Source organism: Schistocerca gregaria, chromosome 5 (assembly GCF_023897955.1).
Source record: "Schistocerca gregaria isolate iqSchGreg1 chromosome 5, iqSchGreg1.2, whole genome shotgun sequence".
Classification (NCBI taxonomy): domain Eukaryota; kingdom Metazoa; phylum Arthropoda; class Insecta; order Orthoptera; family Acrididae; genus Schistocerca; species Schistocerca gregaria.
The window spans coordinates 316,721,426-316,865,604 of record NC_064924.1 but is presented as its reverse complement, the minus strand read 5'-3'; positions in this window follow the sequence as shown (position 1 = coordinate 316,865,604).

The window sequence follows — 144,179 nt, the reverse complement described above, 5'->3', positions numbered from 1 at the left end:
ATCTTCAAAAAATGCCTCATAGAAAAAAAGCCTTAAATGTAAAGAAGTCTTTCGACAATGTCGTATGGAGCAGGGTGCCAAGAAACATATTTTTGGCATTGAAAACATTGAAGAATGGGGTAAGTGACGCTGTGGTGACCTAAAGTGATGCAGATGCAGGCAGAACAAAGGTTCTGAAGCAATCAGGAATTAAGTCTGCAAGCCTACAAGAAATGGATAAACAACGAGTCACCGAAGCAGAAATTATGATCAAACATACAACACAAGCTGCAGCATCCCTCAAATGGTGAAACAGATTGCATCTGGTTGATACAGATTACAGAGCTGGAGAGTTTTAGGCTGTCTCTTCATTCAGTAGTGAGTTTTCCTTTACTTCAACTTCCAAGTGCAATTTCTGGAAACTACTTTTTTCGCAAATGTTTCCCATATCTCAGAAATAACTTTAGCTTAAGCTCTGAAATTTTCACCTCTCATTTACAGCGGTATTATGTTTATATGGATCTACAGTGATAAAGATAGCACTCAAAGTTTGATCATAAAATATATTTTTTCAAAAATTACATAAATTTTTAAGACCTTCACTAAAAAATTCATAACTCGATTCCCAAAAAAGTCGATACTGGATACACATCAGTGAACGTATAAGATATGACTCTGTTTCCTGGCAAAGCTTTTTTTCCCTACAATAGTTCCTGAGAATACAAGATATAAATTGTGAAATTTAACAGTATCAGGATAGTGCATTGATATTCCCCTTAAATAAAAGCCTTTTTATATTTTAAATGCCTTAAACTGGTCTACTTGTTCGATAAAATTCTCTGCTAATAAATGACACCCACAAATTCGCACGGTGGTGGTAGTGTCATCCCCTTCTGTCATCACCAAACACCCTAGAAACAAAGGTCTCATAAGCATTGCGTGCAAGCATAACTGTTAATATCACAGAAAGAAGAATTACCACTTTCACCTATTCAGGCACATTACAAACGGAGTTGATCTCTGTGAGCTTACAGCCGAAAACGGCATTGCATTGTGGATTGTGCCAGCAATTACTCATCGTGCACCTGGCTAGTCATCAGTACAACAGGTGTAATTTTACACATCTGTACATGCACACACACGCACATTATATGTGGTTCAAATGGCTCTGAGCACTGTGGAACTTAACATCTTAGGTCATCAGTCCCCTAGAATTTACAACTACTTACACCTAACTAACCTAAGGACAGCCGGCCGCGGTGGTCTAGCGGTTCTAGGCGCGCAGTCCGGAACCGCCCGTCTGCTACGGTCGCAGGTTCGAATCCTGCCTCGAGCATGGATGTGTGTGATGTCTTTAGGTTAGTTAGGTTTAAGTAGTTCTACGTTCTAGGGGATTGATGACCACAGATGTTAAGTCCCATAGTGCTCAGAGCCATTTGAACCATTAACCTAAGGACATCACACACACCCATGCCCGAGGATCCAGACTGCAGCGCCTAGAACCAGAACCGCACGGCCACCGCGGCCTTATATATATATATATATATATATATATATATATATATATATATATATATATATATATATATATATATATATATATATATCGAGGAGGATCCTTAATGAAGTGGGTAGAGCTACCGCTTCATGAAATTGTGCAGGTGAATCGGGCCAGGTTTAACTGCTACGTATTGATGAACGATAATGCTCGACCACAAAGAGCACAGGGAAATCACAGAAAACCTAAATCAGGATGTCCGAACGCGGGTTTCAACCGTCGTCCTCCCGAATGTGAGTCCAGTGTGCTAACCACTGCGTCACCTCTCTCGGCCTGCGTGTATAGAATGTTTCTGCTCGCTCTCCGGATTTGAATCCCATAGGGCATGTCTGGGATGCACTGGGGAGACAGGATGCATCACGTCAGCAACCACCAACCACTCTAAAAGACTTGCTAGCAGCTCTGCAGGAAAAGGGGCGTTATTTCCTCAACATGAGACTAATGACATCACTCACAGCATGTACCGTGGTTGTCAGTCCTGCATTGGAGCCGGACGTGGTAGCACCCCATGCTGAGCACATTAACCAGTTGCCAGAATGTGTGTGTAAATCTGTTAAGATGGAAAAAACGAAGAGCATTTTTGTCTACCGTTATGGATGTTGCATTTATTACATCCTGTGTTCTTTACATTGTTTCTTCTTTACTATCACCTGTTTAAACTGCTTTGTAGCAAAATAAATGCATCCTTGCAAAATTTCCGTTTGTTTTTTTAATTATGGACACCAGTGTGTATAAAGACGTATACTTATAATCACACTCTTTGTTGATTAGTGATGCTGGTTCAGTCATTACAAATCAGCCACCTCCCGCATAAGTTCCTTTTAATTTCATCAAGAGATCTAATGTTTCAACATCCATCAGCAGTGACGCCATGCTGCAATAAAAAAACATGGATCATGTTTATACAATAACAAACACACTTTTCCAGATACAGACCTGCAACATTGTCACAAGGACATCTGCTCCACTCATCCAATAAACAGAGATATTACGTGAGTGCTTCACAGTTGCAGCTGCTGATTACCAGAGTAACACTGAAGTGAATGCAAGATGTAGAGTGTGTTTTATTTGTACTCTCGGAGGGCAACAAGTGGAGGGATAAGGGGCAGGATGCAGTGTTGTGTTGGTGGGTCTACAATCAATCCAGACGCCAATAGAATAATTTTCTGCCATTTATAAGCCAATAGGAGAAGAAATGGAATGATAATGCAACTGTCTTGAGAGTTACTGAATTGACTCTCTGGATCCATTATTCAGGTGCGCTGGAGGAGAATGGATAGTGCACTTATGCCCTTACAGGCCATTTTCACATACATTAAAGATTTTCGTGAAGCCCTTAGTGTTTCTGTTAGGACCTTGTGTGAGACTTCTTTTGTGTATAAATTGAACCCACTATCTGCTTGCAGTACACAGAGTGCACATGCCTTGTTGCAAGAGGTGGTCCAAGGGAGGTGATAGGTGGTGTTTGCTTACATAAGGACGATAAATAACTGTCTGAATGCAGTCAGTTCCCCAACTTGTGTTAGGGCAGGCGAGAGCTGCAGAAGATCATCAGAGGTGAGTGAACATTGTACCGTAGGCGATAAACACCGAAGCCGCAACTTCATGCACCTTCAAAGGCCGCCTCGATTTCGTGAGCTCTTAGTCGACCCACAAGATTTTTTGACATCTATATACTTCAGTCAGTCAACCTCAGAAGCAGAATGCAGGCGTTTTCATCGACCGTTTCCTGCTCCCTCTAACAGCATTCCTCAGCAAACTGCGGTTCCTGTCTAGACTTTACAATGAGTTGATTTCCATCAAGTGCTCGTAGATACATGCTATCATGGGAAAGTCTATAGACTTTTCAAAATGGGCGTCGGCCACAATACATGTAAAAGCATTACAGACTTGTCCATTATCTCCAGAACGAACAAAAGCCCCATCCAGTGGATGTAGGAAACAAGCACTGACACTTACAGCAGCATACAGGTAAGTCCAGGCATAATATGTTATACTTTGGAGCACTCCCAAAGTTATGTTGTCTAGTCAATAGTATCCAGACACCTATCAGTGGACATCAATATAGAGTGTGTCTTCATTTCGCCTTTATGATGTTTAGAACTCTGCTCGTAACACTTTCAATGAGGTGCCTGTATACCTATAGAGAAATGTCGGCCCTTCGTTTCTCAAGAGCCGAAACCAGATGAGGTAGTGACATTCGATACTAGGGTCGGGAGCGAAGTCGGCGTTCTAACTCATCACAAGGGTGTTCCATTGGGCTCAGGTTGAGATTCTGGGCAGACCAGTCCATTTCAGGAATGTTAATGTCCAGAAACAATTGCTTTATGCTGCTTTATCGCAGGTTGCATTATCATATCGATACAAGCAATGATCGTCTTCGCACTGTTCCTGGAGTGTACAGAATCCTGTGAAATGAATTCGTTTCCTTCTGTGTTTAATGTTTTCTTAAGTACAATAAGGGTATCACACTCTAACCAAGAAAAACACCGCCAAATTGTAATACAACCTCCTTCATATTTCGCTGTTCGCTCTACACATGGTGGCAGGTAACGTTCTTCAGCTATTCGCCAAATCCAAACCGTTCCACCACAGGGTGTAACATGATTCATCACTCCCGATCACGCACTTGCAGTCATCCGCTGTTCACTGGCGTCGCTCTTTACACTTCAAGCAACGCACAGCATTGACTACATTGACTACAGAAGTGTGGCCAATGAGGAGCCGCACGATTGCTGTAACCAGTTCTTTTCAACTCCCTATACAGAGGCACTGTGATAACTGGACTGCTGATGGCACCCTGATGCTCACGAATCATTACTGCTGCTGATTTCAGGAGATCTTTTAGAACCGCCTTCCACAATCTTCGACAATCCTTGCCCATCAGCCTATCAGCCGTGCCTGGTCTCGGTTTATCTGCGGTTGTTCCTTCACTTTTCTGCTTCACAAACATTTCATCAACAGTCGACCTGGGCAGCTCTAGAAGGGTTGGAATATCCCCAATGTCTCCAGACTGAAATTTTGACTCTGCAGTGGAGTATACACTGATATGAAACTTCCTACCAGATTAAAACTGTACACTGGGCTGTGATTCCAACCCGGGACCTTTGTCTTTCACAGGCAAGTGCTTTACCAACTGAGCTGCCAAGTACGACTCTCGATCTATCCTAACAGCTCTTCTTCCGACAGTGCCTCGCCACCTACCTTCCAAACGTCACAGAAGTTCTCCCGCGAAATTTGCGGCACTAGTACGCCTGGAAGAAAGGAGGAATTGCTCAGCCACAGCCTGGGGGGGTGTTTCCAGAATGGAATTTGCACTCTGTAGCTACGCCATGTCTTCGCAGTACCCTTTGTTCCAGTGCTAGTCCCGCAAGTTATGGAGGAGCACTTCTGTGAAGTTTGGGAGGCAGGCATGAGGTATTGGTCGAAGTACAACTGTGAGGGCAGGTCATGAGACGTGCTTGGGTAGCTCAATTAGCAGAGCACCTGTCCGCGATATTCAAAGGACACAACTTTGAGTTTCGATCCGGCACATAGTCGTAATCTGGCAGGAAGTTCCATGTGCCCTATGTATTTGTACCTCAGTCCACGTCCGGAGTCATTGATTTCTCCTGCCTGACCAATCCTGCAGTTACTGCTTCTCTCGTGACTCTATTTGGCAATTCCGTATTACAGGTGATGTCAAAATACTTCTGATCACATGGTGTAGTTTTACATTTGTAACACCCCACCCGTCACTTATCTGGTTTTGGCGTGTGTTCACCCCAGCTAATTGACTAGCAGATCAACAGAGAGTGCAAAACTGTCGCAATATCGGAAAACGCAAAGAAAGTAATAAGGCCCTGTGACTCCTGATCGAACTGCGGTGGCAGTGTTGACATTAATTGATTCAGAATTGATCACTTTTAATTAAAAAGGGGTGCACATTGATGTTATATTCAGCTATTGAACACCAGAATCAAATGTTGAACATAAAATTAATTAAGAAAGTGACTTGGGATTTCAACTACTTGATTGAAAACAGATGCAGTCGATTAGCACAAATTTATTTTAACTCCCGACCTTCAACCATCACATTACAAGACCCTCCTATGAGGCAGTTGTAATAAATTGCGTTTACGTGGAGTAAAACGCGATAAATCAAAATTAATTCCTATCGACTGACCAAGCGTAATGCGAAGTGCGAGAATAATTCCCCAATACACGGCCCATGAAACCGTCGTGGAAACTTTGCCGACATGATCCAACAAATTAATCAGCTGCAGCGAGTGCAATAGCACCGAATTCAGCGTGGCGTGGCGACGTCGATGTGAGGACGTCGGCCGGCCTTGTGGTGTTGCAAGGCTGTGCTCGTCTATTCACTCCTAGCTATCTTGCTCAATACAAAGCTGAACGAAAATTTTCTATCTCCATGCTCAATCGTTCCATTTGCTAAGTCCTAAACTGCAGAGATGTGCACTTGGTTCAAATGGCTCTGAGCACTATGGGACTCAACTGCTGCGGTTATCAGTCCCCTAGAACTTAGAACTACTTAAACCTAACTAACCTAAGGACATCACACACATCCATGCCCGAGGCAGGATTCGAACCTGCGACCGTAGCAATCGCACGGTTCCGGACTGCGCGCCTAGAACCGCGAGACCACTGCAGCCGGCAGAGATGTGCACTCTTTCTCAGGCAAGCTTAGTAAAGAACGCCACGCCCGCACTCTAGGCAAGCTGGGAACGGAAGACCACTACAGAAACTTGTCCCAGTCTGCTCTTCGCCTCGGTTTCGCCTCCAGCAAAATCACTAACACCAATTGCAGCACAAGTCGCGTTAATTATGCGTCGCTTCCCAGCGGCAACCAATTCCTGCTCTGGGAAGTGAACAAATTCCCACAAAATTTCCCTTCCCCTCAACTTCTGCTATTTATCTCCTTTCAGGCCAGTCATCAAGGTTATCATCTGCACAAAACACCAATTTTTCCGAGATTCAGACTCCCAGGAGAGTACTTCAGATTCCTTGGTCCTACATTCCCATCGGAGGCCGGTGTACATCATTCTGTCGCTCTTCACCTGATTTACTTCAGACTCTGCGGACCATGAATTCAGCGTGAAGTTGCTATAGTCACAAACACGCATATTTTGACCTCTGTTGATCGCTGCACCGTAGCTTTGCGCGGCTTTCTCGTATGTTTCACTGAAAACAGGACAACGGACATTTATCAACAGGTGTACAAGTTCTCCATCTGCCTCCCGGTACACCTGCATGGGGTCAACCACCCACTCACTGTCACTCATCTTAAGGCAGCTGGAGGCCACACCGCATTACCGCTTTCTCAGAGATTGAGCCGCCCTAAGCTGCCTATTGTCGCTTCCCCTCGCCACTCCCCAGCCGGCCACGTTCAACTCTGAATACTTCCCTGGGATAAACTAGCCTCCAGTAAAGCGACGCATTTCCACAAAGTTTTCATGTCGTGTGAATTACTTTGCATCACCCGACATTTATTATTTCAATACGTCCATACTATACCCTCTACAAGATGCATTGTGCCTTGTCAGTCATTTTTGTTCAGCCCTACTGTTCGCTCAATGTGAGTTAGGTCTGACTTCATGTAAGAGGCATAGTTCTTGGCATCTTACACATTCATCTAAAAATGTTTACCTTAAATTAGTGCATTTTCACGCAAGAAACACAGTCCCTCAGTGTCAGGCTGCGAGCTCCTTCGGCTGCTCTCGCAGAGTGACGCCCAGCTGCGTCGTTTGTGACGGTTGGCGGCGGCCTGGAGGACGCCTCCCGGGGCGCTGTGGCAAGGTCGCGGCGCGCCGCTAATGGATCCGTGTTTATGCAACAGCAAGTGGCCGACAGCGGCCGCCCACGGCCGCGGGCTGTGTACAGTACGAGTATCCCGCCCTCCCCCTGCCGGCTCTTTTTGCCCGTTTGCTCCCGCGCCCGTGAGAGCGTTCGCGCTCCAGACCGCGCTAGTCGGTGCGATGCGCTGAGCCGGCACCCGAAATAGCGGCATCGTTTCAAGGCTGCGCCCATTGTATGGAAAAGGCGACTTCGTGCCTGTACCCCACATTGCTGGCCGCCTGCGCACAGCTCTGCTTGCCGCCAAAGCTCTCCGGAGCTAACGAGCAATAAGGTATAGCTCTGAAGACTATCCACAAGTTTGCGAATTTTGAGTTTTTCGTGCGTACCGTCTCGCAGTGCGTAGCCTGGCAGTAGCAAAATGGTTCAGATGGCTCTGAGCATTATGCGACTTAACTTCTGAGGTCATCAGTCGCCTAGAACTTAGAACTAATTAGTAACTAACCTAAGGACATCACACACATTCATACCCGAGGCATGAATCGGTTCCAGACTGTAGCGCCTGGCAGTAGCAGGTTACTACGCTATGACTATGGGACCACAAGAAACGCAGGGCGGCCATGAAGCCTTAGCTACTACCTCGAAAAAGTTACGTGATTAATTTCTCCGAGTAAATGTCCGTATCCTGGTACACATTGAAATCGTCGTGCCACAGTTCCATAGCACGCCACAAGAGGATACAATACAAAATGGTGTGGCCCGTTGATATAACAGAGTGTAGTGTATTGCTCTATTTGAAGGATAACAACGCTGCTTCAGCCCATACTCAGTTGGTGGAAGAAAACTGCAACAATACAGTAGGTGGTGCAGTCGCTTCCATTGTGATCAAACAAGCCTGAGTGATCAAAACCGAGGTAGCAGGCTTCCTCACTGTGAAGAACAGAGGAATTTCAAAGAGAAGTGGAGGCCCTCGTGCCCGGAGACCTTTGTATCACAGTCGAGGCGATAGTGGAAAATCTGAAAATCAGTTTCCAGCATCTTTCACGACATTTTGAGCATGAGAAACGTCACGGCTCGCAGGATTCCGTGCTTGCTCACGCCCAGTCAGAAAGCCCCGCCGAACTGAGGCACCAGCGGTAATCCAGATGATTTCTTTAGCCAACTAATCGCCCTGGACAACTGCTGAGTGTATCGCAATGATCTCGAGATAAAGGAGCAACGAATGAAGTGGAAGCATGTGGATTCGCTACTGCAGAAAACACGAAGACACAACTATCAATGAGCATGGTGTGACAGAATGTTACTTGGTAACGAAATGGTGATGTGTAAACAGATTATGGTGATAAGAGGCAACCTGCCACAGGGCTATACAGCTGCAATTTTCTGACGAGGTTACAGTAGGATGCGAAGACAAAGGATCGCGGAAAACTATGTAATGGACTGTTGTTTGCTCCAAGACAACGCCCCTGTTATATCTACACAGGTCATAGTGACACATTCTATTTCTCTGAGTTGTCAAATTTTGCCTCACCCTCCGGTTTCTTGTCATCTGACACCCATAATATTCTTTCTCTTTCTTCAGATGAAAAAACTTGCGTGACAGCTATTTCCAGAATGACGACGAACTGATTTCCTAAGTGGAGCGATTCATGAACAGCCAAAACGCAGATTTGTGCAACCCATATCCAAACCAAGACATCTGTAGTTGGGAAAAATAGGGTGAAATTGTGGAGAGTGAGTAGAACCATCACCAATTTTCATCTACACAGCGTATTTCTTTCTGGCTATAGTAGGGTACGACAGCAGCCTCGCAGATCCGACTGGTCCCTGCTTGAGGAAAGGCTGCAGTAAATAAGGGCAGCGACGGCTAAATAAATGGCAGTGGACCATGAGGATCGGCTTGCGACTGATGCATCGCTCTGGTCCACACATTTTGCATCGCCTTCGTCCACAGTCAGGTCGAAGAGGAAAGACGACCCCTACAAGAGCTTTGGGCATTTACGGTGTCTAACATTCTGCGTGTTGTCTGTTTGTTCTGTATCGTGTCTCCCTACCACTTGAGCGCAACGACGCTCTGAGCGTGTTCTTTAGGGAATTGACTAGTTTGAACCTGGGACCTGTTGCTGGCAAGGAGACGCCAGACCACACATGCCATGTAGAATTCAGAAGATTTCAGTGAGACTAGCGATGATATTACCAAATACTTAATGATTTCTGCGTCAGCTCCACTGCACTCCCTGTAAAAGAATCTTAATACTAACTAAATTTAGTGGAAGGGGTTCAAGGCTTTCCTATTTTTAGTTAGCTGGTAAACTAACGTCAAAAAAGCAGTTAAGGTTACCAATGGAAATTTTATTCTACTCGCAAAACATCGTTTATAAATTGCGCTATTGATAAAAGGAAATGTTTTAATACAGGATGGTAAAAGCCAACTGCGTTCAACAAAAATGTGAACGAATATTCCCTGAGTGGGTTTCCAAGTTCTACAGTGGATCGAAGGATGACCTGTGCCATATCACATCTATAATCTAGGTTTAAATTAAGTTTCACAAAAGAGAAAACTATCAAAATGGTCTACAGTGACCCTCAATTATCTTTAATTACTTTTCTAACTTGTCATAAATTACAGTGGCTGATGTGGCTTCTCAATAACTATATAACAGAAAAATCATCGCGTTTCAGATTTTTACTTCAAGTGGCAAATGTGAACACCATGAGCTTTAATTGACGATCGACACAAGAATTACGCAAAAAGGAGTGTAACAGATGAGACTTCTGCAGTTCTGAGTGAAGCTAAGTGCGCTGTTATGCGGCATCGCGTGCGGTCATTAGCTTGTCGGTGTTCGTCAGGGGGCGGCGACTGGCGCAGCTCCGCTCACCTCGCCGTATCGTACGCAACTCTCCCTTAACTTCTCCTTACTACAATTTACCGAAGTTGGTTTTAAAAAAAAAACTATCTGGCTGTGTTTTCATCTGACCAATCAGGGTCTCAATGTTAACCTTAAGCTCCGCCTGCAAAAATTGTGTCTATCCAATGAGATACGTTATACTTTTCGTGGTGGGGCAATGTTTTTTAAAGTTTGCAACGTAACAGAGACGCGAAAAAGTCTCACGCTAAAACTTGCGGGTGACGTGGCCCTTTTTGTGTTATCGTAAGATCTATACTGTTCTTCTGGAGGGCTCTAGCTTTTAACATGGGCTGGGGGATGGACCTAGCGGTTAGCTGGCAACGTGGGTGTCCGTCCCTTATCGTAGGGCCTTCAGCTTAACACGGTTCTGCTCTCGGCTTCTGTTCTAATTTCTCCCCTCGGAACTGTGTCTGTCTCACGGTGGGAAGGTATGACATGCATTTAGGCATTCTTGTGTTAGTCTGTGGTCTTCCATTTGCTCACTCGTTACTCGTATTACTTTGGTTAATTTAATGTCACGTTTTATTCGGAGCTATGTGACATACTACTGGATTTGCTTATCATGTCAGGGGTTTCATGGAAGGTGTTGGATTTGCCTGACACCTTATAGGTGAACTGCCAAGAGGCTGTCTCCGTAGGGGTCCGAGATCTGATGGAGCTACAGATACGTTTCCTGCACCTGGAACAAGTTCCTGTTTACGAGTGTGCTTGGGCAGAACGGGAATGAAGACTCTTGTTCAATACTGAGCTCTCTCGTTCTGCTCTACATTGCCTAAAGACGTGGGGCAAATTGGGCACAACGTCTGGCAAGTCCTGAGAACTGATAACTTGAGTCAACACTCACTGCAGGATTGTTTTGGTGACACAGTCTCCCAGCAGTCTGCAATGTGCACCAGCTGGTGGTTGAATTAATGTTGTTCAATGGCTGAGGATGCTTCTCGTTTGTTGCTCTCTTTCTTTAATGGAATAATTTTATGGTGCAACAAAACGTGGCATGGACTCGATTAATGTCCGACGTACTGCTGGAGGGAATTGACAACATGAATCCTTCAGGGCTGTCCATAAAACAGCACGTTGTCGGAGATTTGATGTTTACCGAATTCCTAATATTAATGGTACACTCGCGAAATGGTCATATGAGAAATCCCCACTTCATTGCTACCTCGGAGATTCTGTGTCCCATCACTCAAGCGTCGTCTATAACACCACGTTCAAACTCAATTTAATCTTGATAACCTGCCACTGTAGCAGCAGTAACCCGATCTAACAACTGCGCCAGCCTTTTTCTCATATAGACGTAGCCGACCGCAGCGCCATATTCTGCCTGTTTACATATATCTGTATTTGAATACGCACGCCTGTACCAGTTTCTTTGGGGCTTCAGTGTTATACATACTGTACAAGGAGGATTTTCGTTGTTTACAATGGCTACTCTATTTAGTCTTTTCACTGGCTTCGAAACATAAAATTTTCTTTTCAAGTGCATTCCATAGTTTGCTAACCGTCTCCAAAGGAGCATATCAAGCATTCAGCCACAAAGCAACGTCAGGAACACATGTGTTGGGACTAAACATAAATCATCTAAATCATCATGAAGTGATGAAGTGTCTGAGCCATATGTTAATGCACTGGTGTGCAAAACTTAAGTACGAAAATAACTTTCTCATGATATGTCACCTGCAAGCAAAGTAGTTCGATGAAACGTGGTCCACACATATAATGGCTCTGAGCACTATGCGACTTAACTTCTGAGGTCATCAGTCGTCTAGAACTAATTAAACCTAACTAACCTAAGGACATCACATACATCCATGCCCGAGGCAGGATTCGAACCTGCGACCGTAGCAGTTGCTCAGTTCCAGACTGTAGCGCATAGAACCGCAAGGCCACTCCGGCCGGCGGACCATACATAGAAGGAACTGCTACAGTGCAGTACAGAACAGAGGGTAACTGAAAAAAGTACATAATGAGACGAACAGGAATTACACCTTTATTCAGAGACAACTATTACATTGAAGTCACTGCGTTTCATTATGTTCCCCTGAACAATAAAAAGACGGGACAACTACTGAATGGTGGTAGTCGCATGTGGACGTGCTGCAGTAGGTCTCTCCAACACATCCCACACGTGCTTGATGGCATTCAAGTCAGGGGAACAGGGAAGGCTAGTCCATTTGACATACATTCCTTGAGATCCTCCAACTGCACAGTTCAATACGGTCGCGTATTTTCATCCATTACAACAAAGGCAAGGACGAATGCACCCTTGAAAATTCGCACATGGGTGATTTTAATGCCAGGATTGTAAATCGAACAGAAGGGTATGAAAAGGTTATGGGTAAATTTGGAAAGGATATGGAGGCAGCCGGCCGCGGTGGTCGTGCAGTTCTAGCGCTGCAGTCCGGAACCGCGGGACTACTACGGTCGCCGGTTCGAATCCTGCCTCGGGCATGGATGTGTGTGATGTCCTTAGGTTAGTTAGGTTTAAGTAGTTCTAAGTTCTAGGGGACTGATGACCTAAGATGTTAAGTCCTATAGTGCTCAGAGCCATTTGAACCATTTGATATGGAGGCTAACAGGAACGGGAAACAACTCTTGGATTTCTGTGCCAGTATGGACTTAGTAATCACAAACTCCTTTTTTAAACATAAGAACATTCACCGTTATACTTGGGAATGCAGGGGAACCAGATCTGTCATTGACTATATAATAACAGATCAGGAATTCAGGAAGGCTGTGAGGGACACACGTGTATTCAGGGGATTCTTTGATGACACTGACCATTATTTAATCTGCAGCGAAATTGGGATTGTGAGGCCAAAAGTGCAGGAGGTCAGGTCGATATGTAGGAGGATAAGAGTGGAGGATAAGAAAATCAGGCACAAGTACATAACAGCGATCTCAGAAAGGTACCAGTTAGTCGAATGTAGTCAATTACAGTCATTGGAAAAAGAATGGACAAGGTACAGGGACACAGTACTAGAAGTGCTAAAGAATGTCTTGGAACAGTAGTGTGTAAAAGTAGTATGAAGCAAACAGCTTGGTGGAATGACACAATCAAGGCAGCCTGCAAAAGGAAAAAGAAGATGTATCAAAAAGGGCTACATACTAGAACTCAGGTACATAGAGAACGTTATGTTGAAGAATGAAACAAAGCCAAACAGATAATTGCAGCATCCAAGAAGAAATCTTGGGAAGACTTTGGAAACAGGTTGGAGACTATGGGTCAAGCTACTGTAAAATCATTCTGGAGTGTAATTAGCAGTCTTCGAAAGGGAGGTAAGAAGGAAATGACAAGTATTTTGGACAGATCGGAAAACTGCTGGTGAATCCTGTGGATGCCTTGGGCAGATGGAGGGGATATTTTGAAGAGTTTCTCAATGTAGGTGAAAATACGACCAGTAACGTTTCAGATTTCGAGGTAGAATGGGACAGGGATGATGATGGAAATAGGATCACATTTGAGGAATTGGAGAAAATGGTCAATAGATGGCAGTGCAATAAAGCAACTGGGGTAGATGAAATTAAGTCGAAACTCATCAAATACAGTGGAATGTCAGGTCTTAAATGGCTACACAGGATAATTGAAATGGCCTGGGAGTCGGGACAGATTCCATCAGACTGGATAAAAGCAGTAATCACACCAATCTTTAAACACGGAAACAGAAAAGATTCTAACAACTACAGAGGTATCTCTTTAATCAGCGTTGTGGGTAAAATCTTCTCAGGTATTGTTGAAAGGAAAGTGCGAGTATTAGTTGTGGACCAATTGGATGAAAATTAGTGTGGGTTTAGGCCTCTTAGAGGTTGTCAGGACCAGATCTTTAGCTTACGGCAAATAATGGAGAAGTGTTATGAGCCGGCCGCGGTGGTCTCGCGGTTCTAGGCGCGCAGTCCGGAGCCGTGCGGCTGCTACGGTCGCAGGTTCGAATCCTGCCTCGGGCATGGATGTGTGTGATGTCCTTAGGTTAGTTAGGTTTAAGTAGCTGTAAGTTCTAGGGGACTAATGACCACAGCAGTTGAGTCCCATAGTGCTCAGAGCCATTTGAACCATTTTTGAAGTGTTATGAGTGGAACAGGGAATTGTATCTATGCTTTATAGATCTAGAAAAGGCATATGACCGGGTTCCTAGGAGGAAGTTATTGTCTGTTCTGCGAGTTTATGGAATAGGAGGCAAACTTTTGCAAGCAATTAAAGGTCTTTACATGGATAGTCAGGCAGTAGTTAGAGTTGACGGTAAATGGAGTTCATGGTTCAGAGTAGTTTCAGGGGTAATACAAGGCTGCAACCTGTCTCCACTGTTGTTCACATTATTTATGGATCATATGTTGAAAACAATAGATTGGCTGGGTGAGATTAAGATATGTGAACACAAAATAAGCAGTCTTGCATTTGCGGATGACTTAGTTGTGATGGCAGATTCGATTGAAAGTTTGCAAAGTAATATTTCAGAGCTAGATCATGAATGTAAGGACTATGGTATGAAGATTAGCATCTACAAAACGAAAGAAATGTCAGTGGGAAAGAAATATAAACGGATTGAGTGCCAAATAGGAAGAACAAAGTTAGAACAGGTGGACGGTTTCGAGTACTTAGGATGTATATTCTCACAGAATGGCAACATAGTGAAAGAACTGGAAGCGAGGTGTAGCAAAGCTAATGCAGTGAGCGGTCAGCTACGATCTACTCTCTTCTGCAAGAAGGAAGTCAGTACCAAGACTAAGTTATCTGTGCACCGTTCAATCTTTCGACCAACTTTGTTGTATGGGAGCGAAAGCTGGGTGGATTCAGGTTACCTTATCAACAAGGTTGAGGTTACGGATATGAAAGTAGCTAGGATGATTGCAGGTACTAGTAGATGAGAACAATGGCAGGAGGGTGTCCACAATGAGGAAATCAAAGAAAAACTGGGCATGAACTCTATAGATGTAGCAGCCAGGGCGAACAGGCTTAGGTGGTGGGGTCATGTTACACGCATGGGTGAAGCAATGTTACCCAAGAGACTCATGGGTTCAGCAGTAGAGGGTAGGAGGAGTCGGGGCAGACCAAGGGGAAGGTACCTGGATTCGGTTAAGAATGATTTTGAAGTAATAGGTTTAACATCAGAAGAGGCACCAATGTTAGCACTGAATAGGGGATCATGAAGGAATTTTTAAGGGGGCTATGCTCCAGACTGAACGCTGAAAGGCATAATCAGTCTTAAATGATGATGATGATGATGATGGAAGGAGTAGAGTATCATTATAAAACTGACCAGTGTGTGTACTGCGTTCAAAGATCTGGAGGTCAGTACTGCCACACATTATACCTCCCCACACCATAAGACCTGTGCCAACAAAACTGTCATGATCGACAAGATTTCTCTTTTCTTTACGTGTTCCCATTTCTCTTCATATGAGAATGCGTCCAGTATTTTCGACGTATTGAGGGAAAAGCGCCTGCCCTCTGGTACAGAAATACAGGTGTATGCTCATCTGGAATCCAGAATGCAAATGCCAGTGCACTAGTGTACTGTATTCCACTGCTAAAACACAGATTTTGTAACTTACATTTCTACACAGCACTGCACTATACTCTGCTACAATATTGGGTATCAGAAGTAAAACTTGCGATGTCAGTTTGGTTAATCAGCCGCTAGCGTAGTCAGACGTAACTCAGGATTCTAGCGACTGCGCTGTCGTGCCGCGTCTTCTTCCACCCTGACTGGGGCTTGTGTTACGTAATCTGAGGCTGTCCAGACTGGCGCCAGCTGCAGTGTTCGTCCCTGACACTGAGAGCCTTGTCGAGAGTCGAACGGCGGACCTTGGCGGCCAATTAGATTCGCCAGCGGCATCGGCCTTGGGCGCGCAGTGGGAGCCAAGGTGAGAAACTATAATCCACCTCGACGTGTCGACGTGGTTATTTATCTCCTATCTAGCCTCTCATTTCTAGTTGGGTAATTACATACTTTGTTATATAGCAAAGTTCTCAGAAGCCGAGTCATAAAATTAGCTAATGGCTCGTTATTTAGCAAACGCCTCTCAAGGCAACAGCTAAACGGTGCTCTGGTACTCAAGTTACCCAGCTAGTGTCGTCAGCAAGAACGCACAAGCACTGACTATTCTGTGACCCATTCTATTTACTGAAAAATACGCAGACGTTAGATCATACTGGACGCGGAGCTGGTAGTATCCTAATAGCTGCTTCTAGGCAGTCTTTTGGACACCATTTAATGCATCAAACGTTACCCCTGCCAGACTGTAACAGTACTTTGTTGTGTTCCGTTGAGAGATCCAGAGCCCTCTGTAATACCCTTTAGCATTCAAAAGAGGCAACATGATCTGCTATCGCCCAGAAAAAAAAACACTTAACTGGTGAAGTAACTTATTTCTCCCACTCGATCTGACAAGCAGATACGATGGCATGACTAGAGTGTGGATTGCAGACATTACAATTAAGGACAAACTACCCTTACGATGCGAAGTCATTTTACTCAGTAGTACTAGAACATAGCAAATTATGCAAAAATATTTAACAAATCAATCTAAAAGGAACTGACATGCGCATACTCTGTTTAACAATGAGAGGCAGTAAATTAATAACTACCGAAAGACACAACTATGTGGGCAGCGTGATAAAGCTTTCAGGCTGTAAGGCAGACCACCAAACCAGAGTAACCAGAGTAACAAGGTTGACGCGTTTGCTGTGTATCAGGGTGCTTCAATGATCGTACTGACAACCACGAGACATCGTATACAGTTCCTGAAAAATACTAACATCTCAAAGGCGACATACCTTGATTTAACTCTCCCAAACAAAGATTACCGGAATCACAGATTAATCTTTGAGATATCTGCCAGGTATTTCGTGAAGAGGGACTAAGGGTAGTGGGTTCCGCTAGTTCTGTTATACACATAAAATGTCTGAGAAGTAGAATTGGTAAAACAAGCTTTACATACAAACATGTGCCTGAAAATTGTTTGTTTTCAGGTTAGAGAAAAAAACTGACTCATGTTTTTAGCTCTCGAACTAACATGGTTCTTTCTTAAGATTTTAAACACAAAACTGTTTTATAAGGACGACCATTATGTTCGTTGTACATATACATTACACCTACCCTATGACTTCTGTTAACACCTGTTCAAAAATGCATGGTGAATCATTTTTGTCGCACCCATTAATAGCGCAACGACGGCTTCCAACGACAGCAGAGATCCCATGAACTCTCTACTCGTAGTCCCTCAAAAAATTATCTAAAGTAGTCTAACTTCTGGGACATTTCCTCCGAACATGTAGTCCTCTTCGACCTATACAATTTTCCCCAATTTTACGCCGAAATGGATTCACTTTGCAGACAAGAACTGCAAAATACGCTTCTATACCGTCGTCCTGAACCCATATTTCTTCACGAATAATCGTGTAAGTATTCTACCATATAGGAAACCTACCTAAAAACACCACTAGCGCGAGAGCTAAAACCATAAATCGGCTTTGTTTCTCACTGTAACGCGTAAATATAATTTGCGCACACGTGTCCTGTATATACGTCCCAAATGCAACCGCTAGAAGAGTGTAACAGGGATTGTTGAAAATACACTCTCTCCTTACCGCCCCATCAAGATCAGTCTGGCAGATATCTCGACATTAATTCTGTGGTTCTCGTACGTGGATTATAAAAAAAGCCTAAGAATCATGTTTCACATTTGGAGAACCTCCTTCTCTCATACCTCGTTGAACCATGAGTTCATCCAGTTGTTGATACAATTACCACAGCTTAGTGCAGCAGTATACGAAACAAAGACGCAATGGTAAAGAAATTATTGCATGCACAGTTCACATCCACGCCGTAGATTTTTGCGGAAACGGTGGAATGAAATCACAAGAAGTGTTTTGTATTGACATGTAATTTAATTATCAACCACTTTCATACAGTGGTTACATAGAACAGTAAACAAGTAAGTCGGACCTTTGGATTGTCGTTGGCCGCTGTATGTCCGACGGGCCGGCTACGTAATCGCTTTGCGCCGTTATTTCATTTCTTTCCGACGTTGACGCAACTCTCGCGTTTGCTTAGCAAGGACATTTTAGAGTTTTTGGATTCCTTTCAACGCGATCTTTCGCCTGACTTGCGTTTTCTATAATTTCGAGATTATTGAGGAGTCATATGAGGCAATATCATTTTCGTTATTTTGTAAATTGCAATTTAATATCGTTTGTTACTTATATTCCGATGAATAATTGTACCGTATCACTTTGTGTCCCAGTGGCGTTTCGGGGGCGCCTCAGAGTCACACCGGAAGAAGTGTTTACACAGTACACCCGTTTATAGGCCGGCCAGAGTGGCCGAGCGGTTCTAGGCGCTACAGTATGGAAACGCGCGACCGCACGGTCGCGGGTTCGAATCCTGCCTCGGGCATGGATATCTGTGATGTCCTTAGGTTAGTTAGGTTTAAGTAGTTCTAAGTTCTAGGGGACTGATGACCTCAGATGTTAAGTCCCATATTGTACGATAAACATGTACAGACGTGATCTACCCGTTGTGTTTACGGGTTGTTAAAAATGGCTCTGAGCACTATGGGACTTAACATCTTATGTCATCAGTCCCCTAGACTTAGAACTACTTAAACCTAATTAACCTAAGGACATCACACACATCCATGCCCGAGGCAGATTCGAACCTGCGACCGTAGCAGCAGCGCGGTTCCGGACTGAAGCCCCTAGAACGGCTCGGCCACAGCGGCCGGCAGCGTATTAGACTAGTAGTTACTAGCGATTCAAATCTAATGGAATTTTGTCACGGAAGATCATCAACAACAGCACAGGAGAGATAATGGCCCGAAAAGAAATATCTGTCTTCATTCCCATCTGTACAGCTTTTCTGCAGTCTTAGTGAATCTCCGTGCTTTCATGATATACCTTAATCTTTTATACATTCTTAAGGAAATATCTGTAACTGACATAATAGCCTGAAATTGATTTTACATTGTCATTTGTTAATTTCTATAAAATCATCAGTCTTTTGCTTTATGCTGTTCTATTCTCCCAACATTTTGCGAATCTTGTTCAGCTGTACGCCGTTGATAACAAGTACAACACATACTAATGTTTGTTCGACATTTCAAATTTTCTGGACACCTTAGTGTTGTTTCATTAAACTTCTCACTCTTCTGGGTGAGGGCGTTTCATAGACTATTTTATTTTGCTGGTCATTTCTTTCTTCTAGGGGAAGGTCGGGTAAGTTGGCGACATGAAGGCTTATTATGATTTTTCTGCCCTTTACTTTGAATTTACTTTATTTATGGAAAAGTAATCACTTCATGTATCCCGTTTAGATTCAAGCTCTTAAACATTTCCTAAAACTAAAAACGTTTTAAAATATAACTGTTCTTGTTATTGATAGTACCATTCGTCAACTTACGCTACAGGGGAGTAAGATGGGTAAGATGACGAAATGAATATTTTATTTATATAACAAAGACATTTTATTAACGGTTTTCTATTTATCACATAAGTCACAAATATAACCCTTATCCTCTGCTTTCCTGTAATTTAAGCTCGTACACTGAGTATGAACCCAGTCTTGACATCGATACTTTGACATTGATACTTTATTTCTGTCTTTCCAACCTCACCAAAAATGATGTAATCTCTTTCGTCGACATCATGGGAATCACTGTGGCGACTCAGTTTGGATGAATGAGGTCGAAGATCAGTCGAAGTCTGTTCCAGGATCCTTTCTTCGCTTCATTTGAAAACCTACTCCGAACGCAAGTTTACGTATAGGACCTTTGTAAAAAATTTATCTTTCCATTCGCAATCACTTTCAATCTTTTCTCTGTCTTCATTTTCTTTCTTGTTCCTTCTTCTCATCATCCTCTTTTCTTTGTCTCTTTTCCTCCAGATTTATTTTCACGGATGTGCTGGTTATGTGTAGAGAAAACTATTTATTCGTTTTCTTGGACCTCCTTTAGGTGCAGTTTGAGGTAACGGAGGTACGGCATAGGTAGATGTGGAGTTAGAGATAGGTGAGGGCATTGATAATGCACCAAGTTCTGCGTGGGGTAACTGAGATGAAACAGAAGTAGGTGTAGAGTTAGATGAAGATCCTGGTAGAGGTTCTGCTTCGGGCAAGGGAGGTAAAATAAAGATAGTTATAGATTTAAATTAAGGCCCTGGGAGTGCATCAAATTCAGTTAGGTTTGCTGACATCACAGGTAGACGAATGTTTGTTGTTAGTGATGGTGCGAAGTCTTCATCACTAAATGTCTGTGAGTTTAATGGCTCAATCCCTGTGTCTATAAAGCCTTTGTTCGCTTTATTTTAAGGTGCAATTTGATAAAGGCAATGTTGAACAATCTTGCAGTGACTTCTACTGTTATCACTTGGCCTGGATGATTATTAAGATAGTCAGTACAAACGTTTCTATAAGCAGTTTTCAGAGGTCCGTCAAGTGACACACCCAAAAGTTTAAGCGTGACGTTGTGTGAGATGGGAAACCTAGAAAAGTTATGAAATTACCTGTGCAGAGATTAAGGTTCAAAATGGCTCTGAGCACTATGGGACTTAACTTCTGAGGTCATCAGTCCCCTAGAACTTAGAACTACTTAAACCTAAGTAACCTAAGGACGTCACACACATCCATGCCTGCGGCAGGATTCGAACCTGCGACCGTAGCAGTAGCGCGGTTCCGGACTGAAGCCCCTAGAACTGCTCGGCCACAGCGGCCGGCACGCGTATAAGACTAGTAGTTATTAGCGACCGTAGCGGTCGCGCGGTTCCAGGCTGTAGCACCTAGAACCGCTCGGACACCTTGGCCGACCAGAGAGTAAGGTTTCCAAAGTGAACGTGAAGTTTGATTATCCATAAACAAAGGGATTGGATTTCCTTCTGATGGTTTACTTTTTTAATGAAATGCTCAGGGCATTTTACAAAGTTCTCAATATTCATCCAGCCATATTCATGACCAACTCCAACAGATCGAGATAGTGCATCATCAAGGTATGCTAGCTGCATTCTAACCCTCAGAGAAATAAAATATGGAGGTATGAACTGACCAGCGGCACAAACTCAGCAAGCAACTCTGACATTTGTTCACCTCTCAGCAAAAAAAACCTTTATTACCTTCCTTTTTTCAGTAAGGCTCAGTTTTAGTGGTACCTTTGTGTGAACAGTTGAACAGTCTATCTCAACAACATTAAAAATCTGGTGGGGCTCAAATTTGTATTTTGACCTTACCACTCTACATTCACTTTATTAAATGCAGCCAATCAAGCTGCCGACGCACGTTCTGGTTTACGAAAAGAAAACTTGAACAGTGTCGTGTGATTTTGAATAAAATCCTTCCCTGTCATCTTTGCTTTGCTGAATCTGTAACTTATATTCTTAAATTCATCATAATCGTAGACAATTCGAGCGACGTCAGCATTTTTCATTCCAAAAGCTCTTCTGTGCCAATAAATGACATATTACTCCAGTTCTTGTAATTGGTTATCATTAAATTTTTCTTTAATCCACCTGCATTTTGTGGCAAATCTTCAAATAAAATTAATATCGTGATCCGCAATTAGATTTTCGAAAAATTAAATGACAAATATTTTAATATAATTTTACTTTTAATTAAAAATAAATGGATAAAGTATTTGTCTCATATGGAATGGAAATGAAGTCCCATGCTTCTTCATTCGGGAGGACGACTGTTCAACCCCGCGTTCAGCCATCCTGATTTAGGTTTTCCGGGATTTTCTTAAATCGGTCCAGGCAAATGCCGGGATGGTTCCTTTGAAAGGGCACGGCCGACTTCATTCCCCGTTCTTCCCTAATCCGATGAGACCGATGACCTCGCTGTCTGGTCTCCTCCCCCAAAGAACCCAACCCAACCCCATGCTTCTTGACAGAGAGTAGGGGAACGATGCGGGAGGCCCAAACCGCCGTAGTAGGCAAGGTCCTAGTGGAGGTGGTTTGCCGTTGCCTTCCTCTGACCGTAATGGGGATGAATGATGATGATGAAGAGGACACAGGTGAAAATCCCTGACCCCGCCGGGAATCGAACCCAGGACCCCGTGCTCGGGAAGCAAGAACGCTACCGCGAAACCACGAGCTGCGGACAGTATAATATAATAATTTCAAATACATTTAAATATGAATAGAAGCAGAGCTTACTTCATCAGTAGCAGGGCTTTCTCTTTTCTTTTTTTTTTTTAAAGAAAAGGTTGAACTATCTAACGGCGGCATTAACACGATTTTTATTTCGTAGATGCTGCATAGCCTCGTTCATTAATTACTTGCTCTATTTCTGTCTACCTGTCTTTCTTATACGAGGATCGACAGTAATAAAGCCGACAAACTGCTGCGACGGTTTCCTGGCTGGAGATAGAGGAAGAAAGGTGTATAAAAAAGTGTTCGGAAACGGATCGTTGCCACGGTAGATGGCGCTGACAATTGACAGTTCCTCTGATCACACGCCTTGTGTTCCTTGTGAAGAGATGGTGTCCGTGTACGACCAAGCAAAAGAAAACGGTCGAGAGACAGCACGCTTATACCAAAACAAGTACTTTCCGAGACACCAACCACATCACACAACATTTCAAGGCCCTTTTTGGCCGTTTGTGTGACCATGTGTCCTTTCAGACATACGAACGTGCACGGAGGCGGCTGAATGGTTCAAATGGCTCTGAGCACTATGGGACTCAACTGCTGTGGTCATCAGTCCCCTAGAACTTAGAACTACTTAAACCTAACTAACCTAAGGACATCACACACATCCATGCCCGAGGCACGATTCGAACCTGCGACCGTAGCAGTCGCACGGTGCCGGAATGCGCGCCTAGAACCGCGAGACCACCGCGGCCGGCGGAGGCGGCTGACTGCGTACACGAGATCTGGAGGACCGGATACTAAAGGGTTCTAAAGGATATTGAGAGGAACCCTAGTACAAGCTCCGGACAACACGGTGTAAGCTAAAGTATGATTATATGTACCCTTCATGACAACCGCTACTATCCCTATCAACTACAACGACTGCAAGGATTATAAGCAGCGGTTTTCCCTCCAAGGGATGGAGTCTGTCGATGGTTTTTGCACCAGACTATCACAATTCTGGGTTTTCTGTCATCAGTCCTCTTTACCGACGAAGTAAACTTGACGAGAAATCGCATCATCAGTCTGCATAATCGTCATCCATGGGCTACAGACACGGCACTTTCATTCCTCAACGCCATCTACCGCGGCAACGATGCATTTCCGTACCCATGTTTATGGATCCTTTGTCCCTCCATTTCCACTCAGGAATCCGTCCCTGCAATTTATCAATTCTATTAATGTTCACGCTGTATATACTTCCGTCTTGTTTATTACGTAACCGATTATCAAAATGGCACGTCTATCCAATGACAAAGGCATTAGAAGCATGACAACACACAGAGGCGGGTAAGATGATTCATTCGCCATCTTAGTAGTTGCATAATTCGCCGTCTTAACCACAGTCAACAGTCTGGATACAGACTTAAACATGCACAACGTGTTACACAGTGATTTCATTAAACCGTTATTAAAGCGTCGTTATATCTATAAAGCTTGAGAGGATCAATTAATATTCATTAATATAAAAGTACTACCCACATCAAACTTATTTAAATCATGGGAAAAACTTTTACAAAACAATGTCCACTTCGAAGCTTCTGTTCTCAACAAAACAAACTGGCCACTCGAGTCTAGGAGTCTAGTTCAACGAACATGCCTGCTCAGCGCGCTAAGGAAGCTATACCGTAATGCACGTACGTAGCTCCATCTGTAGAGTTACGGGAGAATTCAAAATTCGTTATCTTAGACTCCGACCAACCCATGTATCCTCGCTTTGCTGTTCACCTTAAATTTCATCATCTCTGTAGTACCACATGCCAAATGCTTCCGCTTTCTCCTTCATCAGGTTTCCCGTGCTGTCCTCTAAAAACAAAGAAATCGTAAGCGGTAGTAGGGTGCGTGTGACAATCTTAGTCCCTTGTTCTACATACGAATGGAACATCAAAGGAAACGACTAATAACAGCAGGGGAAAAGCCCTATGAAGACAGTAGCGATAGGTTGGTAGATTATAGTTTGACAGTGAGTTCATTACAGATCAAGCACAAAGTCGTAATGGGCAATGAAGTGGAAGAAAATTCTCCTTGTCCTTTGACCCATTCCAGCACACATTAAACGGCTTAGAAAAAACACAGAAAACTTAAATGAGAATTGTCGCATGAGGATTTGAATTAATCCGTATCTGAGCAATTCCCGCCATAAAACATGGGCTACACAGACGAAAGACTCGGAACTTAAGGCGCAGTGTCTACACACACCTCTACTTAACAGTTGGGAAAGTGAAAGCGCTGCAAGTGCCCACCCATTACTTCGTAAGAGAAAAAAAGGGTGCAATGACAGACGGGTACCAGCAGATTGAAACTGCTCCCACCTGCACGCTGGCGACTCTTCTCTGGCCCTCAGCTCACGACCTTGGCGCTGGCTTTTCAGTAACCATTCTGCTCCAACCCAACACATCAGGCTGCACCCGCGTATTCAGGTGCGGATGGACGGAATCCCGTCGAGGCTGGCACGCGACCCTAGCACACAAGTTGCATGAACCCTGTCTCTGAGGCCTTCACATTTCGCCGCTTCTCATTTATTTTCACGAAGGTCGCCGTTCATCACACAGTGGGTGCACGGGCGTGATGCAAGCGCCAGAGGCTGCGACCGCAGTGTGGTAAAGTGGGTCATCCAGCTGGCAAGCATTTAGAACAACTGTAGGCCCTTCAGTAGTCAGCATCGCAAACAGAAGAATGGTCGATCCGTCTATCTGGCTTATGTTCTACTAAAACGTTAAAAAATGGTACTTTTCCAGCTGTATGCGCGTCGACAGTGATCTGGACGTTCAGGCGATTAAGAAACTACTGTTTGCTGGCTCCAGTGCCAGGAGGCCATTGGATCTCAGCAGAAGGCTGAGTGTTTCGTCTAGCCGTTTAACAGTTGTGAGCCGATGTTGTTAGACTTGTACTGTTTCTGAGTACATGTTCTTAAGGAAACTAATTTCTCTTCTTGACCTCTAGACATGTCTGACAGAAGTTCTGGAACACACTGCACATTCCAAATGGCATCAGAAGTTTTTATTTGTAGCTATCAGTCCGAGGACTGGTTTGGTGTAATTGTCTAAGCGAATGTATCTTGTGCAAGCCGCCAGTCAAGCCTTGGTCTCCCTCCACAATTTTTATTCCACACACATTTCTCCCTTACCAAATTGACTATTCCTTGATGCATCAGTATATGTCCTTTCAACCAATCCCTCCTTTAAGTCAAGCAGTGCCATTAATCTTTTCTCCCCAAATGGTTCAAATGGCTCGGAGCTCTATGGGATTTTTAACATCTGAGGTCACCAGTCCCCTAGAACTTAGAACTACTTAAATCTAACTAACCTAAGAACATCACACACACCCATGCCCGAAGCAGGATTCGAACCTGCGACCGTAGCGGTCACGCGGTTTCAGACTGAAGCGCCTAGAACCGCTCGGTCACACAGGCCGGCTTTTTCTCCCCAGTTTGATTCAGAACCTCTCCATTAGTTATCCGATCTATCTCTCTGATCTTCAGCATTCTTCGGTAACACCACATCTTAGAAGTTTCTGCTTGTGTTCTCTTGTCTATACTGCTCACGTCCTGGTTTCTCTTCTATATAATTCTTCACCCCAGATAAAAAGTTTCAGAAATGTTTCGCTAACACTTAAGTTTATATTTGATATTAACATACTGTATGTGTTCATAGTGGTTACCACGTCTGTCTAGTAAACAGGATATCTGAGTTCAAATCCTGACCTTGGCACAAATTTTAATTCATTACTTCAGCTTCTGTCCTTGTTGTTGTTGTTGTGATCTTCAGTCCTGAGACTGGTTTGATGCAGCTCTCCATGCTACTCTATCCTGTGCAAGCTGCTTCATCTCCCAGTACCTACTGCAACCTACATCCTTCTGCATCTGCTTAGTGTATTCATCTCTTGGTCTCCCTCTACGATTTTTACCCTCCACGGTGCCCTCCAATACTAAATTGGTTATCCCTTGATGCCTCAGAACATGTCCTACCAACCGATCCCTTCTTCTGGTCAAGTTGTGCCACAAACTCCTCTTCTCCCCAATTCTGTTCAATACCTGCTCATTAGTTATGTGATCTACCCATCTAATCTTCAGCATTCTTCTGTAGCAACACATTTCGAAATCTTCTATTATCTTCTTGTCTAAACTATTTATCGTCCATGTTTCACTTCCATACATGGCTACACTCCATACAAATACTTTCAGAAACGACTTCCTGACACTTAAATCTATACTCGATGTTAACAAATTTCTCTTCTTCAGAAACACTTTCCTTGCCATTGCCAGTCTACATTTTATATCCTCTCTACTTCGACAATCGTTAGTTATTTTGCTCCCCAAATACCAAAACTCCTTTACTACTTTAAGTGTCTCATTTCCTAATCTAATTCCCTCAGCATCACCCGACTTAATTAGACTACATTCCATTATCCTCGTATTGCTTTTGTTGATGTTCATCTTATATCCTCCTTTCAAGATACTGTCCATTCCGTTCAACTGTTCTTCCAAGTCCATTGCTGTCTCTGACAGAATTACAATGTCATCGGCGAACCTAAAAGTTTTTATTTCTTCTTCATGGATTTTAATACCTACTTCGAACTTTTCTTTTGTTTCCTTTACTGCTTGCTCAATATACAGATTGAATAGCCCTGGGGAGAGGCCACAACCCTGTCTCACTCCCTTCCCAACCACTGCTTCACTTTCATGTCCCTCGACTCTTATAACTGCCATTTGCTTTCTGTACAAATTGTAAATAGCCTTTCGCTCCCTGTATTTTACCCCTGCCACCTTCAGAATTTGAAAGATGGTATTCCAGTCAACATTGTCAAAAGCTTTCTCTAAGTCTACAAATCCTAGAAAAGTAAGTTTGCCTTTCCTTAATCTTTCTTCTAAGATAAGTCGTAGGGTCAGTAGTGCCTCACGTGTTCCAACATTTCTACGGAATCCAAACTGATCTTCCCCGAGGTCGGCATCTACCAGTTTTTCCATTCGTCTGTAAAGAATACGCGTTAGTATTTTGCAGCTGTGACTTATTAAAGTAATACACTCCTGGAAATTGAAATAAGAACACCGTGAATTCATTGTCCCAGGAAGGGGAAACTTTATTGACACATTCCTGGGGTCAGATACATCACATGATCACACTGACAGAACCATAGGCACATAGACACAGGCAACAGAGCATGCACAATGTCGGCACTAGTACAGTGTATATCCACCTTTCACATCAATGCAGGCTGCTATTCTCCCATGGAGACGATCGTAGAGATGCTGGATATAGTCCTGTGGAACGGCTTGCCATGCCATTTCCACCTGGCGCCTCAGTTGGACCAGCGTTCGTGCTGGACGTGCAGACCGCGTGAGACGACGCTTCATCCAGTCCCAAACATGCTCAATGGGGGACAGATCCGGAGATCTGGCCAGGGTAATTGACTTACACCTTCTAGAGCACGTTGGGTGGCACGGGATACATGCGGACGTGCATTGTCCTGTTGGGACAGCAAGTTCCCTTGCCGGTCTAGGAATGGTAGAACGATGGGTTCGATGACGGTTTGGATGTACCGTGCACTATTCAGTGTCCCCTCGACGATCACCATAGGTGTACGGCCAGTGTAGGAGATCGCTCCCCACACCATGATGCCGGGTGTTGTCCCTGTGTGCCTCGGTCGTATGCAGTCCTGATTGTGGCGCTCACCTGCACGGCGCCAAACACGCATACGACCATCATTGGCACCAAGGCAGAAGCGACTCTCATCGCTGAAGACGACACATCTCCATTCGTCCCTCCATTCACGCCTGTCGCGACACCACTGGAGGCGGGCTTCACGATGTTGGGGCGTGAGCGGAAGACGGCCTAATGGTGTGGGGGACCGTAGCCCAGCTTCATGGAGACGGTTGCGAATGGTCCTCGCCGATACCCCAGGAGCAACAGTGTCCCTAATTTGCTGGGAAGTGGCGGTGCAGTCCCCTACGGCACTGCGTAGGATCCTACGGTCTTGGCGTGCATCCGTGCGTCGCTGCGGTCCGGTCCCAGGTCGACGGGCACGTGCACCTTCCGCCGACCACTGGCGACAACATCGATGTACTGTGGAGACCTCACGCCCCACGTGTTGAGCAATTCGGCGGTACGTCCACCCGGCCTCCTGCATGCCTACTATACGCCCTAGCTCAAAGTCCGTCAACTGCACATACGGTTCACGTCCACGCTGTCGCGGCATGCTACCAGTGTTAAAGACTGCGATGGAGCTCCGTATGCCACGGCAAACTGGCTGACACTGACGGCGGCGGTGCACAAATGCTGCGCAGCTAGCGCCATTCGACGGCCAACACCGCGGTTCCTGGTGTGTCCGCTGTGCCGTGCGTGTGATCATTGCTTGTACAGCCCTCTCGCAGTGTCCGGAGCAAGTATGGTGCGTCTGACATACCGGTGTCAATGTGTTCTTTTTTCCATTTCCAGGAGTGTAGTTCGGTAATTTTAACAGCTGTCAACACCTTTTTTCTTTGGGATTGGAATTATTATATTCTTCTTGTAGTCTGAGGGAATTTCGCCTGTCTCATACATCTTGCTCACCAGATGGTAGAGTTTTGTCAGGAATGGCTCTCCCAAGGCTGTCAGTAGTTCTATTGGAATGTTGTCTACTCCCGGGGCCTTGTTTCGACTTAGGTCTTTCAGTGCTCTGTCAAACTCCTCACGTAGTATCATATCTCCCATTTCATCTTCATCTACCTCCTCTTCCATTTCCATAATATTGGCCTCAAGAACATCGCCCCTGTATAGACCCTCTCGAGAGTCACACGCCTCCAACAAAATGTAATTGCTTCAGGTCAAGTGTTCATAAAAGGTTTTCTGCTGTCAGTCTGCATTTTACATCCATTTTACAACTTCTGCTATCATCAGCTTCTTTGCTGCCTAACAGCATAACTCCTCTACTACTTTTACTATCTCATTTTCTAATCTAATTACAGCAGAATCACCTTTCTAAATTCGATGGAAGCCTGTTTTACTTTTGTTTATGCATATCTTCTAATTTCTTTTCAAGATTTGTCCGTTCCGATCAAAGGATCTTCCAAGTCCTCGGGAGACTATGACAGAGTTACATCACTGACGCAGCCTTAAAGTCTGATTTCAGTAGAAGATTGCCCTATTTTAGCTCCTCTAACTACAGAATTCCGAAGAGAGTAAGCCTGTTAATACTGTCAAATGGATTTTACTAAATCTACGTGTTTTATAAATTTACGTTTGTTTTCAGTCTTCCTCCTAAGACCAATCGCATGGTTAATAATACAACTTTCTGGTAAATATGTTCTAAGCGGAGATGGTATACTTACTATTCGAAAAGCAGTTACATGACTGTGTTACTCTTTGGAAGTTTGAGTATTAAACATAGCATGAAGTGCTGCTTCGTTTTCATTTTACCGTTTCTGGCCACGGTATTTGTGTTTGTGTGTGTGCTGTGCGTACATGTCTCTATGTGTGCCTGTAGGTGTGCGTTTGTGTGTGTGTATGTGTATGAGAGAGAGGAAGAGAGATAGGTAGCTACGTCTTGCTCTGGACGCTTGACTCACCTGGGAAATTAACGGTTATAACGCCTATGTCCCACTTTGGATGTCTTTTAGCAGCAGCAGCAACGGTTGATAAGGATCAACCGCCGGAGAGAAACCGGATCACAGCCGACTGCAGCAAGTGGCAAGTATCTTGTGGTCGTATGTCTTGTTACTTTTTCTAATCCGTCTGCAATCTCCTGCAACCTAGTTCGAGGCACCGGTCTACAGCCGACGTTGTAAGGCGTTCTTTGCCGTTAAGAGTGAAACAAGAGCCAGATTATACTTGTATGATGAGTTTCAGAATCAGTGATGGCCTCCTGAAGAGATATTATAATAGTCTCTCTGAATCCATAGATTCTGCTACCCAAGGAACAATACATGCTCTGAAAACTGTACATGTGTGTGTGTGTCTGTGTGTGTGTGTGTGTGTGTGTGTGTGTGTGTGTGTGTGTGTGTGTACGTGCCGCAAAAACTGAAAATCCTTATTTGTTCTGTTTGTAATGTGAGGTTAAGGGTGAGCAGACATCAGTCGCCCAGTTACCCTGTTGGCGATAGTGTCAGCTCATGAGGAATCGTTGTCGTTCGCACCTGGTGGTGTACGAGGGCTATTTTTTTTTTTTTTCAAGAGCCGATGGCTCGCGAAATAGAAACCAGGTGAAAATACAATAGCTTTCATTTGCAACATTTAGGTCCACCTTCCAGCTCTTGAGGGTATTTTTGTTCTGTCGTTGCCACTACAAAAATGCGTGAGTTTTTTTCACCAGATGCGTTTCGCTTTATTGAGGTAAAGCATCATCAGTGGTCTGTAATTAAATTATTTACATTTTTATTTGCTTTTATATCGAAAAACAGTTTGTTAAGAAAAGGTTGATTTGTGCTTACGGTGATTTTCCGGCTGATTTCTCGCTTACGTCGGGAAATGCTGTCTGATAGCACGTCGATGTTTTTCTGTGCTAGACACTGATAATTTTGGACTAATTTTTAGATGTTCTGCATCACTATACATTTCTTATGTTTTTCACACGACAGTTTTACGCAAACCATTGTTTTCTGTTTGTTTTGTACTTCAGTATATGTTGCTGGTTGTGTTTTGTAGTGTTGCCAACAAAACGTTTGCACTACTTTGTCTTTGACTTACAACATTTTTTAAAAAATTTAGATTACCGTATGTGTGTATTTCTATTTAATTATGTTTCTGTGTATTTATGTACTGTGTAAGAGTAGAGAAGGAACAGCGATGGAGGGATTTTTTTGTTTTGTTTTTTAGGGGAGGAGGAAACCATGATGAGTGGACAAAAGTATATATCAGTGTGATGGAGTATTCAAAATGCTTCAAATGGCTCTGAGCACTATAAGACCTAACATCTGAGGTCTTCAGTCCCCTATACTTAGAACTACTTAAAACTAACTAACATAAGGACATCACACACGTCCATGCCCGAGGCAGGATTCGAACCTACGACCGTAACAGCAGCACGATTCCGCACTGAAGCGCCTAGAACCGCTCGGCCACAAAGGCCGGCCGTGATGGAGTGTGAGTTAGAGGAGAAGGTGAGGAGCGAGAAGTGAAATCAAACTGTGAGTGGGGGAAGGGGGTTGTGGGAGAATGGGAGGGGGTGAAGGATAGAAAAGGCTATTTACTTTTTCGTGTAATTTCATCAATTGTTCTGTATAGAGTCTAATTTCCAATATTTATCTTGTCATTGTGCAAATGTTTATTTTTTGTGTTAATGCTTGTGGAAATTTTCTTGGAAAGGGAGGAGGTGTCTGTCTTTACTGACTTATATAATATTCATATAGTTTTCAATATTGCTTGGTCTGTGGTGTTCTTCTTTTAGATGATCCGCAAATGTTGAATGATTTGTACCGTATTTAAATACTCTGTTGCGTTCTTTATATCTTGTGTCGAATGTCTTGCCGGCCATTCCAATGTATATCTTCTCACAATCTTTGCACCTGAGCTGATAGATGCCACATTGTTGGTGTCTGTCTGGTTTTGATTTCAATTTTGGGATTTGCTTTTGTATGGAATTGTTTTGTAAGCAATGTCGATGCCTTGTTTTTTGGTTATGTTACCTATTTTATGAGTGCACTTGTTGTGGTAGGTCATTGTATACCTTTTTTGTAGTAGTGCCAGTTGTATGAGTTAGTGTGGTTTGGTTAGTATTTTTCATTACTTGCCTCTTTATTTTTGTTTAGTTTGTCTACCATTGTTCCTTTGCGTCCATTTTTAAATGCTATTTGTTTGATAATGGTTAACTCTTTCTGGTAATTATAAGTGTTTAGGAGGATCCTGTTCAGCCTGTTTAACATATATCTGATTGCTGCTTGTTTGTGGTTCTGTGGGTGGTTTGAAGTTGCATTTAAGATAAGGTCACTTGTTGTGGGTTAGCGTATATGTGAAATGTGTGTTTATTATTGTATTTTCTTTTGGAACTGTCTAAAAGTTATTGTTTTTTCTTGTTGTTCTTCTATTGTGAACTTCATGTTTTTGTGAACAGTATTTATGTCTTTCTGTAACCATTCAAAGACAGTTCCTGCCAACTTTGTCAACAGACGTTCTTGGGATAGTTTACATCTATCCTCAAGAACTTTCCAGTTCTTTTAGCATCACTGTGACACTCTACACTCTCCCACAGATTTGATGAACATGTGACCTTTCGTGCTGCCCTTCCCTGTATACATTCAATATCCCCTGTTAGTCCTATCTGCTATGGTAATCAGTGAAGGCATCACACATTGCTCTCTTGACAGCCAAACCTGTTTCATTCCGCATATCTCTCTCTTTCCGGTAATTATAAGTGTTTAGGAGGACCCTGTTCAGCCTGTTTAACATATATCTGATTGCTGCTTGTTTGCGGTTATGTGGGTGGTTTGAAGTTGCATTAAAGATAATGTCACTTGTTGTGGGTTAGCGTATTTGTCAAATGCGTGTTTATTATTGTATTTTCTTTTGGAACTGTCTAAAAAGTTACGTGTTTTTTCTTGTTGCTCTTCTATTGTGAACTTCACGTTTTTGTGAACAGTATTTATGTCTTTCTGTAGTTTCTGTATTCTGTTTTTAAGTTAATCTGCCAAGCATATTATGTCATCCATGTATCTGTACTAGTAGATGACCTTGTAGCTTCTCTATGTTATTATGTCTTCAAATATTAATTTTTCTATGTGACTCATGAAAATGTTGGCTAATGTTCCTAAAATAGGTGAACCCATGGGTAAACCTTTTTCTTGTATGCAGTATTCTTGATTGAATTCAAAATAATTTTGTTGTGTTATTAACTGTAACAATTTTATTGTTTCATGTGACTGTTCATGAGGTAGCTGGTTGTGTGTTTTCAGGTTTTCTTCAATTATTTTTACGTTTTCATTAAAAGGCATGCAACTGTTCATACTGCCTACATCAAAGGAAGGCAATGTTGCTGTGTCAGGGATTTTAGTGTCTATTATATGTAGAGAGTTATTTCCGATTGTTCTATGTATTTCTAGTTTATAATATTGGGTGAGCTGTGAATGCATTTGTTTTGCTAGTAGGTATGTAGGACCTGCTCTGAAATTTACTATTGGACAGAGTGAATAATTTTCTTTATGAACCTTTAGATGATATCTCATGTTGGGGGCTTGAAGTTTCTTTTTTTTTTTTTTAGAAGTCTCTGTTTCTCTCTGTTTGCGTGTGTTTTTTAACATGTGTTTGTGGCCGAGCGGTTCTAGGCGCTACAGTCTCGAACCGCGCGACCGCTACGGTCGCAGGTTCGAATCCTGCCTCGGGCATGGATGTGTGTGATGTCTTTAGGTTAGTCAGGTTTAAGTAGTTCTAAGTTCTAGGGGGCTGATGACCCCAGAAGTTAAGTCCCATAGTGCTCAGAGCCATTTGAACTAACATGTGTTTGAAATCTGTTAGTTCGGTTTGATTTTAACCTTTATATGTTCTTTTGCTGATGAATTCTGTTTTTTCTATGTATTCTTTTGTTTTCATGAGGACTACACTATTACCTTTCTCAGATTTTGTTATATTGACATTTTATGCTAGCAGTTTTTTCATTAGATTTTAAGCTGTGTTTCATCACAACTAGTTTTGAATTTATTGTTTTCTTTTTTAATCTGTGTTGCTATGTTTTTAATTTCTTCTTTTACGAACTTCCTAGTTAACCCTGTGTTTAAACTACTGCTTCAATTTTTTTCTTCTATAATGAAAATATATTCAGATTCTATAATGAGATCTTGTATCTGTTGTTCATTTGCTGGTGAGTCAACCTTGTGTATTAGGCTTCTCTCTAAAAGCTGTTTTTCGTTTTCATCTAATGTTATATCTGCAAAATTGAACACTCTAGTACAGAAATTGTGTGAGTGAATGTATTTGCTGTTATGGGGTTTTGTGTGGTGCAATTTGAGATTTTCTTATATGCTTTAGTCGGACTTTGTTTAGTGTTCTTCATGTGCAGCCTTCGACATTTTCCACAATGGAAGCAAAAATAGCCGGATTATTTAATTTTTGTGCTAGCTGAAGGAGAATTTCGTATAATTCTTCTTTTAATGTCTGTTTCCTTGTATATATGATTTAATTTCGTATTTCAGCCACGCATTTTTAGCGACCTATCTGGCAAGTTTTGCTGCTTTCCAACTGTTTTTTTATCTTTACATTTGTGTATGTAGAGCTACTTCTCTACGTAGTCGCCGCTCCAGCTGAACACTTTTGTCATGGCGTGGTGCCGACTTCCCATTACCCTCGTCATAGGAGGCAGCCGCCTGTGCTTTCCGCTAGTTCTGTACGCTGGTGTGCAGCTCGTTGTCTGTGCCAAAATGATATCCTCATAGCCAGCGGTTCATGCGTGCAAACAGATGAAAGTCAGAGGGAGCCAAGACGGCTTTTATGGATGGTGGTCACACACTTCCCATGGAAAATGCTGAAAGAAGCGTCTTTTTAGAGCTATAGTGTGAGGCCCTGAACTGTCATCAAGAAGGACATCCCTGATAACAACGTTCCTCATCGCTTGTTCTCAGTTGCCCCTCTCAAACGTTGAAGAGCCACTCTGTAAGAGGCTGCAATGATGGTTGTTCCATGCTTCATAAATTCCATCAACGAAACTCCTTTTCAATCTCAGTGCACAGTAACCATACACTTCCTGCTGTAGAACGTTCAGTGCCACTTCCTTGGTTTGCTCGGAGAGTGAGACTGCATCCACTACTTGGCAGTTGAAAATGTGTGGCCCGACTGGGACTCGAACCCAGGCTCTCCTGCTTATATGGCAGATGCTCTATACATCTGAGTCACCGAGGGCGCACAGGATAATGCGACTGCAGGGATTTATCCCTTGCACGCTCCCCGTGAAACCCACATTCCCAACTTAATGTCCCCGTTGATGTATATCAACGCCTGTCAGTAGCTTAGGGTCTTGATTTAATTATCATTTCATTCTAGAGAGCTGCATAGTCACCGATGGTATCTGTTCTTTCGGACATGTCCGAAAGAACAGATACCATCTTCACATAGTTAAGGCTAACCAGCCATTCACCTTATTCTGTGCTGAATGCACACGCATTGCCCGAACTCTCATGGGACTCGGTAAGATGGTCTGCCGCGAGTAACGAATGTAATGGGCAGGGGCACTACGAATGTAGTGTGTAGGCATTAAGCTGGGAATGTGGTTCAAGCGGGAAGCGTGCAAGGGATAAATCCCTGCAGTCGCGCTATCCTCTGTGCCCTCTGTGGCTCAGATGGGTAGAGCGTCTACCATGTAAGCAAGGGATCCCGGGTTTGAGTCCCAGTTGGGGCACCCATTTTCAACAGTTCCCTTTGACGTATATAAACGTCTGTCGACAGCTTGGGGTCTTGATTTAATTATCATTTCACTCTCATTAGAGGTGATTGACGGATCACAATACGTAACTGGACGTCTCTGTTGGCAGTGCTGAAACACTCGTCTACCAGCTTGGTTACTCAAACTGTGTGCCCGCAGGGTTCCACGTCGCCTAACACAAGACCATCAAGAGCAACCGTCTATGCGGCACTGCTTGTGGGTTACCAGGATGATTCAGACAATATTTTTGCTGAACATCGTCACAGGCAAAGAAACATGTGTTCATAATATCGAACCGGAAACAAAATGGTAATCCATGGAGTGGTGTCACACCACCTCTCCTCCGAAGAGCCGGCCGCGGTGGTCTCGCAGTTCTAGGCGCGCAGTCCGGAAACGTGCGACTGCTACGGTCGCAGGTTTGAATCCTGCCTCGGGCATGGATGTGTGTGATGTCCTTAGGTTAGTTAGCACCCTCATGGTGCAACGAACAACTCTGAAGTGGATTGTGCTACCCTCAGGAAATTAAAGGAACGACTTCAGCGCGTCCTTTGCCACAAAAATGCAAACGATCTTCACACTCTCCGTGACAATGCAAGGTCTCACACAACTCTGCGCACCTGTGATGAGCTCACAAAACATGACAGGGCTGTTCTTTCTCATCCACCCTATAGTCCTGATCTCGCGCCTTCCGCCTTTCATCTGTTTCGCCCAACGAGGGATGCACTCCGCGGGAAGCAGTATGTGGATAATGGGGAGGTTACTGATACAGCAGGACGTTGGTTCCGACGAGTAGAGTGGTACCATGAGGACATGCAGGCCCTCCCACTTAGATGGCGTAAGGCCGTGGCATTGAACGGAGATTATGTTGAAAAAGCGGGTTTTGTAGCCAAGATAGTGGGGAATAATATGGAGTAACCAATCTGCTTTTGGAAAAAAAGTGGTTGCATTACTTATTGACATTTGGTGAGTATGGTGGGATGGGAAGATGCGACGGTTCATCCTCCTGCTCAAAAGACGAGACATGGACGATGCTAGCTGTGTGAACAGAGGGCCCTGTGTCGTGTTGGAACACAGCATCACCACTGAGGAACAAACACAGTACAACGCGACCTCATTTCAAATCGCTGTAGAAAGTTTTTGTACTACTTGCGTATCTGCGAACTAGTGAGGGCTTCGGCTCAAAGGGAGAAACTATCAAGCTAATAACAAATAACTTTACTATGGAATAAAACAAAAACAGTAATCACAACAAAGGGCAAGTCATTGAGCTCATCCTGTTGCTCAATTACCTACCAGCTCTAACGTGAAGTTCCAACATATGGGAGGCGTTCCAGAGGAGCACGCCTCCCCTCTCAGCAACCGCAGCGCCCTCGCACTCAGGTCAGTATACAGTCGAGCATCCACTATCTCGCCCAGTCCGAGATCCGAGCCACAGCAGTCAACATCATCGCCAAGGACAGTGATTCCCAATCTTTCTTAGACCATTAACCTGAGTGCAATAAGGCATTGGCTAGTACCCCCCCCCCCCCCCCTAATAAACTGTAGTATGAAAGACTTGTACTGGAAAACTTTTATGTTTAAAATCATGACGAATTATATTTTGTTTGTGTGTGTGGGTGGGTGTATGGTTGGGTGTATGCGTGTGTGTGTGTATTAGAATGAAAGACAAATGAATTCGTGGTGCATCGCAACTCCTACTCACAACTCCTTCCCAAATAAGAAAACTAACTTCCAAAATGAGAGTAGGCACTTGTTACAAAACATACTTCCCTTACTTTACTCCTCTCCATTCAGCACTTGCTTGACCTACACATTGCTACCCCGTTTAAAAACAACCAAGTTAAAATATTGGCACATAATAATAATAATAATAATAATAATACTGCGAACACCATTATAGTCCATTATACACTGAAACGCCAAATAAACTCGTATAGGCCTGCGTATTCAAAAACACAGACATGTAAAGAGGCAGAATACGGCAACGTCCATATAAGACAACAAGTGTCTGGCGCAGTTGTTAGACCGGTTACTGTTGCAACAATGTCCGGTTATCAAGATATAGGTGAGTTTGGACGTGGTATTACAGTCGACGCTCGAGCGATGGGACACAGTATCTCCGAGGTAGCGATGGAGTGGGGATTTTCCCCTAGGACCATTTCACGAGTGTACCGTGAATATCAGGAATCCGGTAAAACATCAAATTTCCGACATCACTCCTGCCGAAAAAGGATCCTGCAAGAACGAGACCAACGAGAGAATCTTTTAACTTGACAGAAGTGCAACCCTTCCGCAAATTGCTGCAGATTTCAATGTTGGGCCATCCACAAATGTCAGCGTGCGAACCATTCGACGAAACATCATCGATACGGGTTTTCGGAACCGAAGGTCCACTCGTGTACGTAGGTAGCAAAATAACCCATGATGGACGGAGCAAGGAGGGCATAAAAAGCAGACTAGCAGTGGTGAAAGTCATGGCGACAATGTCAAATGGTGTAAGGCGTTCGAAATTCTGAGGAAAATGGGGATAAGCTAGAGGGTGGGACCGGTAGTACACAAATTGTACAAGAACCAAGAAGGAATGATAAGAGTGGGATACCAAGAGCGAAATACTTTAATAAGATGGGTGTGAGATAAGAACGCAGCCTTTCGTCCTTACTGTTCAGTACATATATCGTGGAAGCAATGATGAAAAAAAAAAAGTTCAAAAGTGGAATTATAATTCAAGGTGAAAGTACATCAATGATAAGATTCGGTGATGACATCGCTATCCTGAGTGAAAGTGAAGAAGAACTGCATGATCTGCTGAATGGAATGCACAGTCTAATTAGTACAGAACAAGGACTGAGAGTAAATCGAAGAATGACGAAAGTCCCTCTGGCAGACACTTAAATGTGGTTTGCAGAGTATCCATGTAGATGTAGATGTAGAAGTAGCAGAATGAGACAGCAAGAAAGTTAGCATAAGAATCCATGGCCTCGAAATAGATAGATTTCAGGAATTCTGTGACCTAGGTAGCAAAATAATCCTTGAGGGACGGAGCAAGGAGGACATCAAAAGCAAACTAGCACTGGCAAAAAGAGCCTTTCGAATAATACGAATTGTCCAAGTCTGCAAAATAGCTATTAGTTGCTGCAATCACCTCCTCGTTTGATTAAAATCTTTGTCCCGCCAGACATTTCTTCAAATTGAGGAACAAATAGTAGTCTCAGGGAGCCAAGTCTGGAGAACAGAGGGGGGGGGGGGGGGGGGGGCTTGAAACGAGTTGGAATCCTATTTCAATTAATTTTGCGACCACAACTGCTGAGGTGTGTGCTGGTGCATTGTCGTGATGGAAAAGGACTTTTTTGTGGTCTAATCGCTGGCGTTTTTCTTGTAGTTCGGTTTGCAAACCGTCCAATAACGATGAATAATAAGCACCTGCAGTAGTTATACCCTTTTTCAGATAGTCAATGAGGATTATCTCTTGCAAATCCCAAAAGACAGTCGCCATAACCTTTCCGGCTGAAGGACTGGTCTTCGCCTTTTTTGGTGCAGATTCTCCCTTGGTAACCCATTGTTGGATTATTGTTTGGTCCTAAGATTACACTAATGTATCCATGTTTCATCCACAGTGACGAAACGACGCTTAAAGTCTTGAGGATTCTTCCTGAACAGCTGCAAACCATCCTTGCAACACTTCACACGATTCCGCTTCTGGTCAGGTGTGAGCAGTCGCCGAACCCATCTTGCGGATAGCTTTCTCACGTCCAAATATTTATGCAAAATATTATGTACCCGTTCATTCGAAATGCCCACAGCACTAGCAATCTCATGCACCTTAACTCTTCTGTCATCCATCACCTTATCATGGATTTTATCAACGATTTCTGGGGTCGTAACCTCCACAGGGCGTCCAGAACGTTCATCATCACTAGTGCCGAAATTTTGAAACCACTTATAAACTGTCGTAATCGAAGGTACAGGGTCACTGTAATGTTTATCAAGCTTCTCTTTAATCTCCTGAGGGGTTTTGCCTTTCATAAAGTAATGTAATCACCACACAAAATTCTTCTTCGTCCATTTTTTGACACTCAGTTGACTTCCTTGCTTCACACGAATGCCAGACACAAAGAAATAAACCAATATGGCTGAAACTTGGTGTGCGTTCTTTCCAAAGATGCTACTAACTAAACATGACCTCGATAAGCGCCGGTGGTGCCATCTCTCGGACTTTGCACGGACTTTTCAAACGCCCCTCGTAGTATCAAACATTGGCCTTAATCCGTGGAAGAAATTTCTGAGAATGTAGGTTTGGAGAACAGCATTGTATGCTAGGGAAACATGAACTGTGGAAAAACTGTAACGGAGGAGAATCGAAGCATTATAAAAGTGGTGCTACAGAAGAATGTTAAAAATTAAGTGGAGTGATAGGGTATACAATGAGGATGTTCGCCGCAGAATCGGCGAGGAAAGGAATGTATGGAAAACACTGACAGGAAGAAGGGACACGATGACAGGACATATGTTACGACATCACGGAATAACTTCCATGGCAGTAGAATGAGCTGTAGAGGGTAAAAACAGTAGAGGAAGACAGAGATTTGAATACATCTAGCAAATAATTGAGGGTGAAAGTTGCAAGAGCTGCTCTGAGATGAAGAGATTGGCATAGGAGAGTAATTCGTGGCAGGCCGCATTAAAAAAAGAGAGAGAAAGAAGTGTAACATAAGTCTGGTTCAAAGACTGAACTTTTTTTCACATAAAAACGACGCTGCTTGAGATACGGACCTCGGAAACAGAGAATGGAGCAATGAATCCAGATAGCGCAGATCGAAAGCCTGTATACGTGTCACGGTCTCTCATAGTTAGCTGCAAGATGGAAGAGTTGTAATTTCAGGGTAGGAAACTAACCAGCCCATTCCAGATGGCAGCCTCAATGAATTTCTCTGATACGTCGCCCTTGCAGTTTCGAGGAAAACACAGCACGTACCCACTCCTCTTCCTCGCGGCTGCAGGTGGGTTGTTACCCGAGACGGCGGACCGAGGGAGGTCGCGCGGCGAAAACAAGTTGCAAGGAGAGTCAGCACGACCGGTTTTCCTTTTGCCGTGAGGTCCTCTGAACTGTGTTGTCACTAAATTACAGGATATTAGTGGATGAATATTTCCCCAAACAAGGTCACAATTTCCACTTTCCGTTATGACTTGTCACTGAGAAGCAAAATTTTGGCCAACGCCATTATAAATAATTTGGGTAGACATCACACCCACTAGTGTGGCTCTGGTTTGTTCGCCGATTACCTCATACTGTTAGAGTCGTCCCAATGAGGTTTCCATTTAAGTAACTGAGATACAGATTGTCTGACGATTCATATTACACACTTCTAAAGGTTGTAGAGGGGACTTATTACATCACGTTTCCTATGTAAAACACGTCCGGAAGCGTCATCCAACGACGTTACAGTGAGTTGAAGTTATAAGCGCCGGCGTCTCTATATGTATATATATACAGGGTAATTTTGTGATGTTGTTACAAACTTCCTAGAATGATTAAGAAGGATGAACCTATCAATTTGAGGCAGGGATCCCTGTACCGGAAACAAACAAATCTTATGTTATAAGCGAAAGCCGTTCTGATAACTATGACAGTGGAATATGTGTACTGGTACTGTTGTTGCTAACACTGCAGTGTATGCAACTTTCAGAGGTTGTAGTATGGACCGTAACAAGGAAAAAATGTCCAGTAAACATGGACTCTAAAACGCAACCTGAAGAGCTATGAGCACATGTTCAATACAGGAGATGAGTTTCACAGTAGCGAAGATGAACAAGTGCTTATTACAGTCCATGTTTACTGAACTATTTTCCTTGTTTGGTCCACAGTACCATGTCTGCTACCCTACAATCTTAGTAACAACAGTAGCAGCACATGTACTCCACTGTCAGAAGTATCAGGACGGTTTTCGCTTATACAGGGACCCTTACTTCAAACTGACATATTTATTCTTCTCTATCATCCTAGAAAGTTTGTAACATCATCACGGAATCACCCTGCATATACATACATTTACAGGCGCCGGCGCCTTTAACTTTGACGCTCTGTGGACCGCCGTTAGATGACCTTTCCAAACTTGGATTCCTATGTACATCTTGTTCTAATAAGTTCCATTTATGACCTGTAGAAGTGTGTATCATGGACTGTGGAACGCCATGTATACCGAAGGGCTACTCGTAAAATTCAAAATAACCTGTAAATGCTCAGGAGGCTGTAACTGTAAGCAGAATTCGAAGGCATGCTGAAGTAGACGAAAATCGAAGGGTAATAAAAGAAAGTCACGTAATTGAAAACACTGGACTCAGTTTAACACATTGATTAATAGTTTTGTATCATTAGCTACTTTTATTTGTATTTCTTCCTAAATAATAAGGACTTTTGTTTACGTACTATTGAGTCATATTGCATAAATTAATATCTTGAGTACTGCATTGCTACATTCACTTGGCTAACTATTTAAAAAATCATTATTATGCTGAAAACGAGAGAGGGTTCCAAAATAATGAGTTTAATTATCTACAGGATAATGGAAAAATTGGTAAGAGCCGATCCAGAGGAAAATCAGTTTGGGTTCCGGAATGAAATGAAATGAAATGAAATGATCGTATGGCATGACATGTAGGAACACACGCACCATACCTGGCTGTAAGACTTTACTGAGCTGATAGGCCGGAGAAAAACAAACTTACGTTATATAGTATTTGTAGACTTAGAAGCAGCTGTTGACAGCGTCGCTGGAGTCTTTGAAATTCTGAAGACAGCAGCGTTAAAATACAGGGAGCGAAAAGTTATTTACAGCTCGTACAGAAAACTGTCTGTAGTAATAAGATTCGAAGGTCACGAAAGACAAGTCGTAACTGATAAGGGAGTCAGACAAGGTTGTTTTATTCTGTACGTACAGGAAGCAGTAAAGAAACGCCAGGAAAATTTCAGAAAGAGAATTGAACTCCAAGGAGAAGAAACGAAAACTTTGAGGGTTGCTGGTGACATTAAAATTCTGTCATAGGTGGCAAAGGACTTGGAAGAGCAGCTGGATGAAATGGTTAGTGTCTCGAAAGGAGATTTTACAAAAGTAAAACAAAGCTAATGGAATGTGGTCTAAATAATGCGGGGTTGAGGCAGTTAGATTAGGAAATACACTGAAAGTAATAGAATAGTTTTGATGTTTGAATTTGGAAGATAAGTTGAAGAAAGGTAGACCTATGTTAAAAGCGCATGTAGATTTAGAGAAAGTTTTAACAACGTTGACAGGATTGCACTCTTTGAAATTGTAGAGTTAGCAGGTATAAAATAGCGTGCGCGAACAACTTGTACAGTTGTAGGAGTTGAAAGACATAAAGGGGAAGCAGTAGTTGAGATTGGCGTGAGATGAGATTGTAGCCTCGATGTTATTCAATCTGTGCACTGAGAAAACTGTAAAGGAAGTTACGAAAGGGAGCTAATGTTCAGGGTGAGGAAATAAACATTTTGAGGTTTGCTTGGCTAAGACATGGTAATTCTGTCATAGTCGGGAAATCACTTAAAGTGGCTTAGGAAAATGCACTGTGTCCTGAAAAGAGGCTATAAGATGAACATCCAAAAAAGTAAAACAAGGGTAATGGAATGAAGTCGAAATAAATCAGCTGGATCTGAGAGAACTAGATCCGGAAATGAGACACTAAAAGAAGAAGAGTTTGTAGGCTGAATATAAAGAGAAAAGAAATTTAAAAAATGCAACTAAACGCTTTTGACAAAATATGACATCCCCTACACCCACCCCCTCCCCAGTCCACTCAATGCACACACACACACACACACACACACACACACACACACACACACACACACACACACACTAACACTGGTGAAACGAAAATGTGTTGCCCTTTCGTCACTTCCATTCAATATAGGCCTACGTCTGCAGCGTTGCATGATAAAAAATGCACACATCATCGCATATTCTTGGACTACTGACCGAAAACGTTAAGCATTAATTGTTTCGTTGTCCAGAGCAAGAAACGTTAAGCAGTCATCAATCTTGCTTAACGTAGTTTGCCAGCGATTTTACCAGAGCCTGGAATACTTTTGAGATGATGTTAGATTTCGGTGCAGTAGCTGCCTTGGGCTGGAACTGCAAACTGGGATGAATGTGTCCCAGGAGTTCGAAGTGAAATAGGTAACCCTGTCACCAGTGGTAGAGCGTACTTTCCTTCGCAATCAGTGCGCCCAACGGCATGTAGTATTACTTCGAAATCTACATCTACATCTACATTTATACTCGGTAATCCACCCAACGGTGTGTGGCGGAGGGCACTTTACGTGGCACTGTCATTACCTCCCTTTCCTGTTCCAGTCGCGTATGGTTCGCGGGAATAACGACTGCCGGAAAGCCTCCGTGCGAGCTCGAATCTCTCCAATTTTACATTCGTGATCTCCTCGGGAGGTATAAGTAGGGGGAAGAAATATATTCGACACCTCATCCAGAAACGCACCCTCTCGAAACCTGGACAGCAAACTACACCGCGATGCAGCGCGCCTCTCTTGCAGAGTCTGCCACTTGAGTTTGCTAAACATCTCCGTAACGCTATCACGCTTACCAAATAACCCTGTGACGAAACGCGCCGCTCTTCTTTGGATCTCCTCTATCTCCTCTGTCAACCCGACCTGGTACGCATCCCACACTGACAAGCAATACTCAAGTATAGGCCGAACGAGTGTTTTGTAAGCCACCTCCTTTATTGATGGACTACATTTTCTAAGGACTCTCCCAATGAATCTCAACCTAGCACCCGCCCTACCAACAATTAATTTTATATGATCATTCCACTTGAATCGTTCCGTACGCATACTCCCAGATATTTTACAAAAGTAACTGCTACCAGTGTTTGTTCCGCTACCATATAATCATACAATAAAGGATCCTTCTTTCTATGTATTCGCAATATATTATATTTGTCTATGTTAAGGGTCAGTTGCCACTCCTTGCACCAAGTGCCTATCCGCTACAGATATTCCTGCATTTCGCTGCAATATTCTAATGCTGCTACTTCTCTGTATACTAGAGAATCATCCGCGAAAATCGACATGGAACTTCCGACACTGTCTACTAGGTCATGTATATATATTGTGAAAAGCAATGGTCCCATAACACTCCCCTGTTGCACGCCACAGGCTACTTTTAACGTCTGTAGACGTCACTCCACTGAGAACAACATGCTGTGTTCTGTTTGCTAAAAACTCTTCAATCCAGGCACACAGCAGGTCAGATATTCCGTAGGCTCTTACTTTGTTTATCAAGCGACAGTGCGGACCTGTATCGAACGCCTTGCGGAATGAAATTACAAGTAACGTTTCCAAATAGAATATGTTTGCCACCTTTATCCCTTCAACCTATGAAGGGCTTAATTCAATGGTAGTACAAGTCCATTTTTGTTCATTCTGAGATACATGGTCCTAAAGTTAAATGAGCGCGGAAAAATCTGCAGTTAAGATACCAGAAATATTCAAGCATATGGCTTCTTGCTAGAGATGGACTTTTCTTTCTTTTTGTTTCGACCATTAATTTCGGAAGCCTCATAGACAGAAAAGTGGAGATAATGGACTTGTACCACTTTTGAAATAAGCCCTTCATATGTAATAAGCGAAATGTATTCACTAACATTGCACTAATGATTCTGCCTACGATTTCATCTTTGTAAATTTGTGCCTGTGACACAGTACGCTGTTTGCTGAATCTTGAACTCGATCTGGTAAAAATCATATGTTGATGATTAGATATCATCTGTGCGACCTGAGACTAAAAAAATTACAAAACAGTTACTATGTTTCCCTAATACCAGGCAGTAAGCGTAGTCTGCTGTATATCTTCTTGTGGTGTTCATATTCTTTTAACAGCACTCCTGTGCAAGCCGACTGCGCCTGCCTTCCTAGCAGTGCCTGGCGCCCTGCAAGGGGATGCTGCCTGCAGCCGAGGCCAGCGGGACTGGCGCGTTCGCTTACAGCTGGTCGCCAGGGACAACAATCCGGGCGACATACCTGACGCATCGCGCAACGGCCCGTTCTCTCCTCCGTTGACGTCAGCAGCGAGGACGTCACAGTCGTGAAATCATGTCTCTGGAGGTGCGTCATGACGTAGCCGTCGCAACGTAACAGGTCCGGGTCGTGACGTCAGGTGGGCGCGCCACCGGTGTGACGTCAATGGCGGCCTCGCTCGCAGGCGCGCGCGGCGCCGCCAGAGCGCAGCACAGTACGGCCACGCCTCCGGCCGCTGCGCGCTAATTCCATATAAGGCGCCAGACTGGCCGGCTCGCTCCCGTCTTTTTCCTTTTTCCTTTCGCTGCTCCTCTGCGCAGAACTGCGCCGTCCTGTTTGCCGCCTGCGGTCGTTCCCTTTCATTGCTCCCCCCTCTTTTACAGCCTCCGGTTGGAGGCGGGTCTAGCGGCGGGTCGTGATTCGCAAACAGGCGGTGTATGTGCCTCCGCTGCGCGGCGTGCGCTGCTGCCAGCGGTTGCCGCTTCTCGAATGTTCGCGCGGCTGGACGGTTGCCATGGAGCTAGCGGCAGCCTCAGTCGTTGCCTGGACACTGCGCTTGGCGTGCTAACAGGTGGTTTCGCGCCATGCGCACGCACCTTGGCTTCTGTGTCCCGTCAACGGCGCCATATCCCCTCGTATACACACCGATCGTTTGCGTTTCTGTTGCGTTTGTTTTTTGCCGATACGGCGTTTGTCCGAACAGGATGTCAACGGGCGAGGCTACACACTCAACAAAGAGGGCTTCAGCCACGTTTAGTACGCGACGCGCTTTTAGTTTCCAACAGTATTGCAGCATTCAGCGACAAAGTGCTTGAATGTCCTACATAATTCTCATTTAACTTCAGCGTGTCTGTAAGTGCAAATGATTTGGTTTTTATTTTGGCTTCCAGCCTCTGGTCTGACTTTATAGACAAAAAATTTCCCGGTGCGTCACAAGTTTCGTGCGTGGAAACCGTACATTGCGTTCTGAAATCGTACCGTAATACAGCAACATTCCATTCTGTCCTCTAGTATTGTAAGGAAAGTGTGGACTGATGCACCAATTTGCATTGACATACCTTACTACACACCTCTCAGAGCACATTTGTAGCAAACTTACCAAAAGCATATCCAATCCATGAAATATTATTTGGGTAAACAGGGCGCAGGGGACTCATGTTAGGCACTGAATTATGAAGTAGCTTTGAGACTTCACGAAAAATGGCTATTTGTACCTTTGCTTCTCGTCGGTATTCATTCTTCAGACTGATAAATTGATAAGTTTGTCTGTTTGGATGCGAGTTAGATTTGCCCAGAGAGCATAAGCGACTGCCCAGGCAAACAAACTGTATCGGAAGACAAAGAACGATCACCCCCGACCCGTTGTAATTTATAACATACATTTCACAGTATTAAAAATAGTTTGGTTGTGAACTATTCATGGTTTGATCAGGACTCTGTATTGTACGAGTTGTAAAAAGTTGTGGTTTTTATCTGTATGCATTATTCCTCGTTTGTAACCGATTTGTTTAAGGCGTTTGTTGACAAAACTCAACCTGATAACTTCTCATTTGTAACAGAAATAGACCGTAGCACCAACACATACACAAAAACAGGAAAACATTGTGCAGTAATTGTCAGGACTAATAACATAATGAATTACGAAGTACCATTTCGTTTGTGTACTCGTCTGGTGACGTTTCTAGTGTCGAAAGTGAGTAAAGTTTTGTGTCAACAGAAACAACAGTTTGTTACGACGATATTGACCCGTAACTGCAACAGAAGAAATCCAAAAGGATCTGAAAATCGAGAATAGGATCCAAACCGATGAGTGATGACGAAAAAGAGAAGATCAATAACTGCTTAAGGCTTTAATCCTTGTATTTTATTAAAAGTAACAATCAAAAGTCACATATGAGAGATTTAGTTTAATACTAAATCATTAAAATCATCATTAATACCTTCTTTCAGCTGGTGAAAATTTAACAAAACACAAATTTTCTGTCGGTGATTCAGCTGTGTGAGCGTAAATGTTCACTCATTTATAAACATCGCACCGTTAGACAGTTACGGCAGTAATTTAGTGCTCTCCACATGGTCTCTTCGCAGCGCTCCAATTCTTTCGTCGACAAACTTAATAACAGAATACTTAAAGTTGACACCAGTAACGTAAGGGCAGGTTTATAGAGCGAAAACTACAAGGGCGTGCCTGTTAGAACAGAATGCGGTCTTCATACGAATACAGATAAAAATATCGAAAAAAAATAAGTTTACTGTTGGCTTCTGAAATTATCTAACGAATATTTAAAAATTTTTAACGAAACCGCAGCAAGTGGTTGTATGTAGAAGCACGCGGTATATGAAACCCTTAGTAAACCTAGATATGTGGGCAGTGTTTTTAGAAATGTTACGGTGTGTGTTTGAGTAGAAAAAAATTTGTTGTCTGCTAGACAACATTGCAAGGAGGCATTGCGATCTAGTTTCATGTCGTATATGTTTCCTGTACATACAGAACCTACGAGAGGAAGTGGCAACTATGTAGCGCCCCTGCAAGTTATGCCGCACAGATACTTGGCAGGCACGACACGCGTTATTTCAGAGAGAACTAAATTTTTCTCCCTCTCCTACATGATAATGAGCTTTATAGCCACCGGGCAGTTTCAGGAATATACTGCCTAAATTTTCAGTGGTATAATGAGCGAAGAGAGTCTAATAATAAGCAAACTAAAACAACGCGGCAGTAACTTGCAAACAGCCTCGAGTAACAGGGACCAGACCTACTGGTGGCATCTAGCGCCTGCGGAGGGAACTACCAAGTGCCAGTGCGTCTCTGAATCTAAACAACTGGCGTGAGGAGTATCAAACGTAGCGTTGCGTGGTTCACACCAGGCTGATTAGTACGCAGATATGACATTCTGAAGGGATCAAACCGTATTGCTTGTAATTTACATACTTAACACCTCGATTACGAATGAAAGTCTAAATTTTGTTTCACTTCACGAAAAAGTAAGACGAAATTTGAAGATTGTAGTAAATAGCAATTGCTGTTAACTGTACCATAAATATTCTTCAAGTACTAAGGAATATCTAGTGGTATATTAGGGGAGAAGGGTCGTACGTGAACATGTAGTGTGCACCTGTACGAGGGGAATACATTTCGTAACTCTGTGTCCTATTTCCAGTGGATTTTGGAGATACAGCTTTTTGAATCCATCAGTAACGCGAACGGAACAGCTGATGGTATCGCTACTTGTTATGTTCTGTTTTATTACCAATATCTGTTTACAACTCGTGGCCAAACGCCTCAGCACGGACTTCAGTGCGCCTGTACTTCGCAGCGTATGCGAATCAGTGTTAATCGGGGCTGGAGTTTACTTTCTTATTTAGCGCATGGGCTAGCGTTTAACAGACGAGTAGGTATTTCGTCCCGTGCCTGAACTTTCTTTTTGAACATAAATTGTAAGAGTGCGTTGATAATAAAATACAGATTTTCTGTTGCCGCCTGTTTCTAACATCAGTGGTACACCAGAAACCATTGTGAAAAGGGTATATGATTCTCATAAGTCCAGTGTAAATAGGCAAAACACTAAAGGTAGTATCACAGCATTTCATACCTTCATTTTAAGGATTTTCTTATTTTTGATGTCTAAATGTAAGTTAACTGCTCCCTGCAAAATAGAGCATTTTATTTGTTCACGGTAGTGCATTTCGAAACACGTAGGTTTTGTTAAGATGTTACAGATAGTTCTTCTTGATGTTACCCACGCTGTTTTGCTCGAATGTGCTTTGCTTCAGTCGTGCTCGCGGTAATTATAATTCATACTAAACAACGAAAATGGTCTTTCCAGTATAAATTTGAGAGATGTTTCGGCATCAGCGCAAAAGCCAAGTGACCTGTGATTGACATGTTCCTCACAACAGATGCTCTATGCTTTATCTCAGCAGTGTCTGAAGTACCTAATTACGGTCAGATACGTAATTGTCTGTCAGAAGAAAAGGGAAATTTTTCGTCGCAGCTACATTTCTCTTATCTAGAAGACGTCACATATCACAGATAGATATACTGTTATCACCATCTACTCCACTAAGTCTTTTATCATTAGTAATTTAAAACCTCTCGGATAATGCAAATCAAAATACCGACTTTCAGGAGTAGAACTGCCTAAGTATAACATCAGCTTTTGCAGAAAATGAGCAATAAATTGTCAGTAAGTGGTAACAGGAAGATAAACCTTTGGCACAGAGAAATCATTGCACAAAGCAAGTATTTGCTAGATCTGTGACTAAATTCGTTTTCCTCCCGACGGAGGTTCGAGTCCTCCCTCGGGCATGGGTGTGTGTGTTGTTCTTGGTATAGGTTAGTTTAAGTAGTGTGTAAGTCTAGGGACCAATGACCTCAGCAGTTTGGTCCCTTAGGAATTCACACACATTTGAACATTTTTGAAATTCGTTTTAGTTGTTTTTGTATACAGAGGGTTCTTATTCAATACTGTGTTCCAATGTTTCTGAATAAAACCTTTTTACATTTCAAGACAACATGCCTACTCAAAGATTATGTAGATTTATTTTTCGCTCTCAGAACTATATCATGTGAAGCATAGCTATCGAAGTGAATCTCGGGGTCCAAAGACAGGGCTTGCTTTGCATGGCCTCCACATTTACCCGACATAACGCCATGAGATTTTTTCCTTTCGGGCTTCATCATGGATCGTGTGTGCGTGCCTCTTCTACCAGCAGTCCTCCCTGAATTAAGAAACCGTATTGAAGCAGCTGTTGCTACAATCACTGAAGACACACTTATCAACGTTTGGGAAGAACTGTGCTACAGACTTGATGTGTGCTCACATTGATCATTTATAAGGTTCTTGGTAAAACTGTTTGAGTTGCTCTTTCATTTGACATATCATTTATAAATGTAAGTTTAATATAATAAATATTATAAAGCGTTAAAACCAGGAACCGCGGTGTTGGCCGTCGAATGGAGCTAGCTGCGCAGCATTTGTGCACCGCCGCCGTCAGTGTCAGCCAGTTTGCCGTGGCATACGGAGCTCCATCGCAGTCTTTAACACTGGTAGCATGCCGCGACAGCGTGAACGTGAACCGTATGTGCAGCTGACGGACTTTGAGCGAGGGCGTATAGTGGGCATGTGGGAGGCCGGGTGGACGTACCGCCGAATTGCTCAACACGTGGGGCGTGAGGTCTCCACAGTACATCGATGTTGTCGCCAGTGGTCGGCGGAAGGTGCACGTGCCCGTCGACCTGGGACCGGACCGCAGCGACGCACGGATGCACGCCAAGACCGTAGGATCCTACGCAGTGCCGCAGGGGACCGCACCGCCACTTCCCAGCAAATTAGGGACACTGTTGCTCCTGGGGTATCGGCGAGGACCATTCGCAACCGTCTCCATGAAGCTGGCCTACGGTCCCGCACACCGTTAGGCCGTCTTCCGTTCACGCCCCAACATCGTGCAGCCCGCCTATAGTGGTGTCGCGACAGGCGTGAATGGAGGGACGAATGGAGACGTGTCGTCTTCAGCAATGAGAGTCGCTTCTGCCTTGATGCCAATGATGGTCGTATGCGTGTTTGGTGCCGTGCAGGTGAGCGCCACAATCAGGACTGCATACGACCGAGGCACACAGGGCCAACACCCGGCATCATGGTGTGGGGAGCGATCTCCTACACTGACCGTACACCTCTCGTGATCGTCGAGGGGACACTGAATAGTGCCCGGTACATCCAAACCGTCATCGAACCCATCGTTCTACCATTCCTAGATCGGCAAGGGAACTTGCTGTTCCAACAGGACAATGCACGTCCGCATGTATCCCGTGCCACCCAACGTGCTCTAGAAGGTGTAAGTCAACTACCCTGGCCAGCAAGATCTCCGAATCTGTCACCCATTGAGCATGTTTGGGACTGGATGAAGAGTCGTCTCACGAGGTCTGCACGTCCAGCACGAACGCTGGTCCAACTGAGGCGCCAGGTGGAAATGGCATGGCAAGCCGTTCCACAGGACTACATCCAGCATCTCTACGATCGTCCCCATGGGAGAATAGCAGCCTGCATTGCTGCGAAAGGTGGATATACACTGTACTAGTGCCGACATTGTGCATGCTCTGTTGCCTGTGTCTATGTGCCTGTGGTTCTGTCAGTGTGATCATGTGATGTATCTGACCCCAGGAATGTGTCAATAAAGTTTCCCCTTCCTGGAACAATGAATTCACGATGTTCTTATTTCAATTTCCAGAAGTGTATGTATTCGCAGCACATTACACTTGTCTACATTGAGATTCGATTACCATTCCCTGCACCATGCGTCAATTAGCTGCAGATTCTCCAACATTTCAATACAATTTTCCATTGTTACAACCTCTCGATATACCACAGCATCATCCGCAAAAAGCCTCAGTGAACTTTCGACGTCATCCAAAAGGTCATTTATGTATATTGTGAATAGCAACAGTCCTACGACACTCCCCTGTGGCACACCTGAAATCACTCTTACTTCGGAAGACTTCTCTCCATTGAGAATGACATGCTGCGTTCTGTTATCTAGGAACTCTTCAATCTAATCGCGTTGGTACATTTCTGGCGCTTATGCAAGCAATTCTTTGGCTTATCATTGATTAACACTGGGTGTGTCCTGAGGGATGTCGTGCTAAACTCGGTCGAATTTTGAGTTAGATTGTGAAAACCCCGACATGAATGGAAGGCCCTGTCCATTATGTTACGAACGTTCTCAATTAGGTAGGCATCCGGCGACCTTGCTGGCGATGATAGGGTTCGGCAAGCACTAAAACATTCAGTAAAAACTCTCAACGTGTGTGATTGGGCATTATCTCGCTGAAATGTAAGCCCAGCATGGCTTGCCATGAAGGGCATCAAAACAGGAGGTAGAATATCGTCGACTTACCTGTGTGCTGTAAGAGAGCCATGGATGAGAATCAAAAGGGTCCTGCTATGACAAGAAATGGCGGGCGACGGTCATGTTGACACCCCAGCGTTGTCTGGGGAATCTCCAGAGAAGTCTTCGGTTTGGAATCTCGTTGACTGTAATAGAATTGAGAGTTGACTTAAGTTGTAAGTCCTGCTTCGAACTGAGCCCCAGTGACCAGCGAGCCCCCCCCCCCCTCCCCCCCCCCCCAGACAGCGGTGGGATACCAACCTTGCTGTCACTCACCATACACCCCAACGACCGGTCGTGACGGTCTGGGGTTTCATCTCATTTCATATCAGGATCCCTTTGCTGGTCACCTGCGCACCCTTGTAATTCAATGGTAAGCCAACGAAATTCTGCACTCCAGTTTATTGCTCTCCATGGCAAGTCATCCTCAAATCTCCAATTGTCACTTCACTAACTCCATACTCAGCAGCAAGTTTTTTCGATGTTTCTCCTTTGTCCAGTCTTTTCAAAGCCACCAGTTTCACATTCAGCGGCACAAATTTTCTCTTATTCCTACCATCCATTGTAATGTACGAATTAAAACATTAAGAAACACAGTTACATATGTACAGTACGCTGAATATCCATACAGCACTTTAAAATTAACATGACAAACGTGGGCTCACTACAGTACAGATGTTACTATGTAATCAATTACAGTATATACAACAATGGTAGTCTAATGTTGTAAAACGTGTACTGTATTTTTACTTAGGCGTACTGTATTTTAATTACCACTGTTGCTGGACAGGCAAAATAGTAGTGATAACAATAAGGATGGTAAGCACTGTACAGCTGATTGTCAGGTAGTCGCAATTAGTAAAGAAACCTAATGGTAACTGTCCATCTGTAACAGAAATGTATTAGCAGTCTGAGGCCAAGGTTATATCCGTGCGTTAAGAACGAAAACCCTAAGTGGTACTTTTCTCTAGTTTCACATAAAATTATAATTTTCTTAAGATCTGCTCGAATTACACAGAACCTCGAAATACCGGGACGCTACTGTACCTCTCTGACACAGCACCCTCTACAACTGGAGTTTCCAGGCCACTCAGTCCACCGACAACAAGCTCAGGTCGAAGACTTCCTGTTTTTCGAAGGTGTCAATACAGGGCACCAAAAGTATGACGATGTGCTGAAGCCTCTGAATCTTTTATTCTGTACTCAATATCGGCTAGCCCAGTGATCAACAGTCTACTTTTCAACCAGCAAATGTCGTTGTAGCAAGTACAAGGTGCTATCCAAAATTTTCGGGACTGGTGCTACCATCTGTTGAAAACCTTACCTTTGGGCTAATGGTCACCATCAACCACGAAGTACTTCCCATCTGCGTGTACACACTGGTCCCAGCAGTTCTGCCAATGGTGAAACGTTTTCTGGAAGTCCTGTTCTTTGAGGGTGTTTATCACCGCCAGTTTTGGAATAACGCGACGTCGTAAGGTGCCTAGTCTGGCGAGTACGGTGAGTGGGGCACAACCGCCATGTTGTTTTCTGCCAAAAATGTCCTGGTGATCAAGGACGTGTGACAGGGAGTGTTGTCGTGATGCAGCAGCCAATTCCCTTGACGCCAACGTTAGGGGCCTTCGTCACCACACGTTTTCATGGAGCCATAGCAAAACGTCACAGTTTTGCGCGGAATTCACTGTTTGGATGGGTGGGACAAACTTTTTTGCACATTTCCCTTGGTATCGAAGAAGACGATGATCATGCTCTTCACTTTACTTTTCACCTGTCTCGTTTTTTTGGGTCTTGGAGAGACCGGGCTCTTCCACTTCAGCAAGATAATGCCCGCCCACATACGGTGAGTGTTTTGCTGCTTGTCTTTGTGCTTGGGCAGTGTTGTCACAGGATCTCTCCACATCTCAGAACGTTAGGGGCATTATGGGCAGCCGGCCGCCGTGGTCGAGAGGTTCTAGGCGCTTCAGTCCGGAACCAGTTGGGACAGAATTTGGCACGATGTCCCTCAGGAGCACATCCGACAACATTATAAATCAGTGTCAAGCGGAAAACTGCTTCCATAAGGGCTGGAAGTGGACCAAAGCGCTATGCGGAACGATTTACGCTGGAAAAAATTAATTCCAATTTTGGCCACCAGGTGCAAATCTGGCGCTGTGAACGCACGAAAGACGTATAGAAATCTTTCCATATGAAATGGATTATAACCGTGACGTGGGCAGAACAAGTCAAACAAAAGACATAATGTTGATTATTATTAACCGCCGCTTACACAATTTATTCAGTACGAACACCGGAGACGTAAAACGACGCGATCAGCTGTTGCTCACAGCAGTTCCGGTGGAATCTGAGCAGAGTGTTGCTCTGTACTGGCCTTCAGATCAGGTAGAGACCGAAAGTGTCCCTGGTAAACACGTTCTTTTACCCAAGAGCCAAAAGTCACATGGATTCAGAACAGCTGATGTTGCAGACTATGCGTCTGATAAACCTCTGGAGAAAAAAATGGTTCGAATGGCTCTGAGCACTATGGGACTTGACTGCTGTGGTCGTCAGTCCCCTAGAACTTAGAACTACTTAAACCTAACTAACCTAAGGACATCACACACATCCATGCCCGAGGCAGGAATAGAACCTCGCGCGGTTCCAGGCTCTAGCGCCTAGAACCGCTCGGCCACTAAGGCCGAAGTGCTCCTACAAGAGAGACGAAGTATCTGAAAGAGAAAAGTATTTACAGAATACAGAGGTCAACCCCCTACTTTGCAAAAACGAAAGTATAAACAGATAAACGTGTTTTAATGAAAATTATTTCAACTGTAGGAGTCAGATCTATTTGACCAGAAAAATAGTTTTCGTTCTCATTTGGCACTTATCAAGAATGGAAAATACAAAGGATAAGGCAAAAAGGCACTATTTACACGGAAGAGCAAAAGACATAATTACACCTGCCTAATGTCGTAGGACCCCGCGAGCACGCAGAAGTGCCCCAACACGACATGGAATGGACTCGACTAATGTCCGAATAGTAACACCATGAATCCTGCAGCGCTGTCCATAAATCCGTAACAGTACGAGCGGTGGAGATCTCTTCTGAACAGCACGTTACAAGGCATTCCAGATATGCTCAATAATGTTCATGTTTGGGGAGTCTAGTGGGCAGCGGAAATGTTTTAACTCAGAAGAATGTTCCTGGAGCCACTTTATAGCAATGCTAGACGCGTGGGGTGTCGCATTGTCCTGCTGGAATTGGCGAAGTCTGCGGGAATGCACAATGGACCTGAACAGATGCAGGTGATCGGACAGGATGCTTACGTACGTGTCACCTGTCGGAGTCATATCTACACGTATCAGGGGTCCCATATCACTCCAACTGCAAACGTCCCACACCATTACAAGAGCCTCCACCAGCTTGAATAGTCCCCTGCTGTTATGCAGGGTCCATGGATTCATGATGTTGTGTCCATACCCGTACAGGTCCATCCGCTTGATACAATTTGAAACGAGACTCGTCCGACCAGGCAACATGTTTCCAGTTATCAACAGTCCAATGTCGGTGTTGACGGGCCCAGGCGAGGCGTAAAGCTTTGTGTTGTGCAGTCATCAAGGGTACACAAGTGGGCCTTCGGGTTCGAAAGCCCATTTCGATGGTGTTCCGTTGAATAGTTCGTACGCCGACAGTTGTTGATGGCACTGCATTGAAATCTGCAGAAATTTGCGAAAGGCTTGCACTTCTGTCACGTTGAACAATTCTCTTCAGTCGTCACTGGTCCTGTTCTTGCAAGATCTTTTACCGTCCACAGTGATGTCGGAGATTTGATGTTTTACCGGATTTCTTATATTTATGGTACACTCGTGAAACCGTCGTACGGGAAAATCCCCACATCGTCGCTACGTCGGAGATGCTGTGTCCCATCGCTGGTGCCCCGACTATAATACGGCGTTAAAATTCAGTTAAATCTTGATAACCTGCCACTGTAGCAGCGGTAACCGATCTAACAACTGCACCAAACCCTTGTTGTCCTACATATTCGTTGACGACTGTGGCGTCGTATTCTGCCTGTTTACATTGAAACTTCCTCTTTGAATGGAAAGAATTACTGTGCTGGTAAACTTCTACGTTATTTGATACAGAAACAGCTGAGTAAAACTGAACGTATTCAGACAGTTTTATCGTTACTTATTCTGATCATATCTAAACTGACACACAATATTTTAGCGCAACGCAATCTGACTTTTAATAATCCCTACAAAAGAATAGCCCTGTCTAACAATAACCTATGCCCTACATGAATCACTTACCTCACAAAAATCTTCATTACTCGAACTACTGCAATGCAGTGAGCGCCAATACTGCCAGATAAGTAAATGATTCTAACTACTGAAGGCACTAACTACTGATAGGCATATAGTTAACAAATGAAAGATTTTGATAGAGAACAAACAACACACGTCCAGATCGTCCGCTCATATCAACATTTCAAACCTCTGGCATCTCTCTGTCTACATCCACCACTGCTGGCGGCTCACCTCCAACTGCCCAACGCTACGTGCTGTTGTCATCCAACTGCCCAACACTACACTAGCGAATAATCCAACAGCGAGTGCAACCAGCCACAGACTGTACACAGCACAGTCAGTGATTTTCATACAGAGTTCTACGTGGCGTTACCAACATAAAAACCTAAACAGCCTACGTACAACATATCTCTGTATTTGAATATGCACGTCTACACCAGTTTCTTTGGTGCTTCAGTGTATTTCCTCGAGGAAATAGTTGCATATGTTCTGAAATGTTTGGTTGACAGTCTTCCTATTCTTTCACTTCTCATCAGTGTAGAGAATTTACCACACGACCGTTGACAAGAACTTCCAAAATGAATTCTGCTTTGGTCCTCAATAATCTCTACTGTCATTGCTTGTTCCTACATTTTGTTACCGTATTTAGATTTTTCCGTAAAAAGGAAAGTCCCTCATAACGCTACTTTGAGCATACAGATGCCAAACTGCACAGCAGATAGCTCTCACAATACCGGCAATTTGTGTGCTGATCTGTAAACGAAAGTGACCACTCAAAGCAGACAAGACTAAGTATGGGGATAGACCGCCAGGGGCGCTGCAGTAGACGCACTTTTCTCGAGTAGTGAGTTGTGACGAGAAAGTCGATCGCGTAAAAGTGGCTTAAGTTGGCTGAGATTGGCGCAAGTGGCTCCCTGCAGCCGCGAGCAGTTCCCTCTGTTGGAAAAGCGCACGCAGCCCAGGGTCGGCCTGTGGTGGAGACGCGGTAACAGTTCGCGGTAGCAGCCTGCCCGCTATCTGGCGCCCGGTTCCGCTGCCGCCGAGCTGTTCTCGGTACAGCTTTCTAGGGCGTTCAGCGGGCCACGTGCTGCTCCCAGGGTGTGCAACAAAGGCTTCCCGAAGCCAGACAAAGAAAGTTTGGAAGGTGAAAAATAGTCTGTCCAAAAGAAATAACGTCCGGTATGTTACATCTATTTAGGTATCTGTGGTCTCATTGCACGGCTTGGGATCTTCGCTTTCAGTGCAGGCAATATTTAAAATAGTTCGCCATCTATTGGCTGTCTTAAGCTTTACAGCGTCGGGTGGTGTATACTGGTGTCCTAATGCTTTCTGGCGAGGAACACAGATGGCAGCTGTCATTTGTGGACTTGGTATTCAGCCAAGCACGTGCAGTGCAACATTTTAACGCAGTACAAGTTGCAAGGGCAGTCTGTTTCATCCAAGAAGGATGGATTTTCTGTCATGTTGTTGCAGATGCCAAAGCCTCTCTACGTGCCATCCATAGGTTGTGGACACACTATAGGTTTACAGGTCAGTATACAAGGCGAGTTTGATTAAGTTGCCGACGCATTATAACCCCACGTGGAGACCCAGTTCTGGCCATACCCGCTTTGCAGTGACGTACAGATACCGCCAGAGCACTGCAAGACGATCACAGGACGACCACTGGAGCTTCTGTGTCTGATCAGACTGTAATGAACACCCGTTTCGAGAAACGACCATATGACCCAGACGTCCTGTTCGAGTACACTGCTTGACCCGACTGCATCTCGCAGCTCACGTTCAGTTCTGCCGTTCCCATGTCAACTGGCAACTTCATGACTGGCGAAAGGTACTACTCACAGACGAGTCAGGATGGCCGTGTTCGTGTGCGAAGAACCGTGATGAATGGTTGTCCAAGAAATCGAGAGATTTCCAAGGTTCTGTGGTTTTGTGTGGACGCTTCAGTCTTGATAGCCACACAGATCTTTTCGTTGTCCTTGGTCGTCTTACCGCCAGGAAGCACATCGAACAGAGCCTGTTGGACCATATGGTAGCTGCTGCTCATGTTGGTGGCCCCCAATGCTTTCTAATAAAACGGTCCGTCCTGCACCACCACAAACTCTCCAAGAACCCTCATGGGCCTTCAGGAAACGGACACCACATGGTGACTTCCGTAGACTTATACTATGTCATCAAAAGTATCCGGACACCTGGCTGACGATGACTTACAAGTTCGTGGCGCCCTCCATCGGTAATGCTTGAATTCAACATGGTGTTGGCCCACCTGTAGTCTTGATGACAGCTTTCACTCTCGCAGGCATACGTTCAATCAGGTGCTGGAAGGTTTCTTGGGGAATGGCAGCCCATTCTTCACGGAGTGCTGCACTGAAGAGAGGTATCGATGTCGGTCAGTGAGGCCTGGCCGAAGTCGGCGTTCCAAAACATCCCAGAGTGTTCTATAGGATTCAGGTCCGGACTCTGTGCAGGCCGGTTCATTACAGGTATGTTATTGCCCTGTAACCAGTCCGCCACAGGGCGTGCATTATGATCAGGTGCTCAATCGTGTTATGCAATCGCCATCCCCGAATTTCTCTTCAACAGTGGGAAGCAAGAAGGTGCTTAAAACATCAATGTAGGCCTGTTCTGTGATAGTGCCACACAAAACAACAAAGGGTGCAAGCCCCCTCCACGAAAAACACGACCATTCCATAACACCACCATCTCCGAATTTTACTGTTGGCACTACACACGCTGGCAGCTGACTTTCACCGGGCATTCGCCGTACCCACGCCCTGCTATCGGATCGCCACTTTGTGTACTGTGATTATTCACTCCACACAACGTTTTTCCTCTGTTCAATCGTCCAATGTTTACGCTCTTTACACCAAGCGAGGCGTCGTTTGGCATTTACCAGCATGATCTGTGGCTTATGAGCAGCCACTCGACCATGAAATCCAAGTTTTCTCAACCCCCGCCTAACTGTCATAGTATTTGCAGTGAATACTGATGCAGTTTGGAATTCCTGTGTGATGGTCTGGATAGATGTCTGCCTATTACATATTACGACCCTCTTCAACTGTCGATGGTCTCTGTCACTCAACAGACGAGGTCGGCCTGTACACTTTTGTGCTGTCCGTGTCCCTTCACGTTTCCACATCATTATCACATCGGAAACAGTGAACCTAGGGTTGTTCACGAGTGTGGAAAATCTCGCGTACAGACGTATGACAAAAGTGACACCCAGTCACCAGACCACGTTCGAAGTCCGTGAGTTCCGTGGAGCGCGCCATTCTGCTCTCTCACAATGTCTAATGACTACTGAGGTCGCTGATATAGAGTACCTGACAGTAGGTGGCAGCACAATGCACCTAATATGAAAAACGTATGTTTTTGGAGGTGACCGGATACTTTTGATCACACAGTGTATATGGAGTACACCACGTAGATGCCAGGCAGTGATAAACGCTCACGGAGCGCATACACGTTATTACAGCTATCAAAGTCGAATAAAAAGCACGCAGGATGACGGGAGAATTTTAGGAAAGTGAGATTCATCCATAAAGGAGACCACATACACGACGTCAATACGACTTATTCTTGAGTACTATTCGAGTGTTTGGGTTCCCCACCAGGTCGGATCAACGGAAGACATTGAAGCTATTAGGGGCGGGCTCCTACATTTATCGCCAGTAGGTTCGAAGAACACGCAGGCGTTACCGAGATGCTTCGGGAACTCAGATGGGAATCGCTGGAGGGAAGGCGACGTTCTTTTCGAGGAACACTATTGAGCAAATTTAGCGGTCCGGCATTTGAAGCCGACTGCTGAATGATCGTACTAATGCCAACATATATTTCGCGTAACGGCCACGAAGATAAGAGTGAGAAATTACAGCTCATACGGAGGCATATAGTCTCCCGTTTCTTCCTCACTCTATCTGTAAATGGAACAGGAAAGGAAATGACTAGCAGAGCTACAGGACATCCTTCGGCACGCAACGTGCGGTGACTTTCAGAGTATGTATATAGATGTAGAGTGATTGTTTTCACTTTGTTTTCACACCTGTCGGACATTTCAGTTCTTTTTATTTAAACGATCGAGGCTGTAATGATTTTTTGACTTGTACTTTATTTGTGAAAGATAAAAGATAGGTAACATACTCAGTCCTCAATTATTGGTCAGTAAAGTATGGAAGACGCCCATACTCATTTTCCCTAATTCTTTTGAGCAGTGCATGTCTGTCTTTGTTATAGCCTTCAGTCTGAAGACTGGTTTGATGCAGGTCTCTGCGTTAGTCTGCCCTCTGTAAGTCCCTCATCTCTGTTGACTCCTACAGGATTCTGATTTTGCTTACTGTAGACTTGACCTCCTTCAACTGACTGGTTTCGTGCGGCAGCCACGAATTCCTCTTCACCTCAGAGTAACACTTGCACTTTGTATTCTCAATTGCAGTGACGTGTAAAAATCGCAACACCAATTAGAGGTTAATGTAAGCCCGAGATAAGCCATTGCAAGTGGGAAATGCCGGTACATTACAAACTGGTGTAACCGTCAGAACGTTGAATGCCAGTTTGCAAACGTCCACGCACTATGTTGTAAAGATGCCCGATGTCAGTTTGTGGGATAGAGTTCCATGCCTGTTGCGCTTGGTCGGTCAATACAGGAACAGTTAATGCTGTTTGTGAATGCCACTGAAGTTGTCGGCGATGATGTCCCATATGTGCTCGATTGGAGACAAATCTGATGCTCGAACAGGCCAATGCACTCTGCAGAGCATGTTGGATTACGACAATGGTATGTGGGCGAGCGTTATCCCGTTGGAAAACGTCTCCTGGAACACTATTTATGAATAGCAGCACAGCAGGTCAAATCAACAGGTTGACGTACAAATTTGCAGTCATGGTGCGTGGTATTGCGACGAAAGTGCTCTTTCTGTTATACGAAATCGCACCCTAGACCACAATTCCAGGTGTAGGTCCAGTGTACCTAGCACGCAAAGAGGTTCAGGCCCTCATCTGGCCACCTTCGAACCAACACATGATCATCACTGACACCGAGTCAGAACCGGGTTTCATCAAAAAAACACAAGAAACCTCCACTCTGCCCTCCAATGAGCTCTCGCTTGACACCACTAAAGTCGCAGGTGGGTCTGGTTTTGGGTAAATGGAATGCACGCTACATGAGTCTGGTTCGGAGCTGTCCTCGAACTAACTTAACAGGTCATTGTGTGACCGTGGTGCCTACTGCTGCTCAGATTGCTGCTGCAGGTGGCGTACGACGCGCCAGAGCCGTACGCCGAACACAATGGTCTTCCATCTCGGTGGTGCCACATAGGCGTCCGATGCCCGGTCTTCTGGCGACCGAACATTCTCGTGAACACCCTACCAGAAATCAAGTACAACGCTCACATTGCTGATAAGTCTTTGTCCAATATCGCAGAAGGAACATTCTGCTGCTCCTAGCCCTATTACACGACCTCGTTCAAACTCAGTGAGGTGCTGATAACGGCGTCTTTGTCGCCCTAAAGGCATTATTGACTAACATCAATTCACCACGTCTAGTCTCGAAGGTAACTAACGCTCACGGCCATTAAAACGTGAATTTAAAGCAAACCTGATTTGTATCCTCATACTGGCTCTACTAGCACCAATTTTATGCGACTGGTGCGACATTTGAGTATACATAATCTTTCAGACGTAGAAACGCCTATTCAGACATGTCCGAACGAACAGATACCATCTTTATATATACACTCCTGGAAATGGAAAAAAGAACACATTGACACCGGTGTGTCAGACCCACCATACTTGCTCCGGAAACTGCGAGAGGGCTGTACAAGCAATGATCACACGCACGGCACAGCGGACACACCTGGAACCGCGGTATTGGCCGTCGAATGGCGCTAGCTGCGCAGCATTTGTGCACCGCCGCCGTCAGTGTCAGCCAGTTTGCCGTGGCATACGGAGCTCCATCGCAGTCTTTAACACTGGTAGCATGCCGCGACAGCGTCGACGTGAACCGTATGTGCAGTTGACGGACTTTGAGCGAGGACGTATAGTGGGCATGCGGGAGGCCGGGTGGACGTACCGCCGAATTGCTCAACATGTGGGGCGTGAGGTCTCCACAGTACATCGATGTTGTCGCCAGTGGTCGGCGGAAGGTACACGTGCCCGTCGACCTGGGACCGGACCGCAGCGACGCACGGATGCTCGCCAAGACCGTAGGATCCTACGCAGTGCCGTAGGGGACCGCACCGCCACTTCCCAGCAAATTAGGGACACTGTTGCTCCTGGGGTATCGGCGAGGACCATTCGCAACCGTCTCCATGAAACTGGGCTACGGTCCCGCACACCGTTAGGCCGTCTTCCGGTCACGCCCCAACATCGTGAAGCCCGCCTCCAGTGGTGTCGCGACTTGCGTGAATGGAGGGACGAATGGAGACGTGTCGTCTTCAGCGATGAGAGTCGCTTCTGCCTTGGTGCCAATGATGGTCGTATGCGTGTTTGGCGCCGTGCAGGTGAGCGCCACAATCAGGACTGCATACGACCGAGGCACACAGGGCCAACACCCGGCATCATGCTGTGGGGTGCGATCTCCTACACTGGCCGTACACCTCTGGTGATCGTCGAGGGGTCACTGAATAGTGCACGGTACATCCAAACCGTCATCGAACCCATCGTTCTACCATTCCTAGACCGGCAAGGGAACTTGCTGTTCCAACAGGACAATGCACGTCCGCATGTATCCCGTGCCACCCAACGTGCTCTAGAAGGTATAAGTGAACTACCCTGGCCAGCAAGATCTCCGGATCTGTCCCCCATTGAGCATGTTTGGGACTGGATGAAGCGTCGTCTCATGCGGTCTGCACGTCCAGCACGAACGCTGGTCCAACTGAGGCGCCAGGTGGAAATGGCATGGCAAGCCGTTCCACAGGACTACATCCAGCATCTCTACGATCGTCTCCATGGGAGAATAGTAGCCTGCATTGCTGAGAAAGGTGGATATACACTGTACTAGTGCCGACATTGTGCATGCTCTGTTGCCTGTGTCTATGCGCCTGTGGTTCTGTCAGTGTGATCATGTGATGTATCTGACCCCAGGAATGTGTCAATAAAGTTTCCCCTTCCTGGGACAATGAATTCACGGTGTTCTTATTTCAATTTCCAGGAGTGTATATATAGTTAAGGCTCAGTGGCCATTTGACCATCTTCTTCCGTGCGGATGCAGAAACAGTACTCGAACTCTTACGGGAATCGGCGGTAAAGGCGCGAGTAATGAATATGATGGGCAGGGGCACTATGAATACAGTGTGGGACAATACGATGGGAATGTGGGTCTCATGGGAGGCGTGCCAGAGATAAGTCGCTGCAGTCGCACTACCCTCTGTGTCCTCGGTGGCTCAGATGCAGCCGGCAGGGCAGCTCAGCGTGTTCGGTCAGAGAGCTAGTTGGCCTCTGTGATAAATAATTGAGTCGAAAGATCAACAAACGAACGTGAACGGATGTCATGTGCTGTCCGCAACGACCAAACACAACGATCAACGAAAAAAAGATGTATAGAGCGTCTGCTATGTAAGCAGGACATCCCGGGTTCGAGTCCCGGTCAGGGCACACATTTTCAACTGTCCCCGCTGACTTGTTTGCAGCTAAGTGTATTCATTTCATTGTAATTTCAGCTGACATTTTTCCTGTCAGCAAGTTCAACTTAAACCGCAACTCCTCATTCCCTACTATACTACAGATTGGTGTATTACCAAATTCGTTCCTGTCCAGGTTGACGACATCCTTGTCTAATGGGTCATTCCCAGGCGATGCGGCCCGAGTGCCAGTTGCTCAGGATCCAGAGGTTGCGCTGACGTGTTTTTAATAAATTCTGAGAAACCACGAAGAAGTTAGATATGCGTGGCAGGACGAGGATTCGAGCCGCAGTTGTCATGAATGCACATTCAGTGTCTTATGTAGTGATATGTCGTATGAAGACGTGTCACTCGATAGTCTTGTCGCATTCACGATATGGTGAACTATGTGTATATTTTTTTTCTTTCACTGTTAATAGTTTTTTTATGGCAGTAATAATCTAATACGAAAAACTACGATGCACCTTTTGTAGATTTCCTTGTTCTATGAGGGCACTGAAATGAGGAGGAGCCGATGGTGGTTCTCCCTGCACGAGGATCTTTCGTCGCCAGATGAAACCTTCACTAGATGGATGGCCATGTATAGCGAGAATAAGCTTCTCTTCATTCCCGTGCCTGTAATTATAGTAAAGCAAAAAAAATGAACCTTTGAATATTATGAAAAATTTTCAGTACAAATCTATTTCTGTTTTTGTTTAGTCACGCTTGCTAGTACGCAGATGTTATTACTGGAATTTTTTACGTGGCGTATGGCTCACATCTAACGCGTGGGGTTGTCTAAGAGGGGGAGGACCACACCCAAGTAAGGGTTGCCCAACATCGTTCGGGACCAAAATAGTTATTGAACAACATGTGCTCACAAAGATCAATCAAACCGGTTAAGAAAAATTTATTTGTGAGGGTTCAACAGTTAATTAAAAACACTTTAAGAACAATAACCACAAATCTCAAAGGTAATCAGATTTCATAAATATGCACATCCCCGAACATGTGCTGTAGTGTTTACTTTGTATGCAAGTATACATTAATACACAATCACAATGGGCCACCATGTACTGTTAAAAACATAGGAAACCCAAAATGTTGTATATGGTTCTGAAAATACCTGTGTTCAAAGACAACAAATGAGCTTTGCAGTTAATTGTCACAGTTACTGAAGCAAATACTTCCAACGACTCTCATCACAGAGACAAAGAAATTGGTTGCTGTTCCTTGAGAATTAATAGCTTACCACTAAGTTTCAATTCCTGATACCATGTAATTATTAGGACAAAGGAAATTTTTTTAGTATTAGCTTACTGACAGAAGGACGATGCAAAAATTTAATACAGTAGCCATGCTCCAAATCGACAACTACAACCAGAAGAATTTGTGCCACAAACAGTTTGTCAATTCACCTTGTCGTATTTTCCGACAGCCTGTTTACTGAATTATAATTGTTTGGTATCACAGAATGTTCCACAGCACTGTTGACCGAAGGAATGGGAACTTATTAAGAAAATAACCTTAAAGTTTACATTCAGTTCCCCAAAAGGACAAACACACATTTCAAAAACTACATTATCTTTTTTTAAAAAAAAAAAGCAAGGCAGGTACAAATTGCGCCAAGCAATTTTCTTGGCCACGCGAATACTGTTGATGAAGATGCAGCGCAGCCAATGACCTCAGAATCCAACCGGCTATACCCAAGCAGTTACTCGGCGTAAATCAGATACAGACGCCTCCCGGATAATCGAGACAATTCTGCGCATGGCGTTAGTAACTGCTAGTACTGCCTGGTAAGAAAAAGTACCTTTGAGTTCAAAAAATTATCGAATAATAAATTATCTTTAACCCCTCAATAATGGAACTGCACACTATTTGGCTACGAGTGTAATTACACATCCACTTCTCGATAAAGGGGCAGATCCCCTCCAGTATTAATAGCAAAAAACGATCTGGGCCTTGTTACTAAAGACAAAACAAAATCTCAGCAAGGGGATAAGAAGATTCTTCCGCCAACCTCAATTCAGTTTCAAAACAATCCCCACTGGCGTAACGGTAGCAAGGGACCGCCACGCGGAACGGAAAATCAATAAGATTTGAATGGATGCACAAGTAGCCAAACGAACTTCAAATACACTAGCAGACAGTATCGTAAATTCCAAGAAACTGGCATGAATCCTTTTATCCCAGAATTAACAAGTTAATTAGCAAGCATCAAAGCCACTCACAGCAAAAAATGAGGTAACTTAAAGCAAAGTCCACAAAGCTATCATATATAAGAAAAGCACAGTATGTCTTAATTACAGATACTCACAAATTTACATAGTTGATACAAACACGTGCATACTTCTTGAACTCGCTCTCAACGTATCCACAACCGGGGCTTAAGCAAGCAGGAAGATTGAGCCGGTATTTTTAGAGTTCTCATAGCCGTGAAGACGGGTAAGCACATAAGCAGACGGCGACGCACTGTCAAATACGATAGAAAGGAACATTTTATGAACCTCACGTTGTCCCGAAATTCACTCAATAGAAGTAAGGTACCTCATCTCAGTTCTAATATGGTACGCTTACCTCTGTACCAAGACGCCACAACCATGGACTTCCGCAATAGGAATAGCTTCGGCCGTCTCGTGTCCTCCAGAGCCTCGAGGATGAAAACTTATTCTTGGACACGCGACCCCAAATGGAATACCGAAGTTCAGTCGTTCGACAAAGAACTCTAACTGCACGCGCCCCACTTCATTACAGAGCCTCCACCAGTTTGAACAGTCCCATGCTTACAGGCATGGTCCACGGATTCATAAGGTTGTCTCTGTACCCGTACACGTCCCTCAGCTCGATATAATTTAAAACGAGACTCGTCCGACCAGACAACATGTGTCAAGTCGCCGACGGTCCATTGTCGGTGCTGACGGTTCCAGGCGCGACGTAAAGCTTTCTGTCTTGCATTCATCTAGGGTACCCGAGTAGGCCTTGGCTCCGAAAGACGGTATCGGTAATATTTCGTTGAATGGTTCGCACGCTGACACTTGTTGATGGCCAAGCATTGAAATCTGCAGTAATTTTGTACTTCTGTCACGTTGAACGAGTCTCTTCAGTCGTCGTTGGTTCCGTTCTTAGAGGATCTTTTTCCGGCCGCAACGACGTCGGAGAATTGATGTTTTACCGGATTCCTGATATTCGCAGTACTCTCGTGAAATGTTCGTTCGGAGACATCCCCACTTCGTCGTTACCTCGGAGACGCTGTGCTCCATTGCTCGTGCGCCGGCTATAACACCTCGTTCAAACTCCCTTAAATCTTGATAACCTGCCATTGCAGCAGCAGTAACCGATCTAACAACTGCGCCAGACACTTTTTGTCTTATGTAGGCGTTTCCGACCGCAGCGCCATATTCTGCCTGTTTACATATCTATGTATTTGGATACGCATGCCTGTACCAGTTTCTTTGGCGCTTCAGTGTATGTGTATAAATATGTGGGAAATATGTTAAGTATATGTGAAATGTATGTGACATGTGTGTACACGAGTCAAGCCGCGGATAAAGAGCTCCTCCTAAACCCCTGGATCGATTTCAACCAAAATTGGTATACATGTTACTTAATATCTGGAAAGAAATACTGTGGGGGTAGGAACCATCAACCTCCTACTTGGGCGGGGGTAATTGTCGAAGAAAAGCGGGGGAGAGGAGATGAAGAGACAGAGAGGGGAAAGTAGGAGAGGGACACAGCTAGGGGCCAGGAAGAGATGGACGGAGAGAGCGGGAGGAGACGGACAGAAAGAGGGAAAGAGGGGCAGGATGAGGTGGACAGAGAGAGGGGAGAGCAGGAGACAGACTAATAGGAGATTGTAATAAATAAACGCACGGGCATGCTGGGTACTCAGATAGTTCGAATATCTTTGAGACATTGATCTGGATATAGAGAGTAACACTAACTGTATGTGGGAATGTTGAATTATCTCTGATTCTTATGCTTATAGACGCTCGACGGCGCTAACATTGCCCAAAATCTTAGTCGCAACAAGTGAGAGAGTTTTTCCCTGCATTTCGTCGAATAGTGGATTAGAAAGAACCTGCAGATTAAAGTTACATAAGACCGTGGTCTACGAAACTTCCTGGAAGATTAAAACTGTGTGCCGGAGCTATACTCGAATACAGGACCTTTGCCTTTCGCGGGCAAGTGCTTTACTGTCTGAGCTACCCAAGCACGACTCATGACCCGTCCTCAAAGCTTTCATTCCGGCAGTACCTCGTCTCCTACCTTCGAAACTTCACAGAAGCTCTTCTACGAACCTTGCAAAACTAGCACACCCGGAAGAAAGGATATTGCAGAGACATGTCTTAGCCAAAGCCTGGGGGATGTTTCCAGAATGAAATGTTCACTCTGCAGCGGAGTGTGCGCTAATATGAAACTTATGGCAGATTAAAACTGTGTGCCGGACCGAGACTCGAACTCGGGACCTTTGCCAATCGCGGGCAAGTGCTCTACCATCTTTTTTTTTTATTGATTTCATTTTGTTCGATTTTGTTCGTTGCATCTGTTCGGTGCGCATGTCCCATGACACCCGTTCATGTTCAGTGTTGTGCCGTTGACTCAGTTTTTTATTACAGAGGGCAGTTAACCCTCTGACCGAACACGCTGAGCTACTGTGCCGGCAGCCATTTGAAATACGCAGCCTACAAAAAGCAAAGGTCCCGAGTTCGAGTCTCGGTCCGGCATACAGTTTTAATCTGCCAGGAAGTTCCGTATCAGTGCACACTGCGCTGCAGAGCGAAAATCTCATTCTGGAAATGTGTCTACGATTTGAGACAGCGTATCAATTACAATAGTGGATCGAAGAGGCTATCTGTGTGTAACGCACAAATGAGCTTACGACAGGTTCGTTGAACGTGTCGGTACCATTACGCCACCTCGCTCATTCAAGGAGCATTAGGGACGCGGAGCAGTTGCAGCGGGGGCGGCGGGGGCGGCGGGGGCGAGAGGGGCAGAGCAGCAGCGGCTGCAGAGGCGGGCTGGCCAGACACCGCGAAGTCCGGCGATTTCACGCGCCGTGGCGGGCCGCTCGTCCCGCCTCCCACGGGTCCGGGCTTTCCGCGCGCCGCGCCGCGCTTTCCGAAACGCGCCCAACCGCCTGTGCAACACGGCGCGTTTCCAAACGAGTGAAATTTGCGGCTTTCGTGGAACTGCTGTATCGTGTAAAGATGGCAGTAATTTGCGTTCCTTAAGCAGAAACGAGCGAGGTGGCGCAGTGGTTAGCACACTGGACTCGCATTCGGGAGAACGATGGTTCAAACCACCGTCCGGCCATACTGACTTAGGTTTTCCGTGATTTCCCTACATCTACATCTACATCCAAACCCATACTCCGCAAGCCACCTGACAGTGTGTGGCGGAGGGTACTTTGAGTACCTCTACCGGTTCTCCCTTCTATTCCGTCTCGTACTGTTCGTGGAAAGAAAGATTGTCGGTATGCCTCTGTCTGGGCTCTAATCGCACTACTTTTATCTCATGGTCTCTTCGCGAGATATACGTAGGAGGGAGCTATATACTGCTTGACTCCTCGGTGAAGGTATGTTCTCGAAACTTCAACAAAACTCCGTACCGAGCTACTGAGCGTCTCTCCTGAAAAGTCTTCCACTGCAGTGTATCTATCATATCCGTAACGCTTTCGAGATTACTAAATGATCCTGTAACGAAGCGCGCTGCTCTCCGTTGGACCTGCTCTATCTCTTCTATCAACCCTAGCTGGTACGCATCCCACACTGCTGAGCATTATTCAAGCAGTGGGCGAACAAGTGTACTGTAACCTACTTCCTTTGTTTTCGGATTTCATTTCCTTAGGATTCTTTCAATGAATCTCAGTCTGGCATATGCGTTACCGTCGTTCAACTTTATATGATCATTCCATTTTAAATCACTCCTAATGCATATCCCAGATAATTTATGGAATTAACTGTTTCCAGTTGCTGACCTGCTATATTGTAGCTAAATGATAAAGGATCTTTCTTTCTGTGTATTCGCAGCACGTTACACTTGTCTACATTGAGATTCAATTGCCATTCCCTGCACCAAACGTCAATTCGTTGCAGATCCTCCTGCATTTCAGTACAATTTTCCATTGTTACAACCTCTCGATATACCACAGCATCCGCAAAAAGCCTCAGTGAACTTCCGATGTTATCCACAAGGTCATATATGTACACTGTGAACAGCAACGGTCCTACGACACTCCCCTGCGGCACACCTGAAATCACTGTTACTTGGGAAGGCTTCTCTCCATTGAGAATGACATGCTGTGTTCTGTAAATCGCTTCGGGCAAAGCCGGGATGGTTCCTTCGAAAGTGCACGGCCGATTTCCTTTCCCACCATACCTTAATCCGAGCTCCTGGTCCGTCTCTAATGACCTCGTTGTCGATGGGACATTAATCTACTCCTTCTCCCTCCTTAGACCGAGTGCTTCCAAAATTTCCGTATCCCGCTACTCGAAATGTACGCACGTCTACAGAGTGAACTCCAACTCCGCCAGCAAAGTTTCGCAGGTAGTTATAACGTCTCCTGGATAAACAATATATGAAACCATGATAGATTGTACTTAACGTTATTTACATTTTTATTTCTTTGTGAAACGTAAAGGCAAACACGTAAAAGTGATCGCAGCGGCCGGCAGAGAAAGAGACTGCCACAGACAATTAATTGGTTGCGGAAGCTAAGATGATAAAATTTCATTGGGTTTTATATATATAACCGAATTAAGGGTAATAATTTCTTTGTTCTTCTTGACTTCCCGACGACTGCAGACGCACGTAGCGCTGTGTCTTTACCTGCAGTAGTCGTGTTTAGTCTGCTAAAACGTTTAGACGCCATTAGCAGCCAGATTCTATAAAAATGTGGATATCGTAACAAACTTATGTTTTAGAACATAATAATATATGAGAATGTGTGCTATTAGTTTTGTACGTAGCTTGCCCAACCATTATACCTACTTTTACAGTAAATTTAGCTTTTTTTGACGCGGAGCAGAACGACGGTTCGCGGAAGCTGCCGGTGCTACGTGCTTCGAAATTAAATATTTAAGAAGCCCGCCTACAGCGCGGGAGAAAGAAGAGTAATGACAGGAAACAACATCAATCCATTTCTCTTTAGTTAAATTAGCAGACGCGGAGGACAATATATTATTTCATTGTGAATTTTTAGCTAGGCATTGGCAAAGGTAAGCAAAGACTGTACTCTGAATTTCACGTAAACTTTCAAAGCAAATAATTAATTCTGGTAAGATTCCTGGTGGGTCAGGTCTGATCTGACTGTACAAAATTTAAAATACTGCATTTCGTGTCTCATGGTCTAAAAAGACCTTGGCAAATTATTTTATCGTGCCAAAGAATTCCACTGCATATTTTTCAAGTGTAGCGATATAATATATACTGTTTAAAAAAGTTTTAATAACCAAAATCAAGTGATATAACATAGCAAAGAATAGTGAACAGTTACTAATTAATTTACCATTTCTTTACGTAATCAGACCAGAAAATGCAAATAATTAATTCTTTGTAATTCGTACAGAGAGATAATACCACCACGGGATTAACTTCATGTTATTATTCATCTCTCCGTAGGCAGTATAACAGAGTACGATTTGAAATCAAACTTTTATTGTTACTTTGTTGGAAATTCTCTCAATGGTATTCATCTGTAATTCTTACTATTTACCCCCGTAAGACGCAACGTAACGCAAAAGACAAAATTAAAATCAAGGAGAGATAGAGTACAGTTTTGGGATATCTTGTTTCTTGACCAAGCGACGTGGCCCGTTACAATGTAAAATGCAACTGCCATTTGTTCGATTTACTCCCTCAACTATCTCTCTTTCTGTAAACATCCCTTAATAACAAGGTAAATGGCTATAATATGCAGTCACCGAAACGTACAACAACTAACGCAGTGTAATGCCATATTCCCTAGTAGGAACCGACGGGAAGTCGTCGAGTGAAAGTGAAGTTGCGCAAAGATGCGAGCTGGTACCAGTGCCATAGACGTTCGCCACTTGCCCGAGTTGCACCAGAGCCACGGGCGGCGTTGAGGATGAAGATACCGACTTCGCCTCGGTTAATTGGTCAAATCGTTCGAATGGCTTTGAGCACAATGGGACTTAACATCTTAGGTCATCAGTCCCCTAGACTTAGAACTACTTAAACCTAACTAACCTAAGGACATCACACACATCCATGCCCGAGGCAGGATTCGAACCTGCGGCCGTAGCAGCAGCGTGGTTCCGGACTGAAGTGCCTAGAACCGCTCGGCCACAACGGCCGAACCTCGGTTAATGACAGGCCGAGTAAAATCCAACAAGGACCTGACGACAATGGACAGGTCAACTCCGAAGATAGAAGAGCAGCTCTTGCCCACTTGGTTATAGATCACGCCTAGGGCTGACTTAGACAGAGAATGCTATTCAATCTGTATACTGAGCAAGCAGTAAAGGAAACAAAAGAAAAGTTTGGAGTAGGAATTAAAATCCATGGGGAAGAAATAAAAACTTTGAGGTTCGCCGATGATACTGTAATTCTGTCAGAGACAGCAAAGGACTTGGAAGAGCAGTTGAACGGAATTGACAGTGTCTTGAAAGGAGGATATAATCTGGACATCAACAAAAGCAAAACGAGGATAATGGAATGTAGTCGAATTAAGTCTGGTGATTCTGAGGGAATTAGATTGGGAAATGAGACACTTAAAGTAGTAAAGGAGTTTTGCTATTTGGGGAGCAAAATAACTGATGATGGTCGAAGTAGAGAGGATATAAAATGTAGACTGGCAATGGCAAGGAAAGCGTTTCTGAAGAAGAGAAATTTGTTAAATCGAGTATAGATTTAAGTGTCAGGAAGTCGTTTCTGAAAGTATTTGTATGGAGTATAGCCATGTATGGAAGTTAAACATGGACGATAAATAGCTTGGGCAAGAAGAGAATAAGGGCTTTCGAAATGTGGCGCTACAGAAGAATGCTGGAGATTAGATGGGTAGATCACATAACTAATGAGGAGGTATTGAATAAAGTTGGGGAGAAGAGGAGTTTGTGGAACAACTTGACAAGAAGAAGGGACCGGTTGGTAGGACATGTTCTGAAGCATCAAGGGATCACCAATTTGGCATTGGAGGGCAGCGTGGAGAGTAATATTGTAGAGGGAGACCAAGAGATGAATATACTAAGCAGATTCAGAAGGATGTAGGCTGCAGTAGGTAATGGGAGATGAAGAAGCTTGCACTGGATAGAGTAGCATGGAGAGCTGCATCAAACCAGTCTCAGAACCGAAGACCACAACAACAACAACAAGTTTAGTGAGCTCTTAGAAGTGAACAAATAGTTGTTGTAAATTGCATTTGCAATGTGCTTTGTTTTTTACCTACGATTATTTGCAGTTAGCCATTGAAGGAGGGCCTTTTTGTGTTACATTATCTGCAGTGTTGCTGACTTCATTATTCGACAAGTCACAAACATAAGTAAACCTTTTTAACTCATTTGTCTGACAGAGTAACTAATTTGTTGGAGTGTTGTAACTTGCGTTGTCATATCCTGTTGCCTGGCCCTGGGGCATTGCTGTGTAATAGTGGCAGGCAGAAATTGTCTTAGCGGTGTACTGCACCAAAAGCCGTTTCACGAACTTGCAAACTCGGCGCACTGTAACAAAAGAGGCAACTCGGCCTTCACTGCAGTAGCGACGAGGCCTTTACAAAACTGGCGACGAGTGTTTACAAAAGAAGTTATACCTATGGTTCTCATGGAAGTGCCACACGTCCTCTGCTGCTTTTAATCTATGTGAACGATTTAGGAGACGAGCTAAACAACCCCCTTAGACCATTTGCAGATCATACTGTTACCTGCCGTTCAGTAAAATCGTCAGAAGATCAATACAAATTACGAAATGATTAAGAGAAGATATGTGCGTGGTGCAAAAAGTGGAAGTTGGCCCTGAACAATAAGAAGCCGAAGGTCTTACAAATGAGTTCTAAAGAAATTGCGTAAAATTTAGATTACACGATAAATCACACAAATTTAAATGTTACTGAATTATCTAAATACGTAAGTATTACAATTACAAATAACATAAATTGGAATCGTCACATAGGACATTTTGAGCGGAAGACGAATCAAAGACTGAGTTTTATTGGCAGAAAACGTTGGAGATGCAAAACATGTACTAGAGAGATTGCCTGCTCCGTCTTCTTCTTGAGTATAGGTGCGCGGTATGGAATCCTTACCAAACAGGATTCACGAAGTTCAAAGAAGGGAAGCTCGTTTTATACTATCGAGGAATAGCAGGAAGACTGTATGGATATGATTATGGAGTTGGGGAGGGAATCACTAAAATAAAAGCGTTCTTCGTTGCGTCAAAACATTTTTGTGAAATATCTATCACCGACCTTTCCTCCGAATGCGAAAGTATTTTGTCGATCCCCGCCTACATCGAGACAAATGATCACCGGGAAAAAAAAAAAACATAAATCAGAACTTGCACCGAAAGATTTAAGTATTGGTTTTTCCCTTGCTCGATTGAGAGTGGAACGGTCGAGAAATAGTCCGAGAGTAGTTCCGTGCCCCTGCCGAGCACTTAAACCTGGATTGCAGAGTAGTGAGTAGACAAAAATATGGAAACAGCGCTGGAAATGCAAGCCTGAACGTAAATGCAGATGCCTGACAAGTCTGCGTGTTAGGCTGTTGTATTTGATCACGGACGGCACCTGTGCAATGTCCTTGGTACGTGGCGGGCGTTCGGTGATGATTTGGGGAGCCATAACATGGTATTCCAGAGGCCTCTTGGTTACTCTGCAATTTCGCATCAATGCCGTGGATTACGTGACCATTTTGGTTGATCACGTTCCTCTTGTGGTTCAAGACGACAGGGTCCGTGTACATGCAGCTCACATCGTCCAGGGATGGTTTTGTGAGCACCAGGATAAATCGTCGCGTCTCCATGGCCACCATAATCAGCAGATCTAAATATTATTGAGTCTTTAGAGAAAACGGCGCGTGATTGCTATTCACCTCCATCATGTCTACTTGAACTTACCACTGTTTTTCAGAAATAATGGTTGACGACCATACAGGACCTGGTGTCAGATTAAAACTTTCCCGGCGTAAATATTGTTCCACTCCTGCCACAGTATTTCGGCGCAGAGTCTTCTGGCCATCTTCAGGTGATACTGGCGTAAACTCCCTGAGCTCTGGTGTTTAAGGCCCCTCCGGCACATGCATAGTGGATTCACTTGGCGTTGCACGTTCACTACTTGAGCGCGTTCGATTCTGCTGCGCCGCGCGCCCTCCGTGATGAAAAACTCGCTACATCGATATCAATTCGATTGTCTTCTTGTGGATCCATCATAGACCTACGCCGGCTACGGAGGACACGAAGATTTTCGACGATTGGATTCCACGCCGAATTCAATTGGTAACCGCCGTCACCATTAATAACAGACTCATTGTCAGACAGCCGTATTTCCACGGATTCATTAATAATAGAACTCCAAAAGTTAGACGTATGGGCCACAGTTTTTGTCTCATTGTAATTCATGACATGACCAGTATAAATACAATGTTCGACGATGGCAGACTTACAAGGCTGAAGAAGGCGAGTATGCCGCTGATGTTCTACAGTGCCATCCTGCACAGTACGCGTCGTTTGTCCCATATAAGATTTGCCGCGTTCGCACGGAATCCTGTAAACACCTGCCTTGCGCAGGGTCGTTTTGACAGATCCCAACAGCGGCGAAATTTTTGCAGGAGGGCGAAAGATTGCATTCACTTTATATTTTCTTAGTATCCTGCCTATTAGCGGTGAAATATTACCATATATGGTAAGTAGGCAGTCGTTTTAAAGGCCTTTTCCTCTTCTTTGTTCTGTCGTTTACAGGTCTGCAGCGCTCTCTCCACTTGCTGGGACGAGTACCTATTCTTCAGAGATACAATCTGCAGGTGCTCCAGTTTCGTTTGCAAACTATCGGTGTCAGAGATAACGTGGGCTCGGTGAATCAATGTCTTCAAAACAACCATCGTTTGTGCCGGATGGAGGCAACTAGCGGCCTGCAAGTAAAGGTCTGCGTGAGTGGGCTTTCCATATTCCGAGTGACCAAGTGTGCTATCGCTCTTACGTCGCACCAATACTTCAAAAAACGGCAGGCAGCCCTCGTCCTCTAACTCCATAGTAAATTTTATATTTTCATGTATGGAGTTCCTCCAACATCTAAACACCATACAAGATAATATATGGAGTTAGAGGAGGAGGGCTGCCTGCCTTTTTAGACGTACTGGTGCGACGTAAGAGCGATAGCACACTTACTCACTCGGTACATAGAAAGCCCTGGCCATGCGGTCTAACGCACGGCTTTACGGTCGGGAAAGAGCGCCGGTCCCCGGCACGAATCCGACCGGCGCTCTGTGGATGGTTTTTAGGCGGTTTTCCATCTGCCTCGGCAAATGCGGGCTGGTTACCCTTATACCGCCTCAGCTACACTATGTCGGCGACTGCTGCTCAAACAAGTTCTCCACGTACGCATACACCACCATTACTCTACCATAAGGGTTACACTCATCTGGTATGAGACGTTCCCTGGGGGGGTCCACCGGGGGCCGAACCGCACAATAACGCTGGGTTCGGCGTGGGGCGGCGGAGGGGTGAAGTGGACTGCGGTAGTCATCCTGGAGTTGCGGGCCACTGCGGCTGCGGCGGGGACGGAGTCTCTCCGTCGTTTCTAGGTCCCTGGTTAACATAACATACATGACGTAAAATAACATATAGAAAGCCCGCTCACGCAGACCAATACTTGCAAGCCGCTAGTTGCCACCATCCGGCAAAAAAGATGGGTGTTTTGAAGACATCGTTATCTCTGACACCGATAGTTTGCAAACGGAACTGGAGCACCTGCAGATTGTATTTCTGAAGAATGGGTACTCGTCCCAGCAAGTGGAGAGAGCGCTGCGGACCTGTAAACGACAGAACAAAAAAGAGGAAAAGGCCTTTAAAACGACTACCTATTTACCATATATTGGTAATATTTCACTGCAAATAGGCTGAATACTAACAAAATATGAAGTGAAACCAACCTTTCGCTGTTGGGATCTCTCTAAGACGACCTACAGCTGCGCAAGGCAGGTATTTACAGGATTCCGTGTGAATGCGGCAAATCTTATATAGGACAAACGACGCGTACTGTGCAGGATGGGATAGAAGAACATTAGCGGCATACTCGCCTTCTTCAGCATTGTAAGTCTACCATCACCGAACGCTATATTTCCACTGGTGCTGCCATGAATTACAATGAGACAAAAATTGTGGCGCATACGTCTAACTTTTGGAGTTTTGTTAGTAATGAATCCGTGGAAATACGGCTATCTGACAATGAGTCTTATTAATCGCGACGGCGGTTATCCGTTGAATTCGGCATGGAATCCAATCGTCGAAAATCTTCGTGTCCTCCGTAGCCGACGTAGATCTGGAACCGAAGGAAGACAATCGAACTGATATCTACATCTACATCTACATCTACATGACTACTCTGCAATTCACATTTAAGTGCTTGGCAGAGGGTTCATCGAACCACAATCATACTATCTCTCTACTATTCCACTCCCGAACAGCGAGCGGGAAAAACGAACACCTAAACCTTTCTGTTCGAGCTCTGATTTCTCTTATTTTATTTTGACGATCATTCCTACCTATGTAGGTTGGGCTCAACAAAATATTTTCGCATTCGGAAGAGAAAGTTGGTGACTGAAATTTCGTAAAAAGCTCTCGCCGCGACGAAAAACGTCTATGCTGTAATGACTTCCATCCCAACTCGTGTATCATACCTGCCACACTCTCTCCCCTATAACGCGATAATACAAAACGAGCTGCCCTTTTTTGCACCCTTTCGATGTCCTCCGTCAATCCAGCCTGGTAAGGATCCCACACCGCGCAGCAATATTCTAACAGAGGACGAACGAGTGTAGTGTAAGCTGTCTCTTTAGTGGACTTGTTGCATCTTCTAAGTGTCCTGCCAATGAAACGCAACCTTTGGCTCGCCTTTCCGACAATATTATCTATGTGGTCCTTCCAACTGAAGTTGTTCGTAATTTTAACACCCAGGTACTTAGTTGAATTGACAGCCTTGAGAATTGTACTATTTATCGAGTAATCGAATTCCAACGGATTTCTTTTGGAACTCATGTGGATCATCTCACACTTTTCGTTATTTAGCGTCAACTGCCACCTGACACACCATGCAGCAATCTTTTCTAAATCGCTTTGCAGCTGATACTGGTCTTCGGATGACCTTACTAGACGGTAAATTACAGCATCATCTGCGAACAGTCTAAGAGAACTGCTCAGATTGTCACCCAAGTCATTTATATAGATCAGGAACAGTAGAGGTCCCAGGACGCTTCCCTGGGGAACACCTGATATCACTTCAGTTTTACTCGATGATTTGCCGTCTATTACTACGAACTGCGACCTTCCTGACAGGAAATCACGAATCCAGTCGCACAACTGAGACGATACCCCATAGCTCCGCAGCTTGATTAGAAGTCGCTTGTGAGGAACGGTGTCAAAAGCTTTCCGGAAATCTAGAAATACGGAATCAACTTGAGATCCCCTGTCGATAGCGGCCATTACTTCGTGCGAATAAAGAGCTAGCTGCGTTGCACAAGAGCGATGTTTTCTGAAGCCATGCTGATTACGTGTCAATAGATCGTTCCCTTCGAGGTGATTCATAATGTTTGAATACAGTATATGCTCCAAAACCCTACCGCAAACCGACGTCAATGATATAGGTCTGTAGTTAAATGGATTACTCCTACTATCGATGGGGAGCGCGGCTCAGCAGAATCGAACGCGCTCAAGTAGCGCACGCGCAACGCCAGGTGAATCCACTACGCATGTGCCGGAGGGGCCTTAAATACCAGAGCCCAGGGAGTTTTCGCCAATATCACCTGAAGATGGCCAGATGACTCTGCGCCGAAATATTGTGGCAGGAAGTTTCAAACATCCTGCAGTTCGCCCGAAATTTTGTGGAGCATACAGCACCTGTACTTATCCATTCCGAGGTGACTGGAAGCTACTTTGAATGTCCACGGTTTTTCTACACAGTATTAGGCATGGCGATTTGTTTCCTATGGTTTCAGGTATTTCACCATCCTCTGCAGATATAGCGCTATGATGGAGTTGCTGTCTCTGTACAGACCGCTCAACACAACGTGGTTTCGTCACCATTCCATTGTACAGGGTGACGATTACTGAACTACACAAAAAAACGTAAGTTAGCTACAAACTATTGCGTGAACACACTTTATTCAGGATGTAAACGTCGCTACAAATATTCGGATTTAGGTTATGACATGTACGATGTGCCTGCCATCATTGGCGATGATGTGGCGCAGACGATTGGCGAAATTGTGCATGACCCGCTGAAGTGCGCGAACATTGATGTTGAATGACTGTTTTCAGCTCAGCAATATTTTGGGCTTATTGCTGTACACCTTATGTAATATAGCCCATTAAAAAGGAGTCGCATGTGTTCAGATCCGGAGAATATGGCGGCTAATCGAGGCCCATGCTAGTGGCCTCTGGGTATCCCAGAGCCAGAATGCGGTCCCCAAAGTGCTCCTCCAGGACATCATACACTCTCCTGGTTCGATGGGTTCGAGCTCCGACTTGCCTGAACTGCATATTGTCGAAATCAGGGTCACTTTGGATAACTGAGATGAAACCATCTTCCAAAACCTTCATACAACGTTGAGTATTCACCCTGCCATCAAGGAATATCGCACCGATTATTCCGTGACTGGACACTGCACACCACATAGTAATCCGCTGAGGGTGAAGAGACTTTTCGATCGCAAAATGCGGATTCTCCGTCCCCCAAATACGCCAATTTTGCTTATTGATGAACCTATCCAAATGAAAGTGGGCTTTGTTGCTAAACTAAACCATGCAAGCAGATACTAATTCCCATCAAGCACAGCAGCCAACGTGCAGTTTCGACGACCTAACGCAAACCATTCAGAAGTTATAACGATTTTATTTCGTATAGTTCAGTAACGGTCACCCAGTATTTAGTGAGTCCGTACCCAAAGTGCATATCGGCTATCTTAACATCAGTTAACCCACCTAAACTACTAAGTACCATTATTGATGCACAAGTAACACTGACGTAAAAACGAACCAAAGTCGAAACAGAGCAGTTCTGAATCCTAGCTTGAGCAAAGAAGGCGTTACTGTTGTCTATCAAGTTTTTTTCCCAAACAGAACACGCAGCGCATAATCTCGATATTTACTGCATTGAGTAAATTCCTAATGTGGTACAGATACAGATCGTAAGATAAATGAAGGTAAAAAATCAATAGAAGCGGAATTTCTTCGTAACGATCCATAGCAGCCACGGGTCCCTTGTACCAAAATTCTCAAAAAATTCCCCTGAACAACTTTATCTATGGAGTTCGGGTTCCCCTTTTCCCCTTTAATCACTGTAGCGGAGAGAGTCCTTTAGTTATTGGTGCGAATGGGTTTGGATGTCTTTAGACATTGTACTTTGCAGTCATCCATCACAACAAGCAAACTTCATCAATATATTTTAGGCACCAAGCGTGAAGAAGATAAGAAAATAAATCGTGCACGCTTAATTTCTGATGCTGTGTTTTCGACCTACCACATTTTATGGATAAAAATAGAATCGTGAACTCGGCTGGAGACGCAAAAACACGACATTAGCAATAGAATTAGTCAACAAATGGAATATATTTCTGTTTGGCGGCAGTCGGGAACAGTTGTCATCGACGGTGAGGACGGATTAGCGAGTGCAGCAATGAATGTCACACAAACACATGCATTTGAACTGACTAAACTGAAACAGACAGCATCATTAGAAAAAAATCAAGTCTCATAAGTTGGTGCAACGACTAGAAAATTATGACACAAACACATTTTTTTCGATCCTTGTATAAATCTTCTTTCAAAGATCTTCGTTGCATGTCCTCCCCCACTTGATTTTTCCACTCTGCACAGAGTCTTTCTCTTTTTCTCTTGTACGGAAGTTGCCAACATAGTACCTTTTCCGGCCATCGTCCTTTCCCTCATCTCATCACACGCCCATGCCATTCCAAGTGCCATTTTTCCTCCTTTCCAGAGATGTACGTGAAAGTTGTCATTGGCCCCCTCATTTGTTTATTTAGGATCTTCTCTCGCCTTGAAGTTCTACGTCTTATTAAAAATTCCATTTGTACGGCTTCAACTCTTCTCAACTTGTTTTGTTATTTGCCAGAAGTCTGCTGCATATAAACAAATGCTTTCTTTTGTCTTTTTGTTGATTTTCTCTATGGAAAGGATGTAAGTTAGCTTACTGACTCCTTGTTTAGCTTGTGTTGTTCTGTGCCTTATTTCTTGTTTGCTGGGACCCTGATCTGAAAATATAACTTCCTTTGAAAAACTCACATATATTTGCCGAAATTTCTGTCCCCTGATCTTTTCTCTGTACTTTTCCTGTCTGTCGAGTCTTCTACGGAGATGTTTGGTTTCATGAGGTATTCCATGCTTTCTTTTACGCCATTGGTTTTCACTGTATTAGTCGTCCTTACGTTAAAAATTTTCTTAGGCAATCTGTTGTCGTTCATCCTATTTACGTGTACGTAGAACTTTACTCCTCTGTTCCTGATGTTGTTTGTAGTCGTCTCTGGCTGTTCGTAGAGTTCTCTTGTAGGTCTCTTTATCCAGATCAGTATCGTGTTGAAAATGGTTACTATTCATTGTTACATCGTTACTATTCCTCGTGTACCATTCCTGACCAACTTAAGTACTGTTTGTGGAAATCTCGTGCATTAGTTCTGATGATATCGAATATTTTAGCTCTGGAGCATAAAATAGCTGTGGGTTCAAAGAAATGGCTCTCAGCACTATGGGACTTAACATCTATGGTCATCAGTCCCCTAGAACTTAGAACCACTTAAACCTAACTAACCTAAGGACATCACACAACACCCAGTCTTCACGAGGCAGTGAAAATCTCTGACCCCGCGGGGAATCGAACCCGGAAACCCGGGCGCGGGAAGCGATAACGCCCGACCACGAGCTGCTGACAATAGCTGTGGGGGTAGTAATGTTAGTAACAGATAAGACTTTATGAAATTACAATGTTCTTTACGTTAATTTCATTTACTTCCTATTTTAACACAGCACTGAGAAGTCGATTTATGTTAGCATTGGTTTTTAACATAATAGCCACTCGAATAGATCGTCAAACTACAATGTCGTTCTTATGTGGTGGCGGAACAAATCGTTGGCCGGCCGGTGTGGCCGAGCGGTTCTAGGCGCTACAGTCTGGAACCGCGCGACCGCTACTGTCGCAGGTTCGCATCCTGCCTCGGGCATGGATGTGTGTGATGTCCTTAGGTTAGTTAGGTTTAAGTAGTTCTAAGTTCTAGGGGACTGATGATCTCAGATGTTAAGTCGCATAGTGCTCAGAGCCATTTGAGCAAATCTTTATTGTGTTGTTTTAATGAAGAAGGCGGAACAGAACTAACTTATCTCTCTGGCGTCGTCTTCGTTTCAAAAATGAGGAAGAGCGACTTGCATCCGAGAAGGATGAAAAACAGTAATTTAGGACCTAAACTTGCCACAAGTCGCTGAACACACCACCTGGCTGGCCTGCGGCTCTCTTGACTGTTTGGCTCCAAATCGCAGGTTAGAAAAAGAACGAAACAAAAAATAACAGCAAACCACAGGTGCTAATGCAGGACCGGTCAACGTACCTGGTGGGGCAAGTGCCTGCGCGGATACCGGTACAACCTGTTGGTTGGCGGGCTATAGGACCGCCGACGGCCAGCCTGCCCAGGCTAGATGCGCCGTGCAACGACGCACCGAGCCGAGATCCAGCGGACAACGCTTGGGTGAACTGCGTGGAATCTGAGTCCATTTCCGACTTAGCGATGTAATGCAACTGCGTCTGACGCTGCGAATGACACAATGAATTCAAACGGACAGAAGAGTATAGTCAATCACGCAACTCTGCGAGACAAACGAACTTCTCATCCAGGCATCGAAGGCCCAAGTGACGTCATCCTCTGCCATGTGGCGTCATCTGGGTGCGGTATGGAGTAGAATTGGTCAGCACGCCGTTCTCTTACGGTCTTTTTGCCGACTTTTCGTACCTCGGAACGGCTACTTCTCAATGAAGTCGGTCTTCAGTTGGGATCACGATGCTGACTGCATCTCACCGACGAAAAGTCCTTGGTAGTAACGTCAATCGGACCTCGGTCCTTCCGCATAGCAGTCATCTGCGAGGACTACAGAGCTACGGCGGCAGACTAAGGAAACGCGAAATAAAAAAGTAATCGTACAAAATAGATACGTGTTTCAAAGTTTTACTGACCTTCAAAGTAGTCACCAGTATTGTATATAACCCGTTGCTAGCGATGTTGAAGTCGTAGGATACTGTCCGACGAATTTGCAGCAGTTTTGAAGCGAATGCCGTGAAATGTTTCCTTCAGTTCAGAAATCGAGTTGGACTTACGAGGGCTTAAGTCAGGGGAGTGCAGTAGGTGATAACAGCACTTAGCAGGACAATCAGTCAAACAAATCAGTAACAGCTTGCACTGTACGTGATTGAGCTGGTCGGAGTGGCCGAGCTGTTCTAGGCGCTACAGTCTGGAACCGCGCGACCGCTGCGGTCGCAGGTGCGAATCCTGCCTCGAGCATGGATGTGTGTGACGTCCTTAGGTTAGTTAGGTTTAAGTAGTTCTGAGTTCTAGGGGACTGATGACCTCAGCAGTTAAGTCCCATAATGCTCAGAGCCATTTGTACGTGACTGAGTATTGTGCTGCAAAATGATGGTCAGGTCCTGCTGAAAGTGTCATCACTTATGTCTCTGAGCTGGTCGTAGGTTGTGCTCCAAAACATGAACAGCATAGAGACAGAAATCATGACACTTTCAACAGGACCTGACCATCATTTTGTAGGATAATGCTGAAGCATGTACAGTGCAAGCTGTTACTGTCTTGTTTGACTGATGGGGCTGCTAAGTGCCATACCACCTACTACACTCCCCTGAATGAAGCCCTCGTGAGTTCAACTAGATTTGTAAACTGAAGGAAGCACTTCACGACATTCGCTTCAAAACTGTTGCAAATTTCTCGGGCAATAGACCGCACCGCTCGAGCTGTCAACAACACAACTGGCACTGCTAAGACTATCCTATGACTTACACATCGCTGGCAGCGGGTTATACACAATCCTGGTGACTACTTTGAAGGTCAGTAAAACTTTGAAACACGTATCTATTTTGTATGAACTGTAAATAAATAGTTGCCACTATTAAAGTTCCAACCCTCGCATAATAAACGTCCTATCAATAACCCTGGCCTAATCTTCTAAAAAAATTTTGAGTTTTGCATACAGTCCAGTCGAATTAATGTGACCATGTGTGTTCAATGTCAAAGTGCAATAACCACTGACAGACGGCAGTGGCAGCTCTAACAGTGGAGGGTATAAAAAACGTGTCGTGGGTGAGGGGGGGGGGGGGGGGGGGGGGGTTATATGGAAAAGTTCCAGTTCAGTCCTTATTGTACTGTGGAAACGCAGCGATTTCACTGACGACCCAATGGACATAATCATTAGTTTTCGGGCTAATGGTTGAAGCATTACCGAAACAGCTAAGTTTGTAAACTGTTCGCTTGCCGCTGTGGTTATAGTATGTCGTGCATGGCAAAATGGCGCTGCCCAAAACCAGCGCCGAGACAACTGTTGTGCACGACAGGCCACAGATGACACGACTGAACGACGGTTGCGGGGATGTGTACGGGCGAATAGATGTGCAATTGTTAAGCAGCTGTCCAGCCAAATGAACCAGGAAACCAGTGAACCTGTGAAGGTTTATGCGTATGGGGCTCCGCTGCCGGCGCCTGGTTGATGCACCCATGCTGACTGCTGTTCGTCGGCGACGAAGGTTGGTATTTGCACACAGTGACCACACCTGGACGATCACTGAGTGGTGACAGGTAGCCTTTTCAGATGAGTCACGTTTTATGCTCCGTCAACAAGACGGCTGTTGGCTTGTACGGCCCTGCAACAGCCCCGACCATAGGATGGAGCGTTATGGTTTGGGGAATGTTTTCGTGGCATTCCCTGTGTGATCTCGTCATTAAGGAAGGCACAGTGGATCAAAACATGAATGCATCTACACTTGGATACCATGTCCAGACCTACACGCAGTTTGTTTCTTTTCCCTCGCCACTAAGGCATCTATTTGCAGGACAATGCAAAGTGTGTTGTTGATAATTCTTCCGGGTTATATGCCCGTGGTCCATGGAATTCTTCTATTCCTAACGTTTCGTCCAATACTAAGTTGGACATCTTCAGAGGTATGGCTGGCCCTGCTGAGTCCTGCCGACTGACGAGTCGGGCGTCGGAGAGCGGCCTAAATACCGAGGAAAGTGGGCGTGGTCTAGTTGCACATCGTAGCAGAGAGAAAACTAGTCAAAGATAAAATGTAACTGTCGATAATAGTCATAGATAAAAATCACTTATCGATAATGTAACGCCACTGTCCATATCTCGCTTAATTTCAAGGCCTCTTCTTTGCTATTAAAATTATATTCATGTTTATAAATTTCAATAGCCTCCCCATACAGTCGTGGGTAATAGTTCGTGGTAGCACTTAAAAATGTAGTTTCGGAAAGCTTAACTACATGGTCACCTGACTGAGGTGCATGTTCCGCAACGGCCGATTTCTCTATTTTTCCCAGTCGCAAAGACTTTTCTGCTCCTTTACCCTCGTATTCACACTTCTTTTCGTAGTATCAATGTAGACCTTGCCACAAGTACACGGAATTTTATACACACCGCTAGACGATAATGGTGGTCTTCTATCTATAACAGAACGAAGTACTTGTCCTATTTTTCTGGTAGGTTTGAATACCGGTTTCATTTTATGTTTCAGTAAAATTTTGCGGATTCGATCTGTAACCTTACTAATGTAAAGACACCGTGTTCTTCCATTGCTGTGTATCATCCTTGTCCTTTGGTCTGCTGTAAAGAAAAGAACGGGTACTCAAACAAAAAAATTAATAGAGTTTTAAGACCTAATTACAGGGGGCCAAATGCTTTAAGGGTTTTTACATAAAAAAAATTCGGAGACATTCCTTTTCAGCACGTACTTGTAATATAAAGTCACCGAACAAAATATTAATCATCTCGCTAAGGGAGCACACTGGCCGATTTGAAGCGCAGTAGACGGATAGAATTGGAACAAGGCGAACATCTGACCCTCCATCACTGGCGTAAGACGTGGTAGTACAGTGGTTTGTACGTGCCAGTCGGTTTATGGCAGCAGCACAGTAAGAAAGATCGATGGGGAGAGATGACAGAATTGGAGAAAGGCGTTATTGTGTTGGGACATACTTATGGCAGCACCATGAATGAAGTTGCCCAGTTTGTCGATGTATCAACGCACCACCAACCGTCCGACGTGTCTACGATCAATACTGTATCGCTCGCACCCGTGTAATAAGGCTTAAGAACGGTGGTCGTAAGAATATCCTGACAGACAGGGACCGGAGAAGAGTGCCAATCAGTTTCAAGCCGAAAAGGAATTGCTATTGTCGGTGAATGCAGCTCAATCTCGACCAGTTTCAGAGCCGACATTGCGAAGGGGATTGCAAGGAACGGATTTTTTGAGTCTGATACATCGCAAACGGTCATTGACCGTGAGAAGAACCAAGATTTACACTGATAACCAAAACGTTATGACCACCTACTGAAAAGGGTGTTGGCTAACCTCTGAAACGTTGTGGCCGAGCGGTTCTAGGCGCTTCAGTATGGAGTCGCGCGACCGCTACGGTCACACGCTCGAATCCTGCCGCGGGCATAGATGTGTGTGATGTCCTTAGGTTAGCTAGGTTTAAGTAGTTCTAAGTTCTAGGGGACTGATGACCTCAGATGGTAAGTCCCATAGTGCTCAGAGCCATTTGAACCATTTTCTACACATGATGGCAGGGAGCGTTCTCTTTCATCGGACCGTCACAGAGTGTAGTCGTGATTCATCACTCGAAATCACTCGTCTCCAGTCATGCACCGTCCAGTGGCGCCGCCATTTACACCATCTGACACGTGGTTTAGTATTGACGGCAGAAATGTTTCGCTTTGAGGATCTGCTTGACCATTTCAAATTCATCATTTTTAACTCAGTACCCCCAATCATAGTGCTAGTTGGACATTACTGCGTAAGGTCTGCCTGGTCTACGATTAGCTGTGGTTGTTCCTTCGGGTTTCCACTTTACAACAACGTCACCAATAGTCGATTCGGGCAGTTTAGTAGGATTGAAATGTCCCCTGGTGTATTTGTTACTCACGTGACAGGCATGATCGTCCACATTCGAAGTAATAGAGCTCTGCTAACTAACCCATTCTGCCGTTACTGCTTCTCTGCTCACAATACAATATTCCTCAAGTCCCTTCATACTGGCGGGTTAGAGAGCCTTTATACAGGGAGAGTGGCCACAGGTGAAGTTGCCCGTGACTGGTTGATTAGCTTTGGCAGAAAAATGGCGTCGAACGTCTGTCGCGCTTCCTATGTTCGCCGTGCTTTTGAGTTGAATTGAAGTTCAGACGACTTTTGGAAACGATTAAAAGGTATCTGAATTATTGAGAGACTTGTTATGCGCTGTGCATGCATGTTCGATTTAGTTGTATATCGTTTTTAGTACTTAGGGTTTGCGATCTTAAATACGAGTTGAAATAATGAAGCGTATTGTGATGAAGTCGGTAGGCCTACATGTTTGAAGTAAACACGTTAGTAATTGTACAGTATTGTTTTTGAAATCTGTAATTCGTTCTGCACACGTTCGTAAACGATGCCAGATTGTGCTGCATTTGGTTGTTGCAATAGAGGCGAAGGTGGATTTCGCATGTTCGCATTTCCAAGCCATGTAGAAAGACAAAAGCAGTGGGCAGTCGCAGTCGACAGGTCTGACATAAATCAAACAGGAGCCTTGTGGAAACCAACCAAGTACTCTTATCTATGCGAAGTAGGTCGTTTTTGCTTTTTACTACATACAAAACAACTTGCAATATACATAGTTAAATTTGAAAACAGAACTGTAAATTGGCTGTGTGAAAATTATTATAACACATTATTCTTATAAACAAAGGCATTTAACGAATGATTTCGCCATATTGTCTTGTGCTTTTGATTCGGTTCGCATGTACTCCACTACTCCACTACTGGCCATTCAAAAGTCCCGCCCGCAGTTTGGCAGAAAAATGGCCGCCGTATCGTCCTGTTGGCCACAACTCCCTATACAGGCTCTCTATGGCGGGTCCGCCTTTAGTGGCATCTGGAGGTCAATTCCGTATTAGATTGTGATATCCGTATACGTTTGATCAGATAGTGTATACAAATTAATTTTTACATAGTGTACTGAAACGCCCGCTAAACCCGCTGGGCAAACAGATGAATAAGATTGTAGAAAGGGCTAAATAAGGTTGGGGTCAGTTTCACCTTAAAATTGTAGTTTTTGTAATTTAATAACACATTTACAACCAAAGAGGCATATAGCTGAACTTTTACAATTACGAGATTCAAAACACAATTCTTTTACAGCTGAAGGCCTCCAAACAAGAAATCTTAAAAACTAACAAGACAAAAATGCAATTAAAATAGCAAAAAAAAATCATTTTGTCAGAGGCAGAGGGCAGCAATGTTTAAGCTTGAAAGGTAATTTTAAGAATAGGGTTCCAAAGCTGAAGGCCCACAATTAATTTTCCAAAATTATTAAGAAAATACAACCATAAGCCTTAACTTTTAAGTAGCTGATAGCAGATTAAAAGAAAATACAACACAACGGCAATAACCTTTCAGCAAATATCCACTTGCGGGAATTCAAACTTACATAAAACACAGTAAAATCAAGAATTTTTTTTAATCATTGGTTATGATAGATTATAAACAGACCGTAAAGACAACAGAAGTGAGAAGCCTCCAGGGGGTCGGTCTGCCCTCGTTCACTTAGGTGAGACATGTGGTGAGCCCAACTACACTTGATCCGTCGGAACCCAACCAAGGGACAGGAACGGACCGACCGACAAACGACTTGCTTGCCACCAATCGGTACATGAGAATTCAAACACAAAATGTTATGGGCGTCATTATCCACAATCAAATACGTATATGCATTAAGCTGTCAAAACTACACACCGTGTTGGACAGCAACAACAGGTGAGGAAAAGACACTGCCTGAAATTACGTTAGTGGCCAAGGCAGGTAACCGAGACACTATCGGCCACAAGTGAGAAAATTCCGCTGGTGCACTTGAATTGTAGTCAACCAATGCAGTTAATTTCACCGCGTGACGGCTAAATTTCAGCAATAAAAACACTCGGGTTGTTCACAGGAAAACCTCCACAATAGCGAACCATCGAATGGGCCTGGATTGGGTACTTGAAACCATTTCTCAACGTCGTGGGCGGTGAACGACGAAGCTCATAGCGATCGGACTAGAGATGGGCAAACTCGTTCATCCTTGGGAACTAGCTCACTGCTGATCGTTCTTTTATGAGACCCGTTCATTTTTACTCGTTCACCGTTCATTTGTGCTTGGTATATGGTTCTTATGAAAAACTGAAAACTAGTATTGTAGGTGGCTGAAGGATGGAGGGCACTTGCCTCACTCCTAGAGTATAGAGTTTTTATTCATTACAGAATTCTTATACAATTTTAGAAGTAATTTCTGTGATTCTGCAGAACCTCTCGTTTAGACAACTGTAGCCTTGTGTGGCTGATTGCAGGGAAATAACAGGGTGGTGCACGGAAAACCGGCCCCGAGTACAGACTGCTCGCCAATTACAGACGATGTGTTGCCCGTTACGAGCTGATACAACAAACAGACAAACATGTAATAATTAGGTAGTGAAGAAATAACAAGCTAATGCAAGCAACAATTGCGAAATAATCGATGACGATGTGTAGAGAGCTGGGGAAGAGAACACGAAAATCTCACGCGACGCACATCGGCTATAGCTATTGATTACCGGTCGTGGAGTGCAAGAACAGTTTGGAACACATGTAAAATAGGCGAGCGCAGTGAACGAAACGAGCAACTGGATACTGAACTAACTAGGAACAGTCGTCAGTGGAACTGAGACAGGTGGTCATGCGAAGAACGACGAGTGCGGCCGGAGGAGACCGAGACTGAGACGAACACGCGACCGAGGCTGGAACGAGAACTGCCCAAGTGACCGCCACGACCGAAGTGAACTAGTGAACTATGAACCGATCGTTCCTCGCTCCCGTGAACTGTAAGTAGACAGCCGCGACCGAAGTGAACTATGAATCGATCGTTCCTTGGAATTCGTTCCTCGGTCCTTTCGTTCATCTTGGTGAACCGTTCCTTTGCACCCGTTAGTTCGCGAACTGCCACTGCGCAGGAACCGCCAGCGGACCCAAAGAAGCCGACTGCACCGCGCGGAGATTACTTTCCTGGTCCGCAGCAACCGACCGACTCCCCTCAGAATGCCGACAACATCTAAAGTTGTCGTCAGTGTAAATAACGCCAACTACACACACAACCTGACAAACACTTGCACAAAGACCTGAACGATACCCAACAGTAACTAAACACGTATGAAGACAAATCGGAAGTCGATGCTCACACACACACAGCCGACTCGTGAACGCTCCGCGAGCCAAAACACGTCGTCCGGTAGGACGACAGACCGACCGACCGACGATCCACCAAGATCGTGGACCGCCTCAAGTGATAAGTGGCGGCAATGCTCAGGCGAGCCATGTCGATGCAGACTCACTGCTCCAAACCGACTGCTCCAGTCCCGCATTGCAGCTCCCCGACTGGCAGGTCCGGACTGCGCTACACACGCGCTCCAATTGACTGGCAGCCCGAACTCGCGACCCGAGCTTCTTTACGACAGACAATGACCGGGAAGTAATAGCAGTCAAGCAAAGATACTATGAGAGGGGATATATCGATACGCGCTGCTAACGCCGCTCACGTTCAGGCAAAGCAACAACTCAGAGACAGTAGCAATTTAAATTAACGTAATGAGGTGGAAGTGTGTTAACAGGGTGTAAAATACATGATGGCGGGAACATGAACCACGCACCGCTCAAGTACCACATAGGAATTTGTACGCCAACGCACATCGTCTACTTGCCAACAAAATTCTGCTCTTTGTCTTAACAACCTCAAGAATGGAAACTGTATCCGTGCGTCGGCGATTTTTGTAGTGAAACGACTGAGAACCTTGTACACCGAGGCTACTCTGAAACGCATAATGCATACTGTTATGAATGAAAATGGACAAGCAGTGCGTCTTATATTTGTGATGTCGACGTATAGAAGCGAAAATGTGACCTGCAAACAATCTTTGAACATCACGACTGGATTTCGTCGTAGTGCTTGTGTACATTACTGTTATCTATGCGCCTTCAGCTGGCGAATTTGTATGACATGGATCAACACTGACGAGCAGATAAGAGGACGTGACTCATGTCAGTGACTTCTGGGAGGAATGCAAGTGCCGAGACGCTGCAGTGAATTGGAGACTAATGACTAACGTAGTCTCGCAGGTTAATACGTCCACAACGGATTCTCTTGCTGTCAGAAGCCAGAGATTAAGCGGCTTGTGCTTCGCTATTTCGTTCGTTTTAATGACGGAGAGAGGCGAGGGGATTCCACTGAGCTTCCTGATTGGTTCCAAATAGTGTATTCAGCATGCTCCCCTTCACGGCAAGGGGAGGAGCGGTGCCGGAACTCGAAATACCCTCCCTGCTATTCACCTTATTATGATTAATTTCTTTGGGTAGTAGCGATCCACTGGCAAATACAGGGCGTTTCAAAAATCTCATCCTATCTCGCAAGAGTTTTTCATCTACATGAATGAAGACAGAAACTTAGGGCGAATTTTGACTCACGCCTCGGAACTCTAAGTGTACCTTGGTGCCAATTGTAAATTGTCGGTTCAAGTGGTTTCCGCTAGGCGTCTCTGTGGAGCAGTTACCTCGCTCTTTTGTTAATTTCCCAGTGCGAGTCAAGCTACAAAACACCGTTTTGTGTTCTCCATTCCAACAGATGAAATTCAGTAACAACTGTGCTATCGAATTTTCATCAACAAAACATGAAAGGGAGGGGTATATAGTTACAGCTCTTTCTAAAGCGCGAAATGATCTCATTCTCGAATTTCCGTCAAATTGGGGGAATTACAGTTATGCTGCATTACAAGATAAGGTTTTGCTAGCTGCGGCTCGCCTCGTGAGCGACTGAATCGTTAACTGCACGTACAAGGGTCGCACTGAATCCTGACTGTTTAAAGTAAATCATTTAAGCCCTACACTTTTCTTACGGAACACACTAATTAACAAATAACGGAACGCAACGGAAGCACTTCATTTTCAAACCAAAACCTCAGTTGATGGAATCTGCACTAGAAATAAGCATGATCTCCACTAATATTTAACTTCACTTACTTTGGTCCAAAAATATGTCCATTTTTCAGAAACTCACATTTCAGTAACTGACCAGTAGCCATAAAAAGTTTAACTACTATAAAGTTCAGTTTAAGATGAACGTAAAGGATTTATTGGTGGCCAACTCCTTCCACTCTACTGATCAGTTTCTTAGTAGAGCTAACTGACGTGTATATGTTACTAATAAAATCAAATAATCCAGGTATTAGTATAATTTGACGTCTGTACAAATTTAATGCAGCAACGCAATCATTGTAAATCAGTGTCGTTAAAGGATTTTTCTATTTCGTGATGCATGGTTACAAAAGCCTAAGAATTACCATGTGCGACTTCACTGTATTGAACATACACATCTTTTATGACAAGTTGTTTATTGTGTTTTAATCGAAAATATGCTTAAGATTCTTTTATTTATTCCACATCCATCAAAATCATTACACTTGCGAACTGTGGAAGGTATACTGGTATATCTGTTTTTCTTTCTTAGCCTAATGTTTACTGTGCACTCTTGTTTTCCTGACTTGTTCAGCATCCTGGAGAACCTCCTCAGTATAGATCATTAGAATGAAAAGTACATGTAACCTAATCTGATCTAATCTAACAAGTAAGCTCCGATACAACTATCTAGTGATGAATTTATTCTGTCTCTTTCATTGCAAACTCTCTTTGGTAGATTACAGACATCATACCTATACTGTTTTAGGGGATGCAAAATGAACTTGTGTGATAAATAACTTGTATTCAGAAATTGTATCATTTATTACTGAAACTAAACAGCAGGTGGAACATGATCACGAGACTGATCATCTTATGCCGTTTAAGTTCCTTACGTATCAACAGGGGCAATTACTGTCGAGAGAATTCAGCATGAAAGAACCGGCAAAGAGCTACGCTCTGTGAATAGTAAGGTGCTGGGCGCAGATAAAGTAATTTTAAACATTAATAAATTATTTACCACAGAGGCCTATCATATAAGTATCAAAACCAGTAAAACTGGTTCGCCACAACAGGCCAACGTTTGATTAAAAGAATCAGTAACACTGTAAACAAATATTTAGCTTCTGATAAACGTACAAGAATTTAACGAAGATTTTTACTAAAGTTCATGTAACAGAGAGATGAAATGGTGCTATACGTGTCTGTCAGGCGAGCAGTCAAATAAAAAATGCAAAACAATTTTTAAATGTAAAAAGTTCCACCTGTCCGTGAAACGCACCCAACGATACGTTCAAAACTTATCAAAGCTCTCGAGTCAAACCATTAGTGCTCAAAAGTTGGTAACAACAAAAAATTATACACGTCTGTGAAGCAGATAAGGTTGAATGTTTTATATCAAGACTAAAACAAAGAAGTAAAACAATCAAAAAAGAAACAAACTGTACACATCTGTGGAATAGGCAAAGCGGGAGGTTAATAACAATATTTTAAAATAAAATAAATTACACATATCCATGAAACGGACCTAAACCTTTCAATTATAAACAACAGCTTTACTTTTACGAGTCCAGGATGTTTTCAATTCAGAACAGATTCTGTAATATATAGAATTTGAATTAGATTTACATAGGAAGCGAATGACAAATTGTACAGGCTCCTTAAACACAACAGTGACATGTGAACATGTAACAGAAGTCGTATTAAACCAAAGGAAGTACTTGAATTCAGTGACGCTGACATTTAGATTAGTCCAAATTGCTATTACAAAGATTTAGATATGCTGTAATTCGGCTGAAGAAATCGTTACACTTGAAGCATGCAGATTACGAAACGGCATTACTGCCGGGTGTCGTGAACACAGTACAGAAGCAGGACGCAAATCAGATAGCAAGTGAAAGACCACACAGGCCTCCTCCGAAACAACATGGAAATACACTGAGGAACCAAAGAAACTGGTATTCTTGCCTAATATAGTGTAGGGCTTCCAAGAGCACGCAGAAGTACTTCTGGCTGTGCGGCTATCTGAAAGATGTGTTCACGGTTCCGATTGCACTGAAGACACGCATTGCGCAAAACATTCTGAACGAGACCCCGGAAACCCTTCGATCAGTTGAGGAACATGCTGTTTCTCTATTTCAATTTGCTGCAGAAAACGGCGGACAGCTTACTGAACATGTTTTGCACCAGTCACACGGAAATTAATAATCCGATTTGATTTCGATTGATGCTTTTTATGCGGTTTTTGCCCTCAGGACAGTTAGAAACCGATGTTAGTGATTCTTTTAATGTGGTTTATGGCCTCAGAACAAAACCAATTTTTCCCATTGGATGTGGTGTGACCTTGCCGAGGTGGATGGGCTTACGTAACAAACAGTATCACACGTGTACACCCATGCACACTGGGTAGTACAGTTTGTTTAACGTCAAACATACACCTTAGGCATTGTTGTATGAATCATTTGTCTTTTTTAGTCGATCACTATTAAATTATGATGGTTACAGCGCCATCTATTGCTACATTTTGTAACTACACTACTGGCCATTAAAATTGCTATACCACGAAGATGACGTGCTATAGACGGGAAATTTAAGCGACAGGAAGAAGATGCTATGATATGCAAACGAAGAGCTTTTCAGAGCATTCACACAAGGTTGGCGCCGGTGGCAACACCACAACGTGCTGACATGAGGAAAGTTTCCAATCGATTTCTCATACGCAAACATCAGTTGACCGGCATTGCCTGGTGAAACGTTGTTGTGATGCCTCGTGCAAGGAGGAGATACGCGTACCATCACGTTTCCGACTTTAATAAAGGTCAGATTTTTGCCCATCGCGATTGCGGTTTGTATCGTATCACGACATTGCTGCTCGCGTTGGTCGACATACATTGACTATTAGCAGAATATGGAATCGGTGGGTACAGGAGGGAAATACGGAACGCCGTGCTGGATCCCAACAGCCTCGTATCACTAGCAGTCGAGATGACAGGCATCTTATCCATGTGGCTGTAACGGATCGTGCAGCCACGTCTCGATCCCTGAGTCAACAGATGGGGACGTTTGCAAGACAACAACCATCTGCACGAACAGTTAGACGACGTTTGCAGCAGCATGGACTATCGGCTCGGAGACCATGGCTACGTTTACCCTTGACGCTGCGATGGTGTACTCAACAACGAACTTGGGTGCACGAATGGCAAAACGTCATTTTTCCGGATGAATCCAGGTTTTGTTTACAGCATCATGATGGTCGCATCCGTGTTTGGTGACATCGCGGTGAACGCACATTGGAAGCATGTATTCGTCATCGCCATACTGGCGTATCACCCGGCGTGATGGTATGGGGTGCCATTGGTTACACGTCTCGGTTACCTCGTATTGACGGCACTTTGAACAGTGAATGTTACATTTCAGATGTGTTACGACCCGTAGCTCTACCGTTCATTCAATCCCTTCGAAACCCTACATTTCAGCAGGAAAATGCTCGACCACATGTTGCAGGTCCTGTACGGGCCTTTCTGGATACAGAAAATGTTCGACTGCTGCCCTGGCCAGCACATTCTCCAGACCTTTCACCAATTGAAAATGTCTGGTCAATGGTGGCCAAGCAACTGGCTCGTCACAATAAGCCAGTCACTACCCTTGATGAACTGTGGTATCGTGTTGAAGCTACATGGGCACCTGTACCTGTACACGCCATTCAAGCTCTGTCTGACTCAATGCCCAGGCGCACCAAGGCCGTTATTACGGTCGGAGGTGATTGTTCTGGGTACTGATTTCTCAAGATCTATGCACCCAAATTGCGTGAAAATGTGACCACATGTCAGTTCTAGTATAATATAGTTGCCCAATGAATACCCGTTTATCATCCGCATTTCTTCTTGGTGTAGCAATTTTAATGGTCAGTAGTGTATTTATTTTTCTTTTGCCATACGGTTTCCCCCTTCTCCGATAATATTCCGTTTCAATTTGACGTCATTCAGACCAGTGGTGTTTGAAAGTTTAATTACAGTCATTCCGTACGTATAGCTGAAAGACGACGAAGATAAGAAACGAGTAATTAGGGCTCACACGGAGGCATGTAGACAGTCCCTTTCCCTCGTTTGTTTGGTAGTAGAACAGGAAAGGAAGCGACAAGCAGTGCTGCAGGGTGCCCTTCTCCCTGCACCGTTGACGGCTTGCAGAGTATGTATGTGGATGTAGGTGTAGCCTAGTCGCCTGACACGTGTCGCTCGTGTGAATGCGGCTGCTGCCGCCGTCAGAGCGCGGCTCTGGAGGCTGGACGGGAAGTGCAACAGCTCAGCCTGCGACATCTCGCGGTGAGTGTGAGTGCGTGTGTTCGTCGCCCAGGGTGCGGAGGGGGTTCGCACTTGGCAGGCAGCCGCAGGCAGTAACTCTCGAGCCGAAGGCCACTGCAGACGCCGCCGCTGGCAAGACGCCTGGCCGAGCCGACCGCGCACTCGCGGGCGTTTCTCCGAAGTCCTGCCACACCGCCCGCTGCACTCCACTTCCCCGAAGCCCCGCTATGGGTTTTCCGATACCCACCCAAGGAAGCCATGGGTTACACAAGAAATACTGGATCTTACAAAAGAGCAAAACAGGCCGAATGAAATAAGTTTGGTCCATACAAAAAAAAATCAAATACTGAGTAACATCCGTATGCTACATAGAACAAGATAAAGGCGTGATCTTAGAAAGAAGATTAACAGGAAAAAGGTTGTTCCATTCATTGATCTAGAGAAGACTTTTAGAGTGGGTGGAAGATACTGTTTGGAAAACTGACTGCACAGTTACTAGACTGCAGAAATAAGAGATTGATACGCAGTCTGCATAGAAACCAGAGCAGAAATTCATAGGGTCAGTAAATTTTTTTCCCAGTGTTTATATCTAATTTTTCCCCACTGAATCAACTGCGCAGGAAGGATGAACTTTTTCCGTGCACTAACATCCATTAGTCCGCGTTCGAGGCCTTGAACTTCACGTTTGCTACAGCCCCTGTTTTACCCGTTACTTACTTCCACTGTGAATTCATTTTGCAAGCCGATGCTTGAGGAATAATGGCCGTTTTACTTTAAGAGTGTGAGGTTCAGCGTAAGCCAGTGACCGTTGCCGGCGCTGTGGCCGAGCGGTTCTAGGCGCTACACTCTGGAACCGAGCGACCGCTACTGTCGCAGGTTTCAATTCCTGACTCGGGCATGGATGTTTGTGATGTCCTTAGGTTAGTTAGGTTTAAGTAGTTCTAAGTTCTAGGGGACTGATGACCTCAGCAGTTAAGTCCCATAGCGCTCAGAGCCATTTGAACCATTTTGAACCAGCGACCTTTACTTCGAGGTACCTGTCTCCGGACAAAACCAAGTACTCAATATATGAACTGAAGGCCTTGGATGTCCTGTTCGGACTCGAGATACTTAAATTCTACGTTGAATACAAATTATTTCAACTGGAAACGGATAACCAGGCTGTGACGTGGGTATTCGCTAGGTCCTGTAAAACAGAAGGGTTGTCCATTCATCAGTTAAAATTCTTGCCTTCCGTTTTCATGTAAAGCATGTTAGAGATTCGACAACCAACTGGCTGGCGCTCTCAGCTGCATGTTTCAATGTGAATCGGAAGTGGCTGAGATGGAGAAGTTCACCAGGAGTCTGTGTGTGTTTCTGGCATTCTGCGACAGATTCCCTGGCTGACTCGTAATTTAGGTGAAAAAAAGACGAGGATGTACGATTAAAAAATGCGAAGCAAGGGCTTGGGGATGGCAAACAGTTGCCGGGTTATTCTATCAGTAAAGGTCTCTTACGCTACTGTGCCCGCTATAACAGGATGACTCAGATTTATCTTCCGAAGGAACTGGTTCCTGCAAACTTCAAATATTTTCATCAGTCTCTACGCGGAGGAAATTTCGGTATTAACAAACTCTTTATGTGTGTTAAAGAACATCTAACTTAGCGATCTCTGAATGACGACACAAGGAAAATACTCAGCCAATGCCAGAAACGAAAAATGGTTAAGCCTAAATCTAATACCCGGAGGAGAGATCTACTTCCATTTTGTCAGAGTGCCCCATGGATAGGCTACTTATTGACTGTTTGGGCTTCTACCTTGCGCTAAATGTAGTAACCGGTACGCACTTGTGGTGTTTGAGGCATTTATTCGTTTATTTTGGTTACTTCCAAGTAAATCCATGACAATCGCGGTTACTATTCAGCACCTGGCCGAACTATTTTCGGTTTTTAATGCACCTATGGTCGTAGTGAGCGACAATGCGCCAGCGTTTCTGTCCTTGGAATTCAGAAGGTTTTGTTTTAATAGAGCTTTCTCTCGCCTCACAACCGCCCCCTATTACCCCCAGCCATTCTTTGAAGAATGAGTTAATCGTAACCTGAAGTCAGCCTTGAGTATTTTTCATTTCCCAGTCCATCAGCTCGTTCCACACAGCTGTGCGCAAAACCCATAAGACTACACTGCCCAGCTGACGTTTGCATTTCCAGTTAAGTCCCTGGTATGAAATCTGTGGTCAATAAACGTCCTCCTTCCTGAGGTTGTTAATCCTAAGGACTTCAAGGAAAATTGGAAAGCTGCTAAGAACAACGTTCGCCTTGCACACTGGGGAGAGGCTGCGTGGTTGACAGAGACAGCCGCCCTACCGCGCCGAAGGTGGCTGATGTCGTTTTTCTAAGAAATTTTTGGTCACAGAGTAAATCCGGGCACAAGTTTACTGCTAAGGTGCTCCCTCACTTTGTGGAGCCGTCAAGATGTTCTCCCCAGCCAGTTTTCTGGTCCAGGACTGAGCTACCAAGAAGTCATCTCAAAATTAGTTGTAGAAATCAGGGTGCTGAACTGAGATTGATCTTTGACTCCCAGGGCCTGCTCCTAGTCAACCCATCTCCTCTCCCCCCCCTCCCAGGATATTCGCCCTTTTTGGGGGGGGAGGGGGGAGGAAGGGGGGCAGATAACTGAGCCATGCGAGGGCACTTGTGTCTATTCTTGTGTTTTGGTACTCGTTGACCGTCTTCGGCTCTTTGGATGCATTGCTAAGTTCCGGCTTTTCGAGCGTGCGGTTTGGTAGTGCGTTTGTAGCAACGCGAGGACGATTTAAGTGCGCACACAGCTTGCAACGGGGGTTGGCTGCCCATTGGGTTGTTCGCTGGAGGTCGGCGGGAAGATTGTTATTGGAAGCGTAACTTGTGGCGAGGCGTTGTGGTGTGCTGCTGGCTGTGTTTGGTTGGCGGGTGTTTACTTCGCATACCGTGCCTTCGCCTACTGAAGAATTCGGGTCTCTTTCTGTACGCGAGGTGACGAGGACGCTGCAGTTCGTTTTGGCGAGTTCCGTGCTGCGTTGATAAGTGGACATGGCTACCTACATCCTCTACGATTGACATCGGCCTCTTGCAGTAGTGACGGTTCACGAGACCAGCTTCTTCCCTGTCATCATCAAGCATCGTTCATTGTTTTTACACGCTCATTCTACTGGCCATAGTTTGGCCAATGCAATAATGTGGATCAGCATCCTGAACGCCATTTAACCTAACGCTCATCTGATTGTATTTCTCGCTTTGTACTGTTGGTGAATGCATTTAATGATTTACGTCTTTTTGTGTTTCTGAAGCTAAACAATGTTAGAAACTGAAGAAATGAATTAAAATTTCTGATATGGCCAGGACCTGAAACCAGGTCTCCTTGCTCTCTGTACAAGCGTACTACACATTCATCCTCCACAACAGTAAATGTAACACAGCTGCACGGACTGCACTAATTAAACGCCCTTCGTAACGCAAACTTCAATTCACGCCTTTCCCCTTACATTCAAGTTTAACATTGTGTTCTACACTGAAACGCCAAGAAACTGGTATAGGCGTGAGCATTCAAATACAGAGATACGTAAAGAGGCAGAATACGGCGCTGCGGTCGGCAAAGCCTGTAAAACACAACAAGTGTCTGGCGCAGTTGTTACATCGGTTACTGCCGCTGCAGTGGAAGGTTATCAAGATTTAAGTGAGTTTGAATGTGTTGTTAAAGTCGGCGGACGAGCCATGGAACACAGCATCCCCGAGGTAGTGATGAAGTGATGATTTTCCCATACGACCACTTCACGAGTGTACCGTGAATATCAGGAGTCCGGTAAAACATCAAATCACCGTCATCGCTGCGGCCGGGAAAAGATACTGCAAGAACGGGACCAACGACGACAGAAGAGAATCGTTCAACGTGACAGAAGTGTAAAATGGTTCAAATGGCTCTAAGCACCATGGGACTTAACATCTGAGGTCATCAGTCCCCTAGACTTAGAACTATTTGAACCTAACTAACCAAAGGATATCACACACATCTATGCCCAAGGCAGAAATCCGTCGCAGCAGCGCGGTTCCGGACTGAAGCGCCTAGGACCGCTCGGCCACAGCGGCCGGCGACAGAAGTGCAACCCTTCGGCAAATTGCTAGATTTCAGTGCTGGGCCATCAACAAGTGTCAGCGTGCGAACCATTCAATGAAATATAATCGATATGGGCTTTCGGAGCCGAAGGGCCACTCGCGTACCCTTGATCCCTTGATGAATGCACTACACACAACTTTACGCCGCGCCTGGGCCCGCCAACACCGACACTGGACTATTGATGAGTGGAAACATGTTGCCTGGTGGCACGAGTCTCGTTTCAAATTGCATCGAGCTGATGGTTGTGAACGGTTATGGAGACAATCTCATGAATCTATGGATCTTGTATGTCAGCAGAGGACAGTTCAAGGTGGTGGAGGCTCTGCAATGGTGTGAGGTGCATACAGTTGGAGTGATATGGGACGCTTGACATGTGTAGATACAAGTCTGACAAGTGACATGCTCGTAACCTTCCTGCTTTATCACCTGCATCCATTCGTGTCCATAGTGCATTCCGACGGACTTGGTCCATTCCAGCAGGACGATGTGAACCCCACTCGTCCAGAATTGCTACACAGCGGCTCCAGAAACACTATCCTGAATCTGCAGGCCATCAGACTCCCGAGACATGGACATTATTGAGCGTATTTGGGACGCTTAGCAACGTGCTGTTCAGAAGAGATCTCCACCGCGTCAGGTGATCGGGACCGCGAGGCTGTAGGGAAATGGCGGCTGATGATTCTAGGATTTCCGAGATGGCGCTTCAGCAGCTGCTTAACTGGATATGCCATGTGCAGAGGTGCGCCATCTTGCATAAAATTGGTCTCGTCCACACATTCACGCTGTTGGAGAGCTGAAATGACGTGGTTGCGCAAAAGGCACTCACAGCGCTTACTAGTGACGGTACAGGTAAGTGGACCGGAAGCATATGTCTCTTCGAAAAAATATGGCCCTATGATAAATGATGCCGCAAGCCCGCACAACACAGTGACCTTTTCAGGATGAAGTGGTGCTTGTTGATTTGCGTGTAAATTTTCCATTGCCTTTATTCGACAATTGTGTGTATTGATGTATTCTATCGGATGGAAGTGGACTTCGTCTGTCCACAAAATCTTCCACCGCCAATCATTGTCCATTTGCATGCCAGCAAGAAATTCTAAAGCAAAGGTGTCCCTTACTGGCAAGTCAAAAGGAAGCAACTCGAGCACATGGATAATTCTGAATGGATAGCAAAGAGGGATGTTTCGTAGGACTTTAAGAATCGTGCTCATGGGTATTTCCAATGTTCCGGCAATTCTCGGTGCACTACACGTCTGCACACCTCCACTCGTCTCCTCCTGCACTGCTGTGGCCACTGCTTCCACTGACTTCCAATCAATTCGTTTCCTCCCTCTACCAGGCTGCACACTCGTCTTTTCGAACTTCCGAATCATTTTCTCCAGACCCACGACAGTCATCGAACCAACGCCCTTTTTTTTTTTCAAACCCCTCAGTGTCCGGAACTTCTGCAGAGCGACGTATGCACAGTCGTCATTCTTGTAATACAGCTTGTAAAGCAGAGTGCGATCCTGCATTGAGACAGTCATGGTGAACATCGCAGACGCGAAAGGAGGAAACAGGTGTTTTCATTTACTTGTTATGACACATAAAGCGCCACCTATTGATACATTTTGTAACTATTTATTTTTGTTCTGCCATACGTTTCCCCTCTTTTCTGATAGTATTCCGTTGCAATTTGGCGTCATTCTGACCAGTGGCGTTATTTCTACAGCGTTTTGAAAGCTTAACTTTAATTATAATCACCCTGTATATTGACGATAGTAAGGTCTTTCTGTGCTCAGATTCAAGTGCCGGTACTCTGAATTTTCTCAGCAGTGCTTCTCCAAAAGAACGTCACCTTCCCTCCAGGGTTTACCATTTTAGATCTACAAGCATCCTGTAACAATAGTGTGTTGCTCCAACCTAGCGCTAACAGTCTAGCAGCCTGCCTCTGAATTGCTTCGATATCTTCCTTTAATCCGACTTGGTGCGTATCCGAAACGGTCGAGCAGTACCCAAGAATAGATGACACTAGCGTCCTACATGCCACCGCCTTTACAAATGAACTACAGTTTGCGAAAATTCTCCCAATAGAGCGAAGTCGACCATTCACCTTCCCTACTACAATCCTCAGACGCTCGTTGCATTTCATATCACTTTGCAGTGTTACGCCCAGATTTTTAAATAACTTGACTGTGCCAAACAGGACACTACTCATGCTGTATCCTAAAGTTGCGGGTTCGCTTTTCCTTCTCACCCACATTAAGTTCCATTTTTCTCCATTTAGAGCCAGTTGCCATTCATCACACCAATTAGAAATTTTGTCTATGTCATCTTGTATCCACCTACAGTCACTCAACTTCGACTCCTTCACGTACACCCCAGCAAACAACAGCACACTGTTGCCTACCCTGTCCGCCAACTCATATATGTACATACTGTACAAAATAACAACAGTCCTATTACTCTTACATGGGCCACTTTTGACGATACCCTTAGCTCTGATGAACATTCGCCGTCGAGGACAACATACTGGGTTCTATTACACAAGGAGTACTTGTGCCACTCGCGTATCTGGCAACATATTCCGTATGCATATACCTGTGTTAGCAGTCTGCAATTTGGTACCGTGTCAAACGTTTTTCGAAGCTTTAGAAATACGTAATCTGTCTGTTGCTCTTCATCCATAGTTCGAAGTATGTCTTACATGTAGTCCTGACAAGCGCGGATGGTTCAAAATCATTATTTCACGCAAGCGACAGTTCGTTTGGCGCCGCTCTCCCTCACTCAGAATTAGTTTCCTTACCCTGGTCTCTAGATAAAACGCTTAAAAATAAATATAAATCTAGTGCTCGTGGAAGCTTTTTGTTTTTCTTTTAAAAGAAGCGCTGCTGAGATATTCTTCTGTAACACGAAAAAAGAAAACAGTGCTAAATACACTCCTGGAAATGAAAAAAAGAACACATTGACACCGGCGTGTCAGACCCGCCATACTTGCTCCGGACACTGCGAGAGGGCTGTACAAGCAATGATCACACGCACGGCACAGCGGACACGCCAGGAACCGCGGTGTTGGCCGTCGAATGGCGCTAGCTGCGCAGCATTTGTGCACCGCCGCCGTCAGTGTCAGCCAGTTTGCCGTGGCATACGGAGCTCCATCGCAGTCTTTAACACTGGTAGCATGCCGCGACAGCGTGGACGTGAACCGTATGTGCAGTTGACGGACTTTGAGCAAGGGCGTATAGTGGGCATGCGGGAGGCCGGGTGGACGTACCGCCGAATTGCTCAACACGTGGGACGTGAGATCTCCACAGTACATCGATGTTGTCGCCAGTGGTCGGCGGAAGGTGCACGTGCCCGTCGACCTGGGACCGGACCGCAGCGACGCACGGATGCACGCCAAGACCGTAGGATCCTACGCAGTGCCGTAGGGGACCGCACCGCCACTTCCCAGCACATTAGGGACACTGTTGCTCCTGGGGTATCGGCGAGGACCATTCGCAACCGTCTCCATGAAGCTGGGCTACGGTCCCGCACACCGTTAGGCCGTCCTCCGCTCACGCCCCAACATCGTGCAGCCCGCCTCCAGTGGTGTCGCGACAGGCGTGAATGGAGGGACGAATGGAGATGTGTCGTCTTCAGCGATGAGAGTCGCTTCTGCCTTGGTGCCAATGATGGTCGTATGCGTGTTTGGCGCCGTGCAGGTGAGCGCCACAATCAGGACTGCATACGACCGAAGCACACAGGGCCAACACCCAGCATCATGGTGTGGGGAGCGATCTCCTACACTGGCCGTACACCTCTGGTGATCGTCGAGGGGACACTGAATAGTGCACGGTACATCCAAACCGTCATCGAACCCATCGTTCAACCATTCCTAGACCGGCAAGGGAACTTGCTGTTCCAACAGGACAATGCACATCCGCATGTATCCCGTGCCACCCAACGTGCTCTAGAAGGTGTAAGTCAACTACCCTGGCCAGCAAGATCTCCGGATCTGTCCCCCATTGAGCATGTTTGGGACTGGATGAAGCGTCGTCTCACGCGGTCTGCACGTCCAGCACGAACGCTGGTCCAACTGAGGCGCCAGGTGGAAATGGCATGGCAAGCCGTTCCACAGGACTACATCCAGCATCTCTACGATCGTCTCCATGGGAGAACAGCAGCCTGCATTTCTGCGAAAGGTGGATGTACACTGTACTAGTGCCGACATTGTGCATGCTCTGTTGCCTGTGTCTATGTGCCTGTGGTTCTGTCAGTGTGATCATGTGATGTATCTGACCCCAGGAATGTGTCAATAAAGTTTCCCCTTCCTGGGAAAATGAATTCACGGTGTTCTTATTTCAATTTCCAGGAATGTATTAAAAGAAGAAGAAATTGATTTCCATTTAACGTAATTACTGACATACAAGTTTTCAGAGTGTAGATAACTGTAGTAAACGTGAAACGATGAACATGTAACACAAATAAATCCAGAATGTACGTGAGACAACGAAAATTTGCGCACTATACTTAGGAAGATCGAGGCAGACGCCCTCTTCCAACGCGTTGACGAAGCTATGTAGAACGGAGGACCAGATAGTCGTGAGACAAACAGCTGAGATTCTACTGTACTCCTCATTACTTAAAGATTTTATTACTTGTAATCTGTTGATTACAAAGCTATCTGCTGATTGCAGTAATAAAGAATTACAGAAACAAAATTCAATTTCTCATATGCAATTCACAAATATTTAGGAACAAGAAACTAAGTTTGCCGACAAGTAATTAAAAAACCCCTTCCCTGCAGCATCAATCGTTCAGATATGATGTATATATGCAGACTGAAGTAAAGAATGAAAATTTGTGCAAGGCCGGGATTCTAAACAAGGTCTCCAACGGCCCGAATTCCGACCTTGTTACAAATTTTCATTCTTCACTTGAGTCTGCATATACAGGGTGCTTCAGAAGTGATGGTCAATATTCAAGGATATGACATGAGTAATCATTCGAAACAAAAAAATTAAGTAAACATGGGGTCTAAAAGGCATGCTTTAAGAGCTATGAGCAATTGTTGATCTTTTATTTTCCGGAAATTTGTAGTAAGGTCTTATGGGCCCAAACTGCTGAGGTCATCGGCCCCTAAGCCTACACGCTACTTAATCTAACTTAAACTAACTTACACTATGGACAACACACACTCCCATGCCCGATACACACACTAAACAACGGGGGTAGCCGCACGGACCGAACGGCTACCCCGCGCTGCTCTTGATCTTCGATACTGTGAAACGAATCTCTTCTACTGCAAGCTCTTTGCTTTCCATATTTCGGTAAGTGGTAGTATAGATTAAAACAAGAAAAAAATGTCGAGTAAACACGTGCCCTAAAATGCATAACTTATGAGCTATGAGGACTTGTTCATCTTCGCTATTTTAAAACACAACTCTTCTGATGAACAAGTGCTCATAACTTTTAAGACACGAGTTTTCGAGCACATGTTTACTGGACTTTTTTCCTTGTTCTGGTCCATACTACAACTTCCCGAAATATGGAAAGCAAAGAGCTTGCAGTAGATTTGTTTCCCAGTATCAAAGATCAAGAATTGCTCATAGCTCTTAAGGTACGCGTTGTAGACCCAATGTTTACTTTACTTTTTGTTTCGAATGATCAATCCTGTTATATGCCTGAATACTGACCACCACTTCTGGAACACACTGTATACATCATAGATGATTAACTCTTGAGCAGATATCTGGAACCACCTAGTCCCATTTGAATCGCTTAGCAATTAAGGAGACAGTTCTAGCTGCACGAGGCCGTCACTTGATCTCACAGTACTCATATTTGGATAAATAAAATATTTATCAGATTTTTCCCAACTTGTATGAGGCAGCTTAAGAGGACTTTTACATTTTTAGTTTGTTTTCACTTACCTTCTTTCTTGTGCTTTTTTGCTTAGAAAATATGCACCAGGTAGTTTATTTCTTCAGCCATATCTTCGTCAACTGATTCGTCTTTATGAAGTGAACAAATATATAGAGTAAATTCACGAAAGGCCTGGAGAAGCGCAGCCGGCCAGTGTGGCCGAGCGGTTCTAGGCGCTCCAGTCTGGAACCGCGCGACCGCTACGGTCGCAGGTTCGAATCCTGCCTCGGGCATGGAGGTGTGGCATGTCCTTAGGTTAGTTAGGTTTAAGTAGTTCTAAGTTCTAGGTGACTGATGACCTCAGCAGTTAAGTCCCTTAGTGCTCAGACCCATTTGAACCATTTGAACCTGGAAAGCGCACTCAGAACATCAAGCTATCATGGAACAGGAGCACTCTAGGAGATCAACTGGACACTGCTGTCTGGAATCAAAATGTCGCCAAGGCGTTTTTTAGTTGTAGGGGAAGGCGGGAAAAGACGGGGAGGTGGGGTAAGACGGGGAAGGGCTATAAGCTACAGTTAGAGTGCTGCCATCTGTGGATAGCTACGTCAACATCATGAATATACAGGTCCCAGTGTGTTGACATACCTGAACCTTAGTTTCACGGCGGTTTCTGTGAGCTTTGCAAGGTATGTACAATTGTTATACTGATTTGCAATGCTTTCCACCTTTCGAGGTGGTCCTAAAACATGTGTTTCGTGAACATTTGTCCAGACTGTATATATAGCATTGAATAGTACGTCTTATTAACAGTAAACTGCTGTGTCAGTAATCAATGTTCACTAAATAGTGTTCATGTAGGCGTAACATAACCTGACGTGTTTAACTCGCTGCGGGTTTTGAACACGTACGTTATACGTTGAATACAATTGTAAACAGAATGCTATAAGTTATTCCAACGCTTCCTAATTAATTAAAAAGTATGCCTTAGGCTATATGGTGAATAAAAATACACAAAATGTGCAAAGTCAGTTTTCTTGCTATGCTTTAACGACTGACTATTGAAAATATGGTATTTACTATATAATACAGATTACCAGAAATGATCTGACTCAATAGTACGTTCCACGTGTTTTATTTCAGATGGTTCGCAAGTATCGACAAACGTCTAGACAAGTTTGGTCATTAGAGTCAATGGAAGGCGCTGTAAATGCTGTTATAGAAGGTCATATGGGTTCTTTCGGGGCTGCTGGACAGTTCAACATGCCACAGACAACGATTGAACGACATGTGGCAAGGAAACGTGCTAATACTGGCTATACAATAGAGAAAAGGTTAGGACCAATCACTAGTGTGTTTACCATCTAACAGGCGTGGAAAACCCGTTGTTTTAACCGAATCTCCTTATAGGAGTGAACATCTGAAGAAATTAAACGAAAAGGAGTCCCCAAAAGTGCTGCATGTACACGAAAACTCTTGTCAAAGACGTTAAATAAACCTGTGATACCATCAAAAGTACATTATGACAACGAAAAAGTGACGAACGTTACTGACGTCTTAACCAACCCTTCCTGCTCAAGGGATAATTAACTGAGGTCGAATGACAACGAGGAAGAGAGTGAAGAATGTTTATATTGCTATGACTTCTCTGATGGCGGCTGGATACGGTGTATTAGCTACGGGCGCTGGGCCCACGACACTTGTGCAGGGATAGAAAGTGATGATGACGAGGCTGTCCACACTTGTGTACTATGTGAAAGTAAGAGGCCTAAATAAAACGTAATATCTGATTCTACAATTCGCAGAACCATGTTCCGAAACCTTATCGTCACATGATGTCGTGATTCCAGTCCTTATTTAAGCTATAGAGATGAATTCATGCTACGTCACCATCTTACCCCGCATATGGGGCAAGACGTGGAATTGGTAGTTTATGTTTCAAATCGAGATATTTCTAACTAAATGTAACAAGTTTGAAGGTTTCTTTGCATGCTATTGGAATTCAACGGTTAAGTAAACAGATGATAATCAAACCTACTTGAATCTGTTTATTTTTGTCCCTTTTGTAAGCGTTTAAAGTTAGCTTCCCCATATTATCCCGCCTTCCCCTAATTGTTGGCTAAGCAGTGGAGCAGGAGAGGAGAGAGGCGTCACAGCTGACCAGAACCCTTGATTCTCTGTGCCACGTCACTGAACATAGGGGAAATGCTCGGTGTAAAAATACCTTGAACTTAATAATCTCTTAGGGAAAAAGAAACAAAAAAAAAAACGACGTACCACGAAGAAATTAATCGAATGGGACGGAAATCGGTAGATATGATGTGCATTTACAGACAAGCAACTGATAACAATTTCAAAAAAATTGAATGGTTTATTCAAGACAAAGGCCTCTACAAAATCAAATATTCAGAAATGCGTTGGTCCATCTCTGTCCCTTATGCAAGCAGTTATCGGCTTGGCACTGATTAATAGAGTTGCTGGGTGTCCTCCTGAGGGATACCGTGCAATATTATTGCTGAAATGTAAGCCCAGGATGGGCTACCACGAAGGGGACATCCCATAGTGCTGTAAGGATGTCGTTGTGAAAATAAATGGCACCTCAGCGGGCGACGGTCGGCTGGGTATCCCACTGCTGTCCGGGGCGTCCCCAGACACGAAATATCATTGAGTACAATTATTGTCTTCAGTGATGATCCCACTAATAACTGAGCCTCGATGACCTGCGAGCATCACCCTTCTCGAAAGGTCGCTTCTGTTTAAACGCCGGCGCCAAAATTACGTTTGTTCCGAATGCTTGTAAGGGGTTCACCACCCTGCTGGAGCAAATGTAATCTCGATGTATTACTCACTTGCTAGAACGTCAATTCAAAGGCGCTGCCTGAGACATAAAATATCTTTGTCCCTGTTAAAGGAGAGATGCAACAGAGTCGCAGGTCAGAGCAGTCCCTGCCGCAGTTGCAGTCGCTCGCTGCTACAGTGTAGTTGTGGTCTGTAGCTGGTACAGCGCAGATTATAGATAGTACTTGTTAAAGTGACAGTGCAGAACAAATTTTAAAATTTTATTATATGGAACTGAACAATAATTGTTATCAGCTGCAGAGCTAAATGATACCATGGAATGAGATAATGATGATCAAATGAATAATTGTTAATATAATGAAAAATCAATAGTGTAATTAAACCAACTATCTATTATAAGGGCAATTTTATTATTTTCATTGGCATGAGCGTAGTTAAGTCACTTGTCTGAGATGTTAATATGAATTAGTTTCAATCTTTTCTTTTGTGGTTCGTCAGCACCACTTGACCCAGATTTGTAATATTTTCAATTTTCCCGTGTAATGGGTAGTAGATCTTTATCAGTAACGTAAAAAAATTTCAGAATATTATTGTTTTTACCAGTGAATTATAAAAGCATAATTTCCCCTTAAGTCATTACCAGTACCGATCCAGTCATTTATCTAAATTAAAATATTCTAGAATTTTTGTCAGGTCATAGTCATGTGCTCTTTAGTAATAAGGCAGCTGTGTCGCTACGTAAAGCCACTTTTTCTAGTACTTCAGATCTCAGACAAATGTTACCCAGTATTAGTAGCTACGCCAGCATTGCACTAAGCTGTGTCATTTACGAGCACACATATAGACAGCGTTATCCGGCTACACCATCACGAGGTAAGATTTTTTATGTTTATTTCTCCCGGACAGATTCATATTGATTTCACAGGACCATGTCGTAGCGTTGCTTACGTCAAAATCTATCAGTTTTTCATGAGTTAAGATTTATCAGTTTTCATACGTCAAAACTTAATTATCCAAATTTCATTATTTTATATTTTTTATCTACACGGGAAGGTTACATGCTGTCTTGATTTACGTTTTGGTGCCTTAATGACAGAAGCGTGGCGTGTCGGGCCTTCCTTGTTACAAAACAGTCGATATATAGTAGCATTATTAAGACTCTAGCAATGATAAAAGATTGCCATTATTTTTTATATTAATGCGCTGTTTTCCGTCACAATATTCTATATTTTTTAGTCCAAAGTGTTTCGAAGCTACAACTTCATTCTGAAGACCTACAGTGTCCTTACATAGTAGTTCTTCAGACTTGAAACAAGGAGATAAAATATTTTGACAGAAGACAGTAAATTAATAACAAAAATATTCTTTACTTATAAATTACAGTCACGATCAGCCCATGATGAATTGACAGCTGTAAACGTTAGGATCATAGAGTTGAGTAATGATCAAAGTATTCACAAAGGATGTTCCTGGCAACGATTGTACCATAAATTTTCCATTCTGTTGAGAACTTGAAAGAATAGAAAAATATCTTCTTAAAATTTCAAAACACAAACGTTGAACACACTAATCAATACTTGCAAGTCAGTAACTAGTACCTTTTCACTTAATCCTTTGCGTTTTGTTTTGTTTTGTTTCAAAGTGCGAGGGAACATCCTAAACATTTTTTTTCCGTACAGCTGACTTTCTTGCTGATGAAACAATTATTACTATAAAATGTTTTTCATCTGTTTACGAGCTTATTTATAAAAATGTAAGCTTTACTTTCTCCAGGTATGGCAAAGCCCAAATGACGTTTTGTCTCAGATACAGTATCTTGCCTCTCATCTACTACTGTGCACTACCACGAAAAATGATCGTCTTGATTCAGCCTGAGCAGTTTCACTTAAACAAACCTAAGAATAAAGGGTGAAGATAGACATACAAGCACAAAATCTATTACTATAACATTATAATCTATTACTATGAGTGTGGCGAGACCTGTTTACAGCTTCCGATCTTATCAGGCGACACCTTCGTCCCCTGTCTTTGCACATGCGCATTGTTTAGCATGCTCAGGTTTATCGGGCGCAGACCTGTCGACAGATCGCAACAGTCTGTCGCCATGCCGCGCAATCTGTACGCAGATCATACGTGTGTGAGCAAATCGAAGATCGCAGTCACCTATCGCTGATCGCTCGGAATTTCCAAGCAATCAGAGGAATCGCATGCGACGTGCGACAGTATGGCTGCCTGTTTGTCTAGAAATTAAATGTGTTTATAGCTTTGTTTCATTTCCCTGTGCCCATTTAGAGTAAGAACTTTATGTTAGAATTTATAGTTACTTACGGAGCACAAATCACTCTGGAAATTGAAATTGAAACCGGAGAAGACGCCTGTATTAAGAAGGAAAACATATTAAAAAAAGCATTACCATCCTCAGATTTTGAAGTTATAGATATTTTGGAGCTTGTGCTGAAGAAGTAGAAATTTGAGAGACGTTCACAGCAACATCTCGGGATTTTGATTTATTTGAAAAACACCTAGGGCATTATTAAAGTTTTTAGCTTCTCAACAAACTGAGCCAAAATTATGTGCACATTTTTATTTCAATGTTTCAGACGTACTTGTTCTACAGTTATATTAACATCTTTGCCATTTCAAACCAACGCTTCTCTCGCACAACAATTTCAACAAGACATATGGAAACCAGCATGCTGTGTTTCACAACATTTCTAACGACGGATTGGGATTTGAAAACTGTGGAAATATTAATAAAAGAAAAAGGAATCAACATGTTTAAGAAGTGTTTGCGAAATACAGAAAGAAAAGTTGTATGTTTCAAATGGCTCTGAGCACTATGGTATTTAACTTCTGAGGTCATCAGTCCCCTAGAACATAGAACTACTTAAACCTAAGGACATCACACACGTCCATGCCCTTGGTTGGATTCGAACCTGCCACCGTAACGGTCGCGCGGTTCCAGACTGTAGCGCCTAGAAAAGGTATGCATAACACAGTTGGCATCAATGAAAAATGAAATGTAGCCTACAGTTCCCAAAACAGTGTCTCTAGACAAGATTAATAAATTACAATACCCGTTTTGTGTTTTTAATTTCTGTCTCTGTATTACTAAGAAGACTATCACGGAACCGGGAACCCGGGACCCGTTACAGTTACAGGTTGCCTTTCTAATGGCTTCCAGGGGCAACAAAAAATTTACGTTCAATAATTATCCTGATTATTGACTGAATTTAGAAACTTTAAATGTTGTGATAATCTACTCATTCATAATTATAGTCTGATGCTAAAAGTGTTACAGGCAGAAACTGTGCGTTTCCTTGGGGCAGCGTATCTGATGGTGAGCAAATAGTCGGGCTTTATTCGTCCATTATTTGAGACTGAAAGCACTTAGTGACATCTACAAACTGTACACATGGTTTCAAACCTTTACGAAACTTTTTCTCGCTGACACTCCGCGCCTCCCCCTACAAAATGTTGAAATATTTTTGCTGATGCTCCAGTAAAACTTCAGTAGTAGGCATGACTTCTTTCCTACCGATTCTATTTGCAACACTCTCTCAGACAGTAGCGTATCTACATATACTGAAGCACTTAAGAAACTGGTATAGGCAAGTGTATTCAAATACAGTGATATGTAAACAGGCAGAATACGGCGCTGCGGTCGGCAACGCATATATAAGACAAGAAGTGTCTGGCGCTGTTGTTAGATCGGTTACTGCTGCTACAACTACAGGTTATCAAGATTTGATTGAGTTTGAACGTTGTGTTATAGTCGGCGCATGAACGACGGAACACAGCACCTCCGAGGTAGCGAAGAAGTGGGGAATTTCCCGTACGACCCTTTCACAAGTGTACCATGAATATCAGAAAGCAGGTAAATCATCAAATATACGACATCGCCGCGCCCGGAAAAAGATCCTGCAACAACGAGACCAATGAATACTGAGGAGAATCGTTCAATGTGACAAAAGTGCAACCCTTCCGCAAACTTCTGTAGGCATCAGTACTGAGCCATCAACAAATAGTGTGCGAACCATTCAACACAACATCATCGATACGGGCTTTCGAAGCTGAAGGCCCACTCGTCTACCCTTGATAACCGCACGGTAGAAAGCTTAAGGCCTCGCCTGGGTCCGTCAATACCGGCAGTGGACTGTTGATGACTGGAACTATGTTGCCTGGTCGGACGATTCTCGTTTCAAATTGTATCGAGCGGATGAATGTGTACGGGTATGGAGACAACCTCATGAATCCATGGACCCTTCGTGTGAGCAGGGGACTGTTCAAGCTGGTGGACGCTCTGTAATGGTGTGGGGCGTGTGCAATTCGAGTGATATGGGACCCCTGATACGTCCAGAAACGACTCTGACAAATGACACATACGTAAGCATCCTGTCTGATCACCTGCATCCATTCAGGCCAATTGTCCATTTCGACAGACTTCGGCCAATTCAGCAGGACAATGTGACACCCCACAAGTCCAGAATTTATACAGAGTGTCTCCAGAAACAGTCTTCTGAATTTAAACACTCCCATGAACATTATTGAGCGTAACTCGGATGCCTTGCAAAGTGCCAGAAGAGATCTTCACCCCCTCGTACTCTTACGAATTTATGGAGAGTCCTACAGGATTCATGATGGCAGTTCCCTACAGTGCTAGTTCAGACATTAGTCGTCCACGCCACGTCGCATTGCAGGGGCTCTGCACGGGCTCTACACGGTTAGGCAGGTGTATCAGTGTCTTTGGCTCTTCAGTCTGTATCACTGAAAGTACCTGCAACATTATATCAGTGTTCGACATGTAGTTAAGAAAATATGACGTAGTAAACAGTGACATGTGTGAGAAACTTGCTTGTCCTTGAAATGAAGCTCAAATTACCCAGACCATATTCATTCAATCTTTCATAATGAGAGCACTTAACGACATCCAACAAACTGTATGCATAATTTCAAACCTTTTCTAACCTTTTTCTTGCTTATATTTCTTTCTTTGTTTCGTTCTTTCACTGCCCCCCTAGTCCTTCAGCGATCGCAGGGTCGGCGTGTTTAGAACGGATTTGGCAAGGTCAGTTTTAGGGGTGGCCAGATGGCCTTCCTGCCGCCACCCCGTACCCCCAGGGATGGAATCACTGCACCCAAGCTGTCTGCATCTTGTGTAAATCATTAAATATTGCGAACGCGTTGCAAATGTCTCCGACGCGTGTAACTGTGACGGAACGTGGTGACCAGCCCGGTATTCACCTAGCGGGATCTGGGAAACCGCCTAAAAACCACATCCAGGCTGGCCATCACACCGGCCCTCGTCGTTAATCCGCCTGGCAGATTCGATCCGGGACCGGAGCGCCTACCCAATTCCAGGAAGCAGTGCGTTAGCGCTCTCGGCTACCCTGGCGGTTTTTTTTCTCGCTTATATGATTAACGTCAAACATATAAAGTATTAACTGATTTGTAAAGTAAACAAATAGTTATGTTCTTTTAGGCATGAGAGTTTGATTCCTTACAGAATCTGAGGTTTAGCATTTAGTGTACAACTGCATGGCAACTGCCACTGCTGATGAACATAGCAGTTTATTTTCCACAGCAGATTTTGAGAACAGTGGTGTTCGAAATACTGGTTGACATTGCTCGGTAAATCGCTCACATGTCCCGAGTCGAAGCGAGCGACCGACTGCAGGCGAAATACGGTAGCTGAGATAGCCAGTTCGAATACTCATGTGGAAGAAACTGTCGCCAGCAACGCTAGGACTCCAAGGAACTGAAGGGGAAGTGATATAAAGTTGCTGATCAGAAGACTTTGCGATGGTGTCTTAGACTAATTTCCAAACTTCTCTGAAGTGTCTCATTGTGTGAGGACACATGTCACTGTTGATGATAATCCAGACGTTGGATGGGAACGTTACCGTTGGTAGCGCCCTCTGCTGCTACTCGAGAGCAGTGTTCCACCCTCTGCCTCTCTCACTCTCAAACAACACGCACATGAAACCACACGACACACATGTCCATTATAATCATCAATGCTAACAGCCACACTTAAAACAACTTTCATGTTTTGTAAAGAAAGGGACCAGTGTGTGCAGAGGAAGAAAATTCTCTGTGATTAGACACCTGAACAGTGTTATGCGACCTTTTTTTTATCGGAGGAAATATTGCGGTAGAGAGAGATACGAAGGAAAGAATGGTTGTGTCCTAGTAGCTGCAGTTATTCTCTCATATATCTTTAGCGATTTAGGGTAACTGCGAAAAACCTCATTACGATGACGAGACGAAGAAATGAGCCCCAGCGGCTATTGCATGCTATTGTCAAATCCTCACTTCTGGTTTTCCACATTTGATACGAACTATAGAAACAAGAGACTCATGTAAAGGATTTGTGAACTTCGAATTCCAGTGCAGCGGCCTTCCTTTGGATTTCCGAGTTGTCACATGTTTACGATAGGTTTCTTCTTGCAGGTTCTTCTTCCATCTTTCCATCTTTAATGACACATCTGTTCTCGGAGGTTAAAGCGAAAAAGAAAGAACGTAATCTATTAAGATTGCGCCTAGTTTTCTTTACCGCTCAGTTTGCAAAACCCATGGTTCTTTTCAAGTTACGCCACTTGAAAACAAATCTTACTAATGTATTCTCTGTTCAGCCTTTCTCGGAATCGAGCTTCTATATAAGCCTTGGGTACCCCTCATTGTGGTCATTCAGAATACAAAATGTAACTTCAAACCAGCCGCCCATATAATTCATATAAAAAGGACAGCCAGAGCGAACACGTTTCTCTTGTAATTCCATTGTTACTGCCACTGTCTCACCACTAAGTAAGGAACGCTTCTTAGAAACTTAATTACTGTTGCTAAACTTTGCGAGATCGGCAACTTTACGAGAGGGGAAAGTTTGTAGTGTGATTTACTCTTCGCAGCTCACAAATCTAGCTGACCTCATAGAATAGAAAGTATACCCTTACTCCCGCGTCGCTGGGACATGACTGAAAAGAGAAGCGAGATTCTTGCAACGGCCCGTCCTGCCCGCCTGAGTAGGAAAAGAAATATAAAAAATCTATGCAGAAAGCGTCTGTCTAGAAAAAGAAATGAAGTCAAGTAATATTTCATGGGCCCTAACAATGTGATCTCCAGAAAACTGGAGACCCACTTTAACAGCCGAGACTCGAAACTGACGCAAGCTATATCGTCCTATTAAGCGCTTGTGTCTACATGTAAGCACCATGGCACTGCAACGTAGCTATGTTAATATGAGTTTCTGAATGAAGGTGTTACTACGTTAAAGTAATGACAATTCAAAAGTTTTTAGGGCAAAACTATGAAACGGAACAGAAGTCTCAGAGTTCAGTATTCCTTCGATGACGAGGTCATCAGAGACGGAGCAAAAGTTCTGAAGAGACAAGACTGGGAAAAGTAATCCTTTACCCCTTTTCAAAGGAACTATCGCGGCACTTCCTTCACGTTAAGTTAGGAACACTGCCGTTTTGGCACCGTACCTCCGGAATGCAAACCAGTGACGACTTCACCACCGTTACATCTCGCTCGGTAAGCTATACTGCAATGAACTGTGGTATGACGTTGAGGCTAGTCATCAAACTATACAAAACATGTAGCGGGCCTTACGGGATAAACCAAAGTAAACCAACATAATTTTCAAATAAAATTAGTACCCAGTAGTAGCACAGTAAAAGGAGGAGTCTTACGTTAATCCGAAAAAAAGGAGCTGAACTGGTCGTAAAATCAATTTCCACTTATTTATGTACAATAATATTACAATTAATTGAGCATATGATTTAGCTTAATTATTGGACAATAATGGGGAAAGGAAAGATCCCAGGAAATACTATGGCCAAGGAATTCTTCTTGGCGTCAGTCTCGATTTTTTTCATTCCGGAATGATAAAAACTATTAACGACCGAACTTCCGAGAACACAACTTTCCTGCTTTGATTTGCAGCTAATGTTCAGTAGTCGGCAAATCTAGGAACTGCCACTGCAGCAGTACTAAATAACCGGTTTCGCGAGACGTCTCCGGGAACACCGAAGTCGAGGAATGTTACCTTTTAGTTCTTTGAAGTCTTGACCTCGTGGAGCTCTGTAACCGTGACCGCCCGCAGAAATTTTTCCAAAGAGGACCAAGATACAAAACTTCTAATTTTTTGTGCAACAGATTCGTTGAGTTTGGAAGCATGTCGTCCCGCAAGAACTACAGAAGATTAATTATTGCATTCCAAAAGACTGATACACACGTACTTACTACTTTTAAGTTAGATTATTTTGATGTCTAAAAGGTAAGAATATTTCAATACTACATCTAAAGCACATATTTTTATGTTGTAAATATGACTACACATACATCTTCTTGATTCAAATATCTGAAATTACATCCTCATATGATTAAATCTAGGTTGTTGTTGCTGTTTTTCTTGTTGTCTTCAGTCCAAAGACTGGTTGCTGCAGCTCTCCATGCTACTCTATCCTGTGCAAGCCTCTTCATCTGCGAATAACTACTTCAACCTACATCCTCCTGAATCTGCTTACTTTATTCATCTCTTGGTCTCCCTCTACGATCCCCCCCACGCTTCCCTTCAGTACTGAATTGGTAATCCCTTGATGCCTCAGAATGTGTCCTACCAACCGATCCATTCTTCTAGTCAGGTTGTACCACAAATTTCTCTTTTCCCCCATTCTATTCAGTACCTCCTCATAACTTACGTGAACTACACAGCTAATCTTCAGCATTCTTCTGTATCTCAAAAAGAATTATGAAATCAAGTTAGAAAATATCCACAAAATCATTTCTCCATACTCCCTTGACGTTAGGCTGAAACTGAAAATTAAAAACCTGAAATAGTAAAAAATTGTCAGAATTGCTGAGAAAATCCTGCTTGGTAGCCCCCGCCCTAGCTGTCAGGAAAACGAAAAAAAATACAGTGTTGGTATCACGCAGGTTTTTAACAGGACTACTTACAAGTTTCCATTCACCTTCCAAAATATTAGAAATACACCACACCTAGACGTTCACCCCCCCCCCCCCCCCCCCCGATCTTGCAAACTGTCCCATGCTCGCCCTTGGTGTCAATAGAAATGCCTCATTAGTACTCCTCGAGGTGTGGAGATAGGTGATAAACGTTTAAGAAGGCTTATTCAACTTTGAAGCCATTTTCAACTTCGAAGCCATTCAACACTTCTACAAACTTCAGATCTGCTCACGTTACTACATTTATCGCACGATTTCCATGATCTGGTTTTTTAGTGTTGACTGAACTATGTAAAGTTTAACGAAATGTGATTTGAAAGCTACAGTTTTTTGGGTTGTTTACGCAAAGTGAAGCGCAGGGCCAGAATACGACTAGATGAATATGTGAATTTTCCCAAACGTGTCCTGAAATTTTCCAGTAGAATCAACATTTAGCAGCCTAGGACTGCACTAAGATAATCCTCGCCCCTGCAGTTTGTCACATTACTGTCAACTCGAATGCAAAATTCATACCTTTGTGCCTCCTGTCCTACAGTGCACTTTTTCTTCGATATTGAAATTTCACGTTTTTTCCCTAGCGTAGATAATGGTGTTTTCTTTTTCGACTGATGTGTTTGAGGCTAAGTGTAAATGTAAATGCCTACAAATTAGCATCGGTGACTTCTTACGAATGTATTACAATAGCTTTTTTGCATAAAACTGAATAAGGAATTAGGAAGCCATCATAATTTTTCTTTTTCCACAGGCAAATACTAGACTACTGTTGTGATTCCGTTGTGTATCGAGGGGATGCGGCATCCTTATGGGAAATGGGGTGGCTCACTGCAATGTTTACTGCTGCGCTCGTTGTTTGTTGAGAGTTGGCGATGGAATACGTGCGCCAAGGTGAGAGACTAGTTCCTTTCTGCAGCTCGGAAGCGACAGAAAAAGAGTGACGACGTTATTTCAGCACCGTTCTGTGAAGGTTCGTATCCATCTTGACTGTAGATGAATACCAAAACCGCAGCCGCACCAAGGAATCGGTTATAATTTCGCGTGAACAGAGTGAGAACTAGGGAAAACCCGAGCTATCCAGTATAATAATCGCTAAGGCCAGCAACATTTTTTGTTTCGGTCGGCAATGCTAAATCTGCAGTTTAGTGGGATCGCAGGCAATGGTTTCTAGAAGTTCTACAGAATTTGACAATGGAAAAAAAGCCTCTACGCACATTCTAGGAGAACGTAGCTCTTAGTTCCATGAATAGGTCCGCTGTCAAATGTATTTTCCATTTCATCCGTCCTTGTAAAATTTAATTTCAAAATTTGAAGAGTTTTTCTAATGTTTCAATTTTTTGTATGTAAATTAGTGTTTATCAAAAATTTATGTGTCGTCTTGTAATGATGCAGACAGACTAACAGATTTTGTAGTCTAATTACCTCGAAGAAGAGTTTAAACGCTATCTTTGTACAACATCATTACGTAATAGTTGGTCTTTTACATTTGGTACTGATGTCAGATATCTATATCTGCTTATTTTATTATATGACTTAATTGTTTGTAGTGAAATGGGGTTTCTCTGAAAGAGATAAATGAATAGAAAGTAGACAGTAGCACGTGTGGCATTGGCCCCTATACCATAGTGGATAATTTTGGTTTCGGACGCATTCATTCATTGCGTTCCACGATCCCTGCATAAAACGAAATATCGTGGCATGCGAACGAGTCAAGGTATAGACTTGCAACAGAAAATCAAGGTTTATAAATTTGGCTACACGCTGTATTAACAGTAAACTGTAGCTACAGGCCTTAATACTGTTTCCACTTACTCTGTCTAACTGTACCGTAGACAATTGACAGAAGTACCGTTACTATGAACTAAACTGCTACTTCCAGAATTATGTTACTGTTTATCCTCTGTTCGTAGCTTAATATATACTTGATGAGACTGGTATTTTTCAAAGAAAACAGATTTCTACATCTGCACCAATAGACACCTGTTTGCAGATCATACAGCTTTACAGTGGTCACTACAACTTGTCACATGTGAGTTGACTAAAAAATGTAAGCTACACACTTTTATGGAAGGCCAAGTAACTCTTACCGAATGCTGCACTATACTTCAAAGTGACACAAATACATGACACCGTTTCCCAAACAAAGTCACCAAGTCTCGGTACATGGCGGTTAGAACTTTTGTTAAACGACCGTTTTCCCCGAAACAGACATGTAACGTATGCAGCATCGTAAAGAAAGACAGATTTCATCGGAATATTTAACTGACTCCAAGGAATGTGGTAAACAGCCGTACCAGTGACTGTCGTAACTGACTAATGCTCCCTTACTCCTCAATCTTGATTCAGATTTGCATGACTTGTATAAATGAGAGAATGTTGAAAGCATTCTGAGTGGCGTAAAAAGCACACGGGTCCCCAGGGACAGTGGAGTCGGCTGCCACCCTAGATCCACTTCGCAGAAGGTCTGCAGAGGGAGAGGCGAGGGTCAACAACCACCAGGCATCAGACGTGCTTTTTATGTCCCACACGTGGATGGACCGCTCTGGCGCAAACTCCTGGCGAAAATATTTTACAACCAGAAAGTGGAATGGGAAGGTTCGCTTTTTAACAGAAGGTACTATTGTACCCAAAAGTAGAAAGTTGTCTGTTTCTTCAGAAGGCACCAGATGCCAGTGATAAAAGCCCCAACCCCTACGTCAGATATGCCAAAGTCTTATAATTTTAGTGTTGCTAATGTTTTTCATTTATTTTATCAATAATTTTATCGGATTAAATCAAATTAATTCTGATTCCTGTCTCATTTAGTAGGCATAAGTTCTCCCAGTTTATTTTGGAGGGCTCCCTAATGTTAGTGCAACACTCGCTAGGCTTACCTTGTACTTTTAAAACCAAGCCAACGTGTCCCAATCTAATCAATTCCTTGACGACAGAAATCCGTTCCTTGGTACCGAAGCCATATAATGATGCTGTGTGAACATCCTCATCATTGGAGAATCTCTTCCTCCCATATGTTCTTTCTGCTTCACGAAAAATGGAAACCTCTTGGTGCAAGATATGTACTTCCGATGAGCGTGTGTGTGGCCTCGGTCACAGTGTTGGCATTATTTCACTACGGCTGGATGCTACATTGCGTTTGGTCCATATACCGCCAGAAGTACACAGTAAATTAGTGTGGAATTTAGACGTTTTGCTCACAAGAATGGTACTGTCCTACGTATTTCAACTGTGGAGTATATTTTCATTTGCCACGTCATTCCTCTCGCGCACTCTGATGTACCTGTTATCCGTACTGTGTCTGCAGGAGACCCAGAAATTGTTCTCTCTTCTGAAAATGCGACACCCTTGTCGCATAACTCTCTTAGTGTGGGACCACATGTGTAACTTTGTAAGCCTACTACCCTCATATTCTCAGTATATGATAATATGTCTTCAGAAACATGACCCGAATGTCTACATAAATTTTAGGTCCAATAAATGATTTGTAACACAAATTCAAATAAGAAAGGAACACGTTGAAGGGTATTTACAACTTACATGGGGCAACGGAAAGAATAATCGACATGAATGAAAATTTGTATGAATTCTCTGATCACACTCATTTGTAAGAAGTTCACAATCTGATTTCAAGAACAACGTGTAGATAACCCATCTTAAAGGTATCTTCGTACATCCATAGTTGAAATGGAGGACAGTGAGACGTCAGTTAAAAATGAAGAAATTCCTCCAGCTGTATTTAAGAGGCCGATTTTATTTTGGCAACTAGTTTGAACGTTATAACAACGTCATCTTCAGGCCCTATAAAATATACCACACATACAACAACCAATGTGACATCAGTAATCTGTGAGTTATTATGAAGACAAATATACTATAAACAAATTACATAATCGACGAATTCAATAAAATTAATTATATTTCTGACGTTTTCATTAAATGCAATCATTCTGGAAATTAACAATTTATGTGGTGCCAATAAGAACAAATGAAATTATATACAGGGTGAGTCACCTAACATTACCGCTGGATATATTTCGTAAACCACATCAAATACTGACGAGTCGATTCCACAGGCCGAACGTGAGGAGAGGGGCTAGTGTAATTGGTTAATACAAACAATAAAAAATGCACGGAAGTATGTTTTTTAAAACAAACCTACGTTTTTTTTTAATGGAACCCCGTTAGTTTTGTTAGCACATCTGAACATATAAACAAATACGTAATCAGTGTCGTTTGTTGCATTGTAAAATGTAAACCTAAAGTTGACGCTTGAGTACCACTCCTCCGCTGTTCGATCATGTGTATCGCAGAGCACCGAATTACGTAGGGATCCAAAGGGAAAGGTGATGGACCTTAGGTACAGAAGAGACTGGAACAGCACATTACGTCCACATGCTAACACCTTTTTATTGGTCTTTTTCACTGACGCACATGTACATTACCATGAGGGGTGAGGTACACGTTCGACGGGCGTTTCATAGGACGTGGAGGACGCATAAATTGGCCAGCACGTTCTCCTGATCTTACACCTCTGGACATCTTTCTGTGGGGTACGTTAAAGGAGAATGTGTACCGTGATGTGCCTACAACCCCAGAGGATATGAAACAACGTATTGTGGCAGCCTGCGGCGACATTACACCAGATCTACTGCGGGGTGTATGATATTCATTACGCCAGAGATTGCAATTGTGTGCAGCAAATGATAGCCACCACATTGAACATCTATTGGCTTGACATGTCGGGACGCACTCTATTCCACTCCGTAATTGAAAACGGAAGCCACGTGTGTACGTGTACCTCACCCTACATATGTCTGATTAGCAATGTATATTCTCGTTAGCACTGTTTATTATCCGTAAGCGTAACTGCTGTCACAGGCACTCAAAATGATGTGAATACGAGGCTGTCATAAATAACTTAGTCACATTCTACTTTCATATTTTTGAAGCTTAGCGGACAAAGGTTGTCCCCAGTCTGAAGGCTGATTGGAACATGACAGTGCATTATCTGATCAAAAGTATCTGGATACCCAAATACAAGCAGATATTTCTGTTGCTGACTGAAGACAGCGCAGTGAACAACATTAAATCGGTATTTACATCATCTGCAAACTCATAATTATAGTTATCACAATTAGTATTAGGTTCTAGGAACCGCGCGACTGCTGCGGACGCAGGTTCGAATCCTGCATGAGGCATGGATATGAGTGGTGCCCTTAGGTTAGTTAGGTTTAAGTGGTTCTAAGTTCTACGGGACTGATGACCTCAAATGTTAAGTACCATAGTGCTTAGAGCCATTTGAACCATTTCAGTTGAGGTTTAGGTGATATAAAGAGCGATGCACTGACAGTAGAAAAGACTAGAAATGACTGATTTGGAGTGGTGACTCGCGCTCTGTCCAGCGACAATACGATTGCTGCATTTGGGTTTGTCGGATCCCTGGAGAACTTTAGTTGTCATCATGCGTAGTGCCAACAGTGAAATACAGAGGAGGGATCTTACTGTATGGGGGTGTCTTTCGTGGGTACGTTCTAATCCCATTATTATGGTTAGGAGAATTCTAAATCAGACATTTTACGGTATGGTGTACTCTGTACAGTAGAGGAACTGCCCGAAGACGATGATCGCTTGTAGCAGCAGACCCCAAAGTCCATCATAACTACCTTGGTGTGTTTAGGCTCTTGAGGAAGAATAGGCTGCCATTACTCCACAACAAGTAAGATACGTCACTGAAAGTGCCACCACCAATGTTACAGCCGTCATAAAGACGAAATGTGGACACACTGCATGTTACGTTGTTGTTGTTGTGATCTTCAGTCCAAAAACTGGTTTGATGCCGCTCTCCATCCCACTCTATCCTGTGCAAGCCTCTTCATCTCCGAGTAACTACTGCAACCGACATCCTTCTGAATCTGCTTAGTGTATTCACCTCTTGGACTCTCTCTACGATTTACCCTCCATGCTTCCTTCCAGTACTAAATTAGTGTGATGACAGAATGTGTCCTACCAACTGATCCCTTCTTCTAGTCAGTTTGTACCACATATTTCTCTTTGCAAATGGTTCAAATGGCTCTGAGCACTATGGGACTTAATATCCGAGGTCATCAGTCCCTAGAACGTAGAACTACTTAAACCTAACTAACCTAAGGACATCACACACATCCATGCGTGAGGCAGGATTCGAACCTGCGTCCGTAGCGGTCGCGCGGTTCGAAACTGAAGTGCCTAGAACCGCTCTGCCACGGCGGTAGGCTTTCTCTTTCCTCAGTTATTTTCGGTACCTCCTCATTAGTTACGTGATCTACCCAGGTAATCTTCAGCGTTCTTCTGTAGCACCATATCTCAAAAGCTTCTATTCTCTTCTTGCCTAATCTGCTTCTATACATGGCTACACTCCACACAAATACTTTCAGAAAGGACTTCCTGGGACTTAAATCTCTTCTTCAGAAACGCTTTTCTTCCAATTGCCATCCTACAATTTATATTCACTCTACTTCGACTATCACCAGCTATTTTGCTTTCCAAATAGGAAAACTCATCTACTACTTTAAGTGCCTCATTTCCTAATCTAATGCCCCCAGCATCACCTGATTATTTCGACTACATTCCATTATCCTCGTTTTGCTTTTCGTTCATCTTATATCCTCCTTTCAAGACACTGTCCATTCCATTCGACTGCTCTTCCAACTTCTTTGTTGCCTCTGACAGAATTACAATGTCAAGTTTTTATTTTTTCTCCCTGGACTTAATTTCCACTCCAAATTTTTCTTTTGTTTCCTTTACTGCTTGCTCAATACACAGATTGAATAACATCGAGGATAAGCTACTACCCTGTCTCACTCCATTCTCTACCACTTCTTCCCTTTCGTACCCTCGACTCTTATAACTACCATCTGGTTTCTGTACAAATTGTATAAAGCCTTTCGCTCCCTGTATTTTACTCCTGCCACCTTTAGAACACTGCATCTTAAAATCCAATAATAGCTGTCCGAAACTTGGTATAGTGCATACTACAGCACCTACATGTCGCACCCGCAAGAACCGAAAAATAAGATTCGGTATAATGATAGCGCGGACAGAAGTTTTAAAACAATCATTATTTCAGCGTTCAGTTGCGAATGGAACGTGAAGAAATCCTAATACGTATTACAACGGGGAGAGACCCTAAGACTTAGTACTCTGGAAAGGCAGTGGTTTTCAGAGTATGTGCGTAGATGTAGAATAAAAACCCTTTTTGGTTTCGGAGATACGTGCAAGCAGCTGACTTATCAACTAAAATGTATTACACTTTCATAGAATGTTCACTCTTTACAAACTAAATTCAGTGACGCTCCCATCCACATAAACACTGGCATGCTGACCGACCGCAGATTAATTGGAAAGGCGTCACTGGACAGCTTAATTATAGTGATATATGAGCACAATATCACTCTTCCGGTCAATATCAGCTTCCGAAATCAGAGCCGTTATTTGTCCAGGAAGCTTCTTGTTCTCGAGAGACTTAATAGATCCAGTCGCAGTTCTCCAATTAAAGCAATTCATTTGCTGGTAATAGAAATCGTTCCCTGCTCCTCACTCAGAGAGGCTCAGCTCCAGAGGCGGGTTACGTCGCTCTTTATACATGAAAAGAATTCTTCCGGTGACCTCCAAACTGCTGCCGTCACCACTACATATGAGATAACGAGTGACTGCTACTTCATCGTTGCTATTACAGACAGAGACGCGTTCCTAGACTTATCGTCGGAGTATGAATGTTGCGTAACAGCTAATTTCGTCAACTGCCTAGAAAAACAAGCAGGGCGAGCGAGCGTGATCTGTGCGCCGAGTTCAGCGAGCTGGCTGCAGCAGCGCAGTGGATGGGCGAATGAGTAGCGAAGAATGGGGGGGGGGGGAGGGGGTGTAGGGGGAGAGGTGCTGGTGGGGGCAGACTGCACGACTCGCGTGGGCGGCTCGGCGCCTGCCCCCCATCTCGCAATGTCCGACATCCCTGCCCTCGCCTCTCACTCCCTGCTCCTGTTGCTTTATTTTGTCCCGCTCTCCACGGCTCAAGGAGACGAATGTGTGACGTAGCACCTAGCGCGCTCTCTGTCTTGTGTGACGTCACAGAATGGTCGGCTCAGATCGTTCGGCACGGCAACGCCGCAGCCGCCTCGTTCCCTCCGCTTGCACGCGCTACTCCGACGCTACATGAAGACAACAGCGCAGCGAATGATGGGGCGATATGCGAGCCGCATCCGGGCGGACTAAACAGACTAGCTGTTGTGAGCTTCCACGACACAGAAAAACTGAAACTGTCAAATTCTGCATACACACTTTCATCTGTACTCCACAAGCAACCGTGACGTGATTCCTTATTGATACTATTCGCAGATGATCACAGGAAGAAACAGCTCGGTACAGGGAAAGGGCTGTCATCCTTTTCTCAAACGCTTGCCGCCGTCAGCAGTTCGTGATTGACGGAATATAAGTAACGTATTTCCCTCCATACTGGGCATTCCTACGGCACGTATCATATTTCCTGTAGTTTCCCTTGAAATTATACCACACTTCTATGAGGCCAGAGGAGAGGGAAATTTTATAGGATTACTGCTGGAGGCAAAGATGAAGAAAGAAGAGTTATTATGGATTTATGAACATCGTCTCAAGATTTGACATTCGCCGATATCATGTAACGAAGCATGTTTCAACTTGAACAGAATTGTGATCTGTTGTTGTTGTGGTCTTCAGTCCTGTGACTGGTTGGATGCAGCTATCCATGCTACTCCATCCTGTGAATGCTTCTTCATCTCCCAGCACCTACTATAACACAACCTTCTGAATCTGCTTAGTGTAGTCATCTCTTGGTCTCTCTCTACGATTTTTACCCTCCACTCTGCCCTCCAATACCAAACTGGTGATACCTTGATGCCTCAGAACATGTCCTACCAACCGATCCCTACTTCTAGTCAAGTTGTGCCACAAACTCCTCTTCTCCCCAATTCTATTCATTACCTCCTCATTAGTTATGTGATCTAGCTATCTAATCTTCAGCATTCTTCTGTAGCACCACATTTCGAAAGCTTCTATTCTCTTCTTGTCCAAACTATTTATTATCCATGTTTCACTTCCATACATGGCTACACTTCATACAAATACGTTCAGAATCGACGTCATGACACTTCTACATCTACATCCATACTCCGCAAGCCACCTGACGGTGTGTGGCGGAGGGTACCCTGAGTACCTCTATCGGTTCTCCCTTCTATTCCAGTCTCGTATAGTTCGTGGAAAGAAGGATTGTCGGTATGCTTCTGTGTGGGCTCTAATCTCTCTGATTTTATCCTCATGGTCTCTTCGCGAGATATACGTAGGAGGGAGCAATATATTGCTTGACTCTTCGGTGAAGGTATGTTCTCGAAACTTTAACAAAAGCCCGTACCGAGCTACTGAGCGTCTCTCCTGCAGAGTCTCCCACTGGAGTTTATCTATCATCTCCATAACGCTTTCGCGATTACTAAATGATCCTGTAACGAAGAGCGCTGCCCTCCGTTGGATCTTTTCTATCTCTTCTATCAACCCTATCTGGTGTGGATCCCACACTGCTGAGCAGTATTGAAGCAGTGGGCGAACAAGCGTACTGTAACCTACTTCCTTTGTTTTCGGATTGCATTTCCTTAGGATTCTTCCAATAAATCTCAGTCTGGCATCTGCTTTACCGACGATCAACTTTATATGATCATTCCATTTTAAATCACTCCTAATGCGTACTGCCACATAATTTATGGAATTAACTGCTTCCAGTTGCTGACCTGCTATTTTGTAGCTAAATGATAAGGGATCTATCTTTCTATGTATTCGCAGCACATTACACTTGTCTACATTGAGATTCAATTGCCATTCCGTGCACCATGCGTCAATTCGTTGCAGATCCTCCTGCATTTCAGTACAATTTTCCATTGTTGCAACCTCTCGATACACCACAGCATCATCTGCAAAAAGCCTCAGTGAACTTCCGATGTCATCCACCAGGTCATTTATGTATATTGTGAATAGCAACGGTCCTATGACACTCCCCTGCGGCACACCTGAAATCACTCTTACTTCGGAAGACTTCTCTCCATTGAGAATGACATGCTGCGTTCTGTTATCTAGGAACTCCTCAATCCAATCACACAATTGGTCTGATAGTCCGTATGCTCTTACTTTGTTCATTAAACGACTGTGGGGAACTGTGTCAAACGCCTTGCGGAAGTCAAGAAACACGGCATCTACCTGGGAACCCGTGTCTATGGCCCTCCGAGTCTCGTGGACGAATAACGCGAGCTGGGTTTCACACGACCGTCTTTTTCGAAACCCATGCTGATTCCTACAGAGTAGATTTCTAGTCTCCAGAAAAGACATTATACTCGAACATAATACGTGTTCCAAAATTCTACAACTGATCGACGTTAGAGATATAGGTCTATAGTTCTGCACATCTGTTCGACGTCCCTTCTTGAAAACGGGGATGACCTGTGCCCTTTTCCAATCCTTTGGAACGCTTCGCTCTTCTAGAGACCTACGGTACACCGCTGCAAGAAGGGGGGCAAGTTCCTTCGCGTACTCTGTGTAAAAATCGAACTGGTATCCCATCAGGACCAGCGGCCTTTCCTCTTTTGAGCGATTTTAATTGTTTCTCTATCCCTCTGTCGTCTATTTCAATATCTACCATTTTGTCAACTGTACGACAATCTAGAGAAGGAAGTACAGTGAAATCTTCCTCTGTGAAACAGCTTTGGAAGAAGACATTTAGTATTTCGGCCTTTAGTCTGTCATCCTCTGTTTCAGTACCATTTTGGTCACAGAGTGTCTGGACATTTTGTTTTGATCCACCTACCGTTTTGACATAGGACCAAAATTTCTTAGGATTTTCTGCCAAGTCAGTACACAGAACTGTACTTTCGAATTCATTGAACGCCTCTCGCATAGCCCTCCTCACACTACATTTCACTTCGCGTAATTTTTGTTTGTGTGCAAGGCTTTGGCTATGTTTATGTTTGCTGTGATGTTCCCTTTGCTTCCACAGCAGTTTTCTAACTCGGTTGTTGTACCACGGTTGCTCTTTTACATCTCTTACAATCTTGCTTGGCACATACTCATCTAACGCATATTGTACGATGGTTTTGAACTTTGTCCACTGACCCTCAACGCTATCTGTACTTGAGACAAAACTTTTATGTTGAGCCATCAGGTACTTTGTAATCTGCTTTTTGTCAATTTTTCTAAACAGAAAAATCTTCCTACCTTTTTTAATATTTCTATTTATGGCTGAAATCATCGGTGCAGTAACCGCTTTATGATCGCTGATGCCCTGTTCTGCATTAACTGATTCAAATAGTTCGGGTCTGTTTGCCATCAGAAGGTCTAATATGTTATCGCCACGAGTCGGTTCACTGTTTAACTGCTCAAGGTAGTTTTCAGATAAAGCACTTAAAAATATTTCACTGGATTCTTTGTCCCTGCCACCCGTTATGAACGTTTGAGTCTCCCAGTCTATATCCGGCAAATTAAAATCTCCACCCAGAACTATAACATGGTGGGGAAATCTACTCGAAATATTTTCCAAATAATTCTTCAGGTGCTCAGCCACAACAGCTGCTGAGCCCGGGGGCCTATAGAGACATCCAATTACCATGTCTAAGCCTGCTTTAACCGTGACCTTCACCCAAATCATTTCACAATTCGGATCTCCGTCAATTTCCTTCGATACTATTGCACTTCTTATCGCTATAAACACGCCTCCCCCTTCACTGTCCAGCCTGTCTCTGCGGTATAAATTCCACTCTGAGTTTAGGATTTCATTACTGTTTACGTCTGGTTTCAGCCAACTTTCTGTCCCTTGTACTATATGGGCGTTGTGACCGTTTATTAATGAGAGCAGTTCTGGGACCTTTCTATAGACGCTGCTGCAGTTTACTATTAGCACTTAAAATTGTTATTCCCTGTTGCATTTTGCCTACTCCTACCTTTCCGCGTCTCAGGAGGCGTCTTGTCGGGCCTAGGGAGAGAATTCTCTAACCTAAAAAACCCCCATGTGCACTCCACACGTACTCCGCTACCCTTGTAGCCGCTTCCCGCGTGTAGTGCACGCCTGACCTATTCAGGGGGACCCTACATTTCTCCACCCGATAGCGGAGGTCGAGAAATTTGCACCGCAGCTGTTCGCAGAATCGTCTGATCCTCTGGTTTAAGCCTTCCACTCGGCTCCAAATCAGAGGAACGCGATCGGTTGTGGGAACGATACTACAAATAGTTAGCTCTGATTCCACCCCGCGAGCGAGGCTTTCCGCCTTCACCAACTCCGCCAACCGCCTGTACGAACTGAGGATGACCTCTGAACACAGACGGCAGGAGTCATTGGTTCCGACATGAGCAACAATTTGCAGTCGGGTGCACCCAGTGCTCTCTGTCGCCGCCGGTAGGGCCTCCTCCACATCTCGGATGAGACCCCCGGCAAGCACACAGAGTGAACACTGGCCTTCGTCCCCGACCTTTCAGCTATGTCCCTAAGGGGCTCCATCACCCGCCTAACGTTGGAGCTCCTAATAACTAATAAACCCCTCCCCCCGTGTGCCTGCTCGGACCTTGCTGAAGGGGCAGCCACATGTCCACTCACAGGCACAGCGGGCGATGCCACACGGCCAGCCTCCACATTGACCCTCCGCCTCGTGCGCCGCGAACGCCGCTGAACCCGCCACTCCCCTTGGGGAGAGGGTGGCCCAACCGCGCCCGGTACCCGCGAAGATGTCTCGACAGCAGGGACAGTGGGTGAAGCATCTAACACCTGGGGTGTACCTTGCGACGCACCAGACTCCCCACTGCCGCTACACTCCGAGGCAGCAGCCTGAAGACGGCTGACCGCGGATATCAACACGTTAAGTCTATACACGATGTTATCAAATTTCTTTTCTTCAGAAACGCCTTCCTTGCCATTGCCAGTCTACATTTTATATCCTCTCTACTTCGACCATCATCAGTTATTTTGCTCCCCAAATACCAAAACTCCTTTACTACTTTAAGTGTCTCATTTCGCAATCTAATTCCCTCAGCATCACCCGACTTAATTCGGCTAAATTCCATTATCCTCGTTTTGCTTTTGTTGATGTTCATCTTATATCCTCCTTCTAGACACTGTCCATTCCGTTCAACTGCTTTTCCAATTCCTTTGCTGTCTCTGACAGAATTACAATGTCATCGGCGAACCTCAAAGTTTTTATTTCTTCTCCATGAATTTTAATACCTATTCCAAATTTTTCTTTTGTTTCCTTTACTGCTTGCTCAATATACAGATTGAATAACGTTGGGGAGAGTCTAAACCCTGTCTCACTCCCTTCCCAACCACTACTTCCCTTTCATGTTCCTAGACTCATTCAACTGCCAAATTGCTTTTAATGATAAGAGTTAAATTCTTCACGATTCGATACAAATGGTTAAAACATTGTAGTACAGATAACCTGTGAGTGACTCACCACATCTGATTATTTTTTCTCTCTACTCTTAGGGCACTTTTTTATTCTTGAAGAGTATTGGCTGATTTTTTTCATCTGTTTACTTGTATTTTGTGCACCTTCGCAGCAAAGATGCTACAAGAAAAGAGCTAACGCATAAAAGATATGCAGATGTAATAAGGCATGAAATGTAATCATAACAGTATAGTTTTTTTATCTCTTGCACAGCTTCTTAAATATTGGGGCAAGTAATTTTAGACGCGTACACTAGGGGCATAAAGTATGCACAACAAACAATGTTTGTTGTACATCTTCGCAGAAAAATCCGAACATAAATACAGCGTTAAATACTTACGTGTTAGTTGCGCTGTAGTCGAGATAAACGTCAGCTGTCAAGCAAGGATGTTGTGATTGTTTCATGCTTGCGTGATAAGTTATACATTACAAAAGATACTGTTCATTTATAATCTACCCATCCTGCCTTCAGCATTAATCTGTAGCACCATATTTCAAAAGCTTTTATTTTCTTCTTGTCTAATCCATGTATCGTCTAAGTTTTCCTTCTGTACAAGGCTACATTCCAGAAAAATAACTTAAGTAAAGACTTCCTAACACTTAATCTATATTTGATGTTAACAAAGCTCTGTTCTTCAAAAACGTTTATCTTGCCATTAACAGTCTACATTTTATCTCCTTTCTATCAGTTATTCTGCTGCCCACATAGCAAAACTCATCTACTGCTTTTAGTGTCTCGTTTGCTAGTATGATTCCTTCACTAATTCCCGATTTAATTTGACTACATTTCATTACTCTTGTTTACTTTTATTAATTTTCATCTTTTATCTTCTATTCAAGACCCTGTCCATTACAGTTATCTGCTCTTCCATGTTCTTTGCTGTCTCTGACAAAATTGCAGTATCATCGGAAAACCTCAATGTTGTTGAACCATTTGAACTTTTTCAAACGTTGTACGTGAATGTCTAGGTCTTACAGAAGTTCTTGATTTTAATACGCTTTGTACGAAAAAAATATTGGTGAGAGTGTGGTAGGATCCAGAGATCATGGTGCCACACAGAAGTCGGCAACGCGGATCGATACCACAGACATCAGCGATGGTTCGCTGCAATTCCCAACAACCAATGGCAGACATTCCAGAAGACCACGCCTCCGTCTCGGCACAGCAGCGCCCCACGCTGAGGTCAATGTAGTGTAGATCGTGCAAGAGCTCTGTCTCAGTTTGTGACCTCATTTGAAGGAGTCAATATCCTAGTATAGGGTCAACGAGTTCCTGGTGAAATTGTAATTCGGTAAATGTTGAACATTGTACATCAAGAGAACAGTTTGGTAATTAGTGTATCAAGTGATGCTTTGCTGGTCAATGACAGTTGTTAATTATCCAAGGAGTGTGTCAAAATTAAGTAAATCTCTTGTTCAGCTATGTAATAAAGTAAACTAATCTTTCATGAGTTAAGTCCTATGCACCACCTCATCGAGCAATCAAAGAACCTACAGTTATGGACAGATGAATGTAGTTTCGTCTGGTCACAATCTGACCCGCCTAGAGGCACGGGGCATCCAGAAGAATTCGCCATTCATCTCTGGTCATTTCCGTCAATTTCGACCAGGCCTTACCAAATTTTCCTCGCTTCCCCTTTCACAGTGCTCCTTCATCTATCACTGGGCCTGCCTCTCTTCCTTGTTGCACTAGAATTCCATTCCAATGCCCTCTTTTCGATCCCTTCGTAATGGTTTCCCAATGTGTGCCCCGTACATCTCCTCTTTCTCTCAAGTATCCGTCTTCTACCATATCCGCTTTGTGTTCCTCCATAGCTACTCATTTTTCTTTCTGGGCGCCTGATGTACCACGGACGTTTATGAAGCTCTATGTAAGTGTGACGTAATAATCTCCTATCACTGGCATATGGGCCTAGAAGGACAGCCTTCACATTTGCATTAAAAACACGAATTATTGTTTGGTATGTGATGTTTCTCATTCGTCATATTGGATAGAATTGTATGAAGGCATCATCTGCTTGCTTTGTGCGCTTCTCCACATTTTCTCTAGTTCCACCATTTTCTGTCACCACACTACCCAGATACAAAGTGAGTTGACAGTCTCATTCTGTTGCTCCACTACACATAGGAGCTTTTCCCTGCTCCCAGAATTTATTCCCATTTACTTTGCTTCGCCCATATTTATTTTGAGGCCAGTGATCTCTTCTTCTGGTAAGAAGGCGGAGGTGTAATCTCGTAACGAGATGTACGTGAATGCCACCGGCCTACAGCAATTAGTTCAACGTGATTGTGACAGATGACGAGCCAAAATATTATGACCGCTGCACACTGCGACATTTACACTAAGATGGAGAAATTTTATTTTGAAGTTTGCAGACGAGAAACTGCCATCCTGCTCACCACAACTGAGAAGCCACGGTGCTATCCACTGTGTGCAACATCGACGTAGTAGTCATACCTCGTCTATAATCTGTTAAGACTGTACTACGAATGTCATTATTTGATACTTAGTGTGCAAACTGTACCAGAAAGACCTTCGTTTGATTCATCATCACTGTGCTGTAGTATTGAAACGGTATACTTCCGTAGCAAACAATTTATAGCACTAAAGACATCAAATACAGGAAGTGTTTGCCTATCGATTGTCTAAGCATTCATAGTGGTTTCTGTTGGTTCTATATCGTGTCTCCCTACCACTTTCGCGCAACGACGCTCTGAGCGTGTTTTTTAGGGAATTGACTAGTTTGAACCTGGGACCTGTTGCTGGTAAGGAGACGCCAGACCACACATGACATGTAGAATTCAGAAGAGTTCAGTGAGACTAGCGATGATATAACCAAATACTTAATGATCTCAGAGTCCGCTCCACTGCAGTCCCTGTAAAAGAATCTTAATACTAACTAAATTTAGTGGAAGGGGTTGAAGGTTTACCTATTTTTAGTTAGCTGGTAAAATAACGTCGAAAAAGCAGTTAAGTTTACCATTGGAAATTTTATTCTACTCACAAAACATTGTTTATAAATTGCACTATTGATAAAAGGAAGTGTTTTAATACAGGATGGTAAAAACCAACTACGTTCAACAAAAATGTGAACAAATATTCCCTGAATGGGTTTCCAAGTTCTACAATAGATCGAAGGATGACCTATGCCATGTCACATCTATAATCTAGGTTTAAATTAAGTTTCACAAAAGAGAAAAACTATCAAAATGGTCTACAGTGACCCTCAATTATCTTTAATTACTTATCTAACTTGTCGTAAATTACAGTGGCTGATGTGGCTTCTCAATAACTATACAACAGAAAAATCATCGCATTTCAGATTTTTACTTCAAGTGGCAAATGTGAACACCATGAGCTTTAATGGACGATCGACACTAGTATTACGCAAAAAGGAGGTGTAACAGATGAGACTTCTGCAATTCTGAGTGAAGCCTTATGCGCTCAAAACTGCGGCATCGAGTGCGTTCATTACCTTGTCGGTGTCTAAGCAGCGGCCGGCGCAGCACAGCTCCGCTCACCTCGCCATCTCGGAAGCAACTCTCTTCACTTCTCCTTACTACTATTTACCGAAGCTAGTTTAAAAAAAACTATCGGGCTAAGTTTTCATCTGATCAATCAGGGTCTCAATGTTAACCTTAAGCTCCGCCTACAAAAATTCTGTCTAACCAATGAGAAACGTTATACTCTTCGTGGTGGGGCAATGTTTTTAAAGTTTGCAACGTAGCAGACACGCGAAAAAGTCTCACGCTAAAACCTGCAGCTGGTGTGGTCCTTTTAGTGTTATCGTAAGATCTATACTGTTCTTCTGGAGGGCACTATCTTTTAACATGGGCTGCGGGGGTGGGCCTAATGTAACAGAGACGCAAAAAAGTCTCACGCTAAAACCTGCGGGTGGTAGTGACTCTTTTTATGTTATCGTAAGATCTGTACTGTTTTTCTGGAGGGCTCTAGCTTTTAACATGGGCTGGGGGGTCGTCCTTGACGTAACAGAGACGCGAAAAAGTCTCACGCTAAAATGTGCGGGTGGTAGTCTTAGAGGTAGGCTGGCGACGTGGGTGTCCAGTCCGTCCCATATCGCAGGTCTTTCTAGTTTAACACGGTTCTGCTCTCGGCTTCTGTTCTCGTTTCTCCCCTTGGAACTGCGTCTGTCTCACGGTGGGAAGGTACGACATGCATTTAGGCATTCTTGTGTTAGTCTGTGGTATTCCATTTGCTCGCTCGTTACTCGTATTACTTTGGTTAATTTAATGTCACGATTTATTCGGAGCTATGTGACATACTACTGGATTTCCTTATCATGTCAGGGTTTTCATGGAAGGTGTTGGATTTGCCTGACACCTTACAATTGGTAGTTTCCTGTCATTTTATTGTAACAAATCGTAGCTAAAAAGAGAGAGATCCTCTATTTGCTGATGCTTTGAAACGGCTTATATTCAAACCACACTCTCTTTGATCCATCAAATACAATGTTGAACGCCGTAGAATATGGTGGCTCCTGTCTTCGCCTTGTAACGTAAAGCGATGTCGCACATCAATGGCCATGTTTCTCTCCAAGAGGCACAAATCTAACATGTCAGGTCTTTTATTGTAGTGGAAAGTAGAATTCCACGATGTTACGTCAGCAGCTCCTCTTCCACGTGCGGTTTCACGTGATGCGACATGGCCGCTTTCGGAGTAGGTTGTTGAACACGGGGCTCCGCAGAAGACGAGTCAAATGTGTTTCCACGTTGTCCCAGCGATATAGTCAGTTACGACTGCAGTGGCCACGGGATCATGGGGACCGGGCCGTGGGTCGGTAGAAACACCTCGCCCTATGAGATAAATCACGTTTCTCAGTACATCGCGGCCACGGTCGTGTCTGAATGGCCATCACCCAGGCGAACGGACGCTGGCGGGTTGGAGCAGTGCCATGGGGGACATTCGCCTGGGCTTCCGATAGGCCTGTGGTGGTAATTAAACTCACCATCACCGATAACCACTTGGACATTATTGTGGACCAGCTGCGTCCCTCCGTTCTCGGTATCTTCCCCAGCGGCGATAGCATCTCCTCGCAGGGTAACTGTTCGTATAACAAGTCGACAATTGTGCTACAGCGGTTTGAGGTGCATGATAGTGATAGCACTATGTTGTCTTGCCCATTGAATTCGTATGACCTGAAGTCGATGGAATACATGTGGTATGCTATCGGTTGTCAGTTCCGCTCCCCAAAACAACAGATCCATAATTTAAGGGATTTGTGTGACCTGTATGTAGAAATGCAGCGCCTCACGCCGCCAATTTTTTTTTTTTTTTTGAACTGTCAAAAATATGTTTGTGAAACCTTATGGGACTTAACTGCTAAGGTCATCAGTCCCTAAGCTTACACACTACTTAACCTAAAGTATCCTAAGGACAAGGGACCAGCCGCACAATCCATGACTGCAGCGCCCGAGACCGCTCGGCTAATCCCGCGCGGCATTTGAATTGTCGAAGACTGACTAAGACTGAAGACTTTCCAAAGGTTGCGACTGAGACTAGGTCGTGTATGTGCCGATGCTCCCCCCCCCCCCCCCCTCTATACAGTGGCGAGTATCAATGTACGATATCACAAGGTATGGGGCAGTCGGAATATAATGGAAGTAGCAGTGATAATATAAATCATTAATGACCAAACAAGATTCATAGTGGAAGTTCTTGAGAGAGGTCCTCTGCACTGCTGGGAACTAAAAGAATAGGAAAAGTGCCGTCTTTTTTATCCTATAGAACCAACTTTTTACTGTTGAAACGAAGTTCGTTAAAAAGTCTTTTTTCTATTTACGTTCTCCTTTATACACTCTGTGGAATTTTTCTTTGGCCATGTGTTCTGGAACGCAAATGCAATGTAAGACAAAGGGACACGCCAAGAAGGAATTATTCGAATGGGACAGAAGTCACTAGATGTGATGTACAACTGCATACAAACCAATTATTACAATTTCAACATATAATTACAATTTCAAAAAGACGGCTAGTTTATTCAGGAGAAAGAACTCCACAAACTGAGTAAGTCAATAACTCGTTGATGTGGTCCTTATGTAACCAGCTATTCGTTGGACGTCTTCATGAAGAATATCATGCCAAATTCTGTCCTATTGGCGCGTTAGATTGTTCAAATCCCGAGGTGATTGGAGGGTCTCGCCCAAAATGCTCCAGACATTCTCAGTTGGGGACAGAACAGAACAAGGTATAAAAGAGCAATGCATTGGTGAAGCTGTCATTTGTACTCAGGTGATACATGTGAAGAGCTTTCAGACGTCATTATGGCCTCACGAAAGGAACATTCGATTTCGGAAATTGTTAGGAAATTCAATGTTCCGAAATCCACTGTGTCAACTGTTTGCAGAGAATAACAAATTTCAGGCACTGCCGCTCACCGAGGACAATGCAGAGTCCGACGGTCTCCACTTAACGACCGATAGTAGCCGCGTTTGCGTAGAGTTGTCAGTGCTAACAGACAAACAACACTGCGTGAAGTAACCGCAGAAATTAATGTGTGACGTGCGATGAATGAGTCTATTAAGACAGTGTGGCGAAAATTAGCGTTAATGAGCAATGTCAGCAGACGACCGACGCGGATGCCTTTGTTAACTGCACGACGTTGCGTGACGACTCGAGAACCGTGGCCTGGACAAATGAGTCCTGATTTCAGTTGGTAAGAGATGACTGTGAGGTTCGATTGTGGCACAGACTGCACAAAGCCATGGGCCCAAGTTGTTAACAAGCCACTGTGCAAACTCGTGTGGCTCTGTGCAAGCTCCTTAATGGTGTGGGCTTCGTTTACTGCGTCCTCTGGTCCAGCTGAACCAATCATTGACTAGAATTGGTTATAGAATGAGATTATCACTCTGCAGCGGAGTGAGCGCTGATATGAAACTTCCTGGCAGATTAAAACTGTGTGCCCAACCGAGACTCGAAATCGGGACCTTTGCCTTTCGTGGGCAAGTGCACTACCATCGAAGCTACCGAAGCACGACTCACGCCCGGTACTCACAGCTTTACTTCCGCCAGTATCTCGTCTCCTACCTTCCAAACTTTACAGAAGCTCTCCTGCGAACCTTGCAGAAAGAAAGGATACTGCGGAGACGGCTTAGCCACAGCCTGGGGGATGTTTCCAGAATGAGATTTTCACTCTGCAGCGGAGTGTGCGCTGATATGAATGTTCGGTTACTTGGAATCCATTTGCAGCCAGACAACGATGGGACTTTTATGGTTGACAATGCGCCATGTCACTCAGGCCACAGTTGTTCGCTATTGGTGTAAAGAATAAACATTCTTGACAATTCGAGCGGATAATTTGGACGCCCAGATCCCCGACATGAATCTCATCGAATATTTATGGGACATAATAGAGACGTCGGTTTGTGCAGGAACACATGCACTGGCAACACTTCAGCAATTATGGACTGTTATAGAGGCAGCATGGCTCATTATTTCTTCAGGAGACTTCGACCGACTTGTTGAGTCCCAGATTACGTGATCTGGGGTTGAGTCTACGCTACGTGGAGCTGCTGCACTATGCCGGGCAGAAGGTTTCCGACACAATAATGAGAGGTATCCCATAACTTTTGTCGCCACAGTGCATATAGAAAAATCTTCACTCCAGATGTTCCCAGATGGCTCTGAGCACTTAACATCTAAGGTCATCAGTCCCCTAGAACTTAGAACTACTTAACCCTAACCAACCTAAGGACATCACACACATCCATGCCCGAGGCAGGATTCGAACCTGCGACCGTTGCGGTAGCGCGGTTCCAGACTGAAGCTCCTAGAACCGCTCGGCCACAGCGGCCGGCCTGAGCAGTTGGCTTAATTCTGTTTCCACCCAGATGAATGGTGAAAAAGTCCTCACTGAAAGACGAATAATCTCTTTTCATTGGGTATTAGTTACAGAGGTATCAGGATCAACTTCGGTTTTCCAAATGGATCTATAGTAATTTCTACTGCTAGTTTCGTAGTTCTAAAAGAGAGAAATTTAACGGCGTGTCAGTCTTCAAAATCCGATAAACAGATTCACCGAAATTACAGTATTTAGGATTCATGTGTTTGAATATGAAAACGACTGCTGCCTTACCAGGTAATTCAAACAGCTACACGTAACCTCGCATCTGCGTGTCGGGTGTTCCAGCTTTACGCAACTAAGAAAGTCTATGTACAAAACAGGATACCTGAGAGAAGTTTAATTTTTAATTGATATAGCTACATGTGGTTGGAACAATGTAAAGATCGTGGAATTTAACGACGATTCAACAGCTAATTACAGTAACATTTCTACTTTTGCTTCTGCACGGCTCTTGAATGGATCTGTAAAACAGGGAATTACGGAATAAGATTGTTGAATAATAAATTCGCGTCATGAGTGTAGTGTCAAGATACATTGCGAAATTACATCAACAGTGGCAAAAAGGAATTACAAAAAGGTATGGTCATAAACATTCCTTAAAATTCCATATGTCGCCGATTATTGACATCGCTCTCCATGTTTGCAGTAAATGTTGAAGAAGACTAGCACCACAAATTTGGGTGTTTTTATGATCGAACCGAACTGATAGCCAAAACTACGTCTCGCTTGAAACTTGACTGTGGTTATCCGAAATTAATTCTTTGACTCTTTATATCCAAGTCCTGTTCTTTTACATGTCAAAGGTCGACAATTAGCTTTAAATGTTCAGAAATGTAAAATTATGCTCTTCAGAAAACGAAAACCTTAGTGTCCTGTGACTGCAATATCAATGAGTCACAAATGGAATCAGTCAACTCACACATTACATAGGAGTAGGGATATGAAGTGAAATAATCAGAGAGGTTCAGTCGTAGGTAAATCAGGTGATAGGCTTCGGTTCATTGGTAGGATCCTGGGAAAGTTCAGAGTCCCTGCAATTAAGACTGATTGTGAAACATTGCTACAAGCCGTCCTAGAATATTCCTGAAGTTTATGGGACCCATAGCAGATAGGACAATAAGGAATATTTAACTTCTACATTCGTTTGAAAGGGCACTACGAACGGTCACAGATTTGTTGGACCCACGGGAAGGGATCACTGAGATGCTGAATAACCTGTACAGGCAGTCGCTTGAACGTAGATGCCAACAATTCTGCGAAAGCCTGCTTACAAGAACGAAAACGTACAATGGACAGTGTAGTGTGAAACTGTTAACTGCATTTTCAGCTTTTATTGTGTAACACATCACATATATTGAATTTTTTAAATTAACTTATCTTTTAATTTTTATTTAATTGTGGAGGAATCTCTTTTACATCGTTTAAAGCACTTGTCTACGCCTTATGCACAAGTCATTTGGCTATACGAAATTTTTCTTCAACATATTCTTACTTTTTATTCTACTTTTTCACCACTGTTGACGACTACACCTTGCATCGCCATATATGTGTGGGTTCATAATATTTTGTTGTTATTTGCACAGTATTTGATGGTAATGTTTTTAATATCATAGTATGTAATTTCATTTTTCCTGTTCCATTATGGACCTGAAGGTGATCTACGGCGCCGATTGAAACCGGTAATCGGAAATAAAAAAGTTGTGACCTAGGTGGTGCTGGTTTATTTATTATTTGAAGAAAAGGTGTTAGATGAGCAATCTAGGAATAAACAGGAAGGGCAAATAAAAGTGTCCCAGATAACAGAGTTCCTGGTACATAGAAACAAAACAGAGGAAAGGAAATAAAGTATCAACCTGATTTTAGCAGATTTTTGAAAGTGACTCCCACTCATATCTTGCCACTTTATGACCTGGTCAGCAAGTCGCTGAAGGCGAGTGCTGGACTGCTGGATGTGTTTCAGTCTCATCCGAAATGTTCTGCTTCAGATTATGAGGGTTGTTGCGATACGATTTAGACCTGAGTGCTACCTATACAAAGTGGCCGCACACTGATACATCAGGTCGCCTGGGTGGCCAGCGAGGGCTAACAACTATGTCAGACGTGTAGGTTGTGTAAATGTGCCCCAGGATCGGCCGGCTGTATGGGCAGTTGCTCCATCGTGTTGGCAGTAACTGTAAGTCTTTTCCTCCTCCGTTAATGCTGCCACAAATGGTTTGGCCCACTTTTCTTTGCGCCACCCGTTACTACGAGCCGCACACATCGCAACTGCAGGAACGTCGAAGACTAGATTGCACTGATTATACAGCGCATTTGTATTTATGCAGTCAATTCTTTTCGCGAGTCCGCCTCGGTAGCTGCGCGGTCACCGAGGTGGAATACTAGCCAAAGGGGCCCGCATTCGACTCCAGGCAGAGTCGGAAATTTTCTCAGCACGGGGACTGGGTGTTGTGTTGTTCTTACGTTCGTGTTGTCATAATTGACTTTTCCCTATTGACATGGCTATATAGGCTAATAAATTACAGAAAAAGTTCTTCCCACGTTCTATACGTGAATGATACAGGAGAAAACATTAATATTTCGTACAATGGGAAGTACCCTCTGCCATCCATCGCACTGTGTTTTGTGAGTGTATGAATGTAGAGTAGGACCGGAGAATATAGCAATCCAGAGCGCACAAAAAATTTTGAAATTAAAAGGAAAATAATACCGTAATGTGTGTGTGTGTGTGTGTGTGTGTGTGTGTGTGTGTGTGTGCGAGAGGTGGAGAGAGAGGGGGAACTGAGGCGATGGTGGGGGAAATCAAAGAGTGCGCACATGCAGCACGGAAGTAATAAAGCTTTTTTCCCCGGCTGGCTTTGCTTGCTTTTTCGCGGAGTAAAATTACAGCGCCGGGCGGCCCGGCGTCCGTGTCATTGGCCCATAAAAGAGGGGCGGCAAAAACTGAGTGTCAAAGCAGTGGCGCCGGTTTCCGCCATGTGCGAGCCGTGGGCAGCACGTACGCGACGCTGCGCCGCCGCCCACCGTCGCCCAGCAACGAAATCATGCAGACATCGAATCCCTACCAGCATTGTTCTGCAAACACCGCGTGTCAAAAGAAAGCGAGCGAATATTTTTACAACTGGTTGTTATTGTTGTTGTTGTTGTTGTGGTCTTCAGTCGTGATACTGGTTTGATGCAGCTCTCCATGCTACTCCATCCTGCGCAATCTTCTTCATCTGCCAGTACTTACTGCAACCTACATCCTTCTGAATCTGCATAGTGTATTCATCTCTTGGTCTCCCTCTACTATTTTTACCCTCCACGCTGCCCACCAATGCTAAATTTGTGATCCCTTGATGCCTCAGAACATCTGCCACGCGGGATTAGCCAAGCAGTCTCAGGCGCTGCAGTCATGGACTGTGCGGCTGGTACCGGCGGAGGTTCGAGTTCTTCCTCGGGCATGGGTGTGTGTGTTTGTCGTGACCGTACAGGTAACAGGACCGGAAGCACCTGTCTCTTCGAAAAAAATGGACTTATGATAAATGACGCCGTAAACCCGCGGCACACAGTGACCTTTTCAGGATGAAGTGGTACTTGCTGATTTGCGTGTGGATTTTCCGTTGCCCATATTCGACAATTCTGCGTATTGACGTACCCTGTCAGATGGAAGAGCGCTTCGTCTGCCCACATACTCTTTCATGGCCAATAATTGTCCATCATGCGAACAAGAAATTCTAAAGCAGTGGTCACTCTTGCTGGCAGGTGAAGAGGAAATAACTCTTGCACATGGGTAATTTTGAGTGGATAGCAAAGAAGGATGTTTCGTAGGATTTTACGCACCGTATATTCAATGTTCCGGCAATTCTCGGTGCACTACACTTTGGCACACCACCACTCGTCTCCTCCTACATTGCTGTGGCCAC